We start from the raw sequence: 137,796 nt of genomic DNA on the forward strand, positions 1-137,796 counted from the left end.
ATGGAGAAGGTGCCTTCCGGGCCATCTCTGAGGACCGTGAATATTAATGGTCCGAACTCATTTATGGCTCCGATGGGAGTGAGGGGCTGGTGCTTTCTTGCTTGATTTCATTTCAGTATCTCAGGAGCCCTGGGAGGGGTGCTGATGTAATCCTTATTTCGTTCAATGGAAACTGAGCCCTAGACAGGTGACTTAGTAGGGTCACACAGCTGGGAGGGGCTCCTGCAGAACGGAGCCTTGCCCTTTGTGTGAAAAAAAATCAATGAGTCTGCACTCTACAGTTTATGAAGCAGTAACACCTTATCTCAGTTGGTTCCAGCTGTGGCTTGGAGGCGTGGCTCTACGTTTTCACCTATGCCCACATCCCAGGGTCAGAAAACCTGCATCCAGGGGCCTTCTGTGTCTGTAAGGGGCGGTGGTGGGAAGAGATCCCGCCTCTGTGCTGGCAGGAGAGAGAAACAAAGAAGCAGTGCTGGGGGCTCTGGCACACAGTAGGTGTTTGGGGACCCCTGTGGTCGTTTCAGGCAGAGCCAGCTCTGGTCCCATCTGGACCTTGGAACAGCCCAGATCAGGCTTCAGTCTTTGAGCCAAGGCCCACAGGGTGTGGGTGACGGGTCCAAGGTCATACCTGCCATAAGGACTAGAGCAGAGGGTGTGAGGCTCCTCCACCACGGCCGAGAGGTCCAGGGAATGGGTCAGGGGGATTCTGTCTGTGCCGGATGACCTCTTTCAGAGCCAATAAACCACAGAGCCTGGCCCCAAAGGGTCCCCAGGCAAACCCCTCTCAGGGGTGTCCAGGACTGCTGTGGGGCCTGGAATGTTTTTGCTGTCATGGAAGTTCGGGGCCATACGTGAGTAGGGGCAGTGGTCCTGCAGCCACGAGTGGGGGGTGTAACAGACTCTGTGGCCTGCCTCCAAGCACTGGCATGTGGGGAGGGCGAAATGCACCAGCACCCCACCCAGACTAGAAATCCAGGTGCTGGCTTCCCCCACACACACCTCCCTCACCCCTGCCCCGCCCCGCCGCCGGGCCTTTGCAGATGCTATCCCTCTGTCTGCAGTGGCCTTCCCCTCCTCTCCTGGCAGGTGCTGGCTCATCCTTTAAGACCCCTCCAGGAAGCCCTGCCTGACTCCCACCCCAAGGGCCAGGCTGGTCCGCCCTGCCAGGATTTCCATCTGGCTGCTCCACAGGATGCTGAGAACCTTGAGGGCCTGGTCTGAGATGCCAGTGGAGTGGGCAGGGAAAGCAGCTGTAAGGTGCAGTCCAGTTGAGGCGACTGTCCCTGCAGCCCAGAGAGGAGACCAGGCTGGGGAGCCTTGAGGCCAGATAGCTAGCCAAACATGCCCATTTCACAGAGGGAACGTTGAAGGCCCGAGGTGCTTGGGACTGACCTAGAGCACCCTGGGGAGTGGTTGGTAGTCCCTTTGTGGCTTGTAAGAGGAGAGCCCAGGGCTATGTGGCCGTACCCCTCCCCCACTCCGGTCCCCAGCTGGAGCATTTGTCTGCAGGATCCAGGTCAGGTCTGGGGGGGATGGGAAGAAGCCCAGGAGAGCAAAGTCCCCAGGGCTCAGGTCTGCACTCGGTCTTCCCATGTGGAGGACAAAGCTCCTTAGAGAAAATGCTTGCTGTCCTAAAGCTGGCAGGAAATGCGCATCGATAGCTCATTCCAGCAAGAAGGTGCGCAGGGGGAAAAAAACCTGTGAGAACTTAGGCCAAAATGTTAGCCCCGGGGATGGTGGGCGATATTAGCCTTCTTTTGCTGTGATTTTCACATTTCCTAGGTTGTAGGTGAAACCTTTATAACCAGAAAAATGAAGTTACCATGGAAAGGAGAGAGGTCTAAGAAAAGGTGCCCTGAGAACAGCCAGCTCCCCATTCATGAGACTCTGGGGTCACCATGTGTGAGTGGCTTCCAGAGGGACCTTGGCCCTGGGCCCATCCCCCAGAACAGGCGCACCTGGGGCAGACAGCTTAGCCCGTGTGTCTCTCTTTCTCGGAATTTGGGTCAGCGAGAGTCCAGACCTGGGGCTACTGGGATGTAGCACACCCAGAATGCCATTCAAACCTCTGCTGTCCTTCCTGTCGTGTGGGTTAGGCCTCAGGGCCCTCACCTTCCCACCTCCACCTGGAAAGCCACCCCACCCACCCCAGGCTGCCCTCTGCCCCTCCCAGCCAGAGGTGGCCCTAGGGCTATTTGCTTCACCTCCATCCGGGTGCCCAGGTGGGTGCGTAGCACTGTTGACTGCCTTCCTTACCGACTCTGGCCCCGAAGTGCCTTTCCAGGGGGTCCCCCTACAATGTAGTCAAGTTCGACCTCGTGCAAATGGTCTTTGGAATCACAGCTGAGCCTTGATCCTGGGTGAGGATTTGATCTCCGTCTCCCCCATATACCTAGTACAGAGCACCCATTCATTCGGTCAGCTGTTATTCAGCCAAGTGCCAGGGCCCAGGCTAGGTGCCAGGGGCACAGATCTGCTGACTTGAGGGTGTGACGTGTCTGTGTTTTTGAGCACGTGTTTTGTGCGCATCACCTGCACGCACACACAGCACGAGCATCTCTGTCATATGTGAACTCTGGTCTTTGAGGCTGTGACAGTGTGTAATCCTGCCGGGACTCTGGGCACACCTGGTGAATTCATTCTGCAAGTGTTTGACAGACGCCCACTAAGGAAGTACCAGGCTCTGACCCCAAAGAAAAATGACCCAACGTCTCTGTCCTCGGGAAGTGCCATCTTGGGGGCTGTCGCAGTGCGGACTGGTGGGGGCAGTGGCCGGCAGGGCTGGGGGTGGTCAGAAACGTGGTCCTGGAGACACGGGGAAGAGTGGGGAAGGGTGTTCCTGCCCAGCTGTGAGGATGATCTCCAGTATCCCCTTCAGCCCAGTGATCTGGGGCCTGGGACAGGCCTCCCCAGCCATTTTCATGCCCCAAAGCAGCCCCGAGGGCCGACGGAACCGGAGCTCCAGGTGGTGACCCGTGGGCCCCGACTGCTGGGGGCTGGGAGAGAATACAGGGAATGAAAATGAAGCATGTTGGCTGGAGGACCTGCCTGGGCTGCAGACCTTTCTGAGAGGCGAACTTGGGGACCAGGCACCAGAACACAGCACCTGGAAAGTAGAACCCCGTGATCCAGACCAGAGAAGCGGGATCACGGAACTTAGAGGAGGAAGATGGAGCAGCAGACCTAGAATGTGGGCCTTCTAGAACCTGGAACACTCAAGTGGGCCGGAAGCTGGAAGATCCAGTCTGTGCCCCTGGTGGTCAGTGGGGGAAACTGAGGTCCAGCAGGAACGGGGAGGCCTTGAGCATTGGTGAGCTGCAGTGGCACGCACGTGGTCTCTGCTGAGCCAGGACCTCCCCACAGCTCGCTGCTGCCTGACCTCGGGCGAGTCCTGTCCCCTCTCCAAACCTCAGTATCCCCCTCTGTGAAATGGTCACGTGATGGTGGGACAAGATGGAGCACCTCACCTGGTGCTCAGGCTCTCCCGGCAAGCTAGTGGCATGGCTAAGGCCTGGACCCTGGCCACCTGACTCCTGAATGACTCTGTCCCCTTGTGGTGATGGTCTGGTCACTGCTGTTCCTTTCTCTTCTTTCTCACACTCAGTGGGACATTTGGGCACTTGCAGCCCTTTTCTGGAATGCTCTCGGGATCTAGCAGAGGGAAAAGACTAATCAGAGGAGCAAGAACAGACTGGCGGCTCCATATGAAGGAACAGGGGCCCGGTGCCTACAGCCCTGCATGGTGCCCTGTGCCATTTGGTGAGGGCTTCTTGAGTGTCCCCCGGTGGAGATGGCCGGGTCCTGAGCCGAGGGCGCCGCGGCCCCTCGAAGGCAGGGGTGGGCAGAGGTGGATTGGGAAGGGAAAAGAGAAAGGGCTCATTGTTCCAGCTCCACGGAGGCTCCCCAGGTGCACCTGCTCCAGGCCACCTCTCCTGAAGGAGGTGGACGACCTTGCTCGGGCTCCCAGAGAGCTGGAGCTGTAGGATCTGGGCCAGAAGCAGCCCGGTCACTTCCCCAGATCCCTGTGAGGCGGCGTTACCAGCCCCCGCTTTTCTGCCTCCAAGAGAGCAGGATTCCAGAGTTGGGGGCGGGGAGCGTTGGAGCCAGGGTTCCAGCCCGTCCTTTGAGCCAGCAGCAGCCGGGCATGGTGCCAGGCACTGAGCACCCAGGGGGGAACCGAGATCCCTTCCTGTTTCCCCTCCTTCCTTGCCGGGTCTCCTCCGGACCATCAGCCATCCTGCTCAGAGCGCTTGGAAGGCTGGAGTCCTTCCCCGTGTCTCTGCTCTCCACCACTTCCCTCCCATTGTGGGGGACCCATCGAGTTCCTGTACATGAACCACCTCATCGGGGTGTGCCTTGCCCAGGCAGGACTAGACTTTTTCGAACCCCAGACCAGTTCTGAGAGCCCAGCAGCACTGACTGCAGGTGCAGGTGTGTGGATTTGGGAGTGGAGGGGGGGGGGTGTCGTTTATTCATTCAACAGGCCAAGGTCAGCGCCTCCTTTGCATCAGGCTCTGCTGGGGACCCAGGAGAGTTGGGCAGCACCGCCCAGTGTGGGGTGAGGCAGCTCAGTCCTTCCTCAGCCTGGGGGAAGTGCAGTTCAGCTGAGCCTCCCTGGGCAGGGAGTGAAAGATGACACAGAAACTTGGAGCCTCCTAGAGGATTTGGACTTTATCCTGGGAGCAGGTGTTCCAAGCTGAGAGGGGCAGCATCAGATGTGGCTTTTGCTTGGCTCGTGGGGCTCAAGCCAGGAGCCCCTTCCCTGGCAAGGCTGCTGCTGTTGTCCAGGTGAGTGTGGCTGGTGGTGCAGGCAGCGTGGGACAGGGGCACAGGGGGCCGGGTGGGACGACAAGTACCTGGGCATGGAAGAGACGTGCCTGGCGATGGGGAGCGCGAGGTCAGCGAGAAGCCAGATTCAGGATGGCTGCCGGGGTCCTGGACTGGGAGACTGGGTGGATGGTCACATCTCGGGTTATCAGCTCAGGTTTAGGGAAGCACTATTTGAGTGAGTTCTTTGTGACTGGTTTTACGGCAGAGGGTCCCAGGCAGGATGGGAGCCGACTCTGCACCCAGGCCTCTGCCCTCCAGCTTGGCCCAGACCCTGCCAGGTCTGCTCCTCTCTCTCCCTTAACCCTACAGGCACTTTAGCGTCTTGAGTGCAGGGCTGCACCTCGCAACTGTGCCCTGTCCACGTGGGGGAGCGCCACTCCACTCCTGCTGCCTGGGTCCACGGGAACCGCCCTCTGCCCAGGCAGGCCGACCCTGTGCTTTGATGTGTCTCATCCCCTCACTGTGCAAGGGCATCCCCCCCCCCCCCACTCCTCAAGGCGCGCAGGTCCTGGAACAAAGCCTCTCCGCACTACAGCTTGAATCTGTCACCCTCCTGGCCCTGTGCTAGAGCAGGCTCCCTGAGGACAGAGGGTGGCTGGGGCACACCCTCCCCCCCCTCCCCCACCTCAGGCCTGTGGGCTAGAGATGGAGCTGAAGCTCCTTGCTGAAGTGGCCCTTTGTACATTGACCCCTGGGGGAGGGGGGAGCCTGGTGGGAGGGGCTGGCACTGCCCAACACCCTGTGCTGATCTCAGTGGCACTGAGGATCCAGGTGGGGAGTGGGGGGGGGGCAGGGGGGTGGGTTCTCTGGGCTTGGGATCAGGGGAGAACACCCTGCCAGGTTGGGCTTGCACTGGCCGGCCCTGCCGCCCCACACTAGAAGGTACTTGTCATTCAGAGTCTGTCATCACTTCTCAGGCAAGGTGTGTTGTCACACAACAGTTGTTTAGGGAGCACTGCTCCTGGCCAGGCTTTGTCCTAGGGGGTGGGGTGCCACCTCGACCAGTGACCTGTGAGTGAGGCTTACAGGCTTAAGATGACCCTGCTCTCCTGTTGACATTCTGAGTGCCAGGGTGTGGGTGGGGGAGACAGACCAGGAAGAGGTAAACAAGGAGCAGGCTAGCTTCCGCTGTGAGTGCTGGGGAGCAGAAGACCCGGGCGGGGGACAGCCACTGTAGCTGGAGGCCCAGGAAGGCCCCTCTGAGCAGGCAGCCACATTCCAGGCCAAGGAGTAGCCAGTGGGAGCACCCTGCGACGGAAAGGTGGGGACTGTGACTGGAGCCCAGTGGATGAGGGCGGCGAGGGCAGCAAAGATTCGAGGACCAGCTTGGCGGGGTCTGTGGGCCCAGAGAGAAGTTTGCATTTCATTCTGAGGGAGACTAGTGTGTGGGTGGGGTCGAGGGGAGGGGGGACGTGGCCTGGTGGGGACTTTGCAGTGACAGAATTTGTGGGGCCCAGTGCCAAATGAAAATGTAGGCCTCGAGGGGCGCCTGGGTGTCTCAATGGGTTAAGCATGTGACTCTTGCTTTCTGCTCAGGTCAGGAGTCCAGGGTTATGGGATTGAGACCTGTGTGTGGCTCCGCATCGAGCCTGGCGCCTGCTTAAGAATCTCTCTCTCTCGGGGCGCCTGGGTGGCGCAGTCGGTTAAGCGTCCGACTTCAGCCAGGTCACGATCTTGCGGTGCGTGAGTTCGAGCCCCGCGTCAGGCTCTGGGCTGATGGCTCAGAGCCTGGAGCCTGTTTCCGATTCTGTGTCTCCCTCTCTCTCTGCCCCTCCCCCGTTCATGCTCTGTCTCTCTCTGTCCCAAAAATAAATAAACGTTAAAAAAAATTAAAAAAAATCTCTCTCTCTCTCTCTCTCTCTCTCTCTCCCTCTGCCCCCTCCCCCACTCTTGTGTGCTCTCGCTCTCTCTCTCGCTCTCCCTCTGTCTCTCTCTGTCTCTCTGTCTCTCTCTCTCTCCCAAATAAAATAAAATAGGGGCACCTGGGTGGCTCATTTGGGTGACCACTTCTGCTCAGGTCATGATATTGAAGTTCGTGAGTATGAGCTCTGCGTCGGGCTCTGTGCTGACAGCTCAGAGCCTGGAGCCTGCTTCAGAGTCCGCATTTCCCTCTCTCTCTGCCCCTCCCCTGCTCATGCTCGGTCTCTCTCCCTCTCAAAAATAAACATAAAAAAATAAAATAAAATAATGAAAAACACCGAATGAAATCACAACTATATTCAGTTAGTCTGAGAAATGCAAAGTTGGTGTAACATGAGCAAATAATGTAATTCCCCACAGTAACAAATACTTTATTTTGGTTTTTTTATTTTTACTTTTTTAATTTAATTTTTTATTTTTTAGAATTTACATGCAAATTAGTTAGCATAGAGTGAAACAATGATTTTTAGGAGTAGATTCCTTAGTGCCCCTTGCCCATGTAGGCCATCCCCCCTCCCACTACCCCTCCAGCAACCCTCAGTTTGTTCTCCATATTGGTGTGTCTCTTCTGTTTTGTCCCCCTCCCTGTTTTTATGTTTGTTTCCCTTCCCTTATGTTCATCTGTTTTGTCTCTTACAGTCCTCATACGAGTGAAGTCATATGATTTTTGTCTTTCTCTGACTGACTAATTTCACTTAGCATAATACCCTCCAGTTCCATCCATGTAGTTTCAAATGGCAAGATTTCATTCTTTTTGATTGCCGAGGAATACTCCATTGTATCTAGATACCACATCTTCTGTATCCTTTCATCCATCGATGGACATTTGGGCTCCTTTGCATACTTTGGCTATTGTTGATAGTGCTGCTATAGACGTGGGGTGCATGTGTCCCTTTGAAACAGCACACCAGTATCTCGTGGATAAATGCCTAGTAGTGCAATTGCTGGGTTGTTGGGTAGTTCTATTTTTCATGTTTGGAGGAAACTCCATACTGTTTTCCAGAGTGGCTGCACCAGCTTGCATTGCCACCAACAATGCAAAAGAGATCCTCCTCCTCCACATCCTCGCCAACATCTGTTGTTGCCTGAGTTGTTAATGTGAGCCATTCTGACAGGTGTAAGGTGGTAGCTCAGTGTGGTTTTGATTTGTATTTCCCTGATGATGAGTGATGTGGAGCATTTCTTCATGTGTCGATTGGCCATCTGGATGTCTTCTTTGGAGAAGTGTCTACTCATGGCTTTTGCCCATTTCTTCACTGGATTATTTGTTGTTTGGGTGTTGAGTTTGAGACATTCTTTGTAGATTTCGGATAGTAACTCTTTATCTGATATGTCATTTGCAAATACCTTCTCCCCTTCTGTCAGTTGCCTTTTCGTTTTGCTGATTGTTTCCTTCGCTGTGCAGAAGCCTTTTAGTCTGATGAGGTCCCAGTAGTTCATTTTTGCTTTTGTTTCCCTTGCCTCTGGAGACGTGTTGAATAAGAAGTTGCTGCGGCCAAGATGAAAGAGGGTTTTGCCTGCTTTCAACTCGAGGATTTTGATGGCTTCCTGTCTTGCATTGAGGTCTTCCATCCACTTTGAGTTTATTTTTGTGTATGGTGTAAGAACGTGGTCCAGGTTCATTCTTCTGCATGTCGCTGTCCAGTTTTCCCAGCACCGCTTGCTGGAGAGACTGTCTTTACACCACTGGATATTCTTTCCTGCTCTGTGAAAGATTAGTTGGCCATAGGTTTGTGGGTCCATGTCTGGGTTCTGTATTCTGTTCCATTGATCTGAGTGTCTGTTCTAGTGCCAGTACCATACTGTCTTGATGATTACAGCTTTGTAGTATAGCTTGAAGTCTGGGATTGTGATGCCTCCTGCTTTGGTTTTCTTTTTCAAGATTGCGTTGGCTCTTCGGGTCCTTTTCGGGTTCCATACACATTTTAGGAGTATAGGTTCTAGCTCTGTGAAGAATGCTGGTGTTACTTTGATAGGGATTGCATTGAGGATGTAGATTGCTTTGGGTAGTATCGACCTTTCAACAATATTTGTTCTTCCTATCCAGGAGCATGGACTCTTTTTCCATTGTTTTGTGTCTTCTTCCATTTCTTTCATAAGCTTTCTATAGTTTTCAGTATATACATTTTCCACCCCTTTGGTTAGATTTATTCCTACGTATTTTGTGGCTTTTTGTGCAACTGTAAATGGGATCGATTCCTTGATTTCTTTTTCTGTTGCTTCATTGTTGGTGTATAGGAATGCAACCGATTTCTGCGCATCGATTTCATATCCTGTAACTTTGCCGAATTCATGAATCCATTCTAGCCGTTTTGTGGTGGCATCTTTGGGGTTTTCTGTATAGAGTGTCGTGCCATCTGCAAAGAGGGAAAGTTTGACCTCCTCCTGGCCGATGTGGATGCCTTTTATTTCTTTGTGTTGTCTGATTGCAGAGGCTAAGACTTCCAATACTATGTTGAGGAACAGTGGCAAGAGTGGACATCCCTGCCTTGTTCCTGACCTCAGGGGGGAAACTCTCCCATTTGTCCCCACTGAAGATGATATTAGCGTCGGGTTGTTCATATATGGCTTTTAGGATCTCGAGGTATGCTCCTTCTCGCCCTACTTTCTTGAGGGTTTTATCAAGAAAGGATGCTGTGTTTTGTCAAATGCTTTCTCTGCGTCTATTGAGAGGGTCCTATGGTTCTTGCCCTTTCTTTTCTTGATGTGATGAATCACGTTAATTGTTTTGCGGATATTGAGCCAGCCCCACATCCCAGGTATAAATCCCTCTTGGTCGTGGTGAGTAATACTTTTCATGTATTGTTGGATCCGGTTGGCTAATATCTTGTTGAGAATTTTGGCATCCATGTTCCTCAGGAAAAGTGGTCTATAGTTTTCCTTTTTAGTGGGGTCTCTGACTGGTTTTGGAATCAAGGTAATGCTGGCTTCATGGAAAGAGTTTGCAAGATTTCCTTCCATTTCTATGTTTTGGAACAGTTTCAAGAGAATAGGTGCTAACTCTTCCTTAAATGTTTGGGAGAATTCCCCCTGTAAAGCCTTCTGGCCCTGGACTCTTGTTTTTTGGCAGAGTTTTGATTACTAATTCGATTTCCTGACTGGTTATGGGTCTGTTCAAATGTTCTATTTCTTCCTGTTTCAGTGTTGGTAGTGTATATGTTTCTAGGAATTTGTCCATTTCTTTCAGATTACCCATTTGATTGGCATAGAAGTGCTCATACTATTCTCTTATTATTGTTTTTATTTCCGCTGTGTTGGTTGTGATCTCTTCTCTTTCATTCTTGATTTTATTTATTTCAGTCCTTTCCTTTTTTTCTTTTTTGACCGGACTGGCTAGTGGTTTATCAATTTTGTTCATTCTTTCAAGGCACCAGATTCTGGCTTGATTGATCTGTTCAACTGGTATTTTTGTGGGGTTTTTTGTTTGTTTGTTTGTTTGTTTGTTTCGATAGCATTAATTTCTGCTGTAATCCTTATTATTTCCTCTCTTCTGCTGATTTGGGGTTTTATTTGCTGTTCTTTTTCCAGCTCCTTAAGGCATAAGGTTAGGTTGTGTATCTGAGATCTCTCTCCCTTCTTTAGGAAGGCCTGGATTGCTATCTATTTTCCTCTTATAACCACCTTTGCTGTGTCCCAGAGGTTTTGGGGTGTGGTGTTATCCCTTTCATTGACTTCCATATACTTTTCAATTTCCTCTTTCACTGCTTGGTTGGCCCATTCATTCTTTTTTTTTTTTTAATTTTTTTTTTTCAACGTTTATTTATTTTTGGGACAGAGAGATACAGAGCATGAACGGGGGAGGGGCAGAGAGAGAGGGAGACACAGAATCGGAAACAGGCTCCAGGCTCTGAGCCATCAGCCCAGAGCCTGACGCGGGGCTCGAACTCCAGGACCGCGAGATCGTGACCTGGCTGAAGTCGGACGCTTAACCGACTGCGCCACCCAGGCGCCCCCCATTCATTCTTTAGTAGGATGTTCTTCAGTCTCCAAGTATGTGTTACCTTTCCCAATAGTTTCTTGTGGTTGATTTCGAGTTTCATAGTGTTGTGGTCTGAAAATATGCACGGTATGATCTCGGTCTTTTTGTACTCAGGGCTGATTTATGTCCCAGTATATGGTCTATTCTGGAGAACGTTCCGTGTGCACTGGAGAAGGATGTATATTCTGCTGGTTTAGGATGAAATGTTCTGAATATATCTGTTAAGTCCATCTAGTCCAGTGTGTCATTCAAAGCCATTGTTTCCTTGTTGATTGTTTTGATTAGATGATCTGTCCATTGCTGTGAGTGGGGTGTTGAAGTCTCCTACTATTATGGTATTACTATCGATGAGTTTCTTTATGCTTGTGATTAATGGATTTACATATTTGGGTGCTGTCACATTTGGCGCATAAATGTTTACAATTGTTAGGTCTTCTTGGTGGATAGACCCCTTGATTATGCCATAATGCCCTTCCGCATCTCTTGATACAGTCTTTATTTTAAAGTCTAGATTGTCTGATATAAGTATGGCTACTCTAGCTTTCTTTTGTTGACCATTAGCATGATAGATGGTTCTCCATCCCCTTATTTTCAGGCTGAAGGTGTCTTTAGGTCTAAACTGGGTCTCCTGTAAACAGCATATAGATGGACCTTGTTTTCTTATCCATTCTGTTACCCAATGCCTTTTGATTGGAGCATTGAGTCCATGGACATTTAGAGTGAGTACTGAAAGATATGAATTTATTGCCATTATGATGCTTGTAGACGTGGAGTTTCTGGTGGTGTTCTCTGGTCCTTTCTAATCTTTGTTGCTTTTGGTATATATATATATATATATATATACACACATACATATATACACATATATATGTATATCTGTGTGTATATGTATATATATGTATGTATGTATGTATATGTAATTTTTTTCATCTTTTCTTGCCTCCGAAAGTCCCCCTTAAAAATTCTTGCAGGGCTGGTTTAGTGGTCACAAATTCCTTTAATTTTTGTTTGTCTGGGAAACTTTTTCTCTCTCCTATTTTGAGTGACAGCCTTGCTGGATAAAGAATTCTTGGCTGCATTTATTTTTTATTTTTAGTGTTTAATGTTTATTTATTTTTGACAGAGAGAGAGACAGAGCATGAGCAGAGGAGCGGCAGAGAGAGAGGGAGACACAGAATCCGAAGCAGGCTCCAGGCTCTGAGCTGTCAGCACAGAGCCCGACGAGGGGCTCAAACTCACAGACCGCGAGATCACGACCAGAGCTGAAATTGGACGCCTAACCGATTTAGCCACCCAGGCTCCCCCGCATATTTTTCTGATTCAGCACACTGAATATATCCCGCCACTGCTTTCTGGCCTGCCAAGTTTTTGTGGGTAGGTCTGGTGCAAACCTGATCTGTCTTCCCTTTGAGGTTCGGGAACTTTTTTTTTTCCCCTTGCTGTTTTCATGATTCCCTCCTTGCCTGAGTATTTTGTGAATTTGACTATGATATGCCTTGTTGATAGTCGGTTTTTGTTGAATCTAATGGGGGTCCTCTGTGCTTCTTGGATTTTGATGTCTGTGTCTTTCCCCAGCTTTTGTACATGTTTTCCGCCATGATTTGCTCACATTACCCAAATACCCCTATTTCTCTCTCTTCCGCTTCTGGGACCCCTATGATTCTGATGTTCCTTTTTAATGAGTCAATGGTTTCTCTAATGCTTAAATCGTGCTCTTTTGCTTTAATCTCCCTCTTTTTTTTTTCTGCTTCGTTATTCCCTATAATTTTGTCCTCTATATCGCGGAATCTCTGTTCTGTCTTGTCCATCCTTGCCGCCACTGCATCCATCCGTGATTGCAGCTCAGTTATAGTATTTTTAATTTCATTCTGGCTATTTTTTACTTCTTTTATCTCTGCATAAAGGGGTTCTAATCTATTCTGGACCCCAGCTAATATTCTTATTATCGTGATTCTAAATTCTGGGTCAGACATCTTGCTTCTATCTGTGTGGGTTAAATCCCTGGCTGTCGTTTCTTCATGCTCTTTCCTTTGGGGTAAATTCCTGCTGAATTCTGTGGCTCAGGTTGTGCAGATTGTTGTGTTAGTCCTCCAATCAGTGTTCTAGGTGTGCAGGATGGTTTCGTGTTGGCCTGGCTGTATTTCATGGATGCGAGACACACACAAAACTTCCATGCAGTTCCGCCATCTTGGCCCCTCCCCCATTCACAAATATTTTAAAAACACATCTCAGGGTGCCTGGGTAGCTCAGTCGGTTAAGCATCCAACTTAGGCTCGGGTCATGATCTCACAGTGTGTGAGTTTCAGCCCCACGTGGGGCTCGCATTGGGCATGCCACTGTCAGCGCAGAGCTTGCTTCAGATCCTGTCTCCCTCTCTCTCTGCCCCTCCCCTGCTGGCTTGCTTGGTCTCTCTCCAAAATAAACAGTTAACAAAACCTATCTCAATAAATGTGAAATAAACATCTGTTAGCATTCAATATTCATTCATGACAAAACTTAGAAAACTAGTATTATAAGGGAACTTCCTCAATATACTTGTAGCAGAAAGACCCTAAGTGACTCCATGATATCTGCCCTTTAGTGTTGTCACCTTTTGTTTATAATTCTTTTCTCTTAAGATCTATGATTTGACTCTAGCTATGATAATATGACAAAGATAAAGGAATGTTGCAGACCTATTTCAGTTAATTCAGAGTCAACCAAAAGGAGGATTATGCTAGGCAAACCTGATCTGATCATGTGAACACCCTTCAAGGAGGACTGAGCCTTCTCTGAAGTGACATTCTCCTTGCTGGCCTCCTAAACTAAGCGGCCATATCGAGGAAGTCTACATGGCCACAAACAAGGAACAGCCTTGCTCTAGGCTGAATATTTGTGTCCCCACTCACCGAAACTCATGTGTTAAATCTTAATGTTCAACGTGATAGTATTTAGAAGTGGGAGATTTGGGAAGTGATTATGTCATGAAGGTGGAGCTCATGAATGGGATTAGTGCCCTTACCAAGGAGGGCTGTGAGAGCTACCGTGGCCCTGCGCCAAGCATGAAGACCACCGTCCATGAACCAGGAAGCAGGCCGTCTCTGGACACTGAATCTGCCAGTGCCGTCATTGTGGACTCCCCAGCCTCCAGAACTGTGAAAAATAAAACTTCTTTTCATAAGCCGATGGTATTTTGTTAGAGCAGCCCAAAAGCAGTAAGACAAGTGTCTGGGAATGCTTCGGACCTAAGCCTCCAACTAGCCAACAACTAGCAAAGACCTGTGGAAATGAGTCCAGTCATACAGTCTCCAGGAGATTCTCTTAAAAACAAACGCAATGGGCTTGGAAGCAGATTCTTCCCCATCGAAGCACCCAAATGGGGAAGCACAGTCTAGCGGACACCTTGGGTACAGCCTTGTGAGAACCTGAACAAAGGACCCCGCTAAGCCATTGCTCAGCTTCTGACCCATACAAATGTGAGATACATGTGTGTGGCTGTAAGACACTGTGTTGATGGTGATCTGTTGTAAACGGCAAGAGCAAACTAAGAGACTGATAAAAGATACACACTTTTAAAAACCCCACTATCTACATAGTTCTAGAAAACTAGTTTTACATGTTGCAATTTCAAGAAGACATGAACACTCACTATCCTCACATTTACTCAACGTCATTCTTGTAGTAGGAAAGAAAAAAAAAAGAAAGCTCTAGGAATTGGAAAGAAACGAAAATGCCACTATTTATAGATGATATGTCACTGCATGCCCCAAATCCAAAGCAATATGCAGATAAGACACTCGAGTAAGAAACAATATATTGTGGGGAATAAGCTTAGACAATTAAAAGACTAGTTATTTGGAAAAATCAATATACGAAATGTCTTTCCTGACAAACTATTGGCAGATTCAATGCAACTCCGATGAGAAACGGCTTTGGAGAGCTTGCTAAGTTGATTAAAGAAGACCTGTGGAGTCCTTCCTTCCTTTCTTCTTTCTCATCCCCAACAGTTTAGTTCCCAGTCCTAGAAACAGAGGCATGGAGTTGTGGGGGTCCAGAGTGAGGTGCTGGAGCTTAGACAGAATGGGGAAGGCATTACGTGTGGGACGGTCACCCTGCACAGTGTTGGAGCTCAAGTGAGAGCATCCCTGAAAAGTGAATGATATAGAATAATGAAGTATCACAGACTGGACAGGGTGGGGAGGCATCTGCACAGGGGAAGAATAGCCCAGCGTGGGTTTTTAGAACCTGCAGGGGGGCAAACCGTCTGCAGAAGAGGTGGCCTGCCACAGGGTGTCTGAGAAAGGAGGTATGTACGTGTCTCAAAGTACTTCCCCACAAAATACTAAATAATTGGAAAGTGGAAAGTTAACATTCCAGGGGAGAAACCTGGCAGATACTACCTCCGGTGGCCAACATTAATATCCCAGTGTTGGGACAAATCAGAATTGTAGGTCTCATGATAGGATGCAATGAAAAGGGTAGGTTGTAGTGATACTCTTGCTAAAAATGTATGATCTGAATTTTACCGTAAGGAAACCTAAGAAAAATCCACATTGAAAGACATTCCACATTACTGGAGTTTACTCGTCAAAAAGGTTAAAAGTCATGAAAGTCAAGGAAAGACAAAGGAACTGTTCTAGAGTGAAAGAGACTAAGACACACAACTGAATTCAATACATGGCTCTGAACAGGACCTTCCTTGGTATTACGTATACTACAGATAAGTGAGCAAACTTTAAAGAATTATGAGGAATAAATGATAGAATTATACTGAACCTTGAACAAAAGAGTTTTAATGGGTGCACTGACTACACACAGATTTTTTTTCAGTACTGGAAATGTATTTTCTTTTATAATTTTCTTCACGGTATTTTTTTCTATAGCTTACTTTATTTTAAGAATATAGTACGATACATATCATATACAAAAGATCATTGGTAGTAGCAGTGGTTAAGTCTTTGGGGGTCAAAAGTTCATGGCTTTTTGACTGTGGGGGCCAGGGCTCTGAGCCCTTAACCCCATTGTTCAAGCGACAAGTGTATTAGAGTTAATGTTCTGATTGTGAAGGTTGTATGGTAGTTATGTGGAATGTACTGACTTGTAGGATTTAAATGCTACAGGAATCAGGCATCCCATTAGTAATTTACTTGCAAATGGCTCTGGGGCAAGGGTGGGGGGGGAGTTCTTTTTTTTTGTTTGTTTCTCTATTTTTTCTTTTCTCTAACTTTGTTTCCAAAAAGCAAATCAAAAATAACTAACTAAATAAATAGAAAAGGTGAAAAGCCTTAGGCAAATCTCATTTCTCCATGTGGAAAGAGCTATGAATCACTGTTTACAATTAAAGTTATAAATAGGTTTTATGGCTCTATAAAAAATTCTAATAGGTACAAACATTGGCAATAGCCATAGCAGGAATACATCAAACTAACGTCTAAATCTTTAGGCCCACATATAGTGATAAAAATTGGAAAATACAAAAAAGCCATCCATAGACACTACTGAAGTATTAATGACAACTTGGTTGTTTGGGTGCTGTTCAAACAGCAGGGAGTGGAACAGTCTGATGTATGTCAAACCCTCTAGTGCTGGTTTCCACGTACAAAATGTGCTTAAAAGTTAATGAGATGCCAAGAAACATAGTTTAAAATATTATACAGATTTTCATTACACACATATGACACAAAAACATTATCCTTTAATCAAGATTTTTCCATATAGTGTGTTCAGTTGGGAAACAATGAAAATGTTTTGTAAGCACCCAGTAAATTTTTTCTATTTATTTTTCAAATCAGATAATTTTTGTTCAAAATCTGTACATATTCTCGTGATGCTTTCCATACTGGATCTTGATTTAGAATTGAATCATCAGTAGATACTAAAGGAGTTCTACAGGATCTTCGTTCAAATTCGGTAGCAGCTGAAAAGGAAAAGAAAGAATTATCTTCTGTCTCCAAAATACTTTTCACTACAAGTCCTTAAAAAAAAAAAAAAAGAAAGAAAGATGGGGCGTCTGGGTGGCTCAGTCGGTTAAGCGGCCGACTTCGGCTCAGGTCATGATCTCGCGGTCCGTGAGTTCGAGCCCCGCGTCAGGCTCTGTGTTGACAGCTCAGAACCTGGAGCCTGTTTCAGATTCTGTGTCTCCCTCTCTCTGACCCTCCCCCGTTCATGCTCTGTCTCTCTCTGTCTCAAAAATAAATAAACGTTAAAAAAATTAAAAAAAAAGAAAAGATAAGAAAAGAAAAAGAAAAAAAGAAAGTTGGGGCCTTTATGAAAAGGTGTCAAGAAAATTGAAAAATAACTATGTACAACTGCAATTTGAAACCCAAGATTAGTATTAAATATATTTTGCTCAGGGTTGCACACTGAATGAATTGCTATTGTGGATAAATATCAGAGTTTCTGTTTTTTTCATTACAAGGTGAAATTACAAGATGAGGACACAGTCCACCCTGAACAATCATAAACTATAAACTGAAAAATCAAACAGGCATTTCCAAACATTTCTGAACAGGACCTTCCTTGATATACAGATGTAAGTGACAGGTATAAAACACAACACTACTGGAACATACAGAAAGGACATCCCAGTTTTGCATCAATATTGTCTGCTTTTTGGTGAAGGTGATATGTAAGCTGACACCTGAAGGACAAGAAAATAGTATGCTCGGTAGAGTGAAGAAGCACATAGAAAGAGCTAGATGTGAGGAAGAACACTTGTGCAATTATGAGTAGTTTAGTTTGACAAGGTGCTAGAGCAAAGCAGGAGAGTAGGGCAAATAGTGAGACAAGGCTGAATAATCTGGCAAGAAGCAAACTGATTTGGATGTTTTCATTCCATGCTAAGGAATTTGAAGTTTTACCCAAGGGCAAAAGCAATGACAAAGTCAATGAGTGAAGATTGAAACCTGTTACCTGTCAAGTGACAGCTATATGACCTCTACTTACTTAACCAAGCATTACTAAGACGACTTTGGCTTTTTGGGTCTTCTATCACTAGCGGAAACAACAATTTGATAAAGCACACCTTTTCTGAGACTTGTGCAGGTTGACAGTTCCATAGGGATGGCACCAGTGAAGGAAGATTATCGCCAGAAATAATAACAGATATATAGACTTAGGGAGATTGAAAAAACTTCTTTAGCGTTTATTTATTTTTGAGAGAGAGACAAACCACGAGCAGGCAGGGGCACAGAGAGAGGGAGACCCAGAATCTGAAGCAGGCTCCAGGCTCCGAGCTTTCAGCACAGAGCCCTCTGTAGGGTCTGAACCCACCTGAGCTGAAATCAGTCGCCCAACCGACTGAGCTACCTGGGTGCCCCTAGACTTTTGGGAGATTTTAAAAGAGCTATGGAACATGAGGACTAAATGAGGAAGAAGTGTGTTCTTCATTATGCTCATGCTTTTACATTTTTTATTAGATATGTACAAAAAAAATGTGAATGCAGTATCCATTATCCAAACAATGGAAAGGGATGCCATTTACTATTTATAGTTTATTTCAGAAATCAATGATATCTAACTTCATACATTTTTGGAAACATACCTTCTTCTAGTGCTCTGGTTACTCCTTTGTCCAACTCCCGCTGCATCTGAGAGAAGTCAAATATTATTTAGAATGTGTAAGGTAAACAAAAGACATTGTAGGAATTATATATAGCTTACGACATGTGGTCTTGAAACAAAACTTGTAGAGATTAAACCAAAGTTAGGGATTGCTTACATAGAAAGACAATCACATGAATAAAATAAATTCCTACCTATTTTATGTTAGTTTTAGGTAATGGAGAACAGATACATACATAGACACACGTATATATGTGTGTATATGTGTGTGTGTGTGTATGTATACGTATATATAATATGTGTATATTATATATATATGTGTATATATATATATATATATGTATAATGCTATTTAAGTGAATCTGATAAAAAGCACAATTAATATTGATCTATTAAATGTGTATAATCTCTGAAAGGTGATGTTTGATCTTACTGGTACATAACAGTTTAAACAAGAATCATATTGTATACTGAATTATTACTTGGAAATGATTAGAAAACCTGCCATTTATGAAAGTTTAATCAGTTTTTTACCTGAATGAATTGTTCCTTAAAATGGGCTTTCCATTCTTTCACTTTTAGAAAAACAAAATTTGAAGGAATGCTTTTGCTACTAATTTTTCAGGACTGACTCTTAAATACATATAAAATGAAGAAAGTGGGACTGTCATACTGTCATGTGGAAAATTCTACTGGCAAAAAATTGAGTGATAATATTTTGCTATCTGTATTATGACTAAAACACTTATTTCTTTTCATATGCACACAAAGATTTCAGAAAATCTCTTTGAAGAAAGGAAAAATAGAGGGTTGCAACAGTTTTCAAACTTAGCTTCTGATTTATAACTTTCTCAATTAGAGATAAGGAAAACAATATACAATTTTCAATTGTAACTTTGTTTCCTTTCTCCAAATTAGGACCAAGTTTGGAAACACTTATTAAAGTTATGGTTATCTACTAACTTATGAAATGTGTACGAATATTTCCAACTACAGGTGACCCTTGAATAACACAGGGGTTGCGGTGCAGTCAAAAACCTGCATATAATTGTTTCATCCCCCCAAAACTTAATTACTAATCGCCTACTGTTGACCGGAAGCCTTACTGGTAACATAAACAGTCGATGCGTACATGTTTGTACAGTAGAATAAGCCAGGGCAAAAAAATGACATTGAGAAAAACAGAAGGAAGAGGAAATACACTTACAGTACTATAGAGTATCCAAAAATAATCCATGTGTAAGTAAAGTAGGCCCTCACAGTTCGAAACCATGTTGGTCAAGGGTCAACTGTATATTACAACTGTTCCTGTCTAGAATGTTCTTATTTAGATCTTTCTTATACAAGGTAGCCTCTCCCTGAATGCCCCAAACGGGCCCCAAAATAGCGTACTGAACATAATCAACACTGGTGATAAGGATTCCAATGTCTTTACAAATGTAGGTGTGAGGACAAATGTTTTGGCTGACATGTTTCCCAATATTTTCAGAGACTGTTTTCCCTAATACCTTTTTTTAATTGAAGTATAGTTGACAGACAATGTTACACTCATTTCAGTATACAAATTCAGATTGAACAATTGTAGACACTATGCTATGCTCACTACCGTACGTGTAGTTACCCTCTGTCACCATACAACATTAATACAATATTATTGACGATACTTCATATGCTGTATTCTTCATTCCTGTGACTTACCTATTTTATAACTGGAATTTGTACCTCTTCCTCCTCTTCACCTATTTTGTCCTTACTCTCTACCCACCTCCCCTCTACCAACCACCAATGTGTCCTCTGTAGTTATGATTCTGTTTGTTGACTTGTTTGGTTTTTTTATATTCCACATGTAAGTGAAATCAGATGGTATTTATTTGTCTTTCTCCGATTTATTTCACCTAGCATAATACCCTCTAGGTCTATCAATGTTGTCACAAATGGCAAGATCTCATTCTTTTTGATAGCTGAGGTATATTTCATTGTATACATATTACACATCTTCTTTATCCATTCATCTATCGATGGACGCTTAGGTTGCTTCCATATTTTGGTTATTGCAAACAATGTTTCAATAAATATAGGGGTGCACACAACTTTTCAAATTAGTGTTTTCATTTTCTTTGGGTAAATACGCAGTAGTGGAATTAATGAATATCTATTTTTAAGTTTTTGAGGAACCATAACACTTTTTTGACAATAGCATTATATTCAGGCCTTATAAAATGAATGGGACAGCATTACTATACCAGACTTATAAAATTAATAACGCAATACCAGATGATGGGGGAAGGCTTTATTCAAACAATTTTATATTACCATTAATAAATTCGATATAAAATATAAACCACGTTTTTTACATGACATGACTTAAGGAACTACCAAGGTAATGTTGCATCTTTTCCCCAAAAGCTCTGTTCCTAAATATTTACCTCTGTGACCTTTATGTTTATTTCTAGGTAAAAACTGTGTTTCGATGGTGAAAATAGCTTTCAAGTCCATGAATGAGGACACATGTGTACCTTTATGTACACCTTTCCATTTATCAGAAATATAAGAGGGTGAGAAAATTATACACAGAAAAACTATATATCAGCAAATTTTAATTCAAAGAACACTTTTAGAGAATTTTTAATTAGAAGGATTTTCTCAATACTGTTAGCATTCAAATATGGCCCACAGAAATCTAAGGTTCAGTTGGGGACACTGCAGGATTGAGGGACAAGGAAGTCACAGCCATAGCCTCCATCTCTCCTTTAGTTAGACAGCTCTACTTCTCTCTGTTTTACACAATACAGTTTAATGCAAAAAAATTACGTTCTATTCTTAGAAAAAAAATTATTTTGAAGGTATTAAAATCACTAATTTAGTCAAAATCCCGAATTTTGCGTAATAGACAAAAAGGGCTCAGAGAGAGTGTTCTTTGCCTGAGGTCATGAAACCAACTAGATGCAGACCAGGAATACACTTCTGGTCTTACCAAGCCTAGAGTTCTATGCCAGTTACTTCCTCATAGTCAGGAAAAATATGTGTATTTTAAGTATAACTCAGAGGAAATGAATACATAAAACTCTGTCATGTGGCTCAATAATGTTTAGGTATGAGGCACACAATAGTTGCTCTCTAACTAAATTACAAATTTTAAAGTCATGAATAAAAATAAAGGAACAGAAATTATGTTAACTCCTTTTAGTAGCAGTCAATTTTTAAGCACAACTTTTTTAAACGACAGGACAGAGAACTTGAGAGAGAAAATCTTCAGGTGAAGCAAGCAAGCTGAAACTGAGGAAATTCTTCCTGAAAGAATGATTTATTTCTTCCAAAGAAATTTGGTTTATCAAAATCAATCAACAAATGAGTGAACCCATGGTGTGGTTATTTATAGCAAAATTTAAAACCCAACAGATTTCTCTTTCCCATCTAGCATGCTTCTGTCTAACCTCTCATCATTAGTTGGTATGTACAAAAGACACAATTCACTTTATTTATAATTGAAATCCAGTCAGAAATAATAGGTGAACCTTCACTTCTCACATTTGGACTTCTCTCTCTCTCCCTCCCGACAGGAAGGGAGACTTACCTAACGGGTGAATTTGGGAGAAGGAGCTAAGCAGTGCTTATGTGTTTCTGAGTCTCCTCTTTGAAAAGATGTGCCTGCCCACAGTAACATGAATTTGGGTCTGCTCTCAGCTCTGTGGTAAGCACCCTGCCCCCCGGGGTGGGTGTCAAGCATTTGTTTCCTCAATTGACAACTGTGTGGGGAAGTGCCCAATTTGGGAGGAAGCCCCGTGTGGCTAACATAACCTAAATCATATCCTCCAATTTGTTAGTGTGTATTAGTAATAAAGCTACTAAGTTTCTCTCCGTCTCCCTGTCTCCTGTGTTCTGAATTTAGAAAGAGAAGAGCAGTGTTACTTGTCGCCTACCCAGTGTCACCTGTCACAGCTCCACCAAGAAAAATGACTAGACAACACTTACAGAAACATTCTCTTCTTCCTTGACTTCATAACTAATGTACATTGTTCAAAAGCAACGCCCACTCAAAAGAGAGAAAAAGTTGAAAGAAACCATTTTAGAAACAAACATAGAAAGTCAGACAAACTGAGGACACAGAGGAATACCTTCCAAATGAAAGAACATGACAAAACCTAAGGAAAAAGAAAACTAACAAAACTAAGAAAAAAAAACTAAGAAAAAAAAAACAGAGATAAGTGATGTACCTCATAAAGAGTTCAAGGTAAAGGTCATAAAGATGCTAAGTGAACTTGGGAGGAGAATGAATGGATCCAGTGATAACATCTACAAAGAGATAGAAAATATAAAAAAGAACCAATCAGAGCTGAAGGATACAATAACAAATGACAAATACACTGGGGGAATCAACAGCAGATAAGAAGATGCAGAAGAACAGATCAACAATTTGCAAGACAGGGTAGTAGAAATCATCCAAGCTGAAAAACAAAAAAGAAAAAAGAACTTTAAAAATGAGACTAGGTTAAGGGACCTGTGGGACAACATCCAGTGTAATAATACTTGCATTCAAGGGGTTCCAGAAAAAGAAAAGAGAAATGGGCAAAGAACTCATTTGAAGAAATAAAAGCTTCATTTTAAAAATTCAAATATTTGCTTGATTTAGCTATTTATAAAATGCTCTACAATCGCTCAGCAAGATATTTTATAAAAATTGAAACAGAGGTGCTATGAGTCAAAAAAAAAAGGAAAAAGAAAAAAGAGTGCCATAAGTAAGAGAGCAATTAAAGATGTATTCTCATGTAAGAAAATAGCAAAAATTTAACTTAAAAGAGAAATTAACCTTTTTAGTGTTACAAGTTGATTTAATTCATAAAAAAAGGACTTACCATGGGTTCTTTTTTTTTGTTTAAAGTAGCCTCCATGCTTAGTGTAGAGCCCAATGCAGGACTTGAACTCATGACCCTGAGATCAAAACCTGAGCTGAGATTAAGAGTTAGACGCTGAAATGACTGAGCCACCCAGGCACCCCCTTGGATTCTTTTAAATAGTAAACATTCATATGTCGTTAAGTGTTTGGAGGACGATCATTCACTGACATACAGTGGTGCAAAAACTGGATGATAGCAAAACCTTCAAATGTTTATGAACCACTGCCAACCGAAAATAAGTCCAAGCATCTAAGTGTACCTGTGGTCAACAGGCAATAACATTTACTTTCTAAAATCAAATTTAAATGAAAGGTTTTCAAGAAATTTAACATGGATCAGTTTAGTTATATTTATTGAATACAGTTAATACTAGGTGTCTCTTGTGGCGCACCTGGGTGGCTCAGTTGTTTTCAGTGTCCAAATCTTGATTTTGATTCAGGTCATGATCTCATGGTTTTGAGACTGAGCCCCACATTCGGCTCAGTGCTGAGCATGACACCTGCTTGGGATTCTCTTTCTCCCTCTCCTTTTGCCCCTCCCCTGCATGCACTCACTCATTCTCTCGCTAAAATAAAATAAAAATAAGTATCTCTTGGAAATGGGAGATCAAGGGACTAATATATATATATATATATATATATATATATATATATATATATGTGTGTGTGTGTGTAAAATTTATATATATATAAAATTTACCTCAGTTCTTTCTTAGCACATATAATTATGACTTTTACTTCGTATGTATTAGTTAGTTAAACAACTCAGAATTTCACCAAATTAAAAGCAACAATTATATCAGATATCTGAAACCCAGAGTAAAACAGATAATATAACTAACCTTCCACAAGGAAGTCTCCCAGTAGGCATATGACGGCCGTGGGTTTAAGGTAGGAATCACTAAGTTTCTTCCTGGAGTAAGGTTTCCATTGAGCACTGAATTATTTTCAAAATGTCCACAATAAGGTGTTTCCAGGCCTAGGCTCATAGTGAGAGTCCTGAGTGAAGTTTGATGCTGCTGTCTCTCCTCAAGAAGTTTTGTATTGCTCTCTGACAGTCTCTCATTAGTCCTGTGAAGATTAAAAAACACAAATACATTTTCTTTTTCCCTAAATCATTCCTAAATGACTTACATCTTTTTAAGTTTCCATAATAGTAAATAGCATTTGCCATTGAACAGTGTTTTAACACTGAACATGTGATAGAGCACACCTACTATCTAAAATTATACTTTTGTTTTGTTTTGTTTTGTTTTTTAATATATATGAAATTTATTGACAAATTGGTTTCCATACAACACCCAGTGCTCATCCCAAAAGGTGCCCTCCTCAATACCCATCACCCACCCTCCCCTCCCTCCCACCCCCCATCAACCCTCAGTTTGTTCTCAGTTTTTAACAGTCTCTTATGCTTTGGCTCTCTCCCACTCTAACCTCTTTTTTTTTTTTCCTTCCCCTCCCCCATGGGTTCCCGTTAAGTTTCTCAGGATCCACATAAGAGTGAAACCATATGGTATCTGTCTTTCTCTGTATGGCTTATTTCACTTAGCATTACACTCTCCAGTTCCATCCACGTTGCTACAAAAGGCCATATTTCATTTTTTCTCATTGCCACATAGTATTCCATTGTGTATATATACCACAATTTCTTTATCCATTCATCAGTTGATGGACATTTAGGCTCTTTCCATAATTTGGCTATTGTTGAGAGTGCTGCTATGAACATTGGGGTACAAGTGCCCCTATGCATCAGTACTCCTGTATCCCTTGGATAAATTCCTAGCAGTGCTATTGCTGGGTCATAGGGTAGGTCTGTTTTTAATTTTCTGAGGAACCTCCACACTGCTTTCCAGAGCGGCTGCACCAATTTGCATTCCCACCAACAGTGCAAGAGGGTTCCCGTTTCTCCACATCCTCTCCAGCATCTATAGTCTCCTGATTTGTTCATTTTGGCCACTCTGACTGGTGTGAGGTGATACCTGAGTGTGGTTTTGATTTGTATTTCCCTGATAAGGAGCGACGCTGAACATCTTTTCATGTGCCTATTGGCCATCTGGATGTCTTCTTTAGAGAAGTGTCTATTCATGTTTTCTGCCCATTTCTTCACTGGGTTAAAATTATACTTTTAAAATTGTTCTAAAGAAATACTTATGTTTCCAGGGGGATCCCTAACTAACCATTCAAATTAGGGAAGGGAGAGAAGTGGCTATCAGTGATGTACATGGCTTAACGAATAATACTTGCTGTCTTCTGGAATGGCTCTACTGACAACATCCTTCAGGATGCCAGTATATATACACACTTATATTTAGTAAACCTGTTTACAGATATAAAAATAAACCATCCCTCAAAGACATTTTCAAGCGTTTGCTTTCACCACTCTTGTACATTTCACTTACTATCTCAAAGAAACTGAGCATTTGACACCGAGGAATCACTGAGACCAACCATCTCTAGGGGAGATAGTAGATGGCAGACGTGTGATCAGAAAGAATTAAAACAGCTACAGAGGCAATTAGCTTATAACAGTTACCAAGGCACTGGAGGCAGAATCTGCCCTTTCTGTCTTCAGTCTTCCACATACCTCCCTCCCACCACGGTGCTCTTTTTAGCCACTTTGGGAACTCTACTCCCCTTCAGCCCTGTGTGAGTCTTTCTGTATTTCACATGTATGCCATTATGTAAAATAGAAAAACCATAAAGGATAGTTTGTCTCAAGGCCCACTCTAGTAATAATACCAAAGTTCACAATCAAGAGAATAAATGTACCAAGCTGCCAGGATGAGTAGTAGTAGTACTTGACCTTTTAGGTTAAAGATGTCATCTTCCAAAAATGAACTCATCGGCATTTCTATTTAGGGTACTTCTGACAAGCAATTTTATAATAATATGCTTCTAAATGAGAAAGCTTCAAACAATGCACTTGAAGACTAGCAGATCCGATCAATGGAAAATATACAGGGTGGGGGGTGCGGGGGTGGGTGGGAGAAGAGGTCCTGTAAAACCAAAAAGAAGAGGAGGGATGCAAACTGTCCTGGACTAACATTTCAAAGGTAAGTTCACTTAGAAACATCATTTTCCAAAATTACACGATGTAGTTGGCTTTCACTTCCTACTCATCTCATGATCTTGGCTCCACAGAAATTATGCTTTAGAGGCAAATGAATAAGCTAAATTTCTTGTCTATGATTCTGTTTTGGCTTACCTGTTCAGCTCATTTCTCAAGGACTTTCTAACTTTTAATTCTTCTAGGTAGAGTTGCCTGTAGCTTTCCAACTCTGTTTTAGTAGAATCTTCTTGAGACGTCTTCATTGTAGAGACCTGAGATTCCAGATCTTTAATTCTAAGTTCCATTTGACTTCTCGTTGAAGCATGAGCATTTTCTCTTAACTGGTCCAAGTTTTCTTGAGCTGCTGCTTGTGCCTAAAGCAAATTGACAGGATAGTTTTAAAATAGCTATAATCTGAATAATTAATTATACCTGTTTCCTTTAGTTCTGAGTCAATGATTCACAGAGCAATTTTAAAGGAAAAAAAAAAGCCCAAGTGTAAAATATTTATCATCAATGTCAACTGAATTAAATATGATTTATAAAATTAAAGTTCAATCATTCTTGTATTAGTATTCACGCAATCTGATAATTCAAATAATAGAATCAATGACAAAATTTTAAAAGTCAACAATAAACTTAAGAATAATCCAAGTAGAGTGCAATTTTTAAATCATAAGTTTTCTTTTCCTCTTCATACTGAGACTAGTTGTTTAAATCATCATTTTTTCTTATCCGCTCGATTTAGTAGGAACAATGATGAAAACTGAAATCTTTAAAGGGAGGAACAAATGCCTCCAGAAATCTACAAATTTCCATAAAGCAAGTAGAGGAAACCCGTACAATACATCTATCCAAAATGTAATTTGCAGTGAAATGAACGAAAGCACATTACAGATCAATCAATTAACCTGTAAAAACAGGTTGACTTCGTGTAATTTTTGTACTATGTCCAGTCGTGCTCTTTCTTCAATCTCCCGTTTATACTGTTCCACTTGACTGCGTTCTACCATATTCATTTCCATAAATTGTTTCAATTTTACTACTTCTCGTTGTAACTTCTTGTTATTGCTCTCTAGTTTTTCACGTTCTTCTTCGAAAGCTTTCATTGATAATAACTCTTGTTGAAGAATTTGATTTTTTGCATCCAGGTGTAGACATTTTGAAGATGTAGTTTCCAGTTCTGTTGTAAGGACATCAGCCTGCATGGATAAAACACTATAGTTTGGAAGTGGAGTGGAAAGAGTCTAACTCAAAACTACGATCAAAATTTGTTTTCAGATTTTAAGTAATCTCTAAGCCCAGTGTGAGGCTTGAACTCACAATCTCAAGATCAAGAGTAACTGAGCCAGCCAGGCACTCAAAATTTTAAATAAACTCATTTGCAATAAAATGTTACCTGTCTTAGAATGTGGAACCTTAAACAACTCAGAACATCAAGAGCAAACTTAAAGCCATCAGGTGTTACTGAAATAGATCTTTGCTATCATTGTCTTTACTACACAACATTTGCACTTGATTCTATACTTTTATTTTTCTATCATTCTTTCATATCTTTCTTTCATAAATAAGTCCCCTCTTAGGAGAAAGTCTCTTAGCCCTTCCCCCATCTTAACACTCCATCATTTTTAAAGAAGTTTTAGCAATATCATTTTGACTTATGTTTGCCCGCGTCCAAAAATACGTCCCAAGATAAGACTCTGAAAATAAGACTCTAATTCGTGAATCTATAGGTAATGATTCTAATGCCACGGCCTTTTTCTGAGCTGCAAATGTTTTAATGCTAATTTGAACTGCATTCCCAGGAGAAATGATTCTCCAGGTTAAGAAATCACATCTCCCAGTATAAAACTTTAATTGGATAATCCACATATTTTTGAGGCAAAATAAAAACTTATTTCAATACTGTTATCTTGTAATCCTTTGTTACTTTCTAGAAAATAAGAGATCATACTAAACAACAACAACAACAACCACAACAACAAAACTGGCTGGAGTTTCAGTGATGCTGAGTTGGAAAGGTCTTCCATCCGTTACATAGGATTGGTAAGACAAGGTGAGTGGATGTGGTCGTTTTATAAATTTGTTGATACTTCTGTGAACATCGCTCCCCTTAAATATATGCTAGCTTCAGTAACTGGTTTCTAGTGAACAGAATATGCAGAAGTGCTGTGATTTTTAAGGCCAGCTTGGAAAATGTGATACAGCTTCCATCTGACTTTCTTTGTCTAGGGAAGCTCACCCTTAGAACCCAGCCACCACGTTGTGAGGAATCCCAGGCTACCTAGTGAGTCTTCATGTAGATACTCCAGCTGAGACTAGCCAACGTCCTAGCCAAAGGCCAGCCTCAACAGCCAAACACGTGCACGAACAAGCCTTTAGATGATTCTAGTCTCCAGCTTCCAGTTATGCCAGCTGATGCCAAATGAAGAAGAAATGAGTTGCCCTACCCTGCTTTGCCTAAACTAAAGATTGGTGAACAAGATAAATGCTGTTTTGAACTACTAGGCTTTGAGGTGGCTTATTATGCAGCAGTAAATTACTACCACAGATACTGATACTAAAACCGGTGTGCTGCTATTGAAAAAAACCTAAAACTAAACTTCCTTTGAACCGGGAGGTAGGTGGAACCTGGAAAGATGTAGAAAAGCATAAGAATGAGACCCAAACAGGGCCTCCACAAGACTCTTAGTGGAAGCCTGATGGCCTGTGAAGAGGCTGACGGCAAGGGTTTCTAAGCAAGTGAAGAAAATGACACTGGAGGAAAGGGAAGTCATGTTACAAAATACCTGAAAGTAAAGCGGATAGGAAAGAGAAACTAAAGAAAGACTATGCAACTGAAAGGAACCAGGACTTACTGGGTTCAAGTATCTGTTTCTCATTTACAGCCTCTCTACATGTGGAACTGGCAAATAATGCCAACGTGAAGAAATGGTTTTTGGGTTACGAGAAAATCCAGGGTGCTACCAGGAAAACAGAAAGATTCAAGGTATGCCTCCAATTTCTTTAGGGATCTTAAGACTATAAGATTTTTTTTTTTTAAAGAAGGTTCCAGGGGCGCCTGGGTGGTGCAGTCGGTTAAGCGTCCGACTTCAGCCAGGTCACGATCTCGCGGTCCGTGAGTTTGAGCCCCGCGTCAGGCTCTGGGCTGATGGCTCAGAGCCTGGAGCCTGTTTCCGATTCTGTGTCTCCCTCTCTCTCTGCCCCTCCCCCGTTCATGCTCTGTCTCTCTCTGTCCCAAAAATAAATAAACGTTGAAAAAAAAATTAAAAAAAAAAAAAGAAGGTTCCACACCCAACATGGGGCTTAAACTCAGCACCCAGAGATCAAGTGTCACATGCTCTACCAACTGAGCCAGACAGGAGCCCCAAGAGTAGACGAATTTTAAAGGCATTGTCACATAAGAGCTTCACAGGAAACCTGAAGCGAAAAGCTGATCTCAAAAGGACTTGGGAGGGTCGCTTTGCTACAACACGGCATGAAATCCAGTACTATTTATAGAAAACTAAAAAAGGTAAGAAATTTATTGTAGCAAACATACTATTTGCTAGCTTGGACTACGAGAGACCAAATCGTGCAAAAGGAAAAGAGGCCTTTGGGTCTTAGAAGTCCCACAAGGAGGAAGCAGGATGAAAAAACAGCTGCAAATACAGGTCATTCCTTATGAAAAGGAAGGAACCAAGAAGTCAAAGAGTAAAGAAAGGGAAGAGACATGGAGAAAGTATTCCCGTGGTTAGGACTAAATCCTATCTTAAGAACTGACAGCATGCATCAGGCTATATTTCAAAACTCTTATGGACTAGGGTGCTTCCTATCTTCTTTTTCTGAATGGGAGAGTCTTCAGCAGTTGAGTAGAATGTTGCATTTGTGAGTGGTAAATAACTGTCTCTTTCGTTCTCAAGTCCTCATATTGAGAACACTTGCACTCAAGGGGTTATACTTTAGATACCATAACCCAGGCAGCTTATCCCCACTGCACCTGATTAAGATGGTAAGATCTTGGACTCAAGCCCTGAACCTGATGCCATGATAACTGAGACTTGCAGGAGGTATTGGAGGGGGAGGGGAGTGAATGTATTTTTCAGGTGGGAGGAATACAAACATTTGTGGCCAGTGGGTAAATTATACTGCTTTTTAAAGGTGTCCATAGGTTTCAAATATTAATTCCATAAAAAAAAGACCATGGAACAACCTTAGTGGCTTGCTCCTAATGAACAGAATATGTGAATATGATGCTGTGTGTATTCCAAGCCTAGGTGACAAAAGGCGATACAGATTCTGCCTTGCTCTGTATCTCAGGCTGCTTACTTGGAATCTAGCTCCCCATCTAGTGAGGAAGTCTAGGCCACAAAGAGGGTCTAGGTGTGTCACTTTAAGTGTTTCTGCTGCCTCCTGAACTGAAGTCCCAGGCAACAGCCAGCATCAACAACCAGATGTTAGTGAACAAGTCTTCAAATGGATCCAGCCCCAAACCTTTCAGTTGCCCCACCTGAAGCTGAGCGGGGCAGACACTAGCTGTCCTGGCCACGCTTTTCCTAACAGATTTGTGAACAAAAGAAATCTAACCTTTGGGGAGTTCGTTAAGAAAGAAACAAAAATGATAAATGGAACAGTGGATGAAAAAAAAAGAGATAAGACACATAAACTTGTATAGGAGAAGTTGGTCTCCATTAAAGTAGGATGTAATAAATGTTAAGATTAATTTATTAACAACCAACAGTGCTAATGAGAAGAAGCAGATAACTAGAAGCAAGATCTAAGAAGTTTTTCTCTCAGTTTTTCCCCATTTAGGATCATATTAGCTGTTCATTTTCCATATATGGCCTTTATTATGTCGAGGTATGGTTCCTCTAAGCCTACTTTGTTGAGGTGTGCTGCTCTTCAAAACATCCATCATGACCATATGATCTTGTCAATCGATGCAGAAAAGGCCTTTGACAAAATTCAGCACGGTTTCTTAATAAAAACCCTTGAGAAAGTCGGGAGAGAAGGAACATACTTAAAGATCATAAAAGCCATTTATGAAAAGCCCACAGCTAACATCATCCTCAACGGGGAAAAACTGAGAGCTTTTTCCCTGAGATCAGGAACACGACAGGGATGCCCACTCTCCCCGCTGTTGTTTGACATAGTGTTGGAAGTTCTAGCATCGGCAATCGGACAACAAAAGGAAATCAAAGGCATCAAAATTGGCAAAGATGAAGTCAAGCTTTCACTTTTTGCAGATGACATGATACTATACATGGAAAATCCGATAGACTCCAACAAAAGTCTGCTAGAACTGATACACGAATTTAGCAAAGTTGCAGGATACAAAATCAATGTACAGAAACCAGTTGCATTCTTATACACTAACAATGAAGCAACAGAAAGACAAATAAAGAAACTGATGCCATTCACAATTGTGCCAAGAGGCATAAAATACCTAGGGATAAATCTAACCAAAGATGTAAAAGATCTGTATGCTGAAAACTATATAACGCTTATGAAGGTAATTGAAGAAGATATAAAGAAATGGAAAGACATTCCTGCTCATGGATTGGAAGAGTAAATATTGACAAAATGTCAATACTACCCAAAGCTATCTACACATTCAATGCAATCCCAATCAAAATCGCACCAGCATTCTTCTCGAAACTAGAACAAGCAACCCTAAAATTCATATGGAATCACAAAAGGCCCCGAATAGCCAAAGTCATTTTGAAGAAGAAGACCAAAGCAGGAGGCATCACAATCCCAGACTTTAGCCTCTACTACAAAGCTGTCATCATCAAGACAGCATGGTATTGGCACAAAAACAGACACATAGACCAATGGAATAGAATAGAAACCCCAGAACTAGACCCACAAACGTATGGCCAACTCATCTTTGACAAAGCAGGAAAGAACATCCAATGGAAAAAAGACAGCCTCTTTAACAAATGGTGCTGGGAGAACTGGACAGCAACATGCAGAAGGTTGAAACTAGACCACTTTCTCACACCATTCACAAAAATAAACTCAAAATGGATAAAGGACCTGAATGTGAGACAGGAAACCATCCAAACCCTAGAGGAGAAAGCAGGAAAAGACCTCTCTGACCTCAGCCGTAGCAATCTCTTACTCGACACATCCCCAAAGGCAAGGGAATTAAAAGCAAAAATGAATTACTGGGACCTTATGAAGATAAAAAGCTTCTGCACAGCAAAGGAAACAACCAACAACATGAAAAGGCAACCAGCGGAATGGGAAAAGATATTTGCAAATGACATATCGGACAAAGGGCTAGTATCCAAAATCTATGAAGAGCTCACCAAACTCCACACCCGAAACACAAATAACCCAGTGAAGAAATGGGCAGAAAACATGAATAGACACTTCTCTCAAGAAGACATCCGGATGGCCAACAGGCACATGAAAAGGTGGTCAACGTCGCTCCTTATCAGGGAAATACAAATCAAAGCCACACTCAGATATCACCTCACGCCAGTCAGAGTGGCCAAAATGAACAAATCAGGAGACTATAGATGCTGGAGTGGATGTGGAGAAACGGGAAGCCTCTTGCACTGTTGGTGGGAATGCAAATTAGTGCAGCCACTCTGGAAAACAGTGTGGAGGTTCCTCAGAAAATTAAAAATAGACCTACCCTATGACCCAGCAATAGCACTGCTAGGAATTTACCCAAGGGATACAGGAGTACTGATGCATAGGGGCACTTGTACCCCAATGTTCATAGCAGCACTCTCAACAATAGCCAAATTATGGAAAGAGCCTAAATGTCCATCAACTGATGAATGGATAAAGAAATTGTGGTTTATATACACAATGGAATACTACGTGGCAATGAGAAAGAATGAAATATGGCCTTTTGTAGCAACGTGGATGGAACTGGAGAGTGTGATGCTAAGTGAAATAAGCCATACAGAGAAAGACAGATACCATATGGTTTCACTCTTATGTGGATCCTGAGAAACTTAACAGGAACCCATGAGGGAGGGGAAGGAAAAAAAAAAAAAAAAAAAAAAAGGATGTTAGAGTGGGAGAGAGCCAAAGCATAAGAGACTGTTAAAAACTGAGAACAAACTGAGGGTTGATGGGGGGTGGGAGGGAGGGGCGGGTGGGTGATGGGTATTGAGGAGGGCACCTTTTGGGATGAGCACTGGGTGTTGTATGGAAACCAATTTGTCAATAAACTTCATATAAAAAAAAAATAAAAAAAAATAAAAAAAATAAAAAAATAAAAAAAAAATAAGGAAAAAAAAAAACTGAACATGCTGTTTTCAGTGACAACAAGATATTTCATGGAAGAATTTGAGAAGCAATATCCTAGTAGGGGCCAGAATGCCTGGGTCTGAATTCCCAGTTCTGCTCGTTATGAGCTGTATGACCTTGAGCACACTACCTAAAACTTCCATGTCTCAGTCTCTGCATCTGTAAAATGAAGGTAATAATAGCACCTACTGGGACACCTGAGTGGCTCAGTCGGTTCAGTGTCTGGCTCTTGATGTCAGCTCAGGACATGATCTCAGGGTCATGTAATTGAGCCCCACATCGAGCTCTGCATGGACAGCAAGGAGCTTGCTTGGGATTCTCTCTCCCTCTCTCTCTCTCTCTCTGTCCCCTTTTCTCTCTCTCCCTACATGCCCTTCCCCACAATCTCTCTCTCTCTCTCTCTCTCTCAAAATAAAGGTCCTTAAAAAAGTTATCTCAAAATAAATAATAATAGTATCTACCCCACTGGGATGTTGGGAAGATTAAATTAGGAAATAAGAGATGAACAACTTAGAAGGGTACGTGGCACATAGTCAGCTCTAAGCGTCTGCATTTAGCATGATTACTGTTGCTGTATTTTGCGTTCCAATACAATGTGATAGTTTAGGCAGGTGGCCTGCCAATACAAGTGTTGCCCTATACAAATTATACTGAAGTTATTCTTCATTCCACCGCAAGTGGCAGCAAATGGGGAGCATGAGGCCCAGAATCTCTCCTCAGTACTTCACACAACTTTCGCCAATGCCACTAGCGAACAGTACTTTTTCCATTTATAATCCTTTTAACTTACTTCCTCTCTATACCACTCAGTGGACAATGCTCACAGACCAAGGTACAAAGAGCACCTCCTTGACTGAGTAGTAGATCCTTTACATGACCATCAGAGGCAAGGGAAAGCCACTGACATGGAAATAATCGAGTCTTGCTAAACTAAAGTTCCTCAATCATTTCACGTCCCTACTGTTTACGTTACGCTGCTTTAACATGTACTCTGATGAAGAGATTAAGGCTTTGTGGTAAAAGCATATCAGAAAAGCTGTCCCCAGATCTTTGCAGTTGGTAAAGTGTTATAAATCTGTAAATCCCAGTTCTGGCTGTGTAAGGAAGAAAGGCAAATTTAGAGAGCTTTTTCATAGTGAGAGGGAAAAAAAAAACCAAACATTTGATTGAACATTTCTCCTCTATTTGATTAAGTGCTTTCATTAATAGTTTTATTTATATAAGTGTGTGTGTGTGTGTGTGTGTGTATAGATATACACACATTTTTTTAACATTTATTTTTTGATAGAGAGCACGAGTCTGAGTGACGCAGAACGTGAGGGACAAAACGGATCCAACAGAGGCTCTGCTGACAGCAGAGAGTCCGATGCAGGGCTCAGTCTCAAGAACGTGGAGATCATGACCTGAGCCAAAGGCAGACTCTGATAAGACTGGAGACAGCCAGGCACCCCTCAATTTTGTATTTCATTTCTTAGCATACATTTAGAATAAAAGCTTTGTTATACCAATGTTTCCAAGAAGAATTTATTGATACGGCATAAAGCACTTAATTTTATCGGAAAAACTGTTAAGTTAAAATATTTTCAATTTATACAAGGATAAGTACCACACGTATCAAATATTATTATCCCTTAAATTTATACTTAGGAAGGCGAAATTACCTGTCATTAAAAAAATAAAAACAACGTCAAATAAAGAACTATATTGTTCTGCGCAGGCTAGATGACAAGTGTCAAGAGAGTTAAGGCTAATGGGAGTTACAACAGTCAGAGAAAGTTCATAGGAAAGGAGACTGTGAGACAAGTCTGAATAACATAGGTTTAGGCAAGAGGAACAGAAGCTAAAAAGACAGCATGAGTAACGGCGGGGAGATGGTGAAATCAACCCAATTAACTCAGAGGATAAAATCTGATGGCAGAGACATTAAAAACAGGTGTCCACACAAGAACTACATGAATGTTCATAAGCAGCAGTATTAACAGGCAAAAAGTGGACACAACCAAAAAGTGGTCCATCAACTGATGAATGAACAAGGGCCTTAGCCCACAATGGAGTACTGTTTGACAATAAAAAGAAATGAAGCACTGATATAAGCTGTAACCAACACAGATGAACCCGGAAAACATTAAGTGAAGCTAGCTAGTCCCAAGGGACCACACGTTGTGTGACTCCATTTATATGAAATATTCGCAAGAGGCAACTCCAGTGAGAGGCCAAGTAGTAGACTGGTGGTTGCCTGAGGCTGGGGGCAACGGGTAAGGGTTCCCTTTCAGGGTCAGGAAAGCATTCTACTTGATGGCAGTGATGGTTGCACGAGCGTACACAGAGACAGTGAACTGTGCGTGTCAAATGGGTGACTTTTATGGGATGTGTATTGTACCTCAAAAAGGCTTTAAAAAAAAAAAACCCAATGGCAGGACACAGATAATGTTCTCAATTCTCGCTTTTGGGCGTACATACTATACATGATCTGAATATTTCAGATCATGTGCTTTGACAACATGTCTAAAAGGCAAAGAAAATGAAGGAAATGCCTAAGTTCAAGTGGTTTGTTAAGTGATCTTTCTGTACAAGTCATCCTGAAATCAATACAGATTCTTCCCAAAAGTGAAGATGAGAACTAAGACAATTCTCTGAAACATCCCATTAAACATTATCTTCTGATTTTATCCAGCTTGCCTCATCATGGTAATAGAGATATCATTAAAAAACATTGTTTAGCAGGGGACAAAAGTCTCTTGGGGCACCTGGGTGGCTACGTCAGTTAAGCGTCCAATTCTTGCTTTCAGCTCAGGTCATGATCTCACGGTTCATGAGACTGAGCCCACGTTGGCTCTACACTGACAGCATGGAGGCTGCTTGCGATTCTCCCTCTCTCCTCTCTCTGCCCCTCCCCTGTTAACATGCACGCACACACTCTCTCTTGCTCTTTCTCTCTCAAAATAAATAAATCAACTGTAAAATAAGTTTTACATTAAGAAAGAAAAAAGTTTCTCAATTTCTGTGAGGAAGGAGACAAAAGCCTCAACTTTCCTAACTATTACAAGAAAAAAACGTATAACGCAAATAGTAAAATGAAAGTCAGAGTTTACGAAATAAATGTATTGTAAAGATACTAAAATCATAATCAATTAATTATAATGAGAATACAAAAGAAAGCGGTCCATGGAAGTTCGTATCCTAAAACACCTTATATTATTTAACCAGCTATAAGTTAACTGTTGACAGGTTACATTTACTACATACTTGACTTCTGATTCGACCTAATTTCTTCTTGAGATCCCGTCTCTCATCTTCCAGACGAAGATGTGATATAACCTCCGGGGAAGCGTGTGACATAGACTGTTTCTTCAGAGTATCAGCCAGTTTTTGTTGAAGTTCTCTCACAACTACCTAATAAGACATTTCTGTTACTGATTTTCTAAATCATCTTATTATTAAATTATGTTAATAATAGACAACTCTACCATGCGTACTTTGAGAAATATCACCACATACATCAATTCACCTTCTTTTATTTTTTTTTTAATTTTTTTACCGTTTATTTATTCTTGAGACAGAGAGAGACAGTGCATGAACAGGGGAGGGGCAGAGAGAGTGGAAGACACCGAATCTGAAACAGGCTCCAGGCTCTGAGCCGTCAGCACAGAGCCCGACACGGGGCTCGAAATCACGGACCGGACCGTGAAATCATGGCCTGAGCCGAAGTCGGACGCCTAGCGACCAAGCCACCCAGGCGCCCCAATTCACCTTCTTTTAGCAACACATACACATTCCTGTTCACTGAATTCAGTTAAAGAACAAAAGGTGTTATCTCCCTGCCTAGTCAGGATGATGTCACTTAGATAATGAATTCAGCCTCACTATCCATTCTCCACTGGTGAATTTGCAAAGCTTCAAAACCTACAGAAGTCTCAAAAAGAAATGGGGACATAGTGGGCACAGCAGTCGTAAATTCTATATTATGAAAGGGTTTCTCTCTTTTTTTATTGCAGGCTTAAGCTACCGTCAGAATTCCTCACATATCCAATCCTCTGCTCTTATCCTTCTAATAGACTCCTATCTCGGGAGTAAAGTAAAGTCATTCCAATGGCCCCTGCTTCCACCCCCCTCCCCTGACCTCAGCTCCTACAGCTCTCTCCCCTACTCACTCCATTCCTGCTAAACAAGAATCCTGCAACCCCTCCTTGGTCTGAAAATGGAGATCCAATGCCAAATTAATAAATCACAGAGAGATACAATTCTCTTTGTACTGGACAAACTTATGCCCACATGACAGTAACTGAGCTTCGAAATGAGCAAATTATTTGTAAAAATATTTAAAATAAGTTATAAACAGCAGTGGGAAGATTACTCAAACATGGCTTTCCTGACACTCACCACAGTTGTCCCAAATTATGATGTAGTGTAAAGTAGATGCCTTTAAAGAATTAAGAGGTTGTAGGAACACATGATTTGAGACTGAAAATTGAAATTTATGTGAATAAAAATAAAATCATACCAACTTAAAATGTATAAAAAGCTACCAAAGGAAAAGTACTACCAGAAAGAGCACCTACACTTCATTTCATCTGGGAAATCTGAAGTGACTGTCCAGTTAACTCAATTAATTGGATCTAAGTTTCAAAATACTCATTTTACCTTTGAGCATTTTCATTTACCAGCTCACCACAGTAATAAAATGCGGTGGCAAAGATTACAATTATTATTGTAGGGGGGGCCTGGGTGGCTTTCTCGGTTAAGCAAGCAACACTTGATTTCGGCTCAGGTCATGAATCTCACAGCTCCTGACTTTGAGAGTCCTGTGTCGGGCTCCATGCTGGCAGTGCAGAGCCTCCTTGGCATTCTCTCTCTCTGCCCCTCCCCAGCTCATGTTCTCTCTCCGACTCTCTCTCAAAACAAACTTAAAAAAATATTATTATAGCAGTATAAGACTATCATCTAGTAACAGTTTATAACTTAACCTCTTAAAGTTTCATAGGTGACATAGTATCTGTACTCAAATCAAAACACCTCTCAGGTCTAATTTTTATTTGCTGCATACGAGTTATGCTTTTTGTTGATTTATAGTCTTTTTTTTTAATATTCAACTAGATTCACAAGTCAGCCATAATCAAATATTACCTGAGTTTTCTTTCTGGAAATCTGAAAAACTGTTATCTTTCTGGATACTTACTTCTAATTTTCCTTTCTCATTTTTATACTTATACATTCTTTCTTTTAAATGTTTACATTCATTGATTAACTCGTTATTTCTTTCTCCCAGCATAAGACCCTGTTCTTCACGTTTAGCTTTAAGGTATTTTTGGACATTCTGAAACTGGTCTTGCATATTAATCACTAGCTTTTCTTCACTGTCAGCGTGGTTGTGAGCAGCATCTAGTTGCTGTCTAAGCAACATATTTTCACTTTGTAGTTGAGATAACCTTTCCTCGAAGGATTCCTGCTTTGCAATGTATTTATTCACTTTACTTTGTTCCTTCTGATACATGTGTTCAATTTCCATCTTCTGGCATTGTGTTTGGCTTAGGTCCCTTTGTTCACATTCTAAAACTACAGTCTTTTCTCTGAGAGCATCTTTTGTGTGATGGAGCTCAATTTCCAGGGCGTTGAATTTACTTTCATCTTGAGAAAGTTGCCGAGAAAGAAGTTCATTGTTATCTTGTAGTTTAGACACATCAAAAGTCATCTGGTCCTGTAAGTGACCATCTTCATCTCTTGGTCTCTGGAAAGCAAGTTCTAGGTCTCTTCTTGATGTCTGACTCTGATCATGATCGTGCACAGCAGTAGCCAGTCTAGCACGGTATGATTCAACTTCTGCTTCCAGGCTCTCTTTCTTTTGTTTTTCATTCTCCAGTTTAGACTTCAGCATCGTAATCTCAGCAGTCAGAGCATTAAGCTGTCCACTATATCGGAATATTGTTTTTGATAATGTTTCCTCATTCTGCTTTATGGTCTTTTGAAGATTGTCATTCTTTTCCTTTACACTTTCAATGTCTTCACAATATTTCGTTTCCTTTCTCTGGTTCTGATTTTTTATGGTGTCTCTTTCCAGTCTTAGCATGGCGATTTCATCCTGCAACATGTGGTTTTTATGCAACAGATCTTGCATTTTCTCACGACTATCAGAAAGCTAAGTAAAACAAAGGACATTTTCAGATCGCATTCAATAAAGTGACATTATCATGCTTTTCTTTGAAATTAAAGCATAATCTATGTTTAAACAATGAAAAGGTTACAGGAGGTGCCAGGGTGGCTCAGTTGGTTAAGTGTCTGACTCTTGATTTTGGCTCAGGGAATGATCTCACATTCTGTGGGTTCAAGCCCTACATCAGGCTCTGTGCTGACAGTCAGGAGCCTGCTCAGGATTCTCGCTCTCCCTCTCCCTGCCCCTCCTCTGCTTGTGTTCTCTCTCTCTCTCTAATGAATAAAGAAACATAGAAAGAAGAAAGAAAGAAAGAAAGAAAGAAAGAAAGAAAGAAAGAAAGAAAGATGGATTACAGTAAGTGAATATCCAACTGGAAAAAAATGAAGCTGGCTCCAAATCTCAAATTTTATGCAAGCATAAGTTCCCAAAAGTTCAGAACTTTAACTGAAGATAACGAAGGCATGAAAGTAAAAAAGAATTCGTGAGAAGTTTTCAGAATCTCAGAATTGGAAAAGCCTTTCTCTGATTTACAACAAACCAGAAGGCCTGAAATAAAAGATTAATAACTCTGACTACACTTAAAAATTGAGTTTACAGTAGATATCAAAAACACAGCTACCCCACAGTAAAATCGTTAGCTCTGCATCTACTTGGACAGATTAAATTTCCTAAAATACTTTTCTTTCTGAGAATATTTCATAGATATCTACTTTGCTAACATTTCTATAGTCAGTTATAAGAATAGATCTATTGATAACTGAGAAATCTAGGCAATGTATTATAATATAAACACTTCTCCATATATCAAAGAACTCATTTGGTTATCACAATTCTAGAATGGAGACATTAAAACGGTGAGCTGCAGGACTCTCCCCAGGTCTTCTCACTCCACAACTAGTGCTCTTGCACCAACCACTGCTACTTCTCTAGTGTAAATACACAAATATGAAAGAAGTCTTGGATTTCAAACTGCTGATAGGAAATAAGGTGAAATTTATACATCTCTTAGAAAATCATGAAATTACTGCTGCAATACCTTGTATTTCCTCTTCATGTTGAAAATAGTAATAAATATAAAAGAGGGGAAAGACACTCCACTATTTTATTAGGAATAAAATGCCTATCAATAAATTGTCATTAAGTGTATACCGTAGCATACCATTGTTTTCAAAAGTTCCTTGTAATGAAAGAGGACGCTACTTGAAGCAAACTGTTACTTTTCTCAAAAGTAGGAGACTTGATCCAAAAATATGATCTGGGAACTGGCTATACTCGTCCTCCTGTCCATTAGCAGAAGTGTTCAACTGATCTATTAATATATCAAGGCAGTGAAGTAACTGTTCAAAACCAAAACACATGTTGCTAGTAGCAATAGTTTTGAGATTAGGGAAAGCTCATCGATTCCTACAGAAAGTAATACAAGCCTCTCCTTTGGATGAGGACATTATGAATGTCACTAGTGGTTGCAGACAAATGCATTTAATCAAGAATATTATTTTATCCGATGAAACAAAAATGCCACCGTCCCCCATGCCCCTCCCCAAAAATATATGTGCTCTTAAAACCCTCTATAGTTTCCATGATGTACAGTGTTGGGTTTTTAAAATTTATATATACATACATGGAGAAAAAGTAATAATAATTAAAAAATAGAATGTATACAAATACGTACACACATGTACTTCAAAATGACTAAAGAAGATATTTCAGAATTCGTTTTCTTATGAGCCATTTCTAGCACCTTTTGCTTGTAAAAGTGATTGTTTAGACTTCCATCTTGTAATACTCTGGCCTTCTGTTCTGGAGAAAGTTGCCACTGTCACTGCACTTTTCTACAACCTGGAGATACATTTCATCACGATTTTGGTCTCATACCGTTAAAAAAAAAAGTCAAAAGCTGAAGAGGAAAACTTTAAACAAATGTTCCAAGGAACATGATCCCATGTTTTAATTTATTTTATACCTAAATAATATATATTGAGTCCAAGGGATACCATAAAATATATGTATAATACACTATATAGTATTGATGGAAACATACAATTTTTTCTCAAAAAGTAATTTACCTGATTCAAATGATCTTTTGCGGCCTTCAATTCCATGTTTCGTGTTCTAAGAGCGAGTTCAAATTCTTGTTTTGTTTCAACTTCTTTCTGATATTGGTCTTCTATTCTTCTTAACTTCTCCCTAATTTTTTCATACAACATCTCAGCATTTCTTCTTTTTTCTTCCTCTTGTTTTAAAGTAAATCTGCAATTTAATGTGCTTATTTTAAAATTTGTTTTGTTAGAAATAAAAAGTTCCTCTTATGATCTGGTTCCATATATGTTGGCTTACTGTGCAAATGAAATTTCTATGTTCTCACGTTTTTATTTTTTTCTTTCTAGGGCTCATGTTTTTAATTTGTCACTTCAATCTCTTCCAAAACATATAAACCATTGAAAAGAAGCAAGGACAAAGCGTTATGCAACTTAGTTACTTTTAGTCAGTAATAACTCTGGTAGATGTTGTAGGAAAGAAGTTTGAAATTATTCAAGAAAGTGAGAGTTGAAAATTACCCCTTTTCCCACAGGTATAATTATTCCTCCACAGGACAGATAATTCAGTTACTCATTAAAAAGAGAAGTTGCTGTTTAGAAACAAGTTTATCAATTCACTGGAAATACGATTTCCACTTGACGAAACATTACAGGTACCTCCAAATACGATGTGAAGTGTAAGAGAGCATCTGCGGATGTTGTTTACACAACATACACGTGCAGGTTACTGTCACCCAAGACTAGACTAGCAAGTCTAATATCTGTTGCCCTATACTTTTTGTTTCTTCTTCCACAACACTTGCAACTTACCTTGTTGATGATTACCTACTTTATGAATCACTTAAAAATCCCTTCTAGAACAACACAGGATACATATCAATTAAGTAAACAATAGAGAGTAATATGAGCTTTCAGCATACACTTTTGAATTAATTTTATCTACCTATGACAGAGATGTTGGAAAAACTTATCAGCAATCACTTTCCGTATCACTTTTTTTTAAATGTTTATTCATTTTTGAGAGAGAAAGGGAGAGCCCATGCAAACAAAGGAGGGGCAGAGAGAGAGAGAGGGAGACAGAAAATCCGAAGTGGGCTCTGCACTGACAGCAGAGACCTCAATGCGGGGCTCGAACTCACGAACCCTGAGATCATGACCTGAGCCAAAGTCAGATGCTTGAATGACTGAGCCACCCAGGCACCCCCATTTTCCTTTGTTTAAATTTTTTATTGAGGGAGAGATGACACAAGTGAATGAGGGCGGAGAGAGAGAAAGAGAGACAGAATCCCACGAGGGGCAGAGAGCGAGGGAGAGACAGAGACAGAGAGAAGAGGGGCTCACCCGAAGTGGGGCTCGTGCTCACCCAAAGCAGGGCTTGAGCTCACCCAAAGCCGGGCTCAAACTCAAGAGATCATCCCCTGAGCCGAAGCCAGATGCTTAACCAACTGAGCCACCCAGGCACCCCCACTTTACCTTTTAACCCCTGCATGTTAAGAATCCAATGGAATCAATTTTGGGGAATTTTACTGTCTTGAGAAAAATGACCATTTTATACTCTGTTGGTAGGTACAGAAATTAATATAAGCTTTCCTGAGAGCAATTTAAAAATATGGATCAAAGACCTTTTTAAAATTTTTTATACTTTAACCAAATTATATTATATTGAAGAATTTATTGCAAGTAACCAGAAATGTAGGAACAGATTTATATAAAAGACATTCTTGACAGCACTAATTAAAATACAGAAAGATGAAAAACAAGCAGAATTCAATCTGTTAAATAATGATGTTTCTTGGAGTATGGTGGACTTTTCCATGGCCATTACAATTGCGATTTGGAATAGACATTAAATTATTAGAAGTATTCACTGTTAAGAACGTGCTGTGTTATTTCCAAGAATCTCACACTTTACAACACTAAAGAAGTTTTCTTTCCCGGAAAATCCTATAAGGTTAAGTTTGCAGTTACAAAACTGCCCCTACACATCTGTCATACAAAAGTAAAGAGTTCAAATATTTCTTTAAACCCGAGATGCTATACCTCAAACTGCATACTTCACGTTCCCATTCCACTTTTTGATGCTCTAACCATGATGTCACGTCTTTGGCTTCTTGTAGCTCGTTTTGTAGTGCACTAACCGTTTTTTCCATTTTTTTAATTTTTCCCGTAAGTCGTTTACAGTGATTTTTGTTAAGTTTCCTTAATCCTTCATAGGAAACAAGTATATTTTGGATTTTTAAGAAGCCAGCAGAATCTGCATCAGAGAAGAAACAGAAACAGAAATAAAATATATGAGTACTTCTTGCATATACAGGATGGTGCATCTTCAATTCACTCATCCACACATTGAATAAATATATACCTTCAATGTAAGACATTATACTCAGCTCTACAGATACACTAGAGAAGACCCCTGGTTCGGGATTAGCTTAAAGTTTGGTGAAGGAGAAAGACAACTCAAATGATAAGTCTAAATTCAGATAGTTCCTATTAGAAAACAGAGTTCTGTGATCATAACTTGATCCAGATTGGGCCCAAGAAAGATAGATTTCCCTGAGGAAGAGGTAACTCTACTGAGGAATGAAGGATGAGCAGGAGGCAATTAAGCAAAGGAGGAAGACAAGCACTCTCGACAGTCTAGAGCATGTGCCGAAGTTCCACTGTAACCTGCTTCTGGCCAACATGGAGTAACGCGTACTGATTGATCTTCCTACCTGAAGCAGGCAAAACCAAAACAGACAAATTACAATTTTAACATGATTTTCAAGACACAGAACTTCAGACAATGAAGGACAATGATCCCTGAAAACAAAACACGTTAGCCTAACACATGCCCAAGCTCACTGCCTTGAGAGAGTTTTCAGGCTACGACCCAGGAGACATAAATGATTTAAAGAATAGACTCCTCCAGACTCCTTGAGTCGAGGTGACGAAACTGAGAGTCTGGTGAATTCAAGGCACATAGAGATGACAGGTCAGCATCCAGGAGAGGAGAAAGCAGAACACAGAAAGAACCCTGGACATCTGCAGAGGGTCCCCTTTGGCTACTCAGCAGAGTAACAACCAATGCATACATGGAAGGAAGTCATCAAGGGAAAAAAATCTGAAAAGATAGAGGAAACACTGCCTGGTGCTTCCACAGCACAAGGGACAGTATCTATTCACAGTAGCTAGGATAGAAAAACTCATAATTTGCTTTAGGCTGATCACCACTCTGGATTCATCCAATAATTCGTAATAGCAACACTAAAGGATCCATCTGTTTGTAAGTAACCTAACGATATCTCCAAACAAAGCATGAAAAGATAACTAGAGGCATAGAAGCTATTGTTTTAAAAACCAAATAGCACTTACAGAGATGTAAATCATGTTAGACATGAACAATACGATGGACAGGAATAAACACATATGAGACATCACAAAACAAAAGACTGAAGTTTAACATTGGCAACCTGGGAGACAACTTCAAGGGGGAAATACACAATTGCCCAAAGAGGCAGGGGAAAGGGAGAGGAAAAAAAATGGCCCAAATCTTCCTAAACTTCATGAAAACTATAATCCCACCGACCCAGGAAGGATCTGTCTAGGAAAGAAGAGATGGAAGTCAACTATTGTAATTTTCCTAAACTATATACGATGTGGTATAACATTAATGGAAGCTAGACTGTGATGTTTAACCCACAGACTATAAAACCTAAACCAACCACCACAATAGCAAAACTGAAAAGTTCTAGCTAGGAAGCCTAAATAAATAAGTGAATAAGTGAATAAATAAATAAATAATAAATGGATCAAACTGAATCATAAAAATGACTCGATTAAAAGAAAGCGGAAAAAGAAGAGAACAGGAACAAGGAGCAGATAGGACAAATGCAAATCAAACAGCATGATGACAGGTTCAAATCAACTCTATCAATAATCACAGCAAATGAAAACGGTCTAAAAGCCTCAACTAAGACGCAGAGTGTCAGAATGGATAAAAAAGGAAGACTCAGCTATATGCTACCTATACAAAATGCACTTAAAATGTCAAGACAGAAATTTGTTCAAAAGACAGAAATATGATATAGCACACTAACACTTGACCAAAGAAGGCTGAGCTAGAGTGGCTATATGAATACCAGACAACACAGTTTCAAAACAAAAAATTATTACCAGCAATAAACAACAGGTCATTGTATAATCATAAAAGGGTCAATTAATAGCAATCTTAAATGTTCATGGATCCGTTAATAGCTTCAAAGTACCTGAAGCAAAAATTGATAGAACCGAAAAGAGAAATAGGCAAATCACAATTATAGTCTGATATTTCAATAGGCACAACATCAGCAAGGACACAGTAGACTTGACCACCGCTATTCTTCCCAAGGATCCATGGAACACTTACCAAAAAAGACGATACTCTGGGTCATAAAATGACTCTTAATAACAGGAAGAAGTCAAGAGGCCTGAAGTCATAAAAGTGTGTCCCCTGACCACAAAGCAATCAAATCAGAAATCAAGAACAAAAAAATCTCTGGAAAACACTCAACTATTTGCGAACTACAGAACACATCGAAATATCCCCTGGGTCCAAGAACTAATGAAAAGAGAAAAAAATTAGAAACGATTCTGAACTGAATGAAAATGGAACCACAGTAGAATTTGTAGAGTCCTGCTTTAGTAGCACTCACATGAAGACTGATGGCACTGAATGTATACATCAAAAAAGAAGAGGGAAGTGCGAAGCTCCTTACTGCCTTTGTGGCTCCTCCCCTGTTTCCCAGGCGCCCCTCCCCACCCTGCTCCTGTGGCAGTTGGAGAGCTGAACTTTGTTCACCTGCCCACAGAGCTGGCTTTCAGCCTGGTAGGGGCGGGGTGCACCACCTGCCCGGAATTGAAGGTGGGGGAGTAGCTGCAGGAGGCGACCACCCTACCCTGAGGTGGGCAGGGGCCATACCCCCGCCCCCTGCTCCCCCGGCCCCTGCTAACCCCCCCCCCCGCCCGCCCCACGGCCCCTACGCCACTCCTCACCCCTGCCAACCCTCGCACCCGCCCCCGCACTTCCAGCCACCTCACCCACCCCCCGCTCCCCACCCCCCCACCGCCGCCCCCCACTCTCCCGCCACCCCCCACCCCCCTGCTACCGCCCGCCCGCGCCAACCCCCGCCCCCACCACCACAGCAACCTCGCACACGCCTCACCGCACCGCCCCACCCCCGCCGCCGCCCCTGACCCTCCCGCCACCCACCACCCCCCCTCCCACCTCCCGGCTCTAACCAACCCCTGACCTTGCCACTGCTCTCCTCTGCCCCCACCACACCCCCTCCCCCAATGCCCCGGGCCCCCCACCACACCACCCGCGCCAACCCCGCCCTTGCCACCCCCCTGCCACCCCGCCCCTGCCGCGCCCCCCCCCCCGAACCCGCCACCCTCCCCGCTTCTGCTGGAGCTGGAGGCGGCGACAGTGGCGGAGGCATGGGCCCTTCTGGAAGGGAGAGCCCAATGTCTGTGCACCTGTCTCCCCTACCTTCTTCTCCACCCCTGCCATGGGTTTTGTGTTCTAGCTCCCCATCTTTTTCTGATTACCTACATCATCACCCTTCTTCCCGCCAGCCTCCTTTCCCAGCTTCTTGCCACAGTTTCTCTCACTTACGCCTCAGTTACTCAGGCTCTTTTTACCCTAGTCCTGCCAGAGAATTCGCACAACCAGCAGCACTTAATAGTCTCTTTCATGGGATGGCCCCATCCTTCCCCTCTCCCCGCATCTTTTCGGGGCTGATGGCAGCCAGAAATCCTTCCTATTGTGTTTACCGGCAGTTTCCAACTGGCCCTGACGCTTGGCGAAGATCAAGTCCACCACGCCCACGCTGCGAAGGGCCCCTAGGAGTACCACTTGTCCCATGGTGGTATTGGACAAGATGTTCTCTGTTTTCCTGGGGTTGTTTATTTTAGTCTGAATATTTGTTACTCTCCACCGCTATACTTTACAAAGGTATGTTCTGGTTGCATGACAAGGAGTTAGAAATGAGCCAGAGACCCTTTGCAGGTAAGGAGAAGACTTCGACATTTAGGATTAAAGGAAGAAAGGAGAAACAGAATGTTAAGAAGGTTATATTTCTCAAAGTATTTTGATATCTTTTCTGATCTGAGGAAGTACAGATTACTGACCCTACACAGATTGACACTTTGGGAGAAAATTTCATGATGCTTGATTCGCTCTTGGAGTAACGTAAACACAAGTTCTCAAACCTGCATATTCTCTCAGCTGGAATCAGCTGTATATCTGAATGTTCACTTCCATCAGAACTTGTATAAGAGAAAGAATGGGCGTCTGGTTCAACAAAAATGACTACGTCCGGGACCTGAAAAGGGTCATTCTGGTTCCTAATAGTGTATATGGCCATTTCAGTGGGCACAGATGGGGATTTTTACAGTTTACTTGGAGTATCCAGCACTGCAAGCAGTAGAGAAATAAGACAAGCTTTCATGAAATTGGCATTGAAGCTACATCCTCATTAAAAAAAAACAAAACAACAACAACAAAAAAACAAGAATAACCCGGGGTGCCTGGGGGCTCAATCAGTTGAGCGTCCACCTTCCGCTCGCTCGGGTCATGATTTCACAGGTCGTGGGTTGGAGCCCCGCGGCGGGCTCTGTGCTGATGCCTTGGAGCCAGGGGCCTGCTTTGGATTCTGTGTCTCCCTCTCTCTCTGTCCCAGCCCACTTGCATTCCATCTCTGTCTGTCTCAAAAGTAAATAAACATTAAAATAAATAAATAAATAAATAAATCCACCAAACAAACAAATGAATAACCCGAAAGTACGGAGTGGTTTTTCAAAAATAAATAGAGCATATGAGGTACTCAAAGATGAAGATCTGTGGGAAAAGTATGACAAATATGGAGAAAAGGGACTTGCAGATAATCCAGAAAATGGCTTGTATGAAAGCTGGGATTATGGTTGTTATGATTTTGGTATTTATGACGATGATCCTGAAAGCAGAACATTGGATAGAAGAGAACTGGATGCTGCTGTTAATTCTGGAGAACTGTGGTTTGTGAACTTGTACTCCCCAGGATGTTCACACTGCCATGAATTAGCTCCCACATGGAGAGACTGTGCTAAAGAAGTAGATGGATTACTTCGAATTGGTGCTGTTAACTGTGGTGATGATAGAATGCTTTGCTGAATGAAAGGAGTCAACGGATCTCCCAGACTCTTCCTTTTCAGGTCTGGAACGGCCACAGTGAAATATCACGGTGACAGATCAAAGGAAAGTTTGGTGAGTTTAGCCATGCAGCGTGTTAGAAGCACAGTGACGGAATTATGGACAGGAAATTTTGTTCACTCCACAGAAACTGCTTTTGCTGATGGTGTTGGCCGGCTGATCACTTTTTGTTGCCAAGGAGGAGATTGTTTAACTTCATAGACACGACTCAGGCTCAGGGGCGTGTTGGATAGTGTTGTTAATGTAGGATGGATGGACTGTGCCACCCAGGACAAACTTTGTAAAACTTTGGTATCATGACAAGTACTACTGCCTATTTTCCTCCTGGCGCCACATTAAATAACAGAGAGAAAAGCAGCGTTTTGTTCCTTAATTCATTGGATGCTAGAGAAATATATTTGGAAATCGTGCATAGTCTTCCAGATTTTGAACTGCTTTCGGCAAATACACGAACGGGTCGATTGGCTCGTCATTGGTGGCTCTTACTGTTTATCTTTGGCAAACATGAAAATTCAAATGATCCTGAGTTGAAGAAACTCAAAACTCTACTCCAAAGTGAACATATTCAAGTTGGCAAGGCTGACTGTGCCTCTGCACCAGACATCTGTAGTAATCGCTCTGTATTTCGGCCATGTCTAGCAGTATTTAAAGGACAAGGAACCAAAGAATATGAAATTCATCACGGAAAGAAGATTCTATATGATATACTGGCCTTTGCCAAAGAAAGTGGTAACTCTCATGTTGCCACGCCTGGACGTCAAAATTTTCCTGCCGATGACAAGGAACCATGGCTTGTTGATTTGGTTGTGCCATGTTGTCCACCATGTCGAGCTTTATTGCCAGAGTTACACAAAGCATCAAAGCACCTGTGTGGTCAGCTTACGTTTGGTACACTAGATTGTACGGTTCACGAGGGACCCTGTAACACATAAAACATTCAGGCGGATCCAACAACAGTGGTATTGAACCAATCCAAGGTTCATGAATATGGAAGACATCACTCTGCTGAACAACAGATCTTGGAATTCATAGAGGATCTTAGGACTCCTTCAGTGATCTCCCTGAGGCCCACCACTTTCAATGAACTAGTTAAACAAAGAAAACATGATGAAGTCTGGATGGTTGACTTCTACTCCCCATGGTGTCATCCATGTCAAGTCCTAATGCCAGAATGGAAAAGAATGGCCCGGACACTAACTGGACAGTTACTGTGGGCGGTATAGACTGCCAACAGTATCGTTCTTTTTGTGCCCAAGTAAATGTTCAGGGATACCCTGAGATAAGATTTTTCCCCCCAAACCAAATAAAGCTTTTAAGTATCACAGTTACAAGGGTTAGAAGAGAGATTAGGGGTCTAGGATTTCTACCTCAAGCATCCACAGATCTAACGCCTCAGACTTTTGATGAAAAAGTTATGCAAGGGAAAAATCACTGGGGGATTGAATTCTATGCTCCTTGGTGTGGTCCTTGGCAAAATTTTGCTCTCGAGTTTGAGCTCTTGGCTAGGATGATGAAAGGAAAAGTGAAAGCTAGAAAAGTCGACTGTCAAGCTTACGCTCAAGCATGCCAGAAAGCTGGCATCAGAGCCTATCCCACTGTTAAATGTTATCCTTACGAAAAAGCAAAGAGAAACATTTGGGGAGAGCAAATAGATGCCAGAGATGCAAAAGCGATCGCTGCCTTAATATATGAAAAACTGAAAAATCTCCACACTCATGGAAAGAGAGAGAAGGATGAACTTTAATGATGTGAAGATGAAGAAAAAAGAGAAAAGGAATTCTAACACATGGCATCAGAGGATCATCTTTGTAGGATGTTGCTACATTCTGGGTCGGAATAAAGGAACATTATCTCAGAAATGTAATCGCACCGTCTGAATTCTGTACAACATTGGTATAAATGAAGTGTCTGCAAGCTTTTTCTGTAAAAGGCCAAACTGTAAATATTTTAGGCTTTGTAGACCATGTACATTTGTCACACAGTCCTTTGTTTTTGCTTTGTTTACAACCCTTTAAAAAGTCTGAAAACTTTTCTTGGCTCAGGGCCATACACAAACAGGCCAAGCCACATTCAGTCCATGGGCCACAGATTGCTAAGCCCTGGAAATGATACTAAACCTGCCTGGCTCAAGCAGGAACCTACTCTGTCATGTACATACACGTCCAGGGTCTATTCCTTAAAGTTTTGTGGCTGGCCTGAAAGGAAATATCTTGGTATTAGGTTACCTGTCTTAAAAATTGTGTGAAATGGCCACCATGTGGCCAGGAGATACCTGATTTTCATGCTGTATTTTACTGAAGAGAGTTTCTTCTTTTTTCTTCCTAAAGGTTGAAGAACTGAATTTAATTTTTCACAATTGAGAAAAATTTTGGTAAAATAACTCCAATAGATTTCTACAGCATCTGGAAGAAGAAGGAGAAGAAAGAAGAAGAAGAAGAAGAAGAAGAAGAAGAAGAAGAAGAAGGGGAGGGGGACGAAGAAGGAGAGGAGGAAGAAGGAGAGGAAGAAGAGGAAGAAGAAGAAGAGGATGAGGAAGAAGAGAGGTCTGTTGGTTCCATCTTTAGAAACTAGAAAAAGAAAACAAATTAAAGCCAAACCAAGCAGACAAAAGGAACTAATAAAACTCAAAGACAAAATCACATGAAAGAAAGCAGAAAAATGATAGAGAATAATCGATGAAACTAAATGCTTTCAGGAGGTGAAAAAAAGGGATAAATTTCTACCAAGACTGATCCTGAAATGAAGAGAAACAAAGGAAATATTAACAATATATCAGAAATTAGTAATGTGCCATTACTAGAGATTCACAGATACTAAAAAAATGACAAAGTAATATCATGAACTTTATATAATTAATTTGACAACTCAGATGCAGTGGGTAAATCCCATGGAAGACAGAAATTAGCAAAGCTCAATCAAGAATAAGGGGTACCTCGCTGGCTCAGTTGGTAGAGCATGTGACTCTTGATCTCTGGATTGTGATTTCAAGCCCCATGTTGGGTGTAAAGATCGCATAAAAATAAAATAAAGTAAAATAAAATGAAATGAAATGAAATAAAATAAAAAATGAAATAAAGGGAAAAAAAAAGAATAGATTAGCTACCTAACTCTATATCTATAAAAGAAACTAAAGTCTTAGTTAAAGATCTTTCCACACAAAACAATTTCAGGGCCAAGTGGCTACTCTGGTAAATTCAACCAACATTTTAGGAACAGATGTCATCTATTCTACACAAAGTCTCCCCCAAAAATGGAGAGGAGAAATATTTCTCCCCTCATTCTATAATGCTAGCATTACCTGAAACCAAAACTAGACAAACATACTATAAGAAAGAAAATTCTGTCATAAGCATGGGAGCAAAATTTCTGAAGAAACCATCCACAAACCAAATCTAACACTACATTAAAGAGGGGGTGAGTCAACATGACAGAGAAGTAGGGGGACGTGAAATTACCGCGTCCCTCAAACACAGCAGTGAGGCAAGAAGACGTGGAAATCTAGGCATTCGGGATACAGAGTGACATAAACATCTCCCGGGGCCCAGGGAGACAACTTGCCAGGTCATGGAGATTTTTAATCTATTTTTTCTGCACCTCTTCTGTATCTCCTTCTTCTTTATTTTCCTCTCTCTCTCTCTCTCTCTGTCTCTCTGTCTCTCTCTCTCTCTATCTCTTTTCCCTCCTTGGATTAAGTTGTATAGTATCTCTGATTCTCTGCCTGGTCAATTTTTTGTCTTCTTCTCTTTTCCCTTACCCCTGTCATTTCTCCCTTTGTATGAGATAAGACATCTTCCATCGCCCCCCCCCCCCACTGTTTAAATTCTTTTCCAAGGTTACATTATGAACAAATCTAAGCACACCTAGTGGAATGGCCAACCCACCAATAGGAGTAGGGAAATAAAGCAACCAGAGTCACAACAACAGAGAGCATGAAACACACTCCAAAAATACCTGTTGAAGGGCCAGACCCTGGACAGCATATGACCCCTTTTTAAAATAGTACTGCTCTCAGGTGCAGGACACATGACAACTAGGAAAACACATAAAGTACTGAACACTGATGAAATGGAAGAATTCTCCTCAAAAGAAACTCCAGGAAGAAATGACAGCTAGAGAACTGCTCAAAACAGATATAAACAATAAATATACTGGCTCAAGAATTTAGAATAGTAGTTGTAAGATTAACAGCTGAGCTTACAAAAAAAGCATAGAAGACAGGAGAGAATCTATTGCTGCAGGGATGAAGGAACTGAGAAATAGTCACAACAATGAAGAAATACTGTAAATAAGATGCAAAATAAACTAGATGCAGTAATAGCAAGGATGGAGGAAACAGAGGGGAGAATAAGTGACATAGAAGATGAAATTATGGAAAATGATGAAGCCAAGAAAAAGGGTGATAAGAAAATATTAGACCATGAGGGGAGTATTAGAAAACTAAGTGATTCAATGAAATGTAATAATATCCATATCATCAAAGTTCCAGCATAAGAGAGAGAGAAAAGGGCAGAAGGTTTACTTGAACAAATTACAGGTGACAACTTCCTTAATCTGGAGAAGGAAGCAGACATCCAAATCCAGCAGGCACAGACAACTCCCTTCAGATTCAACAGGAATAGGTCTTCTCCACAGCATATCATAGTGAAACTGGCAAGTTACAAAGAGAAAGAGAGAATTCTGAAAGCAGCAAGGGACAAACGGGCCTTAGCCTACAAGGGTAGACACATATGGGTAGTAGCAGACCTGTCCACTGAAACTTGGCAGGCCAGGAGGGGATGGTAGGAGAAAGTCCATGTGCTGAATAGGAAAATATGCAGCTAAGAATCCTTTCTCCAGCAAGGCTGTCATTCAGAATAGGAGAGATAAGCTTTCCCAGAACAACAAAAACTAAAAGGGCTCATGACCACTAAACCAGTCCTGCAGGAGATCCTCAGGAAGACTATGTGAATGGAATGTTGCCAAGTCTACAAAGGACCAGAAACATCACCACAAGCATGAAACCTACAGACAACACAATGACACTAAATCCATATCTTTAAATAATCACTCTGAATGTGAATGGACTAAATGCCCCTATCGAAACACACAGGGTATTGGGATGGATTAAAAACAACAACAACAAAACCCATCTATATGCTGTCTACAAGAGACTTATTTTAGACATGAGGACACCATTAGATTGAAGGTTAGGGGATGGAGTACCATGTATTATGCTACTGGAAGTCAAAAGAAAGCTGGAGTAGCCATACGTAGATGAGATTTCAAACTACAGACTCTAACAAGCGATGAAGAAGGGCAATATGTCATAGTTAAGGGATCTATCCATCAAGAAGAGCTAACAATTATAAATGTTGGTGGCCCCAACTAGAGACCCCACAAATATATACATCGATTAATCACAAACATAAGCAATCTTATTGATAATCTTTTGGAAATTGTAGGTGACTTTAATACTCCCTTGCAACAATGGACAGATCATCTAGGCAGAAAATCAATAAAGAAACAAAGGCTTTGAATGATACACTGGACCAGAGGGATTTGACAGATCTATTCAGAACTTTTCATCCAACAGCAGCAGAATACACAATCTTCTCGAGTACACGTGGAACATTCTCCAAAACAGATCACACAGTGGGTCACAAAACAGCCCTCAATAAATATAAAAGAACTGAGATCATACCATGCAAATTTTCAGATCACAACACTATGAAACTTGAAATCAAGCAAAAGAAAAATTTGGAAAGCTTCTGAATGCGTGGAGGTTAAAGAACATCCTATTGGAGAAAGAATGGGCCAACCAGACGATGAAAAGAGAAATTAAAAAAATATGGCGGCAAACGAAAATGAAAACATGACAGTCCAAACCCTTTGGGATGCAGCAAAGGCAGCCCTAAAAGGAAAACACATTGCAATCCAGGCATTTCTCAAGAAATAAGAACAATCCAAAACACAAAATCGAACCTCACACCTAAAGAAACTAGAAGAAGAAGAGCAAAGAAACCCTACAGCCATTAGAAGAAATAATAGATTAGAGCAGAAATAAACACCATAGAATCCAAAAAAAAAAAACCAACAACCAAAAAACAAAACGCAAAACACAAAACAGTAGAACAGATCAGTGACTCTAAGAACTGCTTTTTTTTAACGAATAAATAAACTTGATAACCCCCTAGCCAGCTTTCTCAGAAAGAAATGAGAATCCAAAGAGATGAAATCATGAATGAAAGAGGAGAGATCACAGTCAACACCACAGAAATTCAATTATTAGAGAATACTATTAAAATTTATATGCCAACAAACTGGACAACCTGAAAGAAATGGACAACCACATGGAAGAAATGGAAGAAATACCTAGACAACCACACACTACCCAAACTCAAATGGGAAGAAATAGAAAATTTGAACAGACCCATAACCAGCGAAGAAATTCAATCAGTTATCAAAAATCTCCCAACAAATAGGAGTCCTGGGCCAGAAGTCTTCCCAGGGGAATTCTACAAGACATTGAAAGCAGAGTTAATACCTATACTTTTCAAGCTGTTGAACAAAGAAATGGAAGAAAAGCTTCCGGACTCATTCTGTGAAGCTAGCATTACCTTGATTCCCAAAACAGATAGAGACCCCACTAAAAGGGAGAATGACAGGCCAATGTTCCTGATGAACATGGATGCCAAAATTCTTAACAAGATACTAGCAAATCCAATTCGGCAGTGTATGAAAGAATTCTTCACCATGATCAAGTGGGATTCATTCCTGGGCTACAGGGCTGGTTCAATATTCACAAATCAATTAAAATGATACATCACATTAATAGAAGAAAGGATACGATCATCCATATGATCCTGTCAATAAAATGCAGAAAAAAAACATTTGATAAACTACGGCATCCTTTGTTAAGAAAAACCTTCAAGAAAGTTGGGATAGAAGGAACATACCTTAACATCATAAAAGCCATATATGAGAAGCTCGCTGCTAATAGCATCCTCAATGGGGAGAAACAGAGAACTTCCCGCCCCCCCCCCCACCACAGGAGATAAGGAACATGAAAGGGATGTCCACTCTCACCAGTGTTGTTTACCATAGTGTTGGAAGTCCTAGCCTCAGCAATCACAACAAAATGAAATAAAACTCATCCAAATTGGCAAAGAAGAAGTTACACTTTCACTTTTCGCAGATGACATGATACTCGACATGGAAAACCCAAAAGACTCCACCAAAAAGCTGCTCGAACTGATACATGAATTCAGCAAAGTCACAGGATACAAAAATCAACACACAGAAATTGATTGCACTTCTATATACCAATAATGAAGCCACAGAAAGAGAAATCAAGAAACTGAGCTCATTTAACAATTACAACAAGAACCATAAAATACCTAGAAGTCAACCTAACCAAAGATATAAGAGATTTGTATCCTGAAAACTATAGAAAAAAATATCAAAGAAATTGAAGAAGACACAAAGAAATGGGAAAACATTCCATGCTCACGGACTGGAAGAAGAAATATTATGAAAATGTCGATATGACCCAAAGCAATCTACACATTCAATGCAATCCCAATCAACATTGCACTGGCACTCTTCTCAGAGCTAGAACAAACAATCCTAAAATTTGTATGGAACCACAAAAGATCCCAGATAGCCAAAGTAATGTTGAAAAAGAAAACCAAAGCTGGAGGCGTCACAATCGCAGACTTGAGCCTCTACTACAAAGCTGCAATCATCAAGAGAGTATACTATCGGCACAAAAAAGAGACACAAAGGCGAATGGAATAGAATAGAGAATCCAGAAATGGACCCACAAATGTATGGCCAACTAAACCTTGGCAAAGCAGGAAAGAGTATCCAATGGAAAAAAGATAGGCTCTTTAGCAAATGGTGCTGGGAGAGCTGGATAGCACCATGCAGAAGAATGAAACTGGACCGGTTTCTTACACCATACATAAACTCAAAATGGATGAAAGACCTCAATTTGAGAGAGGAAACCATCAAAACCCTAGAGGAGAACACAGGCCACAGCCTCTTTGACCTTGGCCACAGCAACTTCTACTCAACACATCTCTGAAGGCAAGGGACATAAAAGCAAAATTGGACTATTGGGACCTCATCAAGGTAAAAAGCTTCTGCACTGCAAAGGAAACAATCCACAAAATTAAAAGGCACCAATGGAACGGGAGAAGATATTTGCAAATGACATAAGGGATTAGCATCCATACTCTATAAAGAATTTACCAAACTCAACACCTGAAAAACAAATAATCCAGGGAAAGAATGGGCAGAAGACATGCATAGACACTTTTCCAAAGAAGACATCCAGATGGCCAACAGGCACATGAAAGGATGTTCAAGGTCGCTCATCATCAGGGAAATACAAATCAAAACCACATTGAGATACCACCTCACACCGGTCAGAGTCGATCAAATTAACAACACAGGAAACAACAGATGTTGGTGAAGATGTGCAGAAATGGGAACTCTCTTGCACTGTCGGTGGGAATGCAGGGTTGGTGCAGCTGCTCTGGAAAACAGTGTGGAGGTTGGTTCCTCAAAAAATTAAAATAGAATTACCCTACAACCCAGGAATTGCACTACTAGGCATTTACCCAAGGGATACAGGAGTGCTGATTCATAGGGGCACATGTACCCCAACGTGTATAGCAGCACTATCAACAATTGCCATATTATGGAAAGAGCCCAAATGTCCACCAACTGATGAATGGGTAAAGAAGATATGGTTCATATATACGATGGATATTACTTGGCAGTGAGAAAGAATGAAATCGTGCCATTTGCAACAACATGGATGGAATTGGAGGGTAGTATGTGAAGTGAAATAAGGCAGTCAGAGAAAAACAGATATCATGTTTTCACTCATATGTGGATTTTGAGAAACGTAACAGAAAAACATGGGGGAACAGAAGAGGGAAAAATCTTTTCAGACAGGGAGGCAAACCATGGGAAACTTTTAAATGCAGAGAACAAACTGAAGGTTCATGGAGGGGTGGGGGAAAGGGGAGAATGGGTGATGGGCATTGAGGAGGGCACTTGTTGGGATGAGCACTGGGTGTTGTACATAAGTAATGAATCTTGGGAATATACTCCCAAAGCCAAGAGCACAATATATACACTGTATGTTAGCTAACTTGACAATAAATTATATTTAATTAATTAATCAATTAATTAAACTATAGCCGTGTGTGTGGGGGGGGGTGGTGGAATCTAACAATACACTAAGGGATAATTTGTTATGACCAAATGGTGTTTATCCAAGAAATGCAGAGTTGGTTTAAGATTCGAAAACCAATTAGTGTTAGTCACCATATTAACAAACTTTTAAAAAAGGAAAATTATATGATCATCTCCGTAGGTAAAATAAGTCCCTTGTCAAAATTCAACATGCCATTCCAGATAAAAACTTTCAGCAATCCTGGAATACAAGGGAACTTCAATTATGACTTAAAACAAAACAAAACAAAACAAGTCATGATAACTCTACAGCTAACGTTACATGTAATGGTAAAAAACTGAACGCATTTCCTAGAAGATCAGGAAGAAGACAAGTAGGCCATTCACTGAATGACTTCTTCTCTTCAGCACTATACTAGCAGTTCTAGCCAACGCAATCAAACAAGAAAAAGCAACAAAGGACATCCAAATAGAAAATGAAGTGAAACTGTCTCTATCGCAATGACATGGTCACAAAATAGAAGTTGGCAAACTCCCACCTGTGGGCCACGTTACTTATTTTGGTAAATTAAATTTTATCAAAATACAGCCATGTCCATTAATGTATGCAGTATCTATTGACTGCCCTTATAGTACAATGGCAAAGCTGTTTAGTTGCGACAGAGAATGTATTGGCTACAAGTCTACAATATTTACCATTGTTAGTAAAATAGTAATTAAAAATGAATTTTAATGAACTTTGCTTATGTAGAAAATCTGACAGAATGAAGAAAAATGCTACTAGAATTAATGAATTTATAGCAGCACATGGATGACTCAGTCGGTTGAGTGTCTCTTGATTTCAGCTCAGGCTATGATCCCAGAGTCATGGGATGGAGCCCTATGTCAGGCTCGCACTGAGCATGGAGACTGCTTAAGATTCTCCCTGTCTCGGGGCGCCTGGGTGGCGCAGTCGGTTAAGCGTCCGACTTCAGCCAGGTCACGATCTCGCGGTCTGTGAGTTCGAGCCCCGCGTCAGGCTCTGGGCTGATGGCTCGGGGCCTAGAGCCTGTTTCCGATTCTGTGTCTCCCTCTCTCTCTGCCCCTCCCCCGTTCATGCTCTGTCTCTGTCCCAAAAATAAATAAACGTCAAAAAAAAAAAAAGATTCTCCCTGTCTCTCTCTCTCTCTCTCTCTCTCTCTCTCTCTCTCTCTCTGCCCCTCTCCTCTGCTCATGTACTCTCTCTAAAATTAAATATATGTAGGGGCGCCTGGGTGGCTCAGTCGGTTAAGTGGCCAACTTCAGCTCAGGTCACGATCTCAGGGTCCGTGAGTTCGAGCCCCGCGTCGGGCTCTGGGCTGATGGCTCAGAGCCTGCAGCCTGCTTCCGATTCTGTGTCTCCCTCTCTCTCTGCCCCTCCCCTGTTCATGCCCTGTCTCTCTCTGTCTCAAAAATAAATAAAACGTTAAAAATTTTAAATATATGTGTACATATAAATTTATCAAGGTTGGAAGATACAGAATCATTACACAAAAATCAACTGTATTTCTATATACTTGCTATAAAGAATCAAAAATTAAAATTTCAGGGCACCTGGGTGCCTCAGTTGGTTAAGCGCTGGGCTCTGGCTAAGGTCATGATCTCAACGTTGGTGAGTTCAAGCCCCATGTCGGCTCTGTACTGACAGCTTGGAGCCTGGAGCCTGCTTCAGATTCTGTCTCCCTCTCTCTCTGTCCCTCCCCAACTCATGCTCTGTCTCTCTCTCAAGGGTAAACATTACAAAAAAAATTTAAATTTAAGATATATTATTTACAACTGCACTGAAAATAAAAAATAATCACAGTTAATATCATAAAAGACAGAAAGACCTATACATTAAAAACTACAAAACATTACTGAGAAAATTTTAAAAGACCTATATCAAGGGAGAGATATATCCTCTGTTCAGGGGTTAAAAAATTCAATATTGTCAAGAAGTCAGTTCTCCCCAAATAAATCTGTAGATTCAACATAATCTAAACTTCATTTCCTGAAGACCACCAGAGTTGGGGTTTTGTTTGTTTGTTTGTTTGTTTGTTTTTTAAGAAACTGACAAACTGATTCTAAAATTCACGTGGAAATGCAAAGGATCCAGTGTAGCAAAAGAACACTGAAAAGAACCAAGCAGGATGACTAACACTACGTGATTTCAAAAATTCTTATAAACTGGCAGTGATTAAAACAGCATAATATTGGTACAAAGATGGCCAAAGAGATCAATGAGACAGAATAGAGCCCATAAATAAGCCCACACATATATGGCCAACTGATTATGACAAAGGAACAATGGCATAAAGCGGAGAAAACACAGCCTTTCCAATAAATGGTGCTGGAACAACTGGATATCCATATGCAAAAGAATGAACTTGTATCCATACTTTATATCATAAAAAAAAAGAATATAAAATGGGTCATAGATCTAAATGTGAGACCTAAAACTATAACACTTCTAAAAGAAACCATGAGAGAAAAACTTTGTGACCTTGTGCTAGGCAAAGATTTCTTAGATATGAAAACCAAAAGCAACAATCATACAAGAACAAATGAATGCGTAAACTGGACTTCACCAAAAAGAAAAACTGCTCTTCAAAAACACTGTTGAGAGAAGGAAAAGTCAGAGACTGGGAGAAGAAAAACCTTGCAAAAAAAAAAAAGAGAGGTGATAAAGGAACTGTATCTAGCTCTTTCCACCATCTTTCTGTGCCACCATCATGATGCATGTGAATGTCGTGGCAGATGCTCCCCAAAGCATAACAATACTGAAAAGAGAAGCAAACGCCAGGTTCTTACTAGGCCGTGCTCCACAGACATTGTCCACTTTCTAACTGTGATGATGAAGCATGGTTACACTGGTGAATTTAAAATCATTGATGATCACAGAGTTGGGAAAATTGTCGTGAACCTCACAGGCAGGTTAAGCAAGCATGGAGTGACTGGCCCCAGAACTGATGGACAATGCAAAGATCTAGAAAAATGGCAGAATAATCTGTTCAGTTTGGTTTCATTATACTGACCACCTCAGCTACAGTCATGGACCATGAAGAAGCAAGATGAAAACACACAGAAGGGGAAATCCTGGGATTCTTTTTCTAGGGATGTAATACGTATGTGCAAATAAAATGCCTCAATGGAAAACAAAAACAAAAACAACCACAAAAAGACAAAAAGAAAACAAAATAAGAAGGAACTGTGTCTAGAATATACAAAGAATTCTGAAAACTCAACAAGTAAGAAAACAAACAAATTTTTAAAATAAAAAAAAAAGATTTGGACAATTCAAAGAAGATATACAGATGGCAAGCAAGCATGTGAAAATATGGTCAACATCGTCAGTTATTAGCAAAATGTATATTCAAACCATAATGATATATAAAATATCCATCTGAATGGCTAGGATTTAAAGAGCTGACAATACTAAGTGGTCATGAATATGTATGTAGGAATTGGTGCTCTCACAGGCTGCTGGTGGGAATGGAAAACAGTATAACTCCTTTAGAAAACGATTTGGCAGCTTCATAATAAGGGAATAGAAAGGGACATGAGATTTTTCAGGGTGATGAATATGTTAACTGTCTGGATTGCGGTTATCGTTTCATACGTGTAAACATATGTCAAAACTATCAAATGACACACTTCACATATGTGCAGTTTACCTAACCAAAGCTGTTGGAAACGACAAGCTCTTTCACAGGAAGAAACGTCTAAAACAGTGGATAAGACACAGACGGAAAGAAGGATGTCAAACAATACAAGATGAAGCCAGAGGACCGTGGCCTTTAACCTAATAGCAATGAGAAGTAACAGCTAAGCTTTAAGCAAGGAGGTAACATGATGAAATACACATTTTTTAAAGTATATAATGATTATGGTTGCAGTGCAGACCAAGGTCCTGGGAGGTTGAACGGCAGGGAAAACGGTCCTGAGGTTATTTCAGTCACGTAGGGGAAAAATAATGACCTGACCTGGGTGAAGGCACAGAAGAGAAGCAGAGTTAACAAACACGTTAGATGTGCCATTCCCACTGAGAAAGGTACAGTAGAAATGATGACTCTTTGGCTGAGAGGATACAATAGTTCTCCTTTGATTTTAATATAAAACATATTTCTGAGATGAGCAGCTCTACAATACAGCAGTGTTCTATGGTGCAGTACTAGGCAAGGTGTGCACATATGACTACAGCCATATACGTAAAAAGGCTTCCTACCTTTACAATCCATGCCAAGTTGTTCAATCAGCAACATGAAATTCTTAGAGTAAGGCAACTCACAATCCTCTGAGGCTGTTTCAGATTCAGATGACTGAATGAAGTCGACAAGGTCATCCATAGAAGTAATTTCCTTTTTGACCTACAAATAAAGAATACCATTTCAAAATGTCCCCCAAATATTTATAAAATATACAAGGTGTAGAGAAGTGATAAATACCCATCTTTTTATAAAAGCTAAAACAGGGGCACCTGAGTGGCTCTGTCGGTTGAGCATCCGACTCCATTGTGGCTCAGGTCATGACCTCAGGGTTCCTGAGTTTGAGTCCCATGTTGACCTCCACAATGTCAGCATGGAGCCTGCTTGGGATTCTCTCTCCCCCTCTCCCCCTGCCCCTCCCCCACTTGTGCGTGCTCTCTCTCAAAATACATTTTAAAAATAAGTGAATAAACATTTAAAAGCGAAAGCACAGAGACTTTTTAAAAGAAGGGATTTTTATCAAAAAGACACCGTTATCAATAGCTAGTATTTCTAAGTACCTTTTTCACAGCAAATGTCTCTACAACAAAGGAAGATTTTCTATTTTTTCACTACATCTTTCATAAAGTATTTTTTTACCACTCAACAATATCTTTAATAAATATTTATCAAAATAATATAATAAAATAAAAATAAAATAAATAAATAAATAAAATAAAATTACATTGTCTATTTCTCTTACCTTGTTCTTCTTCTTAGAAATTTTCTTTGCAGGCCTGAAAAAACCCAACAATTCTTTTCAGGCAAATATTAAATACTTAAAATACAAAGAATATTTAACCCAATTGTTTCTGATATAAAATCTCTGCATTTGAAACTAAATCTCTACAAAGGGGATTAAACAATAGAGTAACATTAAACAGCATAGAAAATATGCTATTGTTAATATTAACGAAGGATTAGACGTATCCAGTTGTAATATATGTGCTGCTGAAGTGAGAACAACAAAGTACTAAATTTAGATAAAAACTAACAAAAGCAAAGGAAAATCCTAATGCGACTTGCATTATTTGATAGGCATGATACCATTGTTTTTGTTGTTGTCATTTTTACTAAAAATAAGCTTTTCCTAGCACTAAAACCTACTTGGAAAGTGCAAGTTAAGTCCCTATATGAAAGGACGCCTTTTTAACAATCGTGATATTAACGTGTTGAAGACTCACTGTGCAACTACTCTCTAGGCATTACTATGAGCACTTTACATGTCTTCAAGGTATTTGAAGCCCCACAACAATCTTATGAAGTAGGTTATTATAGTCGGTATTTTACACAGGAAGAAAATGAGGCACAGAAAGTCGAAGTGACTTGCCCAAGAAGCCCTAATCGCTGGCCAAGAACAGACCCTGAATTCAAACCCAGGAATGTGCCTTCAAAGCATGTGTTTCATAACATGTGGTTAAAGTAATACTTAAGTGTTTCTAACTAATATAATAGCAAATGAATCTACATTATTGTTCTATTTCTAGCCATAGCTGTATATAACAATTTCTGAATCTTACACGTTCTCTTAAGAGACTCCATACCTAGGCAATATTGGAAATCTACTTTCAATAAACTACAGATTTGCTTCTTCTAGAGAAGTTCATCAACAGGCATTCATTCGTTCATTCAACTGTTTATTCCCACATTCAACACATACTTATTGAACATATAATCTGTGTCAATGACACTGCTGGTACAGGAAGCATGGTTTTTGTAATTTAGAGCTTTCCAGTCCAAAAGGAATAATCTGTGATGGGTTACTAGTTTATTTTCCAATTGTAAATAAACAAAATCTTCCCCTTTCCCCAGAACATAAATAAATATTAACTTGATATAACCAGATACTTTCAAGTCCCTAACAAAATCACAGCTGTTCATGACGCTATCAAAGGCACTGAATATCTAAAATCATCAAGGAAGGATTAGTTCTATTCAGAATGGCCTCAGTGTTTGCATACATTTACTATAAGTGTGAGTGTATATATATACACACACATATACTTATATATACATATAGAATTTATACACAGGCATGTATATATATATATATATATATATATATATATATATATATACACACACATACTTGCATTCATACATATATATATTTTTAAATCTGCACATTCAATTACAGGAGAATACCCCATTGTGGAACCAATTCTGAATAAACCAACCTCTTCCACAAAATTACATGAATAGGAGTACTAAAGACAATGACTATAATCTTTAAAAGATACTGTAATACACTCAACAAACTTCCTAATGTTTGGAAACACAAACAAAGTTAAATTAACTAACCATGTCTATCTCTATGGATCATTTCCAACAGCATACATACTCTAAAAGCTCCCATCTTAAAATAAAAAGAGCAAGAAAATGCCTTTGCAACTCACATTCTTTTTCAGTTATCATCCATTTCTCTATTACCTTTCCCAATTAAAATGCTCTAAGGAGTTGTTTACACTTACTCATCTTCCATGCTTCCATGGTGACTACTGAAACTGCTCCTTGACAAAGTCACTTACCCTCATCATAACTTTTCAAGCAGTGTGTTTGATATGTTGAGTATTTCTTGCTTTAGCTTGGACCTACCTACACTACAGCATCTTATTTCCACAAAAGGTAATCACTGCTAAAATGCCTTCACAGGCACATAAGGAATTTATAGATTTTACCTGCTTTCATGCTGATCCTTTTCACTGAAATGGCTGCCATCATTCTTTTGTAGTGGACCACCAGTTAGGGAATCGGCCTTCTTCAACACTGGTGTGATCACAGATCCTTTTGATGTCCCTTTTTCATTTTCACCTTCCTTTAACTTCTTCATATGTAAACCAGGTTCACTCCTTAAAGAAAAAGCCATTAAAAAGCCATAAAACAGCCAATGTTTTCTAATAATTTTACTGACAAAGAATAAAAAGACAATTTTCATCAAGTTCTGAATTTTACCCATCTGACTTAATTTATTAATTCAGAGAACAGTGCTGAAATACCAACCATATACAAGGAAATACTCATCTGTTGCTTCAAACACAGACAAATATACAACTATAATACAATGTGATTTGTAAGAATTGACATGTGAAAAGCTGTAAGTGAGAACAAGAAAGGCTTTATTGAAGAGGGAAAATAAACAGGAGAGGTCACCAGGAAAAGAAACGGGAGAATACCATTTACTTAGAGATTAGAATGTAAGCACAAAGATTACATAGATGGCATCCAGGTGCCTTGAAAGGAAAAGTATACTTTTAGGAACTTGGAAAAAAACCATAAGATACATGGAACCAAGTAGTAAGAGTCAGGAAAGAAATTCTGACTCAGACATGGGAGTAATAACTAGATTTGTGCTGTATTTTCGGCTTTTCTTTTAAATATAAAAATGCTTCATTTCAACAAAGTTTTAAAATAGCATGAGGTCCATATAACATGAAAGAAGAAGTCAGGGAAATATCTTAGGGGCAAAACTACTTTTAAAATGCCCATCTGTCAGAGCGATATCATTATCATAGCTGGGTAAGATGTACCTTATTGCGTCTCCCCACCTACAACAAACTGGCATCTTATCCAACCAAGGGCAAAACTACCTTTGCGGGAGCTGTGGGAATCTAGCACCATATTCCGAGGGACCGAGGAAAAGCCTTGCCTACCCGTGCATCAGGTAACAGGCATACATACTACAGTCTAATCTGTGGACCTAGCAATAGCCCATAAAGTGCCTCCAGTCCCTCCCTCTCAGCCACATCTGGGAGTCCCTCCCTAGAAAACACTGTCTAGGATAATCACCCGCGGATGAGAGAGCCTTTTTGGAAATCCAGGTGTCCTGCAGAGAATTGGCAGCATACCACTGGAGCAAAAAATATCAGGGTTGGACACACTGAAGAGGTAGTCATTAAAGACTGGAGGAGGTGACTGCTACTTCAAATGCAAAGACAGCAATGCAAAACTGCAAAGAATATAAAATATCAAGGAAATATGATACCATCAAAGGATCACAATAATCTTCCAGTGATCAATCGGAAACACATGGAGACCTGTAATTTATTCAAAAGAGAATTCAAAAACAGCAGTTTTAAGGAAACTCAGTGAGTTACAAGAAAAACACAAAAAGCCAACTCATTAAAATCAGAAACACACTCTATGAATAAAATGAGAAGCTTAACAAAGAGCTGGAAATAGGAAAAACTGACTGAACAAAAATCCTGGAGCTGAAGTGTATAATGAAGGAGATGAAAAAAGCAAGAGTGATCACTGACAGGAAATGGATTAAGCAAAAAATAAAATGTGAATTTAAAGACAGGAACTATCAAATTATCCAGTCAGCAGACAACAAAGTAAAAAGAAAGAAAAAGAGTGAGGAAAGACTATGTGACTACAAGTGAACCCTCATAAGGCTATTAGCAATTTCTCAGCAGAAACCTTACATACCAGGAGGCAGTGGGATTATACATATTCAAAGTGCTAAGAGAAAAAAGACTACCAATCAAGAATACTTCACTCAGCAAAATTGCCCTTCGGAAATCAAGTCAAATAAATACGTTTGATACACCGCATTAACAGGATAAAAAAAATCATATGATCATCCCAGCATGTGAGGAAAAAGCATTTGACAAAATTCAACATCTTTTCAGGATTAAAAACTCTCAATAAAGTGGGTACTGAATTATCACACCTGGACATAGTGAAGTCCAATATGATAAGCGCACGGCCAACATCATATGCAGTGGTAAAAAACTGAAAGCTTTTACTCTAAGTTCAAGAACAAGGCAAAGTTGCCCACTTGACCACTCCTATTCAACAGGATATGGGAAGTCCTAGCCAAAGCAGTCAGGCAAGAAAAGGAAATGACAGGCATCCAAATCAGAAAAGAAGACATAAAACCGTCTTTGCTTGCAGATGATATGTTCTTATATATAGAAAATCCTGAAGATACCACCAAAAAGCTGTTCAAAGGATGAAGGATACAAAATGAACATAAAGATGCAGGGGTGCCTGGGTGGCTCAGTCAGTTAAGCTTCTGACTTCGGCTAAGGCCATGATCTTGTGGTTTGCGGTTCAAGCCCTCTATTGGGCTCTGTGCTGACAGCTCAGAGCCTGGAGCCTGCTTTGGATTCTCTCTCTCTCTCTCTCTCTGCCCGCCCCCCCCCCGTCCACACTCTGTCTCTTTAGCCTCTACTACAAAGCTGTGATCATCAAGAGAGTATGGTATTGGCACAAAAACAGACACACAGACCAATGGAATAGAATAGAGACCCCAGAAGTAGACCCACAAATGTATGGCCAACTAAGCACTGACGAAGCAGGAAAGAGTATCCAATGGAAAAAAAAAAAGGCAGACTCTTTCTTCTGGGAGAACTGGACAGCAACATGCAGAAGAATGGAACTAGACCACTTTCTTACACCATACACACAAATAAACTCAAAATGGATGAAGGACCTGAATGTGAGACAGGAAACCATCAAAACCCTAGAGGAGAAAGCAGGACAAAACCTCTTTGACCGCCGCCGCAGCAATTTCTTACTTGACACATCTCCAAAGGCAAGGGAATTAAAAGCAGAAATGAACTACTGGGACCTCGTCAAGATAAAAAGCTTCTGCACTGCAAAGGAATCAATCAACAAAACCAAATGGCAACCGACAGAATGGGAGAAGATAATTGCAAATGACATATCGGATAAAGGAAGGGCTAATGTCCAGAATCTGTAAAGAACTCAGCAAACTCCACACCCACAAAACAAATAATCCAGGGAAGAAATGGGCAGAAGACATGAATAGACACTTTTCCAAAGAAGACATCCAGATGGACAACAGACACATGGAAAGATGCTCAACGTCACTCCTCATCAGGGAAATACTAATCTAAACCACACTGAGATATCACCTCACGCTGGTCAGAGTGGCTAAAATGAACAAATCAGGAGACTACAGATGCTGGCGAGGATGTGGAGAAACAGGAACCCTCTTGCACTGTTGGTGGCAATGCAAACTGGTGCAGCCACTCTGGAAAACAGCGTAGAGCTTCCTAAAATAATTAAAAATAGAACAACCCTAGGACCCAGCAATAGCACTGCTGGGAATTTACCCAAGGGATACAGGAGTGCTGATGCTTAGGGGCACATGTACCCCAACGTATACAGTAGCACTTTCAGCAATCGCCAAATTATGGAAAGAGCCTAAATGTCCATCACCCGACGAACGGAGAAAGAAGATGTGGTATATATATACAGTGGAATACTACTTGGCAATGAGAAAGAGTGAAATCTGACCGTTTGCAACAACGTGGATGGAACTGGAGGGTAGTATGCGAAGTGAAATAAGTCAGGCAGAGAAAGACAGATACCAAATGTTTTCACTTATATGTGGATCCCGAGAAACTTAACAGGAGACCATGGGAGGGGGGGCGGGGGGAAAAAAGTTCCAGAGAGGGAGGGAGGCAAACAATAAGAGACTCGTAAACACTGAGAATCAACTAAGGGTTGATAGGAGATGGGGGAGAGGGGAAAGTGGGTGATGGGCATTGAGAAGGGCACCTGTTGGGATGAGCAGTGGGTGTTGTATGGAAACCAATTTGACAATAGATTATATTTAGTAAAACAAAATTACAAAATCAACATCAAGAAATCAGTTGCATTTCTACACAGCAATGAAATAGCTGAAAAAGAAATATAAGGAAAAAATCCCCTTCCCCAAAACATCAAAAAGAACAAAATACTTTGGAATAAATGTGATCAAGGACTTTCTGAAAGATAGGTACAGTAAAGACTACAAGACATTGTAAAAGAAACCGCAGAGACACAAACAAATGGGAAGATACCCCGTTGTTTATGGATCAGAAAAATTAGTACCATTAAATATCCACATTACCTGAAACCACCTACAGAGTCAATGCAATCCTTGTCAAAATTCCAATGACCTTTTTCACAGAAATAGGAAAAGCATTCCTCAAATGTGTAAGGAACAAAAAAGACCCCAAATAGCCAAAGCAATCCTAAGAAAGAAGAACAAAGCTGGAAGCATCACACTTGCTGGTGTCAAACTATTACAAAGTTATGGTAATAAAAACCGTATGAAGTTGCACAAAAACAAACACAAAGATGAAGGAAACAGAATCAAGAACCCAGAAATAAACCCATGCATGAAGTCAACTAAAAACCCATGCCTAAAGTCTCTTTGTTAAGAGACCCGAGAATACTCACAAGAGAAAAGGTAATCTCGTCAATACATGATGCTGAGAAAAGTGGATATTAACATGCAACAGAATAAAACTGTGCCTCTACCTTACACCGCTCACAAAAGTTGACCCAAACTCAAATAACGACTTCCATATAAAATCTTAAATCATAAAACTCCTAGAAGAAAACACAGGATAAAAGCTCCTTGGCATAGATCTTACAAATGATTTAGGATAGGCCATCCAAAGTACAAGCAATAAAAGCAAAAACAACCAATGCGATCAACACTGTTTACGCACAGCAAAAGAAACAAGCAACATGACGGAAAGGCAACCTATGGAAAGGATGAAAACATTCGCAAGCTACAAATATGAAAAACGTCAATATCTAAAATGTGTAAGGAATTCGTACAACTCAGCAGCTAAAAACAAATATAATTAAAAACTGGGCAAGGCACCTTCATAGACGTCTCTCCTCAGAACATATTCAGATGGCCAAGGGTACACAAGAAGGTGCTCGATATCACTATTCATCAGGGCAATGCAAATCAAAACTGCAGTATATAGATATCACTTTGACCTATTAAAATGGCTATTGTCAAAAAGACAGGAGATATCGTTGGCAAGGATGTACAGGAAAGGAATTCCTTGTACTGCTGTAGGACTGTAAATTGGGACAGCCACTATGTAAAACAGTATGGTGGCTCCTCAACACACTAAAAATAGAACCTCCATAGGAGCCAATAATCCCATTTCTGGGTATATATCTTAAAGACATGATATCCTTACCTTGGAGAGATAGCTGCAGCCCTCTGTTTATTGCAGCATTATTTACAATAGCCAAGAAACAACCTAAGCATCCATCAATGGATCCATGGATTAAAAAATATGGTATTATATTTACAATGGAATATTTTCAGCCACAAGCAAGAAGGAAATCCTGCCATTTGTGACAACATGAGTGAAACTTGAGGGCTTTATGCTTAGTGAAAAGAAGTCAGACACAGGAAGACAAATACTGTATGATCTGACTTATATGTGGAATTAAAAAAAAAATTGCACGGAAAACAGAACAGACTGGTGTTGCCAGGGTTAGGAGGCTGTGAGAAATGGGTAGATATTGGTCAAAGGGTACAAACTACCTGTTACAAGATTAATAAATTCTGGGGATTTAATGTGCAGGATGGTGATTACAGTGAACAATACTGTATCATATCATTTGAGAGTTGCTACAAGAGTAGATCATCACAAACAAGAAAGGATAATTATGTGAGGTGATGGAAGTATTAACACTATTGTGGTAATCATTTGACAATATAAAAGTGTATCAAATTAATACAGGTATACCGTACAGTTACACAGATATATGTTACTTATATCTCACAAATCTGGAAAAACTTCAAAAATTCAAAAGTACTCATATGTCATTATCTATCACTCAAAAATAGCAACCATCTGAGTAGTTATCCTTTTGTTAAAAAAAAATAGTTTGCGGCACCTGGATGGCTCAGTCTGTTAAGTGTATGACTTTGGCTCAGTTTGTGATCTAAGGGTTTGTGGCTTCGAGCCCCACATTGGGCTGTGTGCTGACAGCCCAGAGCCTGGAGTCTGCTTCGGAATCTTTGTCTCCCCCCTCTCTCTGCCCCCCCCCACTCTCACTTTGTCTCTCCAAATGAATAAACGTTTAAAAAAAATTAAAAAAAATGATTTGGTAACTTTTGTATACTTTTAGCCTAATATCTAGTCCTGATAGAAAATACTGGGAGATTCACCAAAAAGAAAATTATAATTCTTTTTTCATGGACTAAATGCATGCAACAGAATATTATAACCATACAGTGACGCACATTTCCAAAAAGAATGAAATTTCCCACAGATTATTTAGGACTTAAACATGAGCCCCGAAGAGCACCAAAAACAAAAACAAAACTAGCAATTGTGTTTTTTTTTTCAAAAAACTGTTATACAGATAAGTTTTCTTGTTGAAATAACATCCAAGAAAAGAAGAATCTTTCTGAAAGCTATTATCAAACAATTCCTCTCGACCCAAACTTCAAAAATGAATCTGTAATTATAGAATTTCAAATAGCTTTCATTTTGAGCCCAGTCAATAGAAGCAACTTTTAAGTAGAAAACATCTGGTGAAAGCCACCTCAAACTTAGAAAAAACCAAACAAAACACAACACAACACAACACAACAAAACAGAACAAAACACAACAAAACAAACAGAACAGAACAAAACAAAAACCCCCCTAACACATAGCCATGGTAACAAGAAGCCAGCAGAATCAGTTTTAAACGTGTTGATCAATGCCCACCAGCCCTACTCACCAACCAATCCATTTCAGCTCCTTCCTTCTGAAAGACAGCCAACAAAGGACAAAAATCACTCCAATACACATGCTTCAGCGTGCCAACCAATCCACAACAGTCTCCAAGCACCCGAACAAGCATGGTGCTTCAAATGGTGACAAACCATTTAATTTTTTAAAAGTCCCCCAATCCTTAAACTCCACTCTTCCCCAAACCCTGTATAAGAATAGCAGACTCCTCTGTTAGAGAAGACTATACCTAACCAGCATAGCTCGCTCTTATTTGTAAGCGATAAATTCCAACTTCATCTTTTTATTTCAGATCTTGAGGGCTCATAATCCTTTGGCAAGAATCTTTAAAGTCGTATAATAATTTGCCACCCGATTTTAGTTTTCTTAATAAGTATAAAGGAAGTTTGCTATTCCTTTGATACATTTCACCATAATTAAAACTAATATAAATACAACTAAAAGAATAAGTAGCAAGTAAACACAATATTGGGCCCCCCAAAATCCAAAAAATGTATATAACTGGCAGGTTTAGTTGTCAGAATGAGCCCACGCCAAACTTTGTAAAAGTGAGGACTAGTATTATGTTAAAAACAATACACACAGGTTAAACTCCGTTCACTCAATAAACATTACTGAATAAGTACTATATAGACTAGAACATTTTCTAGGCACTGAGGACATGGCAATGAACAGATAACAATCCTACTCATGAGTGAAGTAAACCTACAATAACAATAAGCTACACAGGCCAAACATACAGTATTAGAGGAGAAAAACTAAAGCAGAGAAATCACATTTTGAGGTGTTATAGGGAAAAGGGTAGCTGAAGTACTAGTCAGGATGGCCAAGAAAGGCCTTGCTGAGAAAGTGACTGTTAAGCACAAACCTGAAAGAAAAAAACAAACAAAAAAGGAAAAAGCAAGCCATGAGGTATCTGAGGGAAAGCATTCCAGATAGAGTCAACAGCAAGTACAGAAGTATGTCCGAAGTACTGAAAGAGTAGTGAGAAATTCAGTATGGCTGGACAGAATGAAAGGGGTAGAAGAGTTCAAATCAGAGAGAGAGAGGAGGAGACACCTGATCATATATAGGCCTTGTCGGCATTAGGAAGAGTTTTGGCATGTACTCTGAGTGAAATGGGAAGCAGTTAGGCTTTGAGCAGAGGAAGGACACAATCTGACTTACATTTTACTAGACCCAATGTGTTTAGAATTAACGGAAACAGGAAAAACAAAAGAAGAAACAAACAAACAAGAAGACCAGTTAGTTTCCTAGCACTCCAATATAAACAACAGATGATAGTCTCTTGGTCATGGAAGATGTGTTTGGATTCTGGATATATTTGAAGGAAGACCGGACAAGATTCGCTGACAGATGAGATGTGATGTGTATGAGAAAGAAAAATAAAAGAGAAAGAAAAAGAGAAAGAGAAAGAGAAAGAGAAAGAGAAAGAGAAAAAAAGAAAAAGAGAAAAAAAGAAAAAGAAAAAGACAAAGACAGGACTCAAGGATGATACCAAGTTTTTTAGCAGAGCAACTCCTAGAACTGTTATTAAACCAATTAGGAAAGGCATGAAAGGCAAATATTAAGAAAGAATATCAGGAGTTCAATTTGGGACATGTTAAGTTTGCAATAGCTATCCAGAAGGAGGTATCAAGTAGGCAGTTTGATATGCGGGCCTGGAATTATGGAGAGAGATCCGGGCTGGAGATATAAACTTGAGGATCATTAGAATATACAAGATAGTAAAAGTCAAGAGAAGGAAAATCAAAGGCCAATTCCTGGAAGACATCAATGGGTTAAAAGGTGGGGGACGAGGAGAAACAAGCAAACCGGGCTGAGGTGTACAGACTAGAAAGGCAGCGGCAAAATCAGGTGAGTGAATGATATCCTACAAGCAACATGGAGACAGAATTTGGGAGCAGAGAGTTTTCCATTGGGTCAAATATTGCTGAAAGGTTAAGTCAAATGAGATGTATGAAATTAGGTTTAGATTTAATAAAGTGAAAATCGGTGGTAACCTTGAAAAAACAATTCTGGAGGAGGGAGAGGGAAACTTGCTATAATGAATTCAAGAGTGGATGGGAGGGAGGGAAATCAGGATCAAAGAGTGAAGAAGGCTCTTGAAGGATTTCATAGCTAAGTGAAATGGTCATGGTGGATCTAATTTTCTATTATTGCTGTAGTTTTCTATTGTTACATAATGATTAGGTAGTAATTTGTAATATTTGGAAGTCTTCAAAATTGCATATATGTAACACTAGTTTTTTGGGGTTTTTTTTTTTTTTTTGCTTTTTTTAAATGCCACACCAAGGTACTAAATAACTCACAAAATTATACAATGAGAAGACTCCTTAAAATTTTTCTAGATATATAATATTATATAAGCTGATTACCATTTTTCTCATGCTTAGAAAGACCACGGAAAAACTAAGTTTCAAGGGCAGTATTTTGTGCTTGATAAAAATTATGGAACTCTAAGGGCACCTGGGTGGCCCAGTCCATGAAGCATCCAGCTCTGGATTTCGGCTCAGATCATGATCTCTAGGATCTCTAGCATCGAGCTCTGCACTGACAGCACGGAGCCTCCTTGGGATTCTCTCTCTCCCTCTCTCTCTCTTTGCCCCTCCCCCACTCATGTGTGCATGCTCGCTCGCTCTCTCTCTCTCAAAATAAACACTTTTAAAAAGTCACCTAACTCCAGGCTATTATATACGATCCAAAGTATTTAGTCACATCAAAATTTGATACACAGAAGTAAAAGGGGGTGGAAATGCAGAAAATAGTCCTACTTTGTAAACTGAATTGTCATCAATTGTATAACATGAAGGCACTGTTGAAAAATTTGGTGTGGTGCATGTTGAAATATGTTCTCTAAAAAGGCAGCATAATGGCATGCAAGCAAAGTACCTTTATGAAAACGATTCATTGCATTATCAGCATCTTGGTTTATAGCACAGGGGTCATGAAATGTTTATATAGAATATGAGACATGTTGCCACGTGAAACCTCTTGGCAATATTCAGATGAAGCTGAGGGTCCAACATTGGAGCACTCATGCACTGGGAAACAAAACCAAAAATCTAATAACTAGCAATTTTGTTGGTAATGAAGTAGACTGCCAGTGTAGCAGGGAACTTCCTTTTGCAATTCAGTAGATATTAAAAGTATTCTAACAAAATGTGCATAAGACATGACATCAAACCAAGCCAAATGCTTTAAATATACTTTGTTAAACCATCAGGACACATAGACCTAAATTCATTTTTTATAATGGTCACATATTCCATTACTTTATAGAAGGGAAACTTAACTTCCTTATTAATGAATGGATATTTCGCCTATCTCTGGGGCACCTAGGTGGCTCAGTCTGGTGAGCATCCGACTGTTGATGTTGGCTCAGGTCATGATCTTGTGGTCGTGACATCGAGCCCTGTGTTGGCCTCTGCACTGTTAACGTGGAGTCTGCTTGGGATTCTCTCTCTCTCTCCCTCTCAGTCTCTGCCCCCCCTCGATGCTTGGGCTCCTGAGTGTGCACATTCTCTGTCTGTCTCTCAAAATAAGTAAATAAACATTTAGACTATCTCCAAATGTTTGATATGGGAATGCTATAATAAATATCCTTCACATATACATGTAACGTATTTATATAAGTAACCTTAATATATCTGTCCTATTTGTATATGTAATAATATATAATAAATGCCCTTACAGTGTGTGTGTGTGTGTGTGTGTGTGTGTGTGTGTGTGTTTGCACACACAGGCGCACGTGCTTGCTTATAGAAGTCACGTACTTCAGAAGGACCCAGTCCTGGCAACGAAACCATTGGAATAAAGGGATGACCTACCTGAAATATTTTTCTCATGTTATATTATTTATTTTTGACAGTGACAGAGACAGAGCACAAGCAGGGGAGGGGCAGAGAGAGAGGGAGACACAGAACCTGAAGCAGGCTCCAGGCTCTGAGCTGTTAGCACAGAGCCTGACGCAAGGCTCAAGCTCGTGAAGTGCAAGATCATGACCTGAGCCGAAGTTGGACGCTTAACCAACTGAGCCACCCAGGTGCCCCGACATATTTGAAATTTTGAAATACACCGTTAAATCACCTTTCCAAAAGGAGTTACCAATTTCATCCAGCCACAGTGTCTAAGAATGTCATTTTCCTCACATTTCCTAACTTTGATTATTTTTTCAATAAAATATTTATGACCACAAAAATAAATATTTATTTATTTCAATAAAATACTATGACCGCAAAGAATGGTATCTCGTTGGTATTTACATTTTTCTCATTAGCACGTAGGATGAAATATCTCCACGAAAAATACGAAATTTGTTCATCGTGAACATTAGCTCAAACTAGAAAAGTTTGTTGCATAGGAAAATAACAATGACCTACTATTTAAATACTGCTATAGGCTTACCTATCAGAATCTTTTTTTTCTCCAAAAGGCAATTGATGGTTATCAGTTTTCCCATTCTGTCTTTGTGGAATTAATCCAGCAGCCGCAGCATCATGTATGTTTTCTGATACTTCCATGTCACTTCCTCTGTGCTTCTTTTTTTCTTCAACCTTTAATGGAACTTGATACTAAAGGTAATTGTTACTTTAGTCAATAAAAAGAAGTTTTTTTCATTCATTTTATCAGCTGACACTTAGTTTGTCATAATTTCAATGGAGGAAAATATTTTCTGTTTACTTTATCATTACAAGTAACTGTAATTTTTATAAACTCTGCTTCATTTCTGTTGAAATTAAAAAAAGCAGAAGTTACCAATATTTCTAAAAGGGCTTTCTTAATTTTGTACTCTTATTCATATCCACACTTTGCTACCGAGAATTCCCCACCCACCCCCACCCCATCTGACCAAGAGATACAAAGAAATAAAAAGACAAAAGACAAAATTTGTCCTTTTCTATCCTTACCACCTGGGTTTTACACAACAGCCAGATTTAAAACATGGGACATGGAGGTGCTCCAGTAACAAAAACAGGGAGCTTTCCTCTTTCTGCACGGAGCTATTCTTTCCCTGACTGCCTTTTACAATTCTTTTTCTTTGGGATCCTAAGGTTCTCAAAACAAGTGACAGTGTCCCCTAAAATTTATGAACCAAAGTTTGCCACAACACAAAAGGAACAAAGTGAAACGGACGTTAGGGTGGAATTCTGGGAAATTAGCAATGCTCTCCGAATCTCACATTCAATAACCATAACATTGTATAGGGAGAGGCTATAAACGTAATGATCACCTTTAATTCCATTTGCTACTGATAACGCGAGTAAAACTCAAAAAGGTTAAATGATTTGTCCCAAGTTCCTAAAGTGGCATTACCTAGCATTTTATGGCGTCAAAAGAGATGATACAATTCTTGAATGCTGACTCAGAGAAATGACCACAAATTCATTATGTTAATCAGATGCATGAAAAGTGTGACTTTGGCACAGTAAATTAATACCTTGATAGGGGACGAGGGGATTAGCTACTTATTCTTCTAAAGGAGGGTATCTCTAGGTTTTGTCTATTTCTAAACTCCACACATCTCAAAACTCAGTTTTCTCCCTTGGAGTTCAATACTGAAGCTTTGCTGAAGGTTTGTGCTACCTACATGGTAAAAATCATACAGGCCAAAATCATACTTTAGTGAACATAAAGTGAAGGTTTGACTCAACAGAAACATCTGAGAATGATGATTTAACAAACGTGGGGAAAAAAGCAGTGATAATACAAATAGCTGTTATTAAGCTTATCTCAAAGGGGTCATGTTGAAATTCTAAGTTCCAAGATTGTGAGTAAAGCAGACAAGACTGCATATATTTGTGGGCAATAAGCTTAGAAATTCCCTGAGCCTGCACTGATGGCTTAACCAGGCATAAAAAATTACAAAGCCATAGGATGCTCACACCCAAGTTTGGGTAAACAAGATTAGGTAACTAAGTAGAGAGAGGGCGGGGCAAAGGCTCCAAGACAAAGGTGTGTGAGGGAAACCAGATTAGATATGCAGGAGGACACACTCCCCAATTTAGTCCTATGGCAGAAAGCTGCTTTCACAGGAAGGAAGGACCAAATTAGGTAAACAGGTAAATAGGGCTATAGGCGGTAGGCTGCAGGGTGAAGATGCCCAGAGGGGAGCTAATTAGCAAAAGAAAGGTGCCTTGTGGATCCTGAGGTAGCATCCTTCTTCTCCCCTAGACTAGCTGAGATAAACAGAGAAGCTGCCTCAGGTCTGCTGTTAACAACCATCTGCCAGGCGCCAGGATTTTGTTTTATATTGACCCAAACCCCTAACACCCGATATCTTCAAAGCCCCTTTCCCTCATGCCCATGAGTTCATGTTCACAGATTGATTGTGTCTTTGGGCACGTCCATCACCATGTTTGGAAGCCTTCTGATCCTAATAAAAACAGAGCAAGGACCCTTAATCTGGGCGCCTGTGTTCTCCGGGACATTAGCCATCTCTCCCATTGTAATCCTGCATCCCGCTGCTGTCTAGCTAGACAAGCAAGAACCCTAGGCCCAGAGTCTACAGACACATACTGAAGCAATAAATAGATTGCCTTAGCTGGGGACATTTGTGTATCTTCCTTCTCTTAGTTATTGCTTCTTTCCCATTTTATTGTTTATGGAAATGCAATTTATATTGACGCCAATATGTTTTTTTTTTTTTAAAAACCTGGAGATTATTATGTTTTTTAAGCAGTTTCTTTATGTTTATTCTGGTTCATGAGGTCACATGGTACTTACATAGCTAAGTTAGTTTCCCAGTTCATATACTACTTGGAAGACTGACACAGAAACTTCAAGGAAAACAAATCATGAGAATGTTTTCCTGAACTCCTATTTGTTAGATAGCAGAAATAATCTATTTCCAGACACAATTACTTATTTAGACAATTCCATTGTATGCACACTCTTGTTCTCTTGAGTGGAAAATCAGAATGGATTAGATAATTGCTAAAGAGAAAAAACAAGAGTAACAGCAAGGTGGACCTCTATCTCTTGTGCAGGTTGAACTTTCTCTCTTTCCAAAGACAGGAACTCTACTTGTGACATGCCTATCTCATTCTTAAACCTTTGCATATCTTGATGTAAGTCTTCACTTAGATATACTTCAGATGCTGGAAAACTAGATGCTGAAGAAGAACTCACGATTTCTAATTCAGAATCAGTACTTTTATAGTTATGAGTACTGGCATTATCTGCATATAATGGCTTCTGGAAAAAAGTCTTGTACTGGTTTGTTTTCTCGTAAGTGTTTGTGACAGCAGAAATATCATCCCTTTTTGTTTGAACCGTGCGTTTCATCACATCGCAGCAGGCAAGCCACAAATCAAAAAGGCTCTCTGAATAACTAGACTGAGGTCTAGTTTACAATCGGTGGTATTTTGGTCCATATTTTTTGCCATTTGCATGTCAAACTCTTGGCCTTCTTTCACTTTAAATGTAACTAGTGGGGTCCTTGCTTTTTTTATTTTCTATATCATTTTAAAAATCCTCATTGTTGTTAAAAAGATGCTCAATGTCTGGTTTGTTCTCATTTTCATAGTCTGATGTTCTTTCTTTCTTTCTTTCTTTCTTTCTTTCTTTCTTTCTTCCTTTCTTAATATGAAATTTATTGTCAAATTGGTTTCCATACAACACCCAGTGTTCATCCCAACAGGTGCCCTCCTCAGTGCCCATCACCCACCCTTCCTTCCCTCCCATCCCCCATCAATCCTCAGTTTATTCTCAGTTTGTAAGAGTCTCTTATGGTTTGGCTGTCTCCCTCTCTAAGGTTGTTTTTGTTGTTTGTTTGTTTTTTTCCACTTCCCCTCCCCTATGGTCTTCTGTTAAGTTTCTCAGGAACCACAAAAGAGTGAAAACATATGGTATCAGTCTTTCTCTGTATGACTTATTTCACTTAGCGTCACCCTCTCCAGTTCCATCCACGTTGCTACAAAAGACCATATTTCATTCTTTCTCATGGCCAAGTAGTATTCCATTGTGTATATAAACCACAATTTCTTTATCCATTCATTGGGTGATGGACATTTAGACTCTTTCCATAATTTGGCGATTGTTGAAAGTGCTGCTATAGGGGCACCTGGGTGGCTCAGTCGGTTAAACGTCCGACTTCAGCTCAGGTCATGATCTCACAGTCTGTGGGTTCGAGCCCCACGTCAGGCTCTGTGCTGACAGCTCAGAGCCTGGAGCCTGCTTCGGATTCTGTGTCTCCCTCTCTCTCTGCCTCTCCCCTGCTCATGCTCTGTCTCTCTCTGTCTCTAAAATAAATAAAAACGTTAAAAAAAAAAGAAAAAAAAAGGAAGTGCTGCTATACACCTAGGGTTACAAGTGCCCCTACGCATCAGCACTCCTGTATCCCTTGGGCAAATTCCTAGCAGTGCTATTGCTGGGTCATAGGGTAGATCTATTTTTCATTTTTTGAGGAACCTCCACACTGTTTTCCAGAGTGGCTGCACCAGGTTGCATTCCCGCCAACAGTGCAAGAGGGTTCTTGTTTCTCCACATCCTCTCCAGCATCTATAGTCTCCTGATTTGTTCATTTTGGCCACTCTGACTGGCGTGAGGTGATACCTGAGTGTGGTTTTGATTTGTATTTCCCTGATGATTTGCTTTCATTTAAAGAAAGCTTAGAAGATGACTGGCAAGCATATTCTGGGGACCCAGAGTATGAATGAGAGAGAAGGACATTTTCAAGACTAGGCTCTTTTTGTTCAGGAAATGCCTGAAATACTACTGAGACACACACTCCAAATGCATCTTCTTCCGTATTTGTCCAATTCGAAGGCATTTCCTTTCAGTTGGTTCCTTGTTAGAGTGACCCTGTGGTGGTTCTTCTTCAAGATGAGTAGGAATGCTGTATGGTTAACAAATTTCACCAAACTTCTGCTTTCACTCACTGGTGATGAGTTTTAAGCTCTTTTTCCAGTCCATTTTGCCTTATTCGATCCACATTTCCTCAAAGTTTTGCATAGAAGCGTGTCTTAAATATACAGATATATCATGCTCCCTATCACATTCCTTATCCATTGCTGGTTCTTGAGTCACTTTTTGCAGTTGCAAAAACGGATGGTTAATTTCCTTGTTTGGATTTGCACATGAATTTTCTGCCAGGATACATGTTTGTAAAAACATCTTACCCTTAAGTAATCAAGTACGGACAAAGAAAAATGAGAAAATAATTACATTTTTACTGTTAACTTTCTTAATCTATGTTTAGTTGTTCCCAAGTCACTGGATTGTAACTTCCTGTAAGAAGTGAAAACTAACTTGCCTTAGCCTAAGACAGAAGGAAAATATGAACTCATAAACTTAAGCTTGTCAGTTCTTGGAACTAAACAATTCATTACATGTTAAATCGACCAAAAAATTAAGTGAGATGATTTTTAATGTTACAAACCTTAAAAACTATTTAGCTTACCATCCCTTATAACGAGCACTAAAGTGCATTTGAGTACTTTTTAAAGATTAATAACTAGAGAATTGGATAACTTTAAATTATTAGCAGCCAAATCAATTAATATCAAAGAGAAAGAAATGCGCTGGCGGTGTGAATCGGCTTAAGATTCTCTCTCTCACCCTGCCCTCACCTACCCACGTGCTCTGTCCTCACTCTCTCTCTCAAAAGAAATAATGAAAAGAAAAAGAAATCATAAGGAACAGAGAATACATTTACAGGATGGTACTCTATTTACTGAAAAATATCTGTGTGTAAGTGGACTCCCACAGTCCAAACCCATCTGGTTCAAGGGTCAACTGTATACCTATATGATGCCTCCACTAAGAGATTACAGGAACTTCACATAGCCCCAGATTAGAAAATCAAACACCCATTCCTACTTCCCCATTCTTTTCTGGACACTACTGCCATTTTATTGGCCTTCAGACATCGTCACATTTAAAACAAGTATTCTTGGGGGGCCTGGGTGACTTAGTCAATTAGGCGCCCAACTTTGGCTCAGCTCATGTTCTCACAGTTCATGAGTTCAAGTCGTGCAGTGGGCTCCTTGCTCTCAGTGCAGAGCCTGCTTCGGATCTTCTGTCCCCCCACCCCCTCTCAACAATAAACAAACATTCACCAAAAAAAACAAAAAGCATCCTCAATATTTACTAAGTCAATACATGCCACTGTGATCATTTTGTCTTCTATTTCTATAGCACCCTTTACAGGTAACAAAACGTTGCCACATTTGTTCATTACACGTAACCAAGAGGTGGGTATTAGTGCCATTTTTAGGAACGAGGTCATTGGCATTCAAGCAAGTTTTTCCAAGGTCCCACAGCTAGGAGGTGAGGGAACCAAGATGCTAGCATGTCTTTTGATTTCAAACACAGCGCTTGCAGCATTATGCAGCAGCTGCCTGGGCCTAAGAGATCAGGACCTTTTTACCTCCTTCCCTAGTTGTCACCTTAGAATAGGTCATCATTACTCTACTTATATTACTGCAAGTATGACTGCGATGTTATTTTAATTATCCAAAAGTCAAAGTGAAAGCACCTCGTGGACGTTTTAACATCACTCCTCCATGCTTATACTTAAACATAAGAAGAAGACAGTACCTCAGGAAGAGAAGGTGATTCTACATCTTCCTCTTCTCCCAATTCTAATGCTGACATCATATCTATAGGATACGGTCACAGATAAATTAATGTGTTACAGATAAAACATGTGTTACTATGAATTGTAAACACAGACACAAGTCTATCTCCATTCATGACTATTTCAAGAAAATAAAAGCAATAGCAGAAAAGATGTTCAGGGGGTTCAAGATTTTCCGGAAGCAAAAGGGGGCAGTACTTGGGATACTTGTAAAGAAAGATAGCAACAGAAAAATATCTTCAGGAAAAAAGGATAATATATTTGGATCTACATACTTTCAGATTTTTCTCATACTAGCATTTAATCATAGGAAAACAACTCACAGAGATTCACTAGCTTACCGCTTCTGTAATTTTTATGCACTCCACCAGCAGAAGTCAAACTGTCATTAACTGTTTGCTCCGGTGGCACATTTTCAATAATACCAACACCATCTTGCTTTGCTTCCATTGCTGACTTTGCTGTTCCTTCCTAGAAAAACAGCACAAAACAAAAACCCAACTTCAGAAAAACATCACATTCATTCCTCTGGTCACGCACTCACCCACTCAGAAAGACGAGCACATACTGTATCTGTCAAGTCATAGCCACGATCCGGGGACGAGCTGGAAATATAAATAAAAGACAGAGTCTGTTCTATACGCTAGTAGCGGTAGAGATGCATGAAAACAGGTAAGGACAGAACAATAGCATCCACTAGTTCTGCAAGGGAAGTGAATCACGTACAGTGAACGCACAAAGGAGAAAACACTTACATTTGGGAAGCTCAGCAAACTTCCCAGCTCAGCTGGGAAGATAGGGCTGTATCTTAAAAGACAGACAAAGCGCACGGGGAGGGTGTGAAGGGCATTCTAGAATGAGCAAAAGGATCAACTATGAAATAATATAGTAAGTGACAACACCTATGCAATATGGCAAAACTGGAACAGAGTTATTGGGAATGGGATAGATAGAGAGATATTATTGGAACATCAGGACGAAACCAAAAAAAAAAAAAAAAGAAAGAAAAAAGAAAAAAGAGCAGTGTTATGCTAGAACATGAATTTTCTCCTTCAGGTAATGGGGATCCATTGAATAAGCAGAGGAGTGACAGCGTCACAAGTATATTTTAGAAAGGTCACCCTGGCAGCAATGTAGGATGAACATAAAGGAAGCAAAACCAGAAGAGAACTGCAAAATTATAGGTGAGCGAGTGAATTACGGGAATAACATATGAAAAATGGTCAGCAGGTACAAAATATCGAATGTGGTGAGTGACTGGATGCGGTCATTTCAGGGGAGTTCGGAGTCCAGGACTTTTCCTGTTTCAGGGCTGCTATTTTTGAGGCTAGGGAACACAAAGGACAGAGCAGATTACAGTCAGGAAAGAGGAAAGGGAAAGGGTCAGAAACAATGTCTTGAAACTAGGGCATATTAAATGTAAAGTGCCCAGGGGACTTCCAAAGAAAATGTTAGGGCCGCCTGAATGCCTCATTCAGTTAGCACCTGACTCTTGATTTTGGCTCCAGTCATGATCTCACAGTTCAAGGGTTCAAGCCCCCCGTCTGGTTCTGCGCTGACAGTGCAGGGTCTGCTTGGGATTTTCTCTCTCACCCTCTGTCTCTCTACCCCTCCCCACGTGTGCTCTCTCTGTCTCTCTCTCTCCAATTAATAAATGAATAAACTTTAAAAAAACAAAAAGAAAATTGAGATCAATGAAGTTCAAGTAAGAAAAGGCCATCGTAAATATCTATAAAACATATTAAACTGATAGAATAATGCAATCCTACACAGAACTGTGAAATTGTGAAAAGGAAAGTAAAAGGAGGCGGGAGGAGTTAAGATGGCAGAGGAGGGGGATCAGCGTTTCCCTTGTCCCTCAAACACAGCAGTATTGAGGTCACAACACTTGGAATACCAGCAATACAGGCTGCAGAGGGACAGGAAAATCTCCACAGGTGCAAAGAGACAGCTTGGCGGGACAGAAGGGTGTGGATGCGAGTTGGGAGAAATAAAATGGGCAGCGCAGGCATGGAGTCGGGGAAGCCCTTTGGTGGAGAAACCAAAGGAAGAGAGAGAGAGGCTGTGGGAAGTGTAGTTGGATATGAGAAAACCTGTCCGGACCACAGACCAAGGAGATGTCCAGAGAGCCAGTTTCTACTTTGCGAAACAGCCTTAGAAGCTAAAAAACGGAATTTTCAAGGCTGCCAGACTTTCTCTAGACCAGAGCTGCCACCTCCCATGCCTGGTGGGGAGGGAGCCGCCCCTAGGCTCTCAGGGAAACACTGGGAGAGAACACCTTGAGTATGGTGGAAAGAGGAGGTATTGCCCTCCCCAAGGGAAAAAGAACCTGCAGGCACGAGCCAGAGGCCCTTTGTCCACTGCGCAGAGTGGCCCTACTCCAGAACCAGGTCTGAGCAAAGCGGGATCCTACAGGGTTTTGAATCCCAGCTCAGCGCTCAGGGAGCACAGGAGACTGTGCAGCAAGGCAAGCTGGCCCCCCAGGCTATTCTGTGAGGACGGCCTGAACAGTGAGTTTTGAGACACCTCGTGTGGCCAGGAGAGATTGGGGTGTCGCCATTTCTCTCCCCATGACCAATATCGTGGGGCTTCAGGGAACGGACAGTGAGCCTCAGTGGAGCCAGGCCCATTACACCAAACCCTGCCTCTCTGTGCCTGGTAACTGCTTCTCTATGGGAGTGAGACTGACACTGATGGGACCAGACAGCCCCTCCCCTAGACCAGCACAGCCACCAGTCCCAGGCACCAATAGACAACGCTCCTCCGGTTTTCTATCTTTGTTTGTTTGTTTGTTTGTTTTCATTTGAATTATTATTCTTTTTTTCTTTTCGTTTTTAATGCTTATTTCTTTATTTTGAGAGAGAGAGAGAGACAGTGATCAAGCAGGAGAGGTGCCGACAGAGGGAGAGAGAGAGAATTCGAGCAGGATCCATGCTCTCACTGAAGAGCCTGATGGGTGTCTCAAACCCACCTACAGCGACAACATGACCTGGGCCAAATTCAAGAGTCAGAGGCTTCACCAACTGAGCCACCCAGGCGCCCATCTTTTCTTTCCTTTTCTTTCCCTTTCTTCTCTTTTCCCTTTTTTCTCTTTCTACTCTCCTCTTTCCTCTTCTCCCTTGGGAATCAGCCTAGTAGTCTCGGGTTGACTTTGGGTCAAAGCTATTTATATATATTTATATGTTCCCTTTGTTCTTCTGTTCAGTTCTTTGTTTGTTGGTTTCATCAGGCACGTTCTCTATACTTTTCCAGGTCTCCTTCTTCACTTTCCTCCCTCTCTTTCTGGATTAAGCCCTACAGCTCCTTTGAGTCACTGCCTGTGACTTTTTTTCCACTCCTGTCATTTCTCTCTTGTTTGGGCTAAGGATTCTTCACCACCCTCTTCTCCTTTTTTCCAGGATTACTTCAACAAACAAATCAAAGCACACCTGGTGGAAGGCCCAAACCACCACTCCAAGTAGCGAGAAAAGCAGCCAAAGACGCACCAACAGAGTGCACACGACACACTCCAAAAACACGTGTTCAACTGTCAGGCCCTGGAGAGTGTAGGACCCCTTTGTAATATGGTAGTGCTCGCAGGTGTGGGACACAGAACAAGCTAGTAAAACACATAAAGGACAGGAAACTAGCCAAAACGACAAATCAGAAGAATTCTCCTCAAAAAAAATTCCACGAAGAAAGACAGACAGAGAAGTGCTTGACAGAGACAGAAACCATATATCTCATCAAGGTTTTGGAATAACACTCAGAAGACTTATAGCTGGGCTTGAAGCCAAGCTGCTTCAGAGATCAAGGAACTAACGAATCATCACGATGAATGCCGAAAATGAAATGTTGTAAAGGAGATACTAAATAAACTAGATGCAGTGACAGCAAGGATGGGAGAAGCAGCAGACAGAATAGGTGAAATAGAAGATACAATTATGGACAAAGATGAAGCAGAGAAAGGAAAGAAAGGAAATTACTAGACTACGAGGCAGGTACCAGAGACCTAAGTGATTCGGTGAGATGAAATAATAGCCACATCACAGGAGTCCCAGAAGAAGAAGAGTGAGAGAAAGGGGCAGAAGGTTTATTTGAACAACTTAGAGCTGAGAACTTCCCTCATCTGGGGAAGGAAACAGGCATCCAAGTCCTGGCGGCACAGAGAATTCCCTTCCAAATCAACAAAACCAGGTCAACACCACGACATGCCATAGCGAAACCGGAAAACTACAAAGATAAGGAGAGAATTCTGAAAGCAGCTAGGGACAATCGGGTCTTACTTAATCTACAAGGGAAGACACATAAGGGTAGCAGCAGACCTGTCCCATGAGACTTGGCAGGGCAGAAGGGAGGGGTAGGAAACGGTCAATGTGCTGAATGGGAACATATGCAGCGAAGAATCCTTTCCCCAGCAAGGCTATTATTTAGAATCGAAAGAGAGAGAAGGGCTTTCCCAGACAGACAAAACCTAATGGAGTTCATGACCACTAAACCAGCCCTGCAGGAGATCCTAAGGGGCCACTCTGTGAGTGGAAAGCAGCAGAGACTACAAAGGACCAGAGGCCTCACCTAAAGCATGAAACCTTCAGATAACACAATGACACTAAATCCGTATCTTTCACTAATCACTCTGCATGTGAATGCACTCAATGCCCCAATCAAAAGACACAGGGAATCAGAATGGATAAAACACAAAACAAAACCAAAGAACAAGATCCATCTATATGCTGTCAACAAGACACTGATTTTAGACCCCAGGACACCTCCAGATTCAAAGTGAAGGTAATGGGAGCCACCTATCATGCTACTAGAAGTCCAAAGAAAGCTGGAGTTGCCATACTTCCACCAGACACACTAGATTTTAAGCCAAAGACTGTAGTAACAGATTCAGAAGGGCATTTTATCATAAGTAAGGGGTCTATCCATCAAGAGGAGCTAACAATTGCAAATGTTCATGTCCCCAAAGTGAAAGGCCCACAGAGATGAATCCATTCATCACAAACATGAATAAAGGTATACATACAAATACCATGATTGTAGCCGACTTTAAGACTCCACGCATGGCAATAGGCGGATCATCAAGGTAGAAAATCAGTAAGGAAACACAGATCCAATGTGTCATTGGACCAGATGTATTCAGATATACATAGATATATATTGGACTTAACATATACATTTATATACATGGATATCAATACAGATGTAGTGAGATCTTTTCATTTAACAGCAGTAGAACGCACATTCTTCTTAAGTGCACATAGAACATTCTCCAATATCAATGACATCGTGGGTCACAAAACAGCCCTCCACAAATATAAAAGGACTGAGATCATACCTTGCATATTTTCAGATCACAACAACGAGCACTTGCTCATTCTTTCCCTCTCTCCCTCCCTTTCCAAGAGAAATACAAACATTACAAAAACATTTAGCTCACCTCCTTCCAGGATAGAGAAAAAAAGAATAATAAACCTTGTGGGGCAATGAGTCATGGACGAAAACCACACACAGACAGTAGAATTCCATAACCAATATGTTGACAATGGAGTTGACAGAAAGTGATGTACTAAAAGAACAGACACTAAAGAAATGGTTTCTGCAAGGAAACATTAGGCTAGGGGTAAACGATTAAAAAAGAGCATGCTGGTGGGAACACGTAGGTGGCTCAGCCAGCTCAGCGTCCACCTTCAGCTCATGAGTCATGTTCTCACGGATTGTGGGTTGGAGCCCCACATTGAGCTCTGTGTTGACAGCTCAGAGCCTTGAGCGTGCTTTGGATTCTGTGTCTCCCTTTGTCCCTGCCCCTACCCTGCTAGCTCGCTCGCTCTCTCTCTCTCTCTTTCTCTCTCTCTCCACAAAATAAACTTAAAATTTTTTTAAAAATACCTTAAAAAGCATGGGGGGAGAAGAGGAAAAAAGGAAACAAAAAAATAAGACATGACCAATCAATCAAGCATGAGCTTTTTAAGACAAGGAAGAAAAGGAAAAATGTGAGCAAAATAAGGTAAGTGGAAACAACATACATTTTTCAACAGGTACATAGGTAGGATTGGGAATATACTACGGACAATAGTCTCTTTTAACCCTTTTAAAGATATATGTGTGTATATATATGCATATATGTATATGTATATATATATATGTATATATGTATATATACATATATATGATGTGTACATAAAACAGTCTTTGATTCACAGAATACCCCTAATAATACTGACTTTCATCACTCTACAGTTATCTAGTTATAAATACTGTAATGAAGAATTTAATTTTTTTCACTCTAAAATAAATTGTTCAATTACTGGCATCTATCACTTCCTAAGAGCTATAAATTATTACTACACTAACAAAAGAACAGAACAAGAAAGGTTCCTAACACATCAACTTTCACTATGGAGGAAGAATTGGGAATGAGAGTTCTAGGAAGACATGTGAACCTTCAAAGGATGTATGTAATGGGACACAGATGGGGTTAACAAAACAAAGGCTGAGGAGTTTTTCTCTGCAATTCTAAGCTCACAATGGGAGGATACTAAAAATATACTGTAACCTTCTTTCTTATGTAACTCCCGATTTCCTCAATATAATTCATTTGCGTTTTTACATATAAAACACCAAAACGGAATATAAACTGAAGCCTTACTTTTTAAATTCACATATTTAATTGTGACATATCATGTGTATTTCGCTACTTTCAAATTCCATTCTACGGAATTCCATTTCCCTACTCATTTATTCACATTCAAAAACTATGACATTGCTTCTTCCAAGCAAGACTTTATTCTAGGAGCTCCAGGAGTCAATCAAGTATGTTTCCTAACCTCCAGTACCTTAATTATAAGGTAATTTAGGGGCTTTGGAATGAATATTTAAATAAATATCGGATGTCTGAAACTTTAAATTTTAGAATCTGACACAAGGACTAGGAGGAGATAGTTTTAAAAGCTAGAATAGGAAAGATTTCTGAAATTAGAAATTTGACAACTTGGCTATGAAGAGCCTCTGCTCATAGAGCTACTCTTTTCAGCAAAATACGTATTCTTCAGGGAGATGCACAATCGTAACTTACTCTTCGTGGAGTTATTTCAAAAATACAGGGGAACGCTTTTGTAAGGTAAATGTTGAGAAATAAGGTAAACATCTAAATTTCTACGTTTTCTAATATTATTTTAGTCTAAATGTAGAACAAAGGATAGAGACAAAGGAAAATCCTGTCTCTCACCAAAAGAAAAATTGCCTGGGGCGGAGCGCAACCTACAATAGATACTCAGATCCAATAAGATTTCATTTAGGCATGAGTATTATCAGTCATGCTACTATCACAGTAAGAATCCTTATCCTTAACCAAATGTCATATTTCCTCCATTATGGGAAAGCTTTTCCCAATATAATTGCATGGTCATTATATATTTTCCAGCCCATTCTTTGATCAGCCTCCACCTCTAGGATTTACCAAAGGAAAACAAAACAAAACAAAACAAAACAAAACATTCAACGCGTCATGTATCTGTAAAGTGGTTTGTTCTTGCTAATTTTCCGTTACACACGTAAAATGATGATACACAGGCTACTGTTAAATTTTCAGAGTAAATAAGGGAGAAAACTAAATTCAGAGCAGGAAAGTGAGTTTCACAGGAGGGTACTTTACCTTGGTACCAAAATCGAAGTCTTGGCTAGCTGATGTAGGCCATGAATCATCAAGACCAGGTTTGTCGGAAAGCCTTTAGAGCAAAAATATGCAACAAAAACATGTTCATTTGTTGAAAAACAAAATTTCAAAAATTAAGGGAAAGGTCAGCTATCTGTTTCTTCAACGAAGTTTCTTGGTATAATTAAACGTTGGCCTCTGTTGTTTTCATTAAGTTTTACTTTAATTCCAGTAATAGGAACATCCAGTGTTATATTAGTTTATGAATATAGCGATTCACCAACTCCATACTCACCCTGTGCTCATCATGACAAGGGCACTCCTTCATCCCCATCACCTCTTTCACCCCTCCCACCACTCACCTCCTCTCTGGGAGCCATCTGTTTGTTCTCTGCAGTTAAGATCCTATTTCTTAGTTTGTCTCTACCTTTTTTTTTCTCCCTTTGCTCATTTGTTGTTTCTTAAGTGCTACATGAGTAAAATCATATGGTATTTTTCTTTCCCTGACTTTGCTTACCATACTACTCTCGGGCTCCAACCAGGTCATTGCAAATGACAAGATTTCACTGTTTTATGGTTGAGTAATATTCCAGTGTGTGTGTGTGTGTGTGTGTGTGTGTGTGTGTGTGTGTGCGTGTGTGTATGGATACACATATACACACACATACATACATATAGGACTTCTTCTTCGTTCACTCGTTTGTCCATGGACGCTTGCACTGCCTATTGGAAATAATGCTGCAATAAACACAGGGGTGCATGTGTCCCATGGAATTCGAGTTTTTGTATTCTTTTGGGTAGTATCCAGTAGTGCAATTACTGGATCATAGGATAGTTCTGTTTGTAATTTTTTGAGGAACCTCCATACTGTTTTCCACAGGGGCCTCACCCATTTGCATTTCCACCAACAGTGCCAGAGGTTTCCTTTGCCTCCACATCCTCACAAACACTTGCTTCTTGTGTCTGGGAGTTTAGCCATTCTGACAGGTATGAACGTGGTATCTCGATGTAGTTTTGGGGAGCATCTTTTCATGTGTCTGTTGACCATCTGCATGTTGTCTTTGGAAAAATGTCTGGTTATGTCTTCTGCTCATTTTTAAACTGGGCTTTTTTGGAGGGGGGGATGTTGACTTGTATCAAGTTTTTATACATTGGGGATGCTAACCCTTTACAGGATTTGCAAAACATTTGCAAATATGTTCTCCCATCCCAGAGGTTGCCTTTTAGTTTTGACGGTTTCCTTCACTGTGCAAAAGCTTTGTAGTTTGATGTAGTCCCCATAGTTTCTTCTTGCTTCGTTTCCCTCGGCTCAGGAGACATAACTAGTAAAATGTTGCTACAGCCACACGTCAGAGAAATGATGGCCTGTGCTCTCTTCAAGGATTTTTTTATGGTTTCAGGTCTCACACTTAGGTCTTTAATTCATTTTGAGTTTATTTCTGTCTATGGTAAAGAAATTGGTCCAGGTTCATCCTTTGGCATGTGGCTTGTCCAGTTTTCCCAACACCATTTGGTGAAGAGACTGCCTTTTCCCCACTGGATAGTCTTTCCTGTTTGTGGAAGATTAACTGACCATACAGTTGTGGATTTCTTTCTGGGTTTTCGGTTCTAGTCCATTGAGCTGTGTGGCTATTTTTTACACCAGTACCCACCATACTGTTTGGATTACTACAGCTTTGGAATAAAACTTGAAATCTGAGATTGCGATACCTCCAGTTTTCCTCTTTTGCAATATTGCTTTGGCCATTCAAGGTTTTTTGTGGTTCTATACAACGTTTAGGATTGTTTGTCTAGCTCTGTGGCAAATGCTGTTGGTATGTTGACCGGGATTGCATTACATCGGTAGACCGCTTTGGGTAGTGCCGACACTTTAAAAATATGTATTCTTATTTACATTCTGTGAGCATCGGATGTCTTTCTCTTTCTTTCCGTCACCTTCAATTTCTTTCATCAGTGTTTTACGGTTTCCAGGGTACAGGTCTTTCATACTTTGGACCCTGTTTTAAAAAAGCTTTCAGTTCTCTATTTTGCCTCCACCTCTCCTAACCTGTGAAATCTCCAGGAAAGACCCAGTCTGAGTTTCCATAACCAAGTGTGACAGGCAGGGAATTCCCTGAAATGGTTGAAAATTAAATGTATAGAAGTTACCACAATGACTTCTCACCTCACATCTGTCAGAATGGCTCAGTTTCAACACACAGGAAACAACAAGGGTTGCTCAGGGTGTGGAGGAAAACAACCCTTGTGCACTGCTCATGGGATGTAAATTGGTATCGCCACAGCAAAAGCCAGTATGGAGGGGCCTCAACAAATTAAAACACAAATACCATAGGATCCAGTAATTCCACTACTGGGTATTTCTTTACCCAAGGGAAATGGAAATACTAATTTGAAAAGACATATGCACCCCTATCTTTATTATAGCATTATTGACAATAGACAAGATATGGAAGCAATCCTAGTGTCCATTAATACATGAACAGACCACGTACACACACACCCATACAAACACACACACACACACACACACACACACACACACACACACACACACACTGGAATATTACGCAGCTATAAAACAGAATGAGATCTTGCCATCTGCAACATCATGGACATACCTAGATGGTATGAGGCTAAGTGAAATAAGTCAGACAGAGAAAGACAAATCCTATATGATTTCACTTCTATGTAGAATCTAAAAAGGGGAGCAAATGAACAAACAGAAAAAAAGCAGAAACAGACCCATAAATGCAGAGAATTGACTGTTGCCAGGAAGGAGGTGAAGAGGGGGGATGGACAAAATGGGTGAAGGGGAAAGGGAAGTTCAGGGTTCCAGTTACAGAGTAAATAAATCACAAGGCTCAAAGGAACGCCATAGAGAATCTAGTCAGTGATATCGTAATAGCATTATACATTAACACATGGGAGCGACACTCATGGCGAGCATGGTGGAACATCCAGAGTTGTTGCATCACCTATTACATTGTGTGTCAGGGAGACCTCCATTTAAGTAAATATACCAAAGTGAAGGTTTCTATGTTATGAGTGGAAGTACTAACTGGAGATTAAAAGATTAAAAGTTCCCAAGGCCAACTTTGTTCCTACACTGGTCTTGCCTTATTGAGGTCCATAAGAACTAGCAAGACCTTCCAAGCCTTCAGGGGCATTCAGCTCCCCAAGGAGAGAGACTGCGATCAAAATGGTCCTGGTAGTTGTGCCTCCATTTCTCTCTACGCTGCCTGAATACTTTCTTCCCTATGAGCTCCCACTCCTCCATCACTCTTCGGCACGGTTCAGTGACATTCTCCAACCTTTCAATCTTTAGCCTATGAAGGCACAGACTCCTACAACAAGGATGGGCTCAAATGACCGAGGGTAGGAGCCATGTCCTGCTCCTGGGGAACAAGCTAATTGGGAGTCTCAGTCATCCACACAGTCACCTCAACATAGGCATGTTATCACCTATCCAGATGAAGCTCCCCTACTGATTTGACAAGTCAGTCCTACCCCTGCCCAGCCCTACAGGTACATGGGAAGGGCATCACAGATTTAGGAAAAGAGGTGGAGTGAGGGGACAGCTTGTCTTGGGCCATACATCTCTGTACTTCAGAATCTCCACGCCCCCACCCGCAATTCCTTGAGAGGATCTAAGCCTTCCTCCCTAAGTGGGGGTGGAAGGAGAGGATATCATATTTCTATTTGCTGTAAACAGACTCTTCCCAGCAGCTCAAATGATTTTTAATCTCTCTCATCAGAAAATCGGAGGTATGCTCGCACCTTCAATGAAACCAACACACACACACAAGCAGAAACCTGGTCAGGACCCTCTTGAACTCTCTATTTGAATATGCCTTTCTTAACAACTGCCCTGATCCTGGGTCCTTCATTCCTGTCATTCATCTTTATGTCACTTAGCATAAACCCCCATATTCTGACATCTTTTCTAAAACTCTTATTCCTATCCAACTCAGTGTTGTTCTTCTTGAAACCTGATCTCCTCTGCTAATTCGATTCTTACCATCCTTCATTGTATTCATTAGACCCACTCCCCAGCTTTCTATTATTAAGACATTTGCCTGCAAGATGAAGACAAAAAACAAAGAAAGGAAAGAGAGAAAGAAAGAAAGAAAGAAAGAAAGAAAGAAAGAAAGAAAGAAAGAGAAACAAAACCCGAATTTAAATCTCATTTCTGTCACTTATCATATCCAAATAGGTCACTTCAATCTCTTTTGAGTTTCAAATTCTCCATGGAAACAACCATTGGGCAAGGAGGTTAAACATAGTTTGAAGTACCAGAGGGTATTTTGATGAAGTAATCTCTGAGGTTACCTACATATTGAGATCCTAAGTACTTTTGATTTGGCCTGGACAAATGGAGAGTCCTTAGCTGGCAGAAGTGGAAAAGTTAATGGGAAAAAAAAAAAAGAAATACCAAGAAAACCAGAGAAGAAAGTAAAAAGGCCAAAACACAGTACAGAAAAGTCATGGGGAAAGAAATCTCGAAAAAAAGAAAAAGTTTCCTAGAACTAGTCAAGGGTACTAGCCCAAAAGGAAACCAGACTGGGAACCTAGGCAACAGAGAATCATAGAGCAATATCCTCGAAATAGAGGCTGAATTTAATTAATGTAACATGGTCTGCAACTAGATATCCTTCCCTTACAGAAAACTCATTTGTCTCAAGAAGAGGGGATATCACCACATCTAAGGAGCTGCCTGACTAGATCTTGCTTATTATGTATAAAGCGTGACACCATGGCCATAGCTGACATCCACCCTAAAATCTCTGATGGTAAAAACAAGGGACTAGTTACCACTGCACTAATTACTTTTGTTAGCACTAGTGGTCAAACATATAAGAGCAAATGCTTGGACTAACCTGGTTTCTTAAGAAAACCCTAAATTAGAGTTCCGACACCATTACCTTTGACATTCTGAGTTGATCTGTCCTAGGATCTGTATCTTCATCTCAGTGCTGCTGAGGAACCAGAGAATAGATGTGGAAGCTACACAGTCTGATGGCCAAACCCCCTCAGCTACTCATTAACTATGGAATCACGGGGCGAGTAATCAACCTCCCTGAACCACAGTTGCCAGAGTAATTAAAAGTAGGCTACAATAACACAGCTACTTTGCAAAGCTATGCAATGACTATATAACTTAACAGATGTTATGCATATGATATAATGTCCAGTCAAGGGTAGAAGACTCAACAACTGCTTTTGTTCTCTGCGTTCCCTCAGGAAACACATAACTTTCAGTTCATTCCTTTCCTTTCCTTTCCTTCCATTTTCCGTTTCATTTCATTTCATTCCTTTATACTGTGAGAGTGAGTGCACACAGAAAGAGGGAAAGATATCCCAAGGAGGCTGTCAGCGCAAAACCCGACGTGGGGCTTGAACTCACAAACCCGAGTTGAAATCAAGAGTCACACCCTTAACCGACTGAGCCACCCAGGTGCCCCAATAAATGTCATGATTACAAATGCATAAAAATCCTACCTGGTTATAGAGTCTTCCTCAGCATTCTTATCTGTTCCTAAAGAAAAAAGCAAAATACATGTTAAATCAACAATCGAAAAATATAGGAAATTACAAGTGTATGGCTCATGATTTGTTCAAAAGTATTCCTTTGGGACCACACCTGGAAACCACACTACACTGAATGGTAATTATACCATTGGTAGGCTTAAAGCACTAACAAATCTGACTTTCTCCTCTATATTGACCAAAGGCAAGAATGGGTTTCATCGGAATTTGACACCTACAGGTGAACGGATGATCATCACTGACCGACTCTATGACACTGAAGGAAAATGGTATCGTTAGGAGAATGATTATCCTAAGCTGACAATGTCACACTGAAACTAGCATGATTTTTCTGGACTTCCACTACTAGAGGAGTTAAAAGAGAGTATATTTATTTTTGCTGTAACACGGCAGAACTTCCCCAGCCCTTCAGTACAGACTGTTCAGTTTTAGGACGAAACACCCCCTCACAAAGTGTGCTCTATAGCTATTGTACTTTGCAGCATGGCCAAACCATAGCAAACAGACTCTCCCTGGCCTTATTTCCAATGGCAAGGTAAGTAAGAAGGATTTGGCATTCCAGTTTGATAAAGTTCTAACCTCTTGAGACTGTCTCCTTCCATTGCTAGAGAGTCTATCTAGTCCCACCGTACATCACAGAGGAGGATGATCCCAATGTGAATGCTATGTAGTGGTTCATGATGTCATTTTTCTCAACCCTCCCCAGTAGGTGACACACATCTAGAGAAATCATGCTTTTTTCATGGAAGGCAGGTATCATCAGATCCTCTACTGATGAGCAACAAAACAAAACCAAGGGCAAAGAATATCTTGAATGCCTACATTCAATTACGGGGGAATTTTAATTTTCTAAACATTCAAGATGCCCACTGTATGATTCTTACTATATGACACTCTGGAAAGAGCAAGACTATGGAGGTAACGGTTGGGGTGAATGTAGGGATAAAGGGGCACAGCACAGAGGACCTTTAAGGCAGTGAAACTCTTTCACATGATACCACAAAGGTGGATTCACATCATTACACATTTGTTAAAACTCATAGAATGTATAACACCAAGGCTGAACACTAACGCAAATTAGAGACTTTGCCTGAAAATGATGAGTTAGTGTCCGTATAAAACACATCACTGTTGTCAGGGTGCCTGGGTGGCTCAGTTGGTTCAGTGTCCAAGTCTGGATCTGAGCTCAGGTCATGATCTCACAGTTCATGGGACCAAGTCCTGCATCAGGCTCTGTGCTGACAGCACAGGATTCTTTCTCCTTTCTCCCTCTGCCCCTTCGCTGCTCACACGCATGCATGCTCTCTCACTCAAAACTAAACAAAGGAACTGAAGAAAAGATACTACTCAAAATGGACCACTGTCGTGCAAGATGTTGACAACAGGGGAGGCTAGGCGTGTACGGGAGCATGGTATGGTATATGGAGACTCTCTGTACTTTCTATTATATTTTGCTGTGAACTGAAAACTGCTGTAACGATAAGGCTCATTAAATGTAAACAACAACAACAACAACAACAACAGAACACGGTATCCACTGAAGCTACTCTTACCATATATTAATGCAAGATACAGTCACCTTGAAAATTAAGATAGATATAAAAGTAACACAGTAGGGGTACTGTCTCCCATATGGAATTATATGAAAATACATAAGGCAAAATACAAAAATACAAAAGTTACTTGTATACTTAGGAAAGAAAACAATTGGTGAATATGATCAAATATCTTATAACTATAAACAGGAATTCAGCACTATATGAATCAAACCTGGGTTTTGCATACAATTAAGAGATTTTATTCTAATTTTAAATCAAAAATCATTATGTTGATCGTATCTAAGAATCATAATGAAAGCTTAATCACATTAAAAGATTATAATGACCTAATATGGCCCTAGTCTTTTTTGTACAAATACCTACTTCATATGGATGATGAAACTGAAACCAGTACCATGGTAACCATCATATTACTTGCTAGTAAAATAAAATTTTAAGACACCACCAAAAATTAAGTCAGGGCTATAATTCCTATGCAGAACAGATTTCATCCAGCAGGCCAAAGATGGCTACCCTCAGAACATCCTCCTTGAATGACTGGCCCTTGGTTGTTCCCTGGGATCTTGCACTTAAGGAAGGTTCCCACCATTTCCTAGCTGGTTAAGAGTGGCTCACTGTGCCTAAGTGCTGGTACAATCAATGTGCTTAAGGCCGTACACTTGATTTCCTTCTGGAAACCTGGGATTTTGGCACATGCTAAGGAGAAGATGCCTATGTGATTAGCGTTTGATGAAAACCTTGGGCACTGAGTACCCATAAGCCTCGTACTGGCAGACAACATTTCACTTGTGCTGTCCTAATTTCATGCTGGAGGAATTAAGCACATCCTGCTAACTCCATAGAGAAAGGATTCCTGGAAGCCTGCGCTTGGTCTCCTCTGGACTTCACCCCATGCACCTTTTCTCTGTGCTGATTGGCCTTCCTAGCCTGTCCCCATACGAAACCACAGGCATGAGTGCAACTATATGCTGAGTCCTGTGAGCTCTTCTAGTGAATAATCAAATCTGGGTGCCGTTGGGGAGCCTCTAACACAACTGCATTATATGAAATTTTTATTATTTGGGTTGATGTCTTACACGTGGTTACAGTCAGAAGGTTATGTCACAGAATACCTGTCCTGGAATCTCTTTTTCTTGGTATTTGCCTAGAAAATTCCTACATTCCTATATATCCATTTGAGGAAAGGTTTCAAAGGAATAGATGAAATCATGATGTCAGAAAGTGTGAAACAAGCAACACTCCGATTTTACTCAGAAAAACAAAAGAGAGAGAATCCTGGTGGTTGCCACTATGTTCTACCATATACAAGTTCCTCTCAAATATGAAAAATAAGTTCATTTTCTCCAACTCACTAGGACTTAGTTCATTTTTCTGGCAGATAGGAATCAAAGAAGTAACAGGGATCGTTCTAGAAAAAACAGAACTATCAGACCCAGTATAAAAACATACTACCGATTATATTCTTTTTGTCTCGTTTCCTTAATTTCTTAGAAAATTAAAAATATAGTTCACCTATTAAAGGCAGTTATTGCCAAAATAATCAAAAAGTCATAATTACTGTGTCCAAATTGTCAGGGGAATTATCCACTCCACCCTGAAAACAGCAGATTTGAGCATTGAAGATCAATAGGACCCATTTGGGGGAAGGCAAAGTGAGTTATCTTCTATATAATTGGTTCAAAACTTGGTATTCCAATTGGCCACATATTCTTGTTAAGTCACAGCTTACCAATTTGTGAAAAAAATATTAAAGCAGTTCACTTTAAAACTGTACCCTACAAAAATTTCTACCTGACAATCCAGAAAATGCTTTCAATCTTGACAGGACATCATCACGGACACTATCACTGTCACTATCACTGTGTGTACAGGTAGAAAGTCGTTTTGCCTAAGAAACTCATAAAGATGTCACAAACTTGAGATTAGGTAGCCCAATGCCTTAGAAGGAAATATACATATATGTTCAACATGCATATGGTGGAAATGTATTCTAATAGTAGAAGATTCCAAGACAATTTTCCTTAGAGCTTTCTGTAGGGATGAAATTCAGAAAGGCAGACTAAAAGGAGAGATATCAGAAGAAGGCCAATCAAAAGAAAATAAAGAGAGACAGCACTAACAAAATACAGTCAGGTATTCAAACATAACAAAAAAGACACAAGCAAAAATAATCCCACATTGACTTTTTTACTGACATCACTAGAATGTGATGTCATTTTCTCCTTGTTATGATATTAGTTTTCTGCAATAACATATTGACACGAGGTCGGTTTCTCCAGTCTGCTGCTCTAGAAACTATTTCTGATCAAAACTTAAAGCTATTAAAAATACAGCTGTCTCGGGATTCCGTGCCAGAGACAGGGCCTGACAGTGGCTTCCAGCTGTTGCTGCCAGATTTTTGTCCCAGTATTCATCCAGAAGAGTTCATCAAGGACTTGAGGAAAACCCCAAGTACTCCCACAAGCAGCAGGTAAGAACGACAACACTTTTCCTCACACTTGACTCCTAGGTTTTGACAATTATGGAAAAATGCTGGGCAAGTATACTCACCAGGCTAGACCATTTTCCCTTGACCCTGCCTGGGTAGGTGTTGCATTTACAAAAAGTTAGATAGGACCTTGGTTGATATGTTATTTTTCCACGTTTGGACACCGAAAGCACCAACCACGTAAATAAAAGGCCTTAACTCACAAATTGTTCTTTTGAAAAGGTTACCACCAGAGAACTTTTAAAAGTTAAATCCAACTTTCTTTGTAGTAATTTGATAAAATACTCCTGCTTGAAGTTTTTGAAAATTTTCTCCACATCACTTCCTCTAATTCCTCGCCTACTTTTTCCCTAGCACTCCTCAGTCTTCTTTACTAACTGCCATTCTTCCATCCATCCTCTCTAAAATGGTATCCCCAGGGTTTGTTCACTGGCCTTCTCATTCTCCATGTTCTCCATCATGGACAAGCTCAATCTTTATCCAAGCTATGACTCTGCCTAATAATTCTAAGCAGATTATTTCAAATCTGCACCTCCAATCTTGAAGGTCTATCTCCAGCTGGAAACTCCTATTATTCAATTATCCAAATACTGAGAATATCCTACATGGATATTCCATCAAAGTCAACATATACAGAAAACTACTGGTCTTCCTCATTCCTGCTGCTCTCCTCTGTTCATCTGATAAAGTCCTACTCATTCTTCATGTCCAATTTAAATGCTGGTGCACAACCTGGAAACCTCTGAATCTTCTGAGAGTTCTCTCTCACCCCCTAACTTTTTATATTCAGGAATCACAAACTCATATTAACTGTACTGTTTCTGTCTCTGCTTTATCTTTCCCCTGCCACTGCCCTAGTCAAACATGAGTTCTTAACTGATGATTTTCACAGGGGAAAAAAAAAGCCACCAAATATTATTGTTATTTCTTAAACGACTAAAAAATTTTCAGCAAAACAAATGAGAAAGACCCAAGGCCCAGAAAAAAAAAAATTAATGGAGTAAACTGAACCCCCTGACGTTTTCAATCTACACAGCTGAAAGTTTCACAATGGACTAATACCAGGCTAAGAAAACAAGAGCTTCCTTTGCCTCCCAGTCTCTTTATGTGGTTTCCTATAACCTATCCTCCATATGAGGGTTCAGAAAACTACGGCCACAGGCCAAATCCAACCTGCCATCTGGTTCTGTAAATAATGTTTTATTGGGGCATAGTCCCAGGTCTTCACTTACATATTGCTACGGCTGCTTTCACACTACAAGGGCAGAGCTGAGAGACCACATCACCTAAAATATTCACTGGCTCTTTAGGGAAAAAGGCTTGGTGATCTGTATTTTATGCCATAACCAGAGTGTCCTAACTCAAATCTAATCTTCTTAGTCTTCGGCTTCAAATTCTCCAAACTCCCTGCATCAAATACTGCCGCCTCCCTCCCTAAGAGCCCTTCCATATTCTTCATTCTTGCTAGAGAATCACAACTTTATTTGGATATTGCTGTCTCCATACACAAAGAAGGTGGCCTCACCCTGGCTTCAAAAAGAGAAAGGATTATTCTAAGCTAATCACAGTACCTGATTTACCAGGGACCAGTTTAGGAGTGAGTATGTGATGTAACCTAGTCTTTAAAATGCTAGAGGAAGGCTACTGCAAGCCTCTTCCTAGTGAAAAGAAACACCTAAAGAAAAGCAGTCCTTCCCACCCACTGGATGTTGCCATGTGAGAGTATGATACCTGGAGCTGTCGCTAATTAGCCACCCCAGAAAGGAGAAATAAAAACACCACCAACTCCAAAACTGAACAAGAGATGACTGGGATCCTGATGACATCACCGAACCATCAAAACATTTCTGGTTCCTACTGTTTTCGTCGCTGTTAGAAGTCACCTATTATTTGCCGCTAAAAGCATTCTACCGAAGAAACTTCCCAAGGCCTATCGGGTAAGATCTACTCCTTTCTATAGCACTGACAAACTTCCATAAGCTTGTCTTACCTAGGTATTCACCTCATTCCCAACCATTCCCATAGCACACGTTTTCTACCAGCAAAACCCAACTGCTCATAAATCCTGCTAAGTTCACTCGTACACCTTCGCCTCTGCACTGCTGTGTACTCCGCCAAACACGTAATCGTGACAGTTTACAAACATTGTCAAACATACAAATGTTGGTCCTGCCAAACATTGTCATTCTGCCTCTCTACCTGGCAAACTGAACTACTCACCCTGCATGCTTACCGTAGGTTCTACCCAGTCTTTGAAAACTCTGACTCCTCACCGTGAACTTACGGTAACTGGAACAAATGCCAATACAAAATAACAATGATAATTATAAACTCTACGAGACTCTGGCACCTAGTAAGCACTAAAGAGAGTAAATAATACAAATGACAGGGATAACAACAAACTCCTGGGGTGCAGAGACTGGTTTTTGAATGTTTGTATTCTACAACAGGATAACACTTAGTAGCTAAAAGGCACTTAAGAGTGACTTGTGAAGTGAACAAATGGACGTGAATAAAAATGATTCCTTTGAAAATTATTTTTAAAAACCACAGAAACTTTTCTGTTTCAAAAACCGCAAGGACAGCTCTATTCTCTTATGAGCACCTTCATGATCCAAACGCTGTCTGCTCGATCTTTGCCTTTGCTGTAACTTCCAAAACTAACCTACAGAAGGTCTTTGGTAACAGTCTACCAGGTTAAAGCTTTCTTCCTACTTTTCAGATTGTGCAGTGCACTAGGTGCCACAACTAGGGAGCAACAGTAGCATTTTGTGTGTGTGTGTGATTGTGAAACATCTTTGTGCTTTTATTATAATTCCTGGAGCCCAAGTTGCCCTATTTGAATACTTATGAAGATAAAATTTTGACTAATGGCAACAGAGTATCTTATTCTAACAAAATTACACTGTCGTGACAATTCTCCAAGAAACAGAAGAAAACATTGTTCTAATGAAGTCAACATATCTCATTCTGGATTTGTTGTTGTTGTTGTTTTTAAATATTTATTTATTTTGAGAGAGACAGAGCATGCATGTACAGGGGAGGGGCAGAGAGAGAAGGAAAAGGGAAAATGCCACACAGGCTCTGAGCTGTCAGCAAAGAGCCTGACAGAGAAGTCTGACACAGGACTCCGACTCACCAACTGTGAGATGATGACGACCTGAGCTGAAATCAAGAGTTGGACACTTAACCGACGTAGCCACCCAAGCGCCCCTCTCTTTCTGTTTTGATTTATGAGGAGTGAAGTTGATAACGGTGAGACCTTGATACAATATGTGAAATAACCTATGCCTCTCAACAAGGCATTGCTTTTCTTTGGTACTACTGGCAGCTATCTGTAAAAAACAATCTCATTGGCATTGCTGCACACTAGCTAAGTTTTGCAGTTCTTATGATTTGCCATTTGTTTATGGTACCAGGGCAGTACTGTAGAATTCCCAGTTTTAGGGCTGGTTAATTTTTTTTCAACGTTTATTTATTTTTTTGGGACCGAGAGAGACAGAGCATGAACGGGGGAGGGGCAGAGAGAGAGGGAGACACAGAATCGGAAACAGGCTCCAGGCTCTGAGCCATCAGCCCAGAGCCTGAGGCGGGGCTCGAACTCACAGACCGCGAGATCGTGACCTGGCTGAAGTCAGATGCTTAACCGACTGCGCCACCCAGGCGCCCCTAGCTGGTTAATTTTTTAATGAGACAAATCACTAGGTAACAATATTTACTAAATATAATCCATTTATAAACATTTTATAAAAGATCCATTTTTATAGCAAGTGCAATTTGTTATAATATGTTTATGGACGAAACATAAAACCTACTAACTTAAAAATCTTTTTTCCTCTGGGCACCTGGATGGCTCAGTTGGTGAAGCATCTGACCTTGGCTCAGGTCGTGATCTCGCAGCTCACGAGTTCGAGCCGCACATTGGTCTCTCTGCTGTCAGTGGTGGAGCCTGCTTTGGATCCTCTGTCTACCTCCCTCTGCCCCTCTCCTGCTCGCTCGCTCTCTCTCTCTCTCTCTTTCTCTCTCAAAATTAAATAAACAGTTAACAAAGCATTTTCGTATTTATTACACAAAGATGTCACATGGTATTTTAGGGGTCACGACTAAAATAATGAATTTCTTCTCAGATAATACTGCCTCATATTTTCAATTACCTACAGTTAACTTCTTAAATCATTCTGAACATTAGACTCTAAAGAAAGAAATTAAGAAAGAAAATGAATACACATGCAATTTACACATTGGTGTTCTTTTCTTCATTGTTCTTTCATTATCAAAACACCCTTACTCTGACTTTACCTATGTTAGGACCACCAAGAGCAATTCACTATGTAAAGTCTTACCTGGATTGCTATTTTGCAAAGAATTTTTAAGCATGATTTCTTCTTTATGGTGGCAAATTATTTCGTCACTGCTATGTATAAAAAAGGGTGATAAATAATATTACTATTTTAATGCTGATATGAAAAACATTTACGAAATGCATCAAATTCTTAGAGTATTTCAAATAATATCAGAGCAAATATCAAAACTTGAATTACCCCATATACTTCAAATTTGTACATTCTAGAAGCCTTTCATTAAGTCTCTACTTAAAGAAGAAAAAAACAGGAAGATGAACCAGTCATGAATTGAGGGCATTCTAGCTTAGTCAATTAAAACTAGCTTGCCAGGGGCACCTGGGTAGTTAAGCACCCAACTTTAGCTCAGGTCATGATCTCACGGGTTATGGCTTTGAGCCCCACGTCAGGCTCTGTGCTGATAGCGCAGAGCCTGGAGCCTGCTTCGGATTCTGTGTCTCCCTCTCTCTCTGCAACCACCCCCCACCCCAGCTCATACTCCGTCTCCCTCTATCAAAAGTAAATACACATCAAATAGTAATGAGAATAATTAGAATTCGCTTGCCAGGATGGAAAGAGTTTGGAACTCAGAAGTTCTAGCTCTATAACCTATAGCTATTTGTTCTTGGAGAAGCCACTTCTCTTTGGCTCAAAATCTCCCTCTATAAAACAAGGGAAATTACTGCCTTAGTTTACAAGGTTGATAAGAGGATTTAATGAGATATTATACCCAAAACATGGCCTCTCAGGCCATGGCCTCTTAGGTGATGCTCATTACTCTGGGAAGGGCAAGATGAGACCTTCCATGACCTCAGAAAAGATGCTCCAACAGGATTTAAAGTGGTGATCCAGGGGCACCTGGGTGGCTCAGTCCGTTGGGCATCCAACTCTTGATCTCAGCTTGGGTATTGATCTCAGGCTCATGAGTTCGAGCCCCATGGTGGACTCCACGCTGGGCATGGAGCCTACTTAAAAAAAAAAAGGCAGGGGTACAGATCTACTAACAAAGGAGAAAGGGAAGTCCGATCTCTTCCTGCAGCATCATTTGAACCTCTCTGACAGCTTAGAATGGTCCCAACTAACATCTTCTGGCCAAAAAAAAGACAAACAAGATCCTCAAAGGGTAACTCATAAGGAAAGTCTAGGCTAAGATATGGGTTCCACATAAGGTCTTTGAGCGTGGAGGGACAGGGGTGTATGGCGAAAGCCAGGAGGCCCAGCTGCCCCAACAGGGTGCTGGTGCTTTGGGAGAGCTGCTGAGCATATGTGCATGTGCAGTGAACAAAAGAAACTTTGTAACTTTGAAATCTAAGTGTGGATCACCATGAAGACTGAAAAATCTGGATCAGCAAGGGAATCCTGGGAGCAAAGGTCAATCACCACCAGACTGCAGCACCAGTTTCAACAGCAATGGCACAGAAACAGAATCAAAGAAAACTGTAGAATGATCAGATGCCCTTTTGTCCCCTCCAAATGACTTGTGAAAGAGGACTGTCTCTTTGGTCTTAGGGTGCTCCTTAGGTTCTTGTAAAATTCAAGGGACAGAGTACAGGAGATAGCCCTCAAAGGAAAGTACAGGGTCCTCTACAAAACTGAACATTTCAAGACCCAGGTTACTAGTTAGAAAACGCAGAGATGTAACATTATTTGTGCCCCATGAAGACGGGTTATACTTGAAATGAAATGCATAATCCTGGACGATAAAGGTCTCAAAAGTCCTGAGATAAAGAATCCTGCACACATTCCTACTTCTAACTAGTCTAGTCCTTTGCTTGATTTCTGGCTCATGTTGTGGACTAACCGACTGCCATTCCAAAACTGCCTGACCAAACTACGAAATCCCATCTGTTCCATACGAAGATAACAGTTACATTATTTTAAAACTCAGTTTAGTAATAACTAGCATTTTAATACAAACACTTACAGATTAAAACCCTTAATATAAGCATATTCATCTGTAGCCCATCCATATACATCTTGAGGAAAAGGGTCAATACCTTGCTGAAGAAGAAGCCTGACTACATTTGTTGCGTCATAATTTACAGCAAGCATGAAGGCTGTTCTAAAATAACAGAGATAACTTCACTCTTAGGAATCTAGAGTTATTTAAACAGCTAATTTGATACGCTGTATCAGGTTAATATCTTGCCTATCTGTTCAGAATCGACCATTTACATGTTTCAGTGTTCATCTTTGTAAATGATCTCCAAGGCCAAAATGAAGGGACAAAAAGGAAGCTTCTTGTCCCACTTGGGTGATGTATTATAGAGTTGCTAATTTAAAGTCCTTTGATAAACAAGAAACTATGCTGAGGTCACTTATCCGAATAGGTAAAGATTTTAAAAAAGAATTCCCCATGTCTTCCTTAATCTGATACGGTGCACTTCAGAGCCATCTAGAGGTCAAGTAATTATAGAAACTATCTGCAGGCTTAAAATGATAATATTTTAATGCGAATGCTAACAAAATAGGCATAATTATAGTTAAGGATGCTGATAAGCGTATGGTAGGCGCTAAATTAAATGCTATGTATATAAAACATTATTTACGCACAACCACCCTTGAAGGATATATTATCATCATCCTTTTCATATCAGGAAACATATTTAGTGATGATACGTAACTCTCCCAAGGTCACAACACCTAGCCAGTAGGAAAGCTATGAATCAACTTAGTCTTGTGTGAATCCAAAGCACATCTCTTCCTTCTTTATCACCCACCTATTACTTATCCTCATTAAAGGAAAAGTCTATTCAGTTAAAGTTATCTTTCATCTTTCTACTCCTACCAATTAAAAATAAAATCAAAAATACATATACTGGACATGAAAAAGGGTAACACCTGATGAGACCTGGTAATAGCAATTAATCATCACTTAGAGATCACCTAACGACATCAGTATTCCTCAAAAAAGAAAAAAAAAGCAATTTAAAGAAAAGTGTCATCCAGAAGACAAAACAAATCCTATTTATGTTTAATACGCATCTTTTTTTAAACATTTATTTGCTTTTGGGAGACAGAGCTCAAGCAAGGGAGAGGGAGAGAGAGAGGGATACACAGAATCCAAAGCAGCTCCAGGCTCCGAGCCGTCAGCTCAGAGCCCGACGTGGGGCTCGAACCCACGAACCATGACACCATGACCACAGCCAAAGTCATAGACTTAACCAACTGAGCCACCCAGGCACCCCAATATACTTCTTTGAAGGAAAAGTGTATATGAAGTAGAAGTTCTTTTTGTTTTAAGTTTATTTACGATTATTTTGAGAAAGAGAGAGAGTGTACGTGAGAGTGTGGGCAACGGGCAGAGACAGAGAGAGAGAGAGAGAGAGAGAGAGAGAGAGAGAGAGATTGAGAATCTGAAGCAGGCTCTACACTGTCAGCACAGAGCCTGATGTGGGGTTCAACCCACGAACCATGAGATGATCACATGAGCCAAAGTCGGATGCTTAACTAACTGAGCCACCTAGGTGCCTCTACGAAATAGAAGTTTAAAAAAATACCATAAAAGGGTTAAGAAGGCCAATATTGTGTCATAAAGTAAATTAAGAGCTGAGAGTTCACCCTTTATAAAACTAATATGAAATCCCTTTAGTTAACACAAAATCATGTGGCAGAAAAAACAAACACACAAACAAAAAAACCCACTGCAGGAGCAACTGGGGGACTCAGTTGGTTGAGCATCAGACTCTTGACCTCAGCTCGGGTCTTGATCTCAGAGCCATGAGTTCAGGCCCAGTGTTGGACTCCAGGCCGAGCATGGAACCTACTTAAAAATAAACCCTGCAAATGACATGAGTCAACATCATCAAGGAATATGAATTCTGCTATACCCTGTTCTTCATGTTGCCCAGTCAGATTAATTGCTTTCTGCCTAACTGGTGATGTGTTGACATTTTTCACTATATAATTATAAATTAATCTTCTTCTTCTGAAGTTAATCTTCCTGACTTGAATAATTATTACCACTCTAGAACCATACTAAGGTTTAAAAGAAAACTACTGCACCTTTTTAATTTATCCTCTGCATGTATATTTGCCGCCTTTTCTACTAAAAATTCCACTATTTGCTGTTTGTTTTCATTTACAGCAACTAGAAGTGGTGTGAAGTTATCCTGTAAAAGAGCAAAAACAATTCAGAATTTACAAAATTACACCTTTCCATACGGAATTTTAAAACATACAAAAGATCCTCTAAACTTAAACATATAATACAAAAAGTAAATAAAAAATGGCCTCTTCCTTCCCACCCCTGTGCTTTCACCTGCTGCTGCTCCTCTTTAAAATAGCCCTCCTCCACTGGGGCACCTGGGTGGCTCAGTTGGTTAAGTGACCAATTGCAGCTCAGGTCATGATCTCAGGGTTTGTGAGTTTGATCCCTGCATTGTGCTCTATGCTGACCGCACACAGCCTGTAGCCTGTTCCAGATTCTGTGTCTCCCCCCCCCCCCCGCCCTCGCTCTCTCTCTCTCTCAAAAAGAAATACACATTAAAAATTGTTTTTAATAAAATAGCCCTCCTCCACCTTCTTCAACAGATTATATGCAGTCATTCTCCCAAACTCAATTCAAACACTGACTGGTTCCAAGATCGTTGCTTCTATCACAGTACTCATGGTGGTATACTGTAGTTATTGTTCCCTGTCTAAACCAAGAGCTTCTTGAGAGCAGGGGCTATTTCTTATCTCTATATCTCCAAACTCCAAAACACAGCAGTAAATGCTTTAAGTACTTTTACTGAATTAATAACCTAAACGATGATCTCTGGAGCAGTGTTTCTTAAATTATCTTCCAAAGAATACGTACTTTGCCAGAAGGTAAGTACTATGTCCCAATGGAAAGATTTCATGATCACCTATGTTTGAGAAATATTATAAAACTGCATTATATGTCTGGCATTACAAAAATCCATTTAAATCTGCTCAATCCCCATCTGACAATCCTTTTTGTGGCAAACATTCACATTTGAGGAATCAGAGTTTCAGGGATATAGTTTGGAGAGCTTTCTGATAAAGGTGAAGCTTTTCCCCAAGTTATACAAACTTGCTTGTCTTCTGTCAGTGGTATCAGGATCCACTGACATCCGAGATGTCAACATAAGGCATTCCTGCTCCAAATGGGTCACTAAGGAGATGGGCTCAGAACTCCAAGAGATAAGCTTCAAATGAACTTTGATTCCTTAATATTAAATAGCCCATGGGCTTTCTCTTTAGCATTTATAAAATGCTAAAGTTTTATCTTAACTGTTAGGAAGCTCAATATGAAATTTTATTCTCAATTATAATAATCCTGGGACCCTAATGCATACCTACTACTAAAACAATCTGTTTGTATTCTAGTTGTATTCCAGTTTCCACTGGAATAGCTACTTACTTTATATTTTAGGCAAAATATAAATCGGAAATAAAAATATAATGGCTTATCAGTAAAAACTCAAACGCTGGTTTCTACAGATCATGTTTAGCATAATGAAAGTGACCACATTATCTGCACTTTTTGGGGAACAATGCTGAGGAGAAAGAGAATATTGTCTGCAATAGGCATAACCTATTCAACTGTAACCATGATTAATCTAATACGGTTTGCAAATATTCCAATAGGAATACGATTATTCAAATTTTGTTTCTTTTAATGTTTATTTATTTTTGACAGAGAGAGAGAGAGAGACAGAGCATGAGCGGGCAAGGGGCAGAGAGAGACGGAGACACAGAATCCAAAGCAGGCTACAGGCTCTGAGCTGTCAGCACAGAGCCCCACACGGGGCTCGAACTCACAGACCGCGAGATCATGACCTGAGCCGAAGTCGGACACTCAACCGACTGAGCCACCCAGGCGCCCCAGGAATACGATGATTTATAGTACACAGAAGGAAAAAGTGTCTTGTTTTCAAACTAACTTATGGGGCACCTGGGTGGCTCAGTCAGTTAAAAGGCCAACTTCGGTTCAGGTCATGATGTCATGGTTTGTGAGTTCAAGCCCTGCACTGGGCTCTATGCTGACAGCTCAGCCTGGAGCCTGCTTGGGATTCTGTGTCTCCCTTTCTCTCTGCCCCTCCCCCACTGATGCAGGTGCTGCCTCTCCTTCAAAATCAATAAACATTAAAAAAATACCTACAATACAAAAACAACTTAGAAAGTCTAACTTGGAAAATTCAATCCTATTCCGAAGACATTAACATAAAATACAAAATATAATTACAAATCAATATGGATTGCCTTCAAAACCTTGAAAACTTTATCAAAATAGACCATAAAACAGAGGCGCCTGGGTAGCTCAGTCAGTTAAGCATCTGACTCTTGACTTTGGCTCAAGTCATGGTCTCATGATTCATGAGTTCAAACCCAGTGCCTCCTAGGGATTCTCTCTCTCTCTTTCTCAAAATTAACTTAAAAAAAATTACCAAGGTTTCTTTGTGTCCCAAAAGAGATCTGATTAGCACAGTCTAAGAATATATATATATATATATATATATATATATATATATGTATTTACGTATATATATTTATATGTGTGTGTATATGTATATATATATATACATATATATATAGAGAGAGAGAGAGATCATAAAACAGTAATTGCAAACGCAATGCTTATGGAGGCAAAGTAGGTGACTCGAGTAAGTGAAGAACCTAAGTGGGACAGTAGCAAACTGGAGACACACATGCCTCATATAAAAAGGGCAGCCGCTGGAATGCATACCAAACAGTAGTATGGGCTCAAAGTACCCGGTATGATTCTGTAAGAAAAGTCTGAAATCCAGATTTCTGCATGAGTGTCATAATTTTAAACGTTGACTCAATTTATGGAGGAAACTAAACACATCCAGGGGCCAAATTTAGTCAATAGCCCACGGGTATTTTGGTTGTGCATAAAGCAAATATTTGTATGTAAATCTTTCCTGAAGTATCAGTATCACGTTTTACCAAACACTTAGGCCCCAACATGTAATAAAAATTGCTATTAAGACTCATAAGAGGGGAGCCTGGGTGGCTTAGTCAGTTGAGCATCTGACGCTTGACTTCAGCTCAGGTCATGATCCCAGGGTTGTGGGCCTGAGTCCTGCATCAGGCTTGGCACTGAGCTTGGAGCCTGCTTGAGGTTCTCCCTCTCTCCCTCTGCCCTTCTCCCCCACTCACACTCTCTCTGTCTAAAAGAATCACAACAAAAAGACTCGTAACACCCACTTTAAGATTTTTTCCAACGCTTATTAAAACTGCAATCTATCTGTGTTTAATTCTCCCAGAATGTTAATCAAATAGACAAATTAGTTCACAACCATGCTGAAACTAAATTATTCAAACAATTCCCAACTGTATTGTCACTAACTACATTTCCATGTTTAAAACTACCATTTGGCATATGCCAGGGCTATATGAACTTAACAGACATCATAAGACAGTCTGTCACATAGCTTCAACTAATAAAAAAGATTCAAGACTCTCCTCTTGCAATCAGGAAAACACTGCTTGTAATAACCAAATGGCTATGAATATGAGAGAGAGAGAGAGAGAGAGAGAGAGAGAGAGAGCAAGCGTGAGCGAGTAGGGGAGGGGCAGGGAGAGAGACTCTCATGTGTCTCTGCACCATCAGTGCAGAGCCCAATGTGGGGCTCGAACTCACAAACCATGAGATCACAACCTGAGTGGAAGTCGGACGCTTAATCAACCGAACAACCCGGGTACCCCTCCCTTCAGTAGTTAGCTTTTTCTTTTTCTTTTTTAAATGTCCACTTATTTGTGAAAGAGAGAGAAAGAGCACGAGCAGGGGAGGGGCAAAAAGAGAGGGAGACTACAGAATATGAAGCAGGCTCCAGTCTCTGTCTAACCTGTCAGCACAGAGTCCAACACGGGGCTAGAACTTGTGAACCGTGAGATGATGACCTGAGCCTGAAGTCAGATGCTTAACCGGCTGAGCCACCCACACACCCCAGTAGTTCTGAACCAAGAGTTGTAGCACAGTCTCAAAGAAAATATTTCTGAATATCCATGTCTATGTATACATGTTACTAGATTTACTCAAACTCTTCAGGGGAGAGTTTAGGCTTGTAAAAAAAAAAAATTTGAAACTTCCTCAGGGCACTGTGATTCCCCACCACAATTCTAGCTGAGAGCTGGTGCAGCAGACAGTCACATCAGTCTCATGTATGTGGCCAACTCCCTCTATCATTTGAAGATTTAGCCAAAAGAATGACTTATCAAAACTGCATTTAATCTCCCTGAGCAGAGGTAGAACAGGGACTAAATGTAAAGTCAAAATGCAACTTGATTTCATTACTTTTAAACTTCTTACTTCCCATCAAGATATTCTAGATTTCAGAACAGAGTTTAGACTCTTATCTAAGTGGCTTTTTCTGCCAGAATAGGATTATATGACAGTTAATTATTTGTTCTTTCCTCTCCTTGCCCACTTCATCAACCACCTGTTCACTGCCAATCTGATTTCCTCTGAGTCCTCCTACACTTGGTCTCTAGGCAGGTTTACAACTCACTCTTTCCCTAAGTAACAATTATTCCCCTTGAAAATTGAAGACTCCTTGACTAAACATATAAACTGAAGGGGAAAAAAAATAAAACAAACAGCCTCTTCTTGTTATTTTCTCTCACTTGCCAAATTTCCAAATTGGCCCACTTAGTTCTGACTGCTCCCTCCTTTCCCCTTTTTCCTCTTAAGCCTTGGCCAATAAAAGATAAATCCCATTTTTATAAATCACTTTTCTACCAAATGTGAACTTGTCAACAGCAGCAATATTTTTTATTGTAAAATGCATTTGTTTTCTTTGAGTTTTAAGACAAAGCCTAGGGCAAATTTTGCTTTCCTGTGTTGTTTTTCACTAATAAAAAAAAATTGGATGGGAAAAAATATTTGAAAACAGAGTAAGTTTTACGTTTAACAAATATATTGTTTTCATAAGTATTTGCCATAAATACATAAAACAAGGCAGTATTCTCTAATGTTTCTTTAGAAGTATCCTTATTTAAAATGAAATCTTAGGGGTGCCTAGGTGGCTCAGTTGGTAGAGCATCCAACTTCGACTCAGGTCTTGATCTCATGGCTCATGAGTTCATGCCCTGCATTGGGCTCTGTGCTGACAGCTGGGAGCCTGGAGCCTGCTTCAGATTCTGTGTCTCCCACTCTCTCTCTCTGCCCCTCTCCCACTCTTGTTCTGTCTCTGTCTCTCCCTCTCAAAAATAAATAAAAAATAATAAGAAGGAAGAAAGAAAGAAAGAAAGAAAGAACAAAAGAAAGAAAGAAAGAAAGAAAGAAAGAAAGAAAAAGAAATCTTAGATAAATAAGTTATTTCCAAATATTTTCATTCAGGGAATACTTGAACTTCCAAATACGTAAAATTGACCCTACCCGTGTCAACCAAGGGTGTTCCTTCAGGGGCTTCAGCAGTGAGAGGTAATGCATGTCAAGGAAAAGGCAGGCGGGCCAGCAAGTGTGGCCATCATCTACTCCCCATGTACAGCTACAACCCTGCTGAGGAGCTACACAAGGTTGAGCGGGAGCTACTCTCTGAAGTGGGACACCCCAACATGGTACATGGTTGGCCGAGTGGCTACCAACACAAGTAGATGCCTTTGCTGGATGTCAAGACATGACCTGACCCCAATGCCCTCATCTTGAGAGCACCGGGGCCTGCAGTGCCCAGCACCTACAATTGCTGCTTTTTCCTCCTGCTTGCACACAACCAAGCTCTCCCTGCTGGGTCTGGGTCTCCATTCCTCCTCCCACCTATCCCCAGCAGCACCCCTTGCCTAAGCTCCTGCATAGCACCCAGCCTCCATCATCACCTCACTCCCCTCACTAGACCTTTAGTCCTTTATGGGCTCTGAGACTACCATCCACTTATAGGCACTAATGGAAACATTTTCTTTCTGGGGTGGAAGGGTGGCTGGGAGATACAACTTTGCCCTTTCTGTGGACACTACCTTTTTCTAGCCCTCCCTGACTTGGCATTGGAGTTATTTCCATGATGACAGGGCCTGATGGATAGAATTCAGGAGTGAGTGTGTGTGTGTGTGTGTGTGTGTGTGTGTGTGTGTGTGTGTCTGTGTGTGTGTGAAATAAAACATTTTGAGGCTAAAATATTCATGTATATATATAAAATTTCAAATAATGTATAAATTAGTTCTTTACCTTATTTCTTGCTTCAGTATCCGCATTGTATAGCAGCAGCTTCTCTATTATGGATATATTATCACCAAAGGCCGCATAGTGGAGAGCAGTGTTGCCACTCACATCCCTAATATTTGGATCGGCACCGTTTTCCAATAGTATGTTTACACATTTCTCTTCCTGGCACTGTACGGCCTGTCAGTGATATGCCAAGAAACAGAGTGTAAATTCTGAGAATTTTAAGTAAGCATGCCACAGGTTTCACCGATTCGTTTTGTTTCAAGGCAATAACTTCATTTCATTCTAAGGAATGACATCAAATCCATCTCAGGCAGACATAGCTGCTACTACACACCTTCATGAGAGCTGTCCTGTTTTCATGATCACAGAGGTTAAGCTGGCATTTCCTCTCTACTAGGAGGGTCACCACTTCTGGATGGCCATTGGCACAGGCCAAATGGAGAGCAGTCCTAAAAAAGTGAGAGGACTTTTTAGGAAATGATAGTGCACTCTCTCAAAACATGCAGTTAATTCAGGAAATTGTAAACATTAAGTAGCATGTTATTCCTATGCCTCCAAAACAAAGATTCAGTTTTCCTCTGGAGAAAGTACAATATTTAGTAGTGATTACTCATCACACCAATAAAAGAGCAGCATGTTTGAAGAGAAAGAGCATGACCTCGGGATTCAGCTCCACCAGGGTTTCAATCCTAGTTTAACTCTGTCACTCACTAGTTATTGCTTAGACTTATCCTCAATGTCCTCAACAAAAGGGGATAAAAATAGTAGTTGTCTCGGGTCACCTGGCTAGCTCAGTCTGAAGAGCATGTAACTCTTGATCTCAGGGTCGTGAGTTTGAAGCCCCACAGTAGGTGTAGAGATTACAAAAAAAAAAATGATCATAAGAAAATGAAATGAAATGAAATGAAATGAAATGAAATGAAATGAAATGAAATGAAATGAAATGAAATAAAATACACAGTAGTTATCTCACAAGACCTCGTTGTGATGCTTAAGTGAGGATCTATGCAAGTATTTAGAACACTTCCTAGCACAAATAACATCTCAATAGTTGTTGGGTAGTATAATTTTTACCATTACTACTGCTTTACATAGACAACACTTCAATTAGGTACCTTGATACAATTACACCTACTTTGCAGACATGTTTTAAGGATTAGCAAGAATACTGCATTCCAATGATTCTAAGATGCTCATTTTGTCACATTTTAATATCTCTGACATTGGAATGCAATTTATAACTCAAGATGTCTTACAACTGTAACTGGCAGGACTTTAAAAAAAAATTATTGGTACATAAAATAGTGGGACACCATAGAATCTTGGTGCCTTCCATTATGTGAAATGATGGTATATACAATAGGTCTATTGCAGTTCTAGTCATATGATTGGCATTTAAATAAATTTTAGTTCTAAAAAGCATTATAGGAAAAGAGGACTAAATTAACCAAAGGAAAACATTTTTAAGGACTTCTTACTTTGCCTCTCAAGAAAGTTTAAGCCAAAGGAAACTCAGGATTCCAATGACCAGGACCAGCTCATTTTATTAAATATTGAGGTCTACAGATTGTACGAAAATCAAGTATTTCCAATGATCAATATTAGTACTTACTCCTCTCATAAATTTCAAAAGGGCAGGTAAAGGTTATCTTTTACAATTTCCTATCTCCAGAAACTTTGAAAGGAAGGAGGAAAACTTCCATTGAGATTAAGTCCTAATACTTCAATGTAAAATTTCTCATGTTAGGGGTGCCTTGCCGGTTCAGTCAGTAGAGCATAGGACCTTGATCTCAGGGTTGTCAATTTGCCCCACGATGGGTATAGAGATTACTTAAATATAAAATCTGGTGCAGAGCCTGCTTTAGATGCTCTGTCCCTCCTCTCCCTGTCCCCCTCCCCCTGCTCATGCTTTCACCCTCAACAATGAACAACACTTAAAACATAAAGTAAACAAGATAACAGCTGGGGCACCTGGGTGGCTCAGTCTGTTAAGCGTGCAGCTCTTGATTTGGGCTCAAGTCACGATCTCATGTTCACTGGCTCAAGCCCCGTGCTGGGACTCTTTGAAAAGTGTATTGGACTAACAATGAAGCCACAGAAAGACAAATAAAGAAACTGATCCCATTCACAATTGCACCAAGAAGCATAAAATACCTAGGAATAAATCTAACCAAAGATGTAAAGGATCTGTATGCTGAAAACTATAGAAAGCTTATGAAGGTAATTGAAGAAGATTTAAAGAAATGGAAAGACATTCCCTGCTCATGGATTGGAAAAATAAATATTGTCAAAATGTCAATACTACCCAAAGCTATCTACACATTCAATGCAATCCCAATCAAAATTGCACCAGCATTCTTCTCGAAATTAGAACAAGCAATCCTAAAATTCATATGGAACCACAAAAGGCCCCGAATAGCCAAAGGAATTTTGAAGAAGAAGACCAAAGCAGGAGGCATCACAATCCCAGACTTTAGCCTCTACTACAAAGCTGTCATCATCAAGACAGCATGGTATTGGCACAAAAACAGACACACAGACCAATGGAATAGAATAGAAACCCCAGAACTAGACCCACGAACGTATGGCCAACTCATCTTTGACAAAGCAGGAAAGAACATCCAATGGAAAAAAGACAGCCTCTTTAACAAATGGTGCTGGGAGAACTGGACAGCAACATGCAGAAGGTTGAAACTAGACCACTTTCTCACACCATTTACAAAAATAAACTCAAAATGGATAAAGGACCTAAATGTGAGACAGGAAACCATCAGAACCTTAGAGGAGAAAGCAGGAAAAGACCTCTCTGACCTCAGCCGTAGCAATCTCTTACTCGACACATCCCCAAAGGCAAGGGAATTAAAAGCAAAAGTGAATTACTGGGACCTTATGAAGATAAAAAGCTTCTGCACAGCAAAGGAAACAACCAACAAAACTAAAAGGCAACCAACGGAATGGGAAAAGATATTTGCAAATGACATAACGGACAAAGGGCTAGTATCTAAAATCTATAAAGAGCTCACCAAACTCCACAGCCGAAAAACAAATAACCCAGTGAAGAAATGGGCAGAAAACATGAATAGACACTTCTCTAAAGAAGACATCCAGATGGCCAATAGGCACATGAAAAGATGTTCAGCATCGCTCCTTATCAGGGAAATACAAATCAAAACCACACTCAGGTATCACCTCACGCCAGTCAGAGTGGCCAAAATGAACAAATCAGGAGACTATAGATGCTGGAGAGGATGTGGAGAAACGGGAACCCTCTTGCACTGTTGGTGGGAATGCAAATTGGTGCAGCCGCTCTGGAAAGCAGTGTGGAGGTTCCTCACAAAATTAAAAATTGACCTACCCTATGACCCAGCAATAGCACTGCTAGGAATTTATCCAAGGGATACAGGAGTACTGATGCATAGGAGCACTTGTAGCCCAATGTTCATAGCAGCACTCTCAACAATAGCCAAATTATGGAAAGAGCCTAAATGTCCATCAACTGATGAATGGATAAAGAAATTGTGGTATATATACACAATGGAATACTATGTGGCAATGAGAAAAAATGAAATATGGCCTTTTGTAGCAACGTGGATGGAACTGGAGAGTGTAATGCTAAGTGAAATAAGCCATACAGAGAAAGACAGATACCATATGGTTTCACTCTTATGTGGATCCTGAGAAACTTAACAGGAACCCATGGGGGAGGGGAAGGGAAAAAAAAAAAAGAGGTTAGAGTGGGAGAGAGCCAAAGCATAAGAGACTGTTAAAAACTGAGAACAAACTGAGGGTTGATGGGGGGTGGGAGGGAGGGGAGGGTGGGTGATGGGTATTGAGGAGGGCACCTTTTGGGATGAGCACTGGGTGTTGTATGGAAACCAATTTGTCAATAAATTTCATATATATAAAAAAAATAAATAAATAAATAAATAAATAAACGTTAAAAAAATTAAAAAAAAAAAAAGAAAAGTGTATTGGAAAAGTTCCTGCTTTCAGCACGGGGTCTGCTTGGCATTCTCTCTCTGTCCCTCCATTCCCCCCACTCCCCACCCCCACCCCACCCCTCTCAAAAAATAAATAAATAAACTTCAAAAAATAAAATCTTTAGAAAATAAATCAATAAAATTTCTCATCCTGCTCATACAGTGCAAAATGAAGTCTTTGAGAACTAAAGGATCTTGGGTAGAGTATGTCCGCTATAGAATATATGTGCAGGTTCTAGTTGATAAATAAATGGATGGAAAGAGTGCATAGTTGGAGAGTTCAATAGTTTTAAAGAAAAGGTATATAAAGGAAAGCATACTTCTGAAACAGTAAATAATCACTTATATTTGCTAGGTCTTATTTTTTTTTTCATAAGCACACAACTAAGATATTTTATTTTCATGACTAATATAAATCATTTACCTATTACATGTAATAAAGCTACCTATAACAGAAAACATATGTATATGCTTAATATATGCATAATAAAATCTACAAGTGCAAATAAAAAATACTCCCTTTACTTCTGAAGAGGCCAAAAGTTGTCCAGATATGCCAATCCTCAAAAAACATTTTAATTAACTCATTTTTCTTATTTTACATCCGAAAATATTTTTTAACACAAAGTGAGAAATTATTTTTATGTATATAAGATTCATATTCTTGCTCTTCTCCAGGATTACTTCAACGATAATCAACCCTTTCTGTTGATAATAAACTTTTAATAGGACCTTTATATACCTTTTCCTGTAGAAAGCACAGATTTTCTTTGAAGGAAAAGAAAAATGCATGTAAATACAAAGGTTCAGAAATCACAAATGTCATCACATTTTGTGCAATTTGGGGCTTAACATAAAACCATAGTCTGCTTGTGTGTACCTATGATCACACTGATTTTTGTTCTCACTTAATGATCAGCTAAAGCACAGCTCTGCGTCTCTGTGTATATCTATTATCTGTGCCACCTTCAATGATCACATATCCATCTTATGGATGTAATGCCATTTACTTATAAAAGCCATTATACGAGTTCTTCTTAATACATTGCTATTTTAAATAGTGCTGAGAAAAGCAAAATGTATGTCATTTATCACTAGTGATTTCCTAAAGATATTTTAGTAGAAATAAAATTGATGGGTAAAAGGAATACATATTTTTTAAATGTGGTACCTACACCAAATTGTCTATTGGAAAGTCGAAAACAACTTAAACTTTAAGCGGCAGTATAAGCACCATCACTCTATTTTCACAAAGGTTGTAGATGGAAAACGGTATTTCAGTCCCTTTTTAACTTAAATTTCTTTTTTCCCAGGGACGCTATATTTCCCTATGTCCACTGGTCCCTTGTAGATATGCAAAGAAGTACTTTGCACGATTTCAAATTACAGATTGTTGTTCGTTTTGATTTCAAAGACTTCTCTGTAAAACGAAGATATATCCTGTTGTCTGATACAAATATGTTGTAAATATTTGCAAGTGCATTGTCTTTTATTTTAATAATATTATTTTCTGATAGAGGCTTTTAGGTTTTTATGTTGCTAAACCAATCTCGAGAAATCTTGATTTAAAATTTTTTTTAATATTTATTTGTTTTTGGGACACAGAGACACAGCGTGCAAGCAAGGGAGGGGAAGAGAGAGAGGGAGACACAGAATCTGAGCTGTCAGCACAGAGCCTGAAGCGGGGCTCCAACCCACAAAGCACGGGATCATGACCTGGGCCAAAGTCAGACCGCTCAACCAACTGAGCCACCCAGGGGCTCCAATTTTTTTTGAGAGGGAGAAATAGAGAGAGAGAGAGAGAGAGAGAGAGAGAGAGAGAGAGAGAGAGAGAGGCAAAACAGAATCCCAAGCATGTTCCACATTGACAGCAGGGAGCCCGGCGAAGGACTTGAACCCACGAACCCCTGAGATTATGACCTGAGCCGAAATCAAGAGTCAGAGGCTTAACTGACTGAGCCACCCAGGCACCCCCCCAAAAGTCTTGTTTTCAAGTCATTTTTAGGATGCTAAAGAGGCATTTGTGGGTTTTTTTTTTCTGTTACTTTTCTTATTTTGCATATTACAATTTTTAAATTTATATCCCATCTGGAACTTATTTTAGGGAGATAAAATTCTAATAAGTTTTCTCCAAATTGGCTGTTTCTCCACTACTTACGAATAATTCACCTTTTCCTACTACTATGAAAGGTCACCAGTGTCAAATTTTAAAGTCTTATGTATATTTGAGCGTTGGTCATGGTCTACTCTGCACCACTCCTTTATCTGTCTTTTCAGCTGTTTGTAAATGAATAATTTGTGGAAATTTCAGGTACATTTGGATATCTGGAAGGGCAAATCTACCTCCTATATAAAAACATAAGTTCTTAGGTTAATTCCAGTTCGTTAACATACAGTTTCTATCAGTTTCAGATGTACAAGACAGTGAGTCCAAAAATTTCCTTAATGACATCACAAGAAGAGCACGTGTAGCTCAAAATTCTAAAAACCAGGAGGCTTTCATTTGCTTTACCTAAAACTGACAAATACAGGAAGGGTACACATTTTGAGAAAAAGAAGTCCTCCTATTCAGAGCCATCTTCCACTTCAAAATGTCCTTCCCAGGTCCCTCAGTGAATAGCACACATACCTAAGTGTACACAGACATAAACTGGATACTGGATTTTGTCCCAAGAATTTCTAGCCCAGAAGTTGATTACGGGAATTATTTCTCCCATTATGCACTTTTCTATGTATGACATTATGGTATGAAAATGAGTCCATTAAAAACAACATGTTGTCGACACTTAATTTCGTGTGTATTACTATTGAAATTTGGGTAAATCACGTCAAACTTGAGAGTCAAGTGGTCTATTCAGGAAGTAACGAGTACGTGCCAGGGCAGCTGAAGATTTTGTTTTTGCCGCTCACGCTGTCGGCCTGGGTGCTAGACCACGTAGGGTTCCCACGAGGGGCAGCAGGACCTCAGGAGGGAAGAGAACCCAGCTCCCCGAGGGAGGGCTCCGATGCACAGGTAGAGCTAGGCCAGGTGTGCTCTTCTCCCAGGTCCGTCCCGCCTCCTCCCTGCCAGCCTCCAAGCCCCTATTACCTGTTCATCTTGTCTCTATCATCCACGCCAATTTCCCCCAAGAGCAGAATCTGCTGCACTTGCGCTACGTTGCCCACGCAGGCAGCCTTGTGGATATTTCTGAGATCTCTGTCTCGGACGTGGTAACCCAACAGCAAGTTGTCAGTTCTATTATTCTCCTGCCCAACGCCCCTGCCCTGCCTCTGCAAGCCAGAAGCGGAGCCCAAGGGCGACAGGCCTTTCTGCCTCCCGAACCCCCAAACCCTCTTCATTGCGAGGCCTGCGGGCTCCACGGAGACTTCACCCCGCCCTCCCTTTCCACTACCTCCCGAGCCCAACACTAGCGCCGGAGATAGGCCAAACCCGCCTGGCCACAACACCCCAGCAGTGAGGATCCGCGTTTGCGTAGCTGCCACTTCTCGGTAACCCGCCGCAAGCAATACCGCCAAACACAAGCGCGCTTGCGCACTTCAGAAGAGGCAATCACTGCGCATGCGCACAGAGGCCTAACTGTCAACGGTACCCACAGCTCGGACACCGCCCCCCCCCCCCCCCCGCCAACGCCCAGCGCGGCGCAGCGATCGGAGGAGAGGGGGCTCCGGTGGGGGGTGGGGCGGGGGCCCAAGCCGCGGAACCCAGCGGGAGCCAGCACCTCTGTTCGCCACGCTCCGGTGTCGCCTCGGCACCCTTCTCGCCCCACGCGCGCCTCCGGGGGGCCCGTCCCCCGCGCCGCAGCCCTGGGTGCAGCCAGGCGGCCGTGCCTGGACCGCGGGAAGGGGTGGAGGTGGGGGCGTGAGGCGGGGATAGGGACCGGGCCCGGCGACGCCCTCGAAGCCTGGAACCCGCTGCAGCCGCCGCCGGACCCGAGATGGGGCGAGAGGCTGCGGCGGAAGCCAGCATCTCCCAGCCTGGGGCTCCGGGGGCCGCGGAGCCAACGCCGCCGCCGCCGCCGCCGCCGCCGCTGCCTCCGCTGCTGGAGGCAGTGGCTGGAGATGGGTGAGTTGACCCTGGCGTCCCGGGGGACCCGCGCTGCAGCCCCTCCATCCACGCACTCCTGGCCCTCCGCCTCCATCTCCGTGCTCCCGGCACGACCCCCACCCCACGCTGTCAGGGCTCCCACAGCCCTCTCCCTCCCTGAGAGTGACCCCAGGTGCGGGAGCGGGAGCCCCAGGCCCTGGGGTTGGGCGCTTCGAGACAGGGAGGTGGGGGCGGGATGCCAAGAAGACTACTGGGCTCCGACGCGCCCCCACCCAAGCCCCGCGAAGTGCAGCGAACGGAGGGGAGGGGGCTCCAGTGGGAGGGGGGCCCAAGCGGCGGAACCCAGGCAGAGCCAGCACCTCTGCTCGCCGTGCTCGGGTCTTGCCTGGGCACCCTTCTCGCCCCACGCTCGCCTCCCAGGGGGCCCCTTCCCCACGCCGCGTCCCGGGGTGCAGCCAGGCGGCCGTGCCTGGACCGCGGGAAGGCGTGGAGGTGGGGGCGTGAGGCGGGGATGGGGGCCGGCCCGGGGCCGCGACGCCCGCGATGCCGGGCTCCAGCCGCAGCCGCCGCCAGAGACTGAGATGGGGCAAGAGGCGGTGGCGGACGCCAGCATCTCTCTGCCGGGGGCCCTGGGGGCTGCGGAGACGCCGCCGCCGCCGCCGCCCCCGCCGCTTCTGCCTCCGCTGCTGAGACCAGACTGGAGATGGGTGAGTTGACTCTGGCGTCCCGGGGGACCCGCAGCCCCTCCATCCATGCCGCAGCCCCTCCATCCACGCACTCATGGCCCTCTGCCTCCATCTCAGCGCTCCGGGCCCAACACCCACCCCACCAAGCCGTCAGGGCTTCCACAGCCCCCTCCCTCCTGAGCGTGACTCTAGGGGCGGGAGTGGGAGCCCCGGGACCGGGGGTTGTGGGCGTCCAGACAGGGAGGTGGGGACGGGATTCCAGGGAGACTACTGGGCTCTGACGCCCTCTCCCCCAACCTGGCTGGCCCCAGGACCTTTCCCAGGCCCCAGAGGGCAAAGCCTCATGCCTTAGATGCCCTCCCTAGACCTGGGCTGGGGGCGTCGCCCAGGCGCGGGGCTCAAAAGGCGCTTTGTGCGCTGTGCCCCCCACCACCCAAGCCTCCGGAGCGGTTCCAGAACAGGGCGGGTGCGGAGGCTGGGACTGTGGCTGCTTGTGGGGACCAGGCGGAGAGGCGTGGGTAGAGCACCCCTAGTCCTTTCCTTGGGGTTGGGGTTGGGGCGGGGGCGGGGCGCGGCGAGGCTCAGGCGCTTTTCACTGCACTGCCCAGAGTGGGGAAGGGAACCTGGCTGGGGGAGGGCGCTATCAATATCTGCAAATAGAGAGTTCTGGAAGCTGGGGTGGGGAGGAGAGCTTGGGTGTAAATGGGAACGGTGGCGCCTGAGCTGGGTGGGGTGCCATGAGAAGCAGAGGTGGGTCTCAGCCAGCCCTAGTAGCTGGAGGTCAGGTGACTCTCCTGGCTCTGGAAGACTCCCTACAAGGCCTGTGGGCAGGAATACTACCCCAGACAGACCCCTCCATGGCCCCCCAGAAGTGGCACTGCCCCAACCCCATAGCACTCCTTGCCACTCCTGGGACACCAGTCCTGACCTGCCTTGATGGGGAGCTGTGGATGTTGGCGGGTCACCTCCCCGGGCAGGGCAGGTACTGAAGATCCAGGCCTCCGGGTGCTGAGGAGATAGGCACAGGGTCTTGGGAAAGTTTGGAAGAGGTTCTGGCAGCCCAGGGAGGAGAGAGAAGTTGCTGGAAGAGTTGGCTTGCTCAGCACTGAAGGGAAGGGCACTCTAGGTAGAGGCAATGGCTGGAGCAGAGGCTGTGAGATGTGAGCGCCTGGTCGGGGTGGAGAGTTGTGGAAGGGGGGTCTGGTCAGGCACGGGAGTGACCCACGTGAACGAAGGGAAGGAGGGCCGGGTGGAGGTGAGGTGTCAGGCCATCCCAGGGAGCTGGCACAAGCAAGCTCCCAAGGACAGCGAGGCGCTGATGGGGCGGGCAGTGCTGGCATCTGGCTCAGCAGGCCCTCTGGAGTCTGCCCAGGGTCTCTGCTGTGGTCAGGACTGCTTGGCCCACATCTGCCGGTGGCTGGACCACCCCAAGCAAGTCCGCTTTCTGAGTCTCAGTGTCCACATGTGTCAAATGGGGCGACTCCTCCACAGGGTTGTGGGGAGGTCTGCATGAGGTGATGAGTGTAGGGAGCCCAGCACCTGAGAAGGCCTCGGGAAATCCTTGGCCGCTGTGCCAGTTTGTGTACCTGGAAAACGGGGGCGTTGATGTCAGCTGGTGGGCCAGGCTCACTTTACCCGGTGGCGATGAGGATCCTGTGAGGGCTGGATGTGACCCGGGGAAGCCAGGGGCTGGGGGCACTGCAAGTCCGTGTGTTCATGCTATTCTGGAAGAAGAGAGAAGCAGTGGGCGGTGGCCGGGGCGGGGTGGTCCTCCTTGTGCCCCTATGGGCACCTTAGCCATGGCATTCAACGGACCCTGCTGTGTTCCCCAAGGCCAAAGCCTCTTTGTTCTCCATGCTGCACGATGCACCCCTCCCTCCTAGTCAGCCCTAGCCCTGCACATGGGGGACCAGGGCTCCCTTCCAGAAGGGTCTTCAGACACTGAGACCAACAAACACAATATCTTCCTGTGAGGGGCACTGTCATGGGCAGCCGGGTGGAGAGGGCACAGACCTTAGCCCCAGGAGAATGGAATGTAGTTGGGCAGTAAAGCCAGTCGGGTCTCCATGGTCTTGTGCAGCACTGTGCTGGCTGCTTAGGGGTGTGGGGGGGGGGCGGGGGTGGGGGGGGTGGGGGGTTGGGAGTTGCACTAATTGCACCATGGGACAGTCAAGGGCAGAAGTGAAAAGCAAGGACTCCAGATCCAGTGGCCCACGTTCAAATCTCAACTCTGCTACTTCTTATTGTGTGAACGTGGACTAGTGACTCTGCCTCTCTGTGCCTCTGTTTTCTTGCCTCTGAAATGGGAACGAGGCACATTAGTGCTATTTGAACAGCTCGGTTCAGTTTCTAGTGGGCATTTACGCCCCGTTTTCCAGAATGGGTCTCCCAGGTCACCCCTGCCTCCTGGAAGACTACACAGCCTGCTCCAGTAGGCTATTGTCTTTTTTGTGTGTGTGAGTCCCTATAGGTGGGGGCCTGCCTTTCTGTGTCCGTTGCTTGGGCAGGGGGCAATGGTGTGCTGGCAACAGGCCCTCTGGGAGAAAAAGGTACCTGATCAACAGCGTTGGCAGGTTTCCATGGTGTAAATCTTCCGGCAAGGCCCATTGGATGCTACCAACAGCTTCACCATCTCGCAGTGGGAGCTGGTCCATGCCAGCTTTAGCACCCAGGCATTCAGTAGGTGCTTAATAAATGATGGTTGAATAAGGAGAGAAGGCTCCAAAGACTTGGAGAGCTGCCAGGCCATACTGTAGCTGAGAGAGGGAGGCATCAGACAGGCTGAGGCCAGGACAAGAGACCACTCTGAATAAGTAACCCGTGGTGAGATGGAGGGCAGAGGGGAAGGAGGACTGGTGTCCTCCCTTCCTGGGAACCTCTGCACCTCTGACCCTGCGTCACTTCTGCTCTGGATCCTCTTGACCTTGGCCTGGTTTGGGCTGTCTGCACAGAATGACCTAGCTGGATCCCAAGCATTAACCTGACAGAGCTCTGAGAAATGGTCCAGACGGGTCTCAAACGTCAGATTCTATTCCCTTGCTTATGCTGTTCCCTCTGCCTGAATGTCTGCCCTGAAACTCTGTCATCCTTCAAAAGCCCCCTCCACCCCAAATCCCACAGACCCTTCTCCCCTTCTGCTGTTTCTCTGGCCTTACAGCCCCTCTCGTGTGCACCCTGCCTGCCCGTAAAAATATTAGTAGCTAACATTGCATCTGTACAGCAACCTGTGATAGAGGTACCGTGATAATCCCTTTTGTAGATGGGGGAATGGAGGCTCTGTCTTGTTAACGACCACCCATCCTTTGCCTCTCGGCTTGAGCATCCGTTCGTTGTGCAGGGAGGCTCCTTGCTGTGGGCTGGGCAGAGCACCACTTCTCTTTCTTCAGTGTGTTTGCTGTGGTATGTTCCACTAGGCCGTGAGTTCCCTATCCTATAGGAGCTCAAATGAATGAATGAATGAATGAATGAATGAATGAAAATGAATGAGTGAGTGAGTGACTTTCAGCCCCAGGGAGCATCCCTGTTCTTTTACCCATTCCTCCTCCCTTTCTATCCCTGTGGGAAGAGACCGACCCTCCAGAGGGCAGCCTCACACCATGGAGGGATAGTCACAGGGACCCTGCTTGGCCACACCTGCCAGAAGGGAAGGGGAAGTGAGGCTTTGGGTGGGGCTGAAAGCAGGCATGGTAGAAGGGTAGTGGACCACCCTCCTGTGGCCTAGAGCGGGGCTGACATGGGCCCACAGCCCTGCCTGTAACCCAGGAAGTTAACGGGGTCCCCAAATACTTTTTCTTGCACCGCCCCAAGTGGAAATTCCCCTGTTGGCCCACTTATTTTCGTTTTATCTAGAGAAATAAAGTTGGAAATAATCAGTCACACACCCTAATTACTCCGTTGCTTTCTGAATTTAGAGCCGGTTTGGCTCTAGACTTTGGCTCCTGCTGAAGGAGGAACCCCCTGGGAGGGGCAGGGTGAGGGCCAAGGCAGGAGGCCAGAGTCTGTGCTGACACTGGGGCCTCCTCAGGGTCTGCCCTCCAGTTGCCCTCTCCTAGCAGGCTGGGAACTTCCCAGAAGCAGCAGCCCAGATGGGGGTCTGAGCGAGGGAGGGTGGCCAGAGGCAGTCTCCAGGATTCTGGTTGACCGAGACCCACAATGGATGACTTCCCAGGCTGTTCTACCCCACCTCGACCTCTGAGTCATAATAATTTGCTGCTATTTATCGAGCACTTACTATGTGCTGGGCGCTGGGCCAAGCACTTTGTCTGCATCATCCCAGCTAGGCCTGCTAACTTCCCTTGAAGCAGGTACTATTATTCTCCCCATTTGGCAGTTTGAGGGTGCCTGGGGGCCGGGGCTCAGGGCCGGAAAGTGGTGGGGCTGGGATTGTATCCAGCCTGTAGGACCCCCAGAGCCCGAAGGGGCCCCTCGGATAGGCCCCTCAGTCACTCAAAAGGGAACGGTCTCTGAAGCCTGGACGCCCGAGACAACCACGTCACTGGTGTCCTGGCCTCCAGGCCACCCTCCTTGTGGCCCTGACTGCCACTCCCTTCTTCCCCATAGTCCTGAGGCTCTGCGTCTGGAAGCCCCGTGTAGCCTCACCTGGGCGGCTTGGGGAAAATACAGATTTCCCAGGCCCTGCCACACCCCACTGAGTCAGAATCCCACTGTGGGAGAGGGGGCTGGAAACCCAGATTTTAAAATGTTGTCCTGGGAATACAGAGGCCTGCGGACTCCCAGAACCACTGCCCGGCCCAGTGGTGTTCAGGCTGCTTTAAGAGACTGCCTTGCCCTTAACCCAGATCCCTATGACCCTGCCCCCGCTTGTGTTCTCAGCCTCTGCCCCCTGCTACCCTAACCAAGCTCTGCACACACCACACCACACTGACCCGCCACGCCCCGATTGGCCTTTATCCAGGCACCTGCTGCCGCTGTTTCCTTCTGGAAACAGGTCCCAGCTGGCCACAGACCCCACAGAGCTTGTGTAATACTGTGGACCGGTCGATCGCGGCCCCGCTCTTGCTAGCCCGGGCCTGGCACACAGCCTGGGGGAATCGTGGTGGGTGAGCGATGGTGGCCGGGGAAGGCAGAGCAAGGGAGGGCTGCCCATGACAGGTGGGGCTTCTAGGCTGGGCGCACAGGCACTGTCTGGGGGCCGGCACCTTGCCTAACATGCAAAAGGCATTTCATGACTGTTTCTTAACTGCTTAATGAATGGTGATGGGTCGTGTGACAGGTGAGAGCCACTTTCGGAAGCAGCGCAGATTGGCCGCTTTAGGCAAAAGATGGAGAAGGTGCCTTCCGGGCCATCTCTGAGGACCGTGAATATTAATGGTCCGAACTCATTTATGGCTCCGATGGGAGTGAGGGGCTGGTGCTTTCTTGCTTGATTTCATTTCAGTATCTCAGGAGCCCTGGGAGGGGTGCTGATGTAATCCTTATTTCGTTCAATGGAAACTGAGCCCTAGACAGGTGACTTAGTAGGGTCACACAGCTGGGAGGGGCTCCTGCAGAACGGAGCCTTGCCCTTTGTGTGAAAAAAAATCAATGAGTCTGCACTCTACAGTTTATGAAGCAGTAACACCTTATCTCAGTTGGTTCCAGCTGTGGCTTGGAGGCGTGGCTCTACGTTTTCACCTATGCCCACATCCCAGGGTCAGAAAACCTGCATCCAGGGGCCTTCTGTGTCTGTAAGGGGCGGTGGTGGGAAGAGATCCCGCCTCTGTGCTGGCAGGAGAGAGAAACAAAGAAGCAGTGCTGGGGGCTCTGGCACACAGTAGGTGTTTGGGGACCCTTGTGGTCGTTTCAGGCAGAGCCAGCTCTGGTCCCATCTGGACCTTGGAACAGCCCAGATCAGGCTTCAGTCTTTGAGCCAAGGCCCACAGGGTGTGGGTGACGGGTCCAAGGTCATACCTGCCATAAGGACTAGAGCAGAGGGTGTGAGGCTCCTCCACCACGGCCGAGAGGTCCAGGGAATGGGTCAGGGGGATTCTGTCTGTGCCGGATGACCTCTTTCAGAGCCAATAAACCACAGAGCCTGGCCCCAAAGGGTCCCCAGGCAAACCCCTCTCAGGGGTGTCCAGGACTGCTGTGGGGCCTGGAATGTTTTTGCTGTCATGGAAGTTCGGGGCCATACGTGAGTAGGGGCAGTGGTCCTGCAGCCACGAGTGGGGGGTGTAACAGACTCTGTGGCCTGCCTCCAAGCACTGGCATGTGGGGAGGGCGAAATGCACCAGCACCCCACCCAGACTAGAAATCCAGGTGCTGGCTTCCCCCACACACACCTCCCTCACCCCTGCCCCGCCCCGCCGCCGGGCCTTTGCAGATGCTATCCCTCTGTCTGCAGTGGCCTTCCCCTCCTCTCCTGGCAGGTGCTGGCTCATCCTTTAAGACCCCTCCAGGAAGCCCTGCCTGACTCCCACCCCAAGGGCCAGGCTGGTCCGCCCTGCCAGGATTTCCATCTGGCTGCTCCACAGGATGCTGAGAACCTTGAGGGCCTGGTCTGAGATGCCAGTGGAGTGGGCAGGGAAAGCAGCTGTAAGGTGCAGTCCAGTTGAGGCGACTGTCCCTGCAGCCCAGAGAGGAGACCAGGCTGGGGAGCCTTGAGGCCAGATAGCTAGCCAAACATGCCCATTTCACAGAGGGAACGTTGAAGGCCCGAGGTGCTTGGGACTGACCTAGAGCACCCTGGGGAGTGGTTGGTAGTCCCTTTGTGGCTTGTAAGAGGAGAGCCCAGGGCTATGTGGCCGTACCCCTCCCCCACTCCGGTCCCCAGCTGGAGCATTTGTCTGCAGGATCCAGGTCAGGTCTGGGGGGGATGGGAAGAAGCCCAGGAGAGCAAAGTCCCCAGGGCTCAGGTCTGCACTCGGTCTTCCCATGTGGAGGACAAAGCTCCTTAGAGAAAATGCTTGCTGTCCTAAAGCTGGCAGGAAATGCGCATCGATAGCTCATTCCAGCAAGAAGGTGCGCAGGGGGAAAAAAACCTGTGAGAACTTAGGCCAAAATGTTAGCCCCGGGGATGGTGGGCGATATTAGCCTTCTTTTGCTGTGATTTTCACATTTCCTAGGTTGTAGGTGAAACCTTTATAACCAGAAAAATGAAGTTACCATGGAAAGGAGAGAGGTCTAAGAAAAGGTGCCCTGAGAACAGCCAGCTCCCCATTCATGAGACTCTGGGGTCACCATGTGTGAGTGGCTTCCAGAGGGACCTTGGCCCTGGGCCCATCCCCCAGAACAGGCGCACCTGGGGCAGACAGCTTAGCCCGTGTGTCTCTCTTTCTCGGAATTTGGGTCAGCGAGAGTCCAGACCTGGGGCTACTGGGATGTAGCACACCCAGAATGCCATTCAAACCTCTGCTGTCCTTCCTGTCGTGTGGGTTAGGCCTCAGGGCCCTCACCTTCCCACCTCCACCTGGAAAGCCACCCCACCCACCCCAGGCTGCCCTCTGCCCCTCCCAGCCAGAGGTGGCCCTAGGGCTATTTGCTTCACCTCCATCCGGGTGCCCAGGTGGGTGCGTAGCACTGTTGACTGCCTTCCTTACCGACTCTGGCCCCGAAGTGCCTTTCCAGGGGGTCCCCCTACAATGTAGTCAAGTTCGACCTCGTGCAAATGGTCTTTGGAATCACAGCTGAGCCTTGATCCTGGGTGAGGATTTGATCTCCGTCTCCCCCATATACCTAGTACAGAGCACCCATTCATTCGGTCAGCTGTTATTCAGCCAAGTGCCAGGGCCCAGGCTAGGTGCCAGGGGCACAGATCTGCTGACTTGAGGGTGTGACGTGTCTGTGTTTTTGAGCACGTGTTTTGTGCGCATCACCTGCACGCACACACAGCACGAGCATCTCTGTCATATGTGAACTCTGGTCTTTGAGGCTGTGACAGTGTGTAATCCTGCCGGGACTCTGGGCACACCTGGTGAATTCATTCTGCAAGTGTTTGACAGACGCCCACTAAGGAAGTACCAGGCTCTGACCCCAAAGAAAAATGACCCAACGTCTCTGTCCTCGGGAAGTGCCATCTTGGGGGCTGTCGCAGTGCGGACTGGTGGGGGCAGTGGCCGGCAGGGCTGGGGGTGGTCAGAAACGTGGTCCTGGAGACACGGGGAAGAGTGGGGAAGGGTGTTCCTGCCCAGCTGTGAGGATGATCTCCAGTATCCCCTTCAGCCCAGTGATCTGGGGCCTGGGACAGGCCTCCCCAGCCATTTTCATGCCCCAAAGCAGCCCCGAGGGCCGACGGAACCGGAGCTCCAGGTGGTGACCCGTGGGCCCCGACTGCTGGGGGCTGGGAGAGAATACAGGGAATGAAAATGAAGCATGTTGGCTGGAGGACCTGCCTGGGCTGCAGACCTTTCTGAGAGGCGAACTTGGGGACCAGGCACCAGAACACAGCACCTGGAAAGTAGAACCCCGTGATCCAGACCAGAGAAGCGGGATCACGGAACTTAGAGGAGGAAGATGGAGCAGCAGACCTAGAATGTGGGCCTTCTAGAACCTGGAACACTCAAGTGGGCCGGAAGCTGGAAGATCCAGTCTGTGCCCCTGGTGGTCAGTGGGGGAAACTGAGGTCCAGCAGGAACGGGGAGGCCTTGAGCATTGGTGAGCTGCAGTGGCACGCACGTGGTCTCTGCTGAGCCAGGACCTCCCCACAGCTCGCTGCTGCCTGACCTCGGGCGAGTCCTGTCCCCTCTCCAAACCTCAGTATCCCCCTCTGTGAAATGGTCACGTGATGGTGGGACAAGATGGAGCACCTCACCTGGTGCTCAGGCTCTCCCGGCAAGCTAGTGGCATGGCTAAGGCCTGGACCCTGGCCACCTGACTCCTGAATGACTCTGTCCCCTTGTGGTGATGGTCTGGTCACTGCTGTTCCTTTCTCTTCTTTCTCACACTCAGTGGGACATTTGGGCACTTGCAGCCCTTTTCTGGAATGCTCTCGGGATCTAGCAGAGGGAAAAGACTAATCAGAGGAGCAAGAACAGACTGGCGGCTCCATATGAAGGAACAGGGGCCCGGTGCCTACAGCCCTGCATGGTGCCCTGTGCCATTTGGTGAGGGCTTCTTGAGTGTCCCCCGGTGGAGATGGCCGGGTCCTGAGCCGAGGGCGCCGCGGCCCCTCGAAGGCAGGGGTGGGCAGAGGTGGATTGGGAAGGGAAAAGAGAAAGGGCTCATTGTTCCAGCTCCACGGAGGCTCCCCAGGTGCACCTGCTCCAGGCCACCTCTCCTGAAGGAGGTGGACGACCTTGCTCGGGCTCCCAGAGAGCTGGAGCTGTAGGATCTGGGCCAGAAGCAGCCCGGTCACTTCCCCAGATCCCTGTGAGGCGGCGTTACCAGCCCCCGCTTTTCTGCCTCCAAGAGAGCAGGATTCCAGAGTTGGGGGCGGGGAGCGTTGGAGCCAGGGTTCCAGCCCGTCCTTTGAGCCAGCAGCAGCCGGGCATGGTGCCAGGCACTGAGCACCCAGGGGGGAACCGAGATCCCTTCCTGTTTCCCCTCCTTCCTTGCCGGGTCTCCTCCGGACCATCAGCCATCCTGCTCAGAGCGCTTGGAAGGCTGGAGTCCTTCCCCGTGTCTCTGCTCTCCACCACTTCCCTCCCATTGTGGGGGACCCATCGAGTTCCTGTACATGAACCACCTCATCGGGGTGTGCCTTGCCCAGGCAGGACTAGACTTTTTCGAACCCCAGACCAGTTCTGAGAGCCCAGCAGCACTGACTGCAGGTGCAGGTGTGTGGATTTGGGAGTGGAGGGGGGGGGTGTCGTTTATTCATTCAACAGGCCAAGGTCAGCGCCTCCTTTGCATCAGGCTCTGCTGGGGACCCAGGAGAGTTGGGCAGCACCGCCCAGTGTGGGGTGAGGCAGCTCAGTCCTTCCTCAGCCTGGGGGAAGTGCAGTTCAGCTGAGCCTCCCTGGGCAGGGAGTGAAAGATGACACAGAAACTTGGAGCCTCCTAGAGGATTTGGACTTTATCCTGGGAGCAGGTGTTCCAAGCTGAGAGGGGCAGCATCAGATGTGGCTTTTGCTTGGCTCGTGGGGCTCAAGCCAGGAGCCCCTTCCCTGGCAAGGCTGCTGCTGTTGTCCAGGTGAGTGTGGCTGGTGGTGCAGGCAGCGTGGGACAGGGGCACAGGGGGCCGGGTGGGACGACAAGTACCTGGGCATGGAAGAGACGTGCCTGGCGATGGGGAGCGCGAGGTCAGCGAGAAGCCAGATTCAGGATGGCTGCCGGGGTCCTGGACTGGGAGACTGGGTGGATGGTCACATCTCGGGTTATCAGCTCAGGTTTAGGGAAGCACTATTTGAGTGAGTTCTTTGTGACTGGTTTTACGGCAGAGGGTCCCAGGCAGGATGGGAGCCGACTCTGCACCCAGGCCTCTGCCCTCCAGCTTGGCCCAGACCCTGCCAGGTCTGCTCCTCTCTCTCCCTTAACCCTACAGGCACTCTAGAGTCTTGAGTGCAGGGCTGCACCTCGCAACTGTGCCCTGTCCACGTGGGGGAGCGCCACTCCACTCCTGCTGCCTGGGTCCACGGGAACCGCCCTCTGCCCAGGCAGGCCGACCCTGTGCTTTGATGTGTCTCATCCCCTCACTGTGCAAGGGCATCCCCCCCCCCCACTCCTCAAGGCGCGCAGGTCCTGGAACAAAGCCTCTCCGCACTACAGCTTGAATCTGTCACCCTCCTGGCCCTGTGCTAGAGCAGGCTCCCTGAGGACAGAGGGTGGCTGGGGCACACCCTCCCCCCCCTCCCCCACCTCAGGCCTGTGGGCTAGAGATGGAGCTGAAGCTCCTTGCTGAAGTGGCCCTTTGTACATTGACCCCTGGGGGAGGGGGGAGCCTGGTGGGAGGGGCTGGCACTGCCCAACACCCTGTGCTGATCTCAGTGGCACTGAGGATCCAGGTGGGGAGTGGGGGGGGGGGGGGCAGGGGGGTGGGTTCTCTGGGCTTGGGATCAGGGGAGAACACCCTGCCAGGTTGGGCTTGCACTGGCCGGCCCTGCCGCCCCACACTAGAAGGTACTTGTCATTCAGAGTCTGTCATCACTTCTCAGGCAAGGTGTGTTGTCACACAACAGTTGTTTAGGGAGCACTGCTCCTGGCCAGGCTTTGTCCTAGGGGGTGGGGTGCCACCTCGACCAGTGACCTGTGAGTGAGGCTTACAGGCTTAAGATGACCCTGCTCTCCTGTTGACATTCTGAGTGCCAGGGTGTGGGTGGGGGAGACAGACCAGGAAGAGGTAAACAAGGAGCAGGCTAGCTTCCGCTGTGAGTGCTGGGGAGCAGAAGACCCGGGCGGGGGACAGCCACTGTAGCTGGAGGCCCAGGAAGGCCCCTCTGAGCAGGCAGCCACATTCCAGGCCAAGGAGTAGCCAGTGGGAGCACCCTGCGACGGAAAGGTGGGGACTGTGACTGGAGCCCAGTGGATGAGGGCGGCGAGGGCAGCAAAGATTCGAGGACCAGCTTGGCGGGGTCTGTGGGCCCAGAGAGAAGTTTGCATTTCATTCTGAGGGAGACTAGTGTGTGGGTGGGGTCGAGGGGAGGGGGGACGTGGCCTGGTGGGGACTTTGCAGTGACAGAATTTGTGGGGCCCAGTGCCAAATGAAAATGTAGGCCTCGAGGGGCGCCTGGGTGTCTCAATGGGTTAAGCATGTGACTCTTGCTTTCTGCTCAGGTCAGGAGTCCAGGGTTATGGGATTGAGCCCTGTGTGTGGCTCCGCATCGAGCCTGGCGCCTGCTTAAGAATCTCTCTCTCTCGGGGCGCCTGGGTGGCGCAGTCGGTTAAGCGTCCGACTTCAGCCAGGTCACGATCTTGCGGTGCGTGAGTTCGAGCCCCGCGTCAGGCTCTGGGCTGATGGCTCAGAGCCTGGAGCCTGTTTCCGATTCTGTGTCTCCCTCTCTCTCTGCCCCTCCCCCGTTCATGCTCTGTCTCTCTCTGTCCCAAAAATAAATAAACGTTAAAAAAAATTTAAAAAAATCTCTCTCTCTCTCTCTCTCTCTCTCTCTCCCTCTGCCCCCTCCCCCACTCTTGTGTGCTCTCGCTCTCTCTCTCGCTCTCCCTCTGTCTCTCTCTGTCTCTCTGTCTCTCTCTCTCTCCCAAATAAAATAAAATAGGGGCACCTGGGTGGCTCATTTGGGTGACCACTTCTGCTCAGGTCATGATATTGAAGTTCGTGAGTATGAGCTCTGCGTCGGGCTCTGTGCTGACAGCTCAGAGCCTGGAGCCTGCTTCAGAGTCCGCATTTCCCTCTCTCTCTGCCCCTCCCCTGCTCATGCTCGGTCTCTCTCCCTCTCAAAAATAAACATAAAAAAATAAAATAAAATAATGAAAAACACCGAATGAAATCACAACTATATTCAGTTAGTCTGAGAAATGCAAAGTTGGTGTAACATGAGCAAATAATGTAATTCCCCACAGTAACAAATACTTTATTTTGGTTTTTTTATTTTTACTTTTTTAATTTAATTTTTTATTTTTTAGAATTTACATGCAAATTAGTTAGCATAGAGTGAAACAATGATTTTTAGGAGTAGATTCCTTAGTGCCCCTTGCCCATGTAGGCCATCCCCCCTCCCACTACCCCTCCAGCAACCCTCAGTTTGTTCTCCATATTGGTGTGTCTCTTCTGTTTTGTCCCCCTCCCTGTTTTTATGTTTGTTTCCCTTCCCTTATGTTCATCTGTTTTGTCTCTTACAGTCCTCATACGAGTGAAGTCATATGATTTTTGTCTTTCTCTGACTGACTAATTTCACTTAGCATAATACCCTCCAGTTCCATCCATGTAGTTTCAAATGGCAAGATTTCATTCTTTTTGATTGCCGAGGAATACTCCATTGTATCTAGATACCACATCTTCTGTATCCTTTCATCCATCGATGGACATTTGGGCTCCTTTGCATACTTTGGCTATTGTTGATAGTGCTGCTATAGACATGGGGTGCATGTGTCCCTTTGAAACAGCACACCAGTATCTCGTGGATAAATGCCTAGTAGTGCAATTGCTGGGTTGTAGGGTAGTTCTATTTTTCATGTTTGGAGGAAACTCCATACTGTTTTCCAGAGTGGCTGCACCAGCTTGCATTGCCACCAACAATGCAAAAGAGATCCTCCTCCTCCACATCCTCGCCAACATCTGTTGTTGCCTGAGTTGTTAATGTGAGCCATTCTGACAGGTGTAAGGTGGTAGCTCAGTGTGGTTTTGATTTGTATTTCCCTGATGATGAGTGATGTGGAGCATTTCTTCATGTGTCGATTGGCCATCTGGATGTCTTCTTTGGAGAAGTGTCTACTCATGGCTTTTGCCCATTTCTTCACTGGATTATTTGTTGTTTGGGTGTTGAGTTTGAGACATTCTTTGTAGATTTCGGATAGTAACTCTTTATCTGATATGTCATTTGCAAATACCTTCTCCCCTTCTGTCAGTTGCCTTTTCGTTTTGCTGATTGTTTCCTTCGCTGTGCAGAAGCCTTTTAGTCTGATGAGGTCCCAGTAGTTCATTTTTGCTTTTGTTTCCCTTGCCTCTGGAGACGTGTTGAATAAGAAGTTGCTGCGGCCAAGATGAAAGAGGGTTTTGCCTGCTTTCAACTCGAGGATTTTGATGGCTTCCTGTCTTGCATTGAGGTCTTCCATCCACTTTGAGTTTATTTTTGTGTATGGTGTAAGAACGTGGTCCAGGTTCATTCTTCTGCATGTCGCTGTCCAGTTTTCCCAGCACCGCTTGCTGGAGAGACTGTCTTTACACCACTGGATATTCTTTCCTGCTCTGTGAAAGATTAGTTGGCCATAGGTTTGTGGGTCCATGTCTGGGTTCTGTATTCTGTTCCATTGATCTGAGTGTCTGTTCTAGTGCCAGTACCATACTGTCTTGATGATTACAGCTTTGTAGTATAGCTTGAAGTCTGGGATTGTGATGCCTCCTGCTTTGGTTTTCTTTTTCAAGATTGCGTTGGCTCTTCGGGTCCTTTTCGGGTTCCATACACATTTTAGGAGTATAGGTTCTAGCTCTGTGAAGAATGCTGGTGTTACTTTGATAGGGATTGCATTGAGGATGTAGATTGCTTTGGGTAGTATCGACCTTTCAACAATATTTGTTCTTCCTATCCAGGAGCATGGACTCTTTTTCCATTGTTTTGTGTCTTCTTCCATTTCTTTCATAAGCTTTCTATAGTTTTCAGTATATACATTTTCCACCCCTTTGGTTAGATTTATTCCTACGTATTTTGTGGCTTTTTGTGCAACTGTAAATGGGATCGATTCCTTGATTTCTTTTTCTGTTGCTTCATTGTTGGTGTATAGGAATGCAACCGATTTCTGCGCATCGATTTCATATCCTGTAACTTTGCCGAATTCATGAATCCATTCTAGCCGTTTTGTGGTGGCATCTTTGGGGTTTTCTGTATAGAGTGTCGTGCCATCTGCAAAGAGGGAAAGTTTGACCTCCTCCTGGCCGATGTGGATGCCTTTTATTTCTTTGTGTTGTCTGATTGCAGAGGCTAAGACTTCCAATACTATGTTGAGGAACAGTGGCAAGAGTGGACATCCCTGCCTTGTTCCTGACCTCAGGGGGGAAACTCTCCCATTTGTCCCCACTGAAGATGATATTAGCGTCGGGTTGTTCATATATGGCTTTTAGGATCTCGAGGTATGCTCCTTCTCGCCCTACTTTCTTGAGGGTTTTATCAAGAAAGGATGCTGTGTTTTGTCAAATGCTTTCTCTGCGTCTATTGAGAGGGTCCTATGGTTCTTGCCCTTTCTTTTCTTGATGTGATGAATCACGTTAATTGTTTTGCGGATATTGAGCCAGCCCCACATCCCAGGTATAAATCCCTCTTGGTCGTGGTGAGTAATACTTTTCATGTATTGTTGGATCCGGTTGGCTAATATCTTGTTGAGAATTTTGGCATCCATGTTCCTCAGGAAAAGTGGTCTATAGTTTTCCTTTTTAGTGGGGTCTCTGACTGGTTTTGGAATCAAGGTAATGCTGGCTTCATGGAAAGAGTTTGCAAGATTTCCTTCCA

General features: G+C 42.5%; 1 protein-coding gene, 2 long non-coding RNA genes and 2 pseudogenes across 3 annotated transcripts; 4 read left to right on the plus strand and 1 right to left on the minus strand.

The window, feature by feature from the left end:
- Positions 1 to 16,266: 16,266 nt before the first annotated feature.
- LOC124500926 (ankyrin repeat domain-containing protein 26-like) lies at positions 16,267 to 121,411 on the minus strand. Its single transcript, XM_047064790.1, has 23 exons — positions 121,161 to 121,411; positions 114,427 to 114,541; positions 114,093 to 114,266; positions 107,963 to 108,069; positions 105,955 to 106,019; positions 95,523 to 95,559; positions 82,932 to 82,992; positions 82,729 to 82,858; positions 82,348 to 82,409; positions 76,213 to 76,379; positions 71,795 to 71,821; positions 64,968 to 65,138; positions 62,993 to 63,026; positions 62,271 to 62,412; positions 43,693 to 43,906; positions 41,680 to 41,863; positions 38,642 to 39,598; positions 36,712 to 36,858; positions 27,126 to 27,416; positions 26,371 to 26,588; positions 24,008 to 24,236; positions 18,252 to 18,297; positions 16,267 to 16,625 (listed from the first exon to the last, which is right to left on the minus strand). Exons 1-23 carry the CDS (start codon positions 121,409 to 121,411, stop codon positions 16,492 to 16,494), a joined length of 3,963 nt encoding a protein of 1,320 aa, XP_046920746.1. The 3' UTR covers positions 16,267 to 16,491.
- On the plus strand, positions 20,546 to 22,375 carry LOC124500924 (uncharacterized). The gene is made up of 3 exons (XR_006959661.1): positions 20,546 to 20,826; positions 21,498 to 21,962; positions 22,161 to 22,375. It is a non-coding gene; the product is annotated as an uncharacterized LOC124500924 (long non-coding RNA).
- LOC124500921 (uncharacterized) lies at positions 28,232 to 34,977 on the plus strand. The gene is made up of 3 exons (XR_006959659.1): positions 28,232 to 28,270; positions 29,103 to 29,203; positions 34,754 to 34,977. It is a non-coding gene; the product is annotated as an uncharacterized LOC124500921 (long non-coding RNA).
- LOC124500920 (dnaJ homolog subfamily C member 10-like) lies at positions 47,890 to 51,131 on the plus strand (annotated as a pseudogene).
- Positions 60,778 to 61,211, plus strand: LOC124500918 (40S ribosomal protein S15a-like; annotated as a pseudogene).
- Positions 121,412 to 137,796: the final 16,385 nt, after the last annotated feature.

Source organism: Lynx rufus, unplaced genomic scaffold (genome assembly GCF_022079265.1).
Source record: "Lynx rufus isolate CCGP_SWC_20201006 ecotype Redwood Valley unplaced genomic scaffold, mLynRuf1.p SCAF_62, whole genome shotgun sequence".
Classification (NCBI taxonomy): Eukaryota; Metazoa; Chordata; class Mammalia; order Carnivora; family Felidae; genus Lynx; species Lynx rufus.

Coding starts and splice junctions, on each gene's coding strand:
- LOC124500926 (XM_047064790.1), bottom strand. CDS start 121,411: ATGAAGAGGGTTTGGGGGTTCGGGAGGCAGAAAGGCCTGTCGCCCTTG. Junction 41,864..43,692: donor CGTGAAGTATGCAGTTTGAG/GTATAGCATCTC, acceptor ATTAAATTGCAG/ATTTACTTTAAAACAAGAGG. Junction 18,298..24,007: donor GGGAGACTTCCTTGTGGAAG/GTTAGTTATATT, acceptor GACTTCTCTCAG/ATGCAGCGGGAGTTGGACAA.